Source organism: Clarias gariepinus, chromosome 26 (assembly GCF_024256425.1).
Source record: "Clarias gariepinus isolate MV-2021 ecotype Netherlands chromosome 26, CGAR_prim_01v2, whole genome shotgun sequence".
Lineage (NCBI taxonomy): Eukaryota > Metazoa > Chordata > Actinopteri > Siluriformes > Clariidae > Clarias > Clarias gariepinus.
In genome coordinates, this window is record NC_071125.1 from 17944419 (window position 1) to 18088597 (window position 144179).

General features: G+C 37.1%; 4 protein-coding genes across 5 annotated transcripts; 1 reads left to right on the forward strand and 3 right to left on the reverse strand.

Moving 5' to 3' along the window:
- Window positions 1-19736: 19736 nt before the first annotated feature.
- prdm14 (PR domain containing 14) lies at window positions 19737-25962 on the reverse strand. Its single transcript, XM_053488290.1, has 8 exons — window positions 25491-25962; window positions 24857-24904; window positions 24537-24697; window positions 24163-24424; window positions 23522-23724; window positions 22406-22507; window positions 21135-21354; window positions 19737-20190 (listed from the first exon to the last, which is right to left on the reverse strand). Exons 1-8 carry the CDS (start codon window positions 25960-25962, stop codon window positions 20027-20029), a joined length of 1632 nt encoding a protein of 543 aa, XP_053344265.1. The 3' UTR covers window positions 19737-20026.
- Window positions 25963-33407: 7445 nt separating this feature from the next.
- On the reverse strand, window positions 33408-101859 carry ncoa2 (nuclear receptor coactivator 2). 2 transcript variants are annotated; one of them, XM_053487680.1, is made up of 22 exons: window positions 101678-101859; window positions 80672-80741; window positions 61927-62033; window positions 60476-60648; window positions 57933-58036; window positions 52425-52602; window positions 51739-51906; window positions 50295-50396; window positions 49553-49693; window positions 49127-49274; window positions 47969-49022; window positions 47611-47776; window positions 47076-47276; window positions 46079-46222; window positions 45783-45933; window positions 45501-45657; window positions 44033-44326; window positions 43421-43498; window positions 43143-43335; window positions 42259-42430; window positions 41819-41936; window positions 33408-36509 (listed from the first exon to the last, which is right to left on the reverse strand). In XM_053487680.1, the coding sequence occupies exons 3-22, from the start codon at window positions 62013-62015 to the stop codon at window positions 36495-36497; spliced, it is 3846 nt and encodes a 1281-aa protein (XP_053343655.1). In that variant the 5' UTR covers window positions 62016-62033; window positions 80672-80741; window positions 101678-101859; the 3' UTR covers window positions 33408-36494. The 2 variants fall into 2 exon arrangements, with proteins under 2 accessions (XP_053343655.1, XP_053343656.1); XM_053487681.1 differs by having other exon boundaries at window positions 101743-101816.
- Window positions 101860-109895: 8036 nt separating this feature from the next.
- tram1 (translocation associated membrane protein 1) lies at window positions 109896-119275 on the reverse strand. Its single transcript, XM_053488185.1, has 11 exons — window positions 119031-119275; window positions 116755-116818; window positions 114510-114631; window positions 114264-114380; window positions 114114-114172; window positions 112712-112796; window positions 112517-112587; window positions 112265-112369; window positions 111747-111890; window positions 111087-111232; window positions 109896-110950 (listed from the first exon to the last, which is right to left on the reverse strand). The coding sequence occupies exons 1-11, from the start codon at window positions 119151-119153 to the stop codon at window positions 110877-110879; spliced, it is 1110 nt and encodes a 369-aa protein (XP_053344160.1). The 5' UTR covers window positions 119154-119275; the 3' UTR covers window positions 109896-110876.
- A 4443-nt stretch (window positions 119276-123718) lies between these two features.
- On the forward strand, window positions 123719-132484 carry xkr9 (XK, Kell blood group complex subunit-related family, member 9). The gene is made up of 4 exons (XM_053488033.1): window positions 123719-123807; window positions 124209-124595; window positions 129213-129409; window positions 130872-132484. Exons 2-4 carry the CDS (start codon window positions 124315-124317, stop codon window positions 131507-131509), a joined length of 1116 nt encoding a protein of 371 aa, XP_053344008.1. The 5' UTR covers window positions 123719-123807; window positions 124209-124314; the 3' UTR covers window positions 131510-132484.
- Window positions 132485-144179: the final 11695 nt, after the last annotated feature.

Here is a 144179-nt window from a genome sequence, read left to right on the forward strand (position 1 = left end):
ACTCATTCATCAATTTATTTCCACCAGAATGGACCCTCATGTGATTTTTTTTTTTTTTTCTTTTTTGTTTGTTTGTTTTTTAACAACCCGAGAGATTTTTTTAAGTTTAAATCCCAAAAGATATGCAAATTCTAAAACACTTAAATGAGCCTGTATCCCACCAGATACTCAGCTTTAAAAGTATTCTTTGTAGTGTGGAAAACAGAAAAAGCATGCACACACACACACACACAAACACACACACACACACACACACACACTTATTACGTGCAATTTGGAAATGCCAATTAGACTAATCTGCAAGTTTTTGGACTGGGGGAGGAAACTGGAATACCCAAAGGAAACCCATCAAGCACGTGATACAAACTCTATGCACACAGACTCAAGGGTGGGACTCAAACCCTCGACCCTGGAAGAACTCATCACTGTGCCACCTTTACTAATAATTCACAATTTATCTGGATCCTAAAATGGCTAAGCCTCCTGTCCTACAATGTCAAAATTGTCATGATATTTAGTTTGCTATTATGACATTAACTTTGCTGAAAATCCAGCGTGAATTGTAAAATAATTGTATTAATAATTATTTTACTGTTATTTAAAATGTAAAAAAAAAAAAAAAAAAAAAACTGATTCGTTACCTCTAAACTAACATTATTGATAAGCGCTTTTTTTTTGTTGGAAAAACTGTAGAAGCTGTATAATGACAAATTTTGCAGCTAGCAAATACATGCTATGAGCGTGATTAGCTTGGTCTGTGTTCTGTCAGTTGGTAGTTGTTTAGACCATGCTTAATTTTTCTGCCATGTGGTGACATAAAAAACTCTTTTCATTATACAGTCAATACCTATGCCTTAAGTCATTAATCCCCGGCCCCAGCTAAACCAGTGCTAGTTAGATTTGTTTATGCTAATTGTCACTGAGGGGGGAAAAACATATTGAGGCCATGTTTTTACTACAACAAGGATTTGAAATGTTTTTTTGTTACATGAAATATTTTTTTAGTTTATTTGGGTGAATAAGATAAATTTATATAATTTATTTCAGAGCATGTTTTGTTCCCTCATTTCGGGATGCTGTGTTTGTGTATGTAATGAAAAAAGCTTATGTGGTCTGATGAGTCCAGATTGACCCTATTCCATAGCGTCAGGGTAGAAAGGGAAGCACATTAAGCAATGTACCCATCATGCATACTGGCACCTGTAAAAGCTCCTAAAAGCAGTGTTAAGATCTGGGGTTGCTTCATTTGGTCAGGTCTCGGCTCAGCAACGTTATGCGGCAATAAAATGAAGTCAACTGACGACCTGTATGTACCAAATGACCCGGTTATCACATCTATGGAGGAGTTCATCTTCTGCATTTTCCTGTACTCAGATTGTAAACTAGACACCCCATTGTGCACCATAATCAAAGCTGAAGGCGATCAAACGAAATTGACAGAATTTTATAATAAAAATATATATATTTTTCCACCTTCACATCTTCTTAGTCAGTAGTCAAGCAGAAACTGGGTTTGATTTTGTCTCTATTGCAGTGCACACTATTAACACTCCCTAATAGTATCATTCTTCTTCTCGGAGTGACAAATGAGCTCAGAGTGATATTGATATTTCATCATGTATAAAGCTGTATTTACTGCTCAGTGGTGTGTTTTCCAAATACTAGAAGAATTCAATGAGCTCAGAACACACAAGCTATTTATTGAGGGCATGTGTATGTGTCCGTGTGTGTATGTATGTGTGTGTGTGTAAAATAGGAGATTATTGATTAAGAGCAGAGGTCAGAGATTGACCCTGCAAAAGGCCCACACGGGGATTCCTCCTCTTCCTCCTGTTCTGTCGCTCTATCAGTGATTATCCACTGATCTTTCCTCTCATGAGCCACGATAAAACATGTCAACAAGTTTCAGTCCACCTTGTGTTTATATAACAAGTCCTCCTCAACGATCGACGAGATTAGATAAACGCTCAGTGCTTATGTGATATTGATCAAGCGAGATGAGAAGAGATCAAGATTGGACTGTTTTTTTTTGTCTGTTTTTCGTCAGGGGCAAAATAAAAAATGGATGCTTCTTATTTTTTATGATGATGATGATGATGACGATGAACAAAGGTAATTGTAAGCATGAGAGTAACAAGGTGAAACACTTACATAAAAAAAGATGAAGAGCAAATGGGTTTGAAGATTTTAAAATGCCACCGGTCAATGAGATCCTTTGCTAAGTACAGTGAATGCAGCATGCTTATAAATAACAGCTCAGCGTCTTTTTGGCGCTGCCTCAGAAATGTTAGATTACACTTAATGGACTTGTCTAAAACGCGAAATATTGATATTGGTAAGCAGAGGATTATGTCTAATGGGTTTATTATGAATTAACTACTAATGCCCAAGATACAAGCAAAGCAAAACCTCTATTCCGAGGCAAAATCCGTCCTTCCGTCTGTTTCCTTCTATCTCTTCATTCTGAATGACAGCTACTAGCAGGACCTTGATTGAGTCCCACTGGGAGATGTGACTGGAATCCACTCATGATTAGTGGGAGGGCTCGGTGTAGGTTTAAACCTTACACAAATCAATAGCTGATCATCACCACAGTCAGACTGCTATTGTATGACGCTGTAAAAGCAGGACAGCTCCTCGGATTGCACAGATCTATTGCAGGCTTAATCCTTTAAACTCTGTGGACAAAATTTACAGGAATTTGTGCAGCCGGTCTCGCCAGGATTAGAACTGAAAGGAAATGAAATGCGACTCAGATCAGAAGATTCAGTAGGGCAGAGCATTACATTTAGCTAAAATCAAGTCAAAACCCTGTCCTGATATATTGTCCTGGTACTTTTACTCTTAGGCCTCACCTGCTGTTTTGGATAGTTCCACATGGATGCCCTAAATGGTTTTCCCAAAATCAGTTTAAGCCTCGAAAACCCTTATTATAGATTTGAACATTGATTCCTTTTTAAATTATTAAGACAGTCCTGTGCACATCCCAGGACTCCTATTTTCAATCTGTTCATACTAAACATCCATTCCATACCCTTACCACTATGTGATTTTATCCTTCTGTTTATCCTCCTGTTTACGTTGTAATTCCTCCTTAGCATTTCTGTTTAGCAGGGGCATTGGTGGCCCAGTGGTAGGTTTCTCGCCCTTCTCCCTAAATGGAATGGAGAGCTGGTCCCAAACCTGGATAAAATGGGAAGGTTTTTGTCAGGAAGGACATCCAGCATAAAACCTTTTTTGCTTTCAGTGGTATCCTTTATAGACGGCACAGTGGTGTAGTGGTTAGCACTGTCGCCTTGCACCTTCACGGTCTGGGTTCATTTCCCAGCCAGGCTCGATTCCCATCTCTGTGTGCATGGATTTTGCATGTTCTCCCCGTGCTTGGTGGGTTTCCTCCGTGTACTCCGGTTTCCTCCCACAGTCTAAAGAGATGCAGGTTAGGCTAATTGGTGTTTCCAATCCCATCCCAATCCTGCGATAGATTGGCACTGTCCAGAGTGTACCCTGCCTCATGCCCTAAGCCTCCTCAGATAGGCTCCAGGTCTCTGCGACCCTAAATACAGGATAAAGTGGTATAGAAGATGAGTGAGTGAGTATCCTTTATGTATAAACTGTGGTTTAAGAATAATTATGGCATACAGATTTTACATAACAATTATGCACAATCACTGGCATTGAGTTGCCTTTTTCTGTTTTTTATAACAATGCAACCACCAGAGCTTTGGGTGTCAGTCAACCTTGTGCTGACCTTGTGCTAGTCTCTCCCTGTGCCAGTGTTGGCTTCCTCGAACCTTTCAAAAACACCCTAGTAGGTAGACCGGCTATGTTAAATTGACCCTGGGTGTAAATGAGTGTGTGAATAAATGGATTGTGCCATGAACCAATGTTCAATCTATAGTGTTCCTCAAATAGAATCTGGATTCAGTGCCATTCGGTCTTTGTCTTAACAGTGCCCATATTGTAATCCAAACCTCTGATTTTCTGATACATTAGATGCGTCACTAACAGATGGGACAACTTGTTAAATGTGAAATTTGGCTAAAGACATCCTATATTTTCAAACATAAAACCTGATATTCTATATTATACCATACTATGTATAATACTATATAATACACTAAATGAATGAGCGTAACTTTCCATTAAAGATTTAATTCCAGAGCGTGTGCAGTTAGACTTTACAGTGACCACTAATCTTGAGAAGAAAAAGCATGCAATAGACAACGAAGAATCTGTAATTATTCCTGGTCATACGGACAACAGCAGCTCATTTGGGGAATTTATTATTGGTTTTTATGGGTTGAAAGTTGTAGAGTCATACAGTAATTATGGCAGAAAACATATTGGCATGAGAAACTCGGTTTAGGAGTTTGACCGAACTACAAAGTTGATCAAGCTATCGGTGTCTGATCTTAGAATTTGATTACATAATTTGCTTAAATATATCAAAAAGAAAGGTCTCATTTGTTTGCTTTAAACAAAGAGACGAACATTATTCTATACGTTAATATGCTGTGAAACCTTTGCTCCTCTATTTATGACGCTATTTATAATAGGGTAACATCCAGATAAACCCACTGTTAATGGACTATATGGCAAGTCATGCAATTCACCTAAGCTAATGAACATAATAGCTTAGCCTAGCCTACCTTACACCTGGATATCGCTAGCCATTTAAACTTCCAAAACAAAACTAGAACCATTGTTATTTAGGGACCAACCATATTTTCTCTTAAAGTTGTAGTAACAGTATCAATCCTCCTGAATCTATAAATAAACTTACTACAATCTATACTCTGCTCCCACCATTATGCATGTTACTAGCTGGCTACCACGCAAAACTGGCAAACTAATGCTACAATGAATTGTTTCGGATTCATTAGGAGCTCACTGAGCTAGCTAATGGTTAACTTCCCACCTCATGTTGCAACTGTGTAGTTAAAACATGCCAGGAGTTTGATTGGCTACTTCAAATTGCCCTTTAAGTGTGATGGTGTGCGTGCATGATGGTTGGACCAGGAAGATACCCGAGCCCATTTCATCACTGTCCAGTCAAACACACTAATATAATGTATACATATCTTGTGTTGTGCCTAAAAGTCATTAAATTTTTTCCACCTCACCCTTCACTCTTGTAAAGAAAGGAATTATTATGGAGGGAAAGCAGCCACTGTTTTTTTCCCCCAGTCATCCATAAATCCAAGCTGCGTGAAACATACCAAATGAGGCCATCGCTCTCTGCCATGTTTTCACTCGATACGAAAACAGGGGCCGTAATTATCTGTGATTTTTTGCTGTCGTTAATTGGAGCTGCATCATTTCTTAACCGTGACACAACGTTTTGGAGTGTCTGGGTGTATGGGTCAGATGTTTGTTTTTAGTTTATTGATCATTAACTGGAGACCATGGCACGGCGACAAAAATGAGTAATGGAGGAAAATTGCTAGTTTAAATTATTAAATTATTAAATATAAATTACTAGGTAAAGATAATTATACAATTATTAATTATTATAAAAAACATGTAAATCGCTGTGCATTAAAATAAATGGAAGCTTTAGCCCTGAGCTAACACATGCAATAGAGTTGACTTATATACACAGGGTGTTCAAGTCAAACTGGGACTTTTGATTGTGCTAAAAAACAGAACACAGTTCTGAGAAAAAAAAACCTTTTTTTCTCTATGTAATGCTCTGCTACTCTAATGCATTTATCCCAGCGTTTCGCTAGTGCTTAAATACTATCAAGGTAGAGCGTTTTCTCAGTACAGCGGAGCCATGATCAGACTGCCTGGTTTATGTCTGAAACGCTGGCCTCCTAGGAACTCCTTTAATGGCTCAAACATGTGCAAATGGATTGTAGCGAGGTTAGGACTTTACAGTATGAAGGATGTGGCAATAACTTCCAGCCGAGTTCCTGTAATGTGCAAGTGGTATTGGTGAATGATTGCGTGTGCAGTTTCCAGGATCAGGCGTTCCACTCACTGAATGTTTTCAGGAATGACTGCAGTGGGTTCGGCGCCACCTTGGCCTGGATAGTCGTTCACAGACTTGCTTTAAAAAAGAAAATTTGCTTTAAAGTGAATGTTTTGCTGCGGCTAGAAGTCTTCTTAAAGTCTTCTGCAAATGTCAATCAGTTTTACGCCTTCGTTCACAAGAAATTTTATCAGAAGTCCTGGTTTGACTTGAACACCTCTCATAATTGTACAGTGAAATAACACATAAGCTTAGCTAAGCAGTGAGGGAGCATATTTTTTATGATTACTTTCCACTACCTACTGACTAGCTAGCTAGGTATTTACTAGCAATTAACCAGGCTAATGTGTGCTTTGTTTTGCTAATCATACTTTTATGTATTTTATCCTTTAAATCTGTTTAAAAGATTAAACCGTGACCTTTTTGAACTGTGATTTATATTCAGTTCTAAAAAGTCGACAGCGCCTAACACAGCCGGTGGAAAGATTTGTCTTTGGTAATAAACTTTTCAAGTTCTTTCTCTTTTCTTTTACACTTATTGAAGTAAATTTTTTCTTATTGACTGACACGCTGTAAATGAAACTCCTTCTTTGGCCTCGCTCTCTTTCCTTAGTGGATCGTCCATCATTTCCACTTGCGCACCACGACGGCAGAAAAGAGAATTAAAGTTCTCTATCTTCCTGATCGAGGCCTAGAACCCTGCTACTACCTATCTATCTAACACACACTCCCTCTCTGCTTCTTTTAATTAGCCTCTTCATGCGGTGAATGCTTGATTTGAGGACTTGATTAAGCCTGGCTTCTCCGTTCCAGTCTCTAGCTGCCTGATGAATTGGTCTCGAGCTTATTAACTGACTAATTCTGATCAATAGAGCAATGATGCTGAACATTGGCAGGACAAAAGGAAAGAATGGAGGAAAAAAAAACCACTGCCAACTACACGGCACACAGAGAGTAATCACAGAAACACAATCATTAACTAAACTCGAGAGCAATGACGGAATCATTATTCATTGTGGAAAAGTTTAAATTATTAGAAACAAAAATAAATAAATAAATATTAATAAATAAATATTAATAAATTACATATTAAAATGTGTTAAAGTGTACATTTGTGAAATTTGGAAAAGAAATGAATTTAAAAGATTTTATATTTAACAGCCCTATTCTAATTTCTTAAGCGGTGCCAAGTGACTGGTCATACAAACAGGAAGTCAGCAATACTCTATTAACTGGTTTATTAATAAAATTAAAAAAAAGTGACTAGGTAGGATACGCCAGAAATCACAACAATTGTACTTCTGGAATTATTTATCTTTTTTGCATTGATTTTTTAAAATTATTATTATTTATATATTTATCTATCTTTTTGTGAAATCTTGTCTTAATGACTAAACATATTATTTTGTAATCTGTAAAGAAAAATTATAATATTAGCATTAAAATGTACTTGGGGAAACAAATCTTTTGTCTGCCTTATTTCATACATTTTATGTAAGACTTGTCCAAAATAATTATTTCAGAATTTTATACAGAACACATTTCAGGTTTTGTCAGGTCCCATTATTCGATTTATTATCACATGCCCAATCTGTAGCATGCTCCATGGAAGAGGGGCGTTCAAGTCAAACCAGGACTTTTTCGTGTGAATGACATAAGGCATGAAACCGATTGACTTGTAGTAAACTCGCAGTAAAACATTTGAATGGTGCAAATGTTTAAAAGAAGGCCGTACATCCATGAATGATGATCCTGGCCGAGGTGGCTTGGAGCCCACTGTTCCCATATCTCTGTGGGAACTGTACACACAATCATTCACCAACACCACTTGCTCATTAAAGGAACCCAAACTCACCTGGAAGTTATTGCCACATTCCCTGTGCCTTCCAGACCTTACTGTTTGGGCAATTAAAGATGTTCCTGGGAGGCCTGCATTTCAGACGTGAAGCAAGCAGTCTGATTATGGCTCCGGGTTACTGAGAAAAATTTTCTAACTTGATGACATCCAGGGACTAGTAAAACAAATATAACTCTTATATTACTCTTATAACTGTATTATGTCATTCTGGACAATCAAAAGTCCCAGTTTGACTTGAACACCTCTTGTACAGTATATATTACCACAAAATGCAGACTGCCTTAAGTATTATGCATTAATGATCATTTTTATTAATTTAGAATGTTGCTTTAATCTACATTCCCAACATTCTCTTTCTGCCTGGTAATAACGTATACCCTAAGTGTGTAATTATGTATCCAGGATATAAAACTCTTTTTTTTTTTTTTTTTTTACAAAAGGTGACTATGGTTTACCTTAATAAATACAACCTTAAATACACAAACACACACACACACACACACACATATGGACATGCAGCTAATTTTCATATATAAGACCATTTTCTTGTGGGTGGCCTCCTGTATGACCTCCCTGGTCGGGCCACTTTGCTCCCCAGAGAACTCCATGAAAGAGAAAACTACTAAATGTCCCTCACCTCCTTCCGTACAACAGGCCGTTTTCCCCCCTGTGACACTTTAAGCGAAGATTCTGACCACCCAGAAACCACAACACTCCAATTTGGCCCAGAAAACATGTGCTTCAAGAGATTAAATATGTCTTTTTCCCCGTTATTGATTCTGAATGCGACCGTGATATCAGTTTTGAGTGGATATTTTGTGTCAGGAAGCGCAAAAACACGGATGTTGGAGAATTGTAGTTGAATCACACAAGGGACTTGAGATGGGATTCACTTTTTATGCATTTTTTTTCTTCGTCTGTGAGTAATGAAGAGTGTGCGTAATGGACACCACGGGCACCTTTAAGGCTGCCTGTATTGACCTCTATCTCTCCTATGCAGAATGTGTGTGTGTGTGTTGATGGGAGCCATTTTTAAGATGATGTTCTGACCCATTAGCTTGACTAGTGTGGATGAAAACACATTCTCCATTTCAGCAGCATTGATTTAGACTGTGTAAAGGCTGAACGCCATGCTAAAAAATAGTTTTGTTTTTTTAAGCAACATTCCTGATCTTTAATCTATAATCAATCTACATATATAAGTTTATAATCCATGTATATTTTAAGTTTACAAACCACTGAATAAAAAAATCTTTAATTACAATTCTTAATTTTGTATTATATTGTTATTTCAGTTTTTTCTTTGAATATTCAAAGAAAAAAAATTTTTTTCTTATAAATGGTTATATAAAAATATATTTAAAATTTTTCACTTAGAATTTATCAGTCAGATAAGGTTACATTTTTTCGTTATCATTAGGACCTCTCAGGTGTAAAGTCTTCCATCTTGAACATCAAACAGCTCAATATCGCTTTGCTTTTAAGTGCCGCTTTTTTAACCCGTGGCTTCTTTGAAATGAGCGAGTGTGTAAGATGGGAAATCTGAGCAGAAACTCTAGCCGTTTAGCATATGGCCTTTTCGACATGCGAGGGTAAACACAGGCACAGGGTCTGTGCAGTAAAACAGGCTCCTGGGGGCTCAGCTTTAACACACACACATACACACACACTTAGTAACGGTGGTCTCCTAATGTCCAGTCAGGCCTCTGACAGCACAATGACAACTTAAGGTCACACCACTGTCTCTCTGTCTCTTTTTCTCTGTTACGTTCCTTTATCCTCTTTATACCTTCTGACCTTTTTTTCAAAATAGTAGAAGTTGTTTTTGTCTGTAAGTGGAGTTATAAAGTGGAGTTATTATTAAAAATAAATGAATAAAGTAAGTAAATAAATAACAAAATTAATAGATCAATCTATTATTAGTGCCTGATGTTTTATGGTTTCTTTATATGTTCTGTATATGTTTGGAAATTATAATTGGAAGTATTTATGTTCGTAATTTTTTGTTATGGATCTTTTATAAATACGTGTTCATATTTTTAAACAAATTAATTATTTTTATTTTTGTTCATTGTAACCAGAAACATTATTTTGACTTTTCTGCTCCAGTGTTCTATGATTTTATTTTAAAATTATTTAATTAATTCTTCGGTTATATTAAATACAAATTTTTACATTTTTTGGCTTGTTTTCATTACTATAAAAAGTTTCTCTTTTTTATGTAAATTTATTTAGTATTCCTTTCAACATCTGGCCCAGAATAACAAATTTTAAACAGCTATAAAATATAAATTATATATTATATTACCATGATTCTAAATGTAGCATATCTCGTGCTATTCAAAGTCGAAAAATATAAAAGTGCAATTCAGCTTTCTACCAACAAACCATTTAACTAAGCACTGTAACACTGAAAAACATAAAATTCGGATGCGTAGCACATCAGTCATCCATGAGGGTATACAAAGTGCTTTAACGCACTAATTTCTTTTTTTTCTTTTTTTTAAAAAAGAAAGCGCTGAGACAGGGGTGTTAAGGAGTTAGATGCTGGAGGCTTAGCTAAGTTTGAGAGACCATAAAGGCCTGTTAGGGTACATTAGGCTGAGTGAGGATCATAAGGCTTCATAAATGTTTCAGCAGGAGGCTGGATGTCCTGCAGCGCTAGAGAGCAGTGTGGTTTTACAAGGAGGAACTGCTTTCAGAGAGGATTAACCCATGCACTTGGCTTAATTTCTCTAATAAATGAAAGAAAACCTATAAAAGAATTTAAAATCATGTAAAAAAAAAAAAAAAGCATGTATTAACGGCCAGTTACTTTTCACATTCTTATTAGCATCTATTTCTGCACATACTAATTTTAAAGTTGATTTTGCTATTAATGAATTCAGTGCTCCACAGCAGTCTCCTGAAAGCACACCATTTAAAATTCTTTTATAGAAAACACACAATTATCTTTTTACTTTTGAAAAGAAACAGTTTGCTAACTAGACAAGAATCTCAGAATTTGGGACAGAACTCTCGTCATGCTTTATTTCTCCGCTTGACCTGGGGGAGGATTAAGGTCGATGTTGACAAAAGAGAGGGATGGACAGAGGAGCTGAGAAAGAATGAGAAGGGAGAGACATTCTGTTCAGCTCAGCCTAAACGGGGAGGAATAATGAGAGAATAATCACAGGGTCAGCCACCTTAGTGTGTGACATTACAATGATCAGACATCAAGATGATCAGTTCAGTATCAGTATTAATAGGAAAAGAAGCTAGCTAGATTCGGCTTGTATTCGCTTTTCCTCATGGTGGCTTTTCTGTGTACTCCTGTTTGCCCTGACAGTCCAAAAACATGCAGTATAGACTGATTCACTTTTTCGAATCACTCATAGTGTCTGTGTGTGTGTGTGTGTGTGTGTGTGTGTGTGCTTGCCTGCTACTATGCCATCCAAGGTGCACCTTGTGCCCTGAGTCCCCTGGAATACTCTCCTGTTCCCCTGCAAAACTAAACAGGATAAGTTGTACGGATTAATAAACTGAATTTGCACCACACAATAGAAGCAGGAGAATCAAAGCGCTAGTGAGGCTATGAACTCAAAAGCTGAGTGCTCATTAGCTACTGCACACACCACATTCATTAGCAATGAGTGCAACTAGGAGAGAGAGTGTGTCTGAAAGAGTGAGAAAGAGAGAAAGAGCACCTTATGCCATACTGTTTCCATCTGAGTCCAATCCTGTGAGTACACACTGTTGTTTTTTTTCTTGGACAGAAGTCACTTGGGAAAATGAGACAATGACGGAATTAAAAAAGCAAAACAGCAGAACTATCTCTTTCTTTCTGTTTTCTAATTATGTGTAGAATAAACTTTTTTAGACTCGACAACACTTTTCCAAATTCCTAATTGAACAATCTTTTTCTCTTTTTTCACCTTATAGCTCAGCTATAGAACAACCAGTGTCATGTTTTACATAGAGGCAATTATATTCCTAGCAGCATGTAGTATTAAATGTATTATTCTTATTATATCACAGAGGTTTATCTATTTGTAGGCTGTTCATGAAATAAGTTGGTCTCTTCTATTACTTAGAGCTATAAAATAAGTCGTTTTCTCACCAGTCACATTTTTTTCCTTCTGGAGGTAAATGATATAAAAAAATGCAGCTTGTCTGGTTAAAATGAAACCACAAAAGGCTCATTCTTCACTTCTAAAGACTGTAATGAAGGGCTGAAACTGGACACAAACGTCCAATTAAATAACATTTCGATTGGACAATTATCATAATCATAATTATAATACATTTAATTATGCACTATAATGTAAAGAAGTCAACTAAGATGCATTTTCTGTAGTACCTTAATGCCTCTAGAGCTGGGATTGGCGTGTGTCTGTGTGCGGGTGTGTGGCACTGAAAGAACACACTCCTCTGCACTAAATCAATCGCTATAACCCCAGGAGTTCGACCTCTGTGAAAAGGAGACCAGTCATGCAATTCATATGGACATGGAACATCAAAAAGGAGTGTGTGTGAGGATGAGTGCATGTGACGGCACCACAAGTGGCATCACCGCAGGACCTCCAGCAGTGTGGTTCTGTCTCTAACTAGCACTCTCTCTTTCTTTCGTTCTTTCTCCTCTGTTTCTCTCAGGTCTCCTGCTGCTCTGTTTTACTGTTGTGGAATAACTGTGAAACAGAGACAAAAGCAAAACACGCACACACACACTCACTCACTCATTCATGTGATGGCCGAGCCCATTGTAATCAGCATGTGTGGCGAGACCTCTTTCGCATGTCATGAATGACAATGCTTCATTCAAACCTGTAACAATGTTTTGTTTAAAATGTAAACCTTAATTTCTGTAAAAAGTAAAAAAAAAAAAAAAAACTTTCTGTAACAGTGAACTTATATCTAAAAGATATAATAAAAGATAAACAGGATCTGAGGCTGCTTAAATCCCAAATATCACTATTTAAATGCCATTTTTTTCCTCTTGCTAACACAATGTTTTAAGTTGCTTAGCTAGGTAATGATTAGCCTTTGAATAACACCAGAATATTTATTCAATCTTATATTTTATAGTTACAGTCACTACCTAAATAACTAGCTAACTAGCTAAATCAACTCCTGACAGCTTTTTGGGATTACTTAAGTCAGCTAGCTATATGTAATAGCAAGTTATATGAACAGATTGCTAGCTAGCTGTCTTGCTCTTTTTTTAAATGCTATGTTATTTAATTTCAGTTAAGCTAACAGTAATATTCAAATTAATATTTAGTAATACTTTTTGGTAGGGTTATTTTTGCTGATGGGTTTTACATTTCTAAGGCCATTCCTATGCATGAAAACTACACAAGTTGCAATTTGTTTTTTTTATTTTTTTAACCTAACTTGTCATACTTGTTAAATAGCAAATGCATTTGTTTGGTGGAAAGAACAAAAAGTCATCAGTCATACATCTTGTAAATTCAGGAATCTTGTTTAAAATAGAGAACAACATTGTCGACTTTTCTAAAAAAAAAAAAAAAAAAAAAAATTAATTATTAAGTAAGAATCATAGCAAACTTTACTTTACTAATTCTGCTTTTCTCCCACAATGGAAAAAAAAAATTAATAAACCAGCTAGAAGAGCTAATATTACCACTGTGGAATATTATCATTGTACAACTCTCAACATCAACAACAGCATTAGCTCTATGTACACAGAAATACCTATTCTACCGTATGTTTTGGGTTCATTTTCCATCACATTCCAGTAAAGTTATTAATAAGTCTTTTCATTAATCAAGACCTTGATCAATAGAGGAAATTTATCAATTTGTTGAGCCCTGAAGCTAAAGTAGAACCCAAAATAAAAGCAGTGTGTGCGCATGTGTGCTTGTGTGTGTGCTGTCCCAAGAGACCGACCCTCAGTAAAGGTTTACTGAAGCTGCAGACAAGCATCTGTCCATCTGCCCTGCTGCTACTGTCATCTGGACAATCTGTGTCTCACTGTCCTTCTCTGTTTTTTTTAGCCAATATGAAGCAGCTTTACTGTGTTTAATCTGCCTTTCAGCCGATGAGCCACATTCAGCCTGTTTTTTTTCTCTTCGTTTTCTTCTTCTGAGGATTATCTCTACTGTCCCAGTGGAAATCAGCATCATCATCACATCACAAACTCAATATGTCAGCAAGCTGCTCTGAAACCAACTTAATTTTTTTTTTCTTATATTATAGAAGATTTTCATTTTCATTCAGAATGTCTTAGGATTTGCTTAAAATACTGAAACAGAAATACAAAATGATACATTCATTTATTCCTACCTCATTGTTTAAGCCGGTTTTGTGATATCAGCCATTAAAATTGTAAGCCAATTATAACCTGATAATCTGAGTCTTATCTCTTTCTTTGTAGCACAAGATCAGGTGACACCTGATGGATTTTTAGGAATTATGGATCATCAGGTTTTACATAACTTGTGGAATGCATTGCTAAATAAATAAATTCCTTTTTGTAAACAAATATTTATTTTATATATATATATATATATATATATATATATATATATATATATATATATACTATTTTCATTGCATTTTTTTAAAATATGAATTTCTCACTATAAGAAATTCATGTGGGCTTAACCATATTTTTATAATAACCATATCTTTATCATTTTGGTTCACTTTGACCTTTAATTCATGTTTTTAAAAGTTAGAACCACAGTAGCAATGCTGAAACAATACGGTTTCAAATAATTTATTTCATTCGTTAGTTTAAACTTTATCAAATTGACAAATGTTCAAAAATATTCACTAATTTTGATCAAAGTTCTAGTTAACTTAAATAAATTTGGTTCAATTTCTCTAATCTTATATATATTGTGCCAATAAGTATCAAATAAATAAAAAGTGTTGGAAACCAATTCATGCATATACCATAATCCATAATGTTGGGTACCATTGTTAGCATTTCTTTTTTTACTCTCACCTGGACACACACCTACTATCCTGAGGCTGGTGGAAATTTTACTGCCTAGTTTTTTCATCAGGATTTTTCAGCATTGAGATTGTATAAAAAAAAAAATTGCCATTGTTGTAAAATCAAATTCTTTGCCAAACTAATTATTAACCAGGGACTAACAAGTAGCATGTACCTCTTTTTCAATCTGTTCGGAGTGTGTGTGTGCGTCCCTTTAAAGCTACATTTATGGTTGCACTCAGCTAAGAGCCTTAGGCTGGTTTGAGACCAGTCTTGTGTTGTGTGCTCATGCTATTAGAGAATCAATAAGGCTAATTGTAGTGACTGGAGGGGCAGCTGAAATAGGAACTGACAGGTAACCATTTACAGTGAGGTGTGTGAGTAAGGCAGAGATGGAGAGAAAGATGGCATATCTTCTATGTAGTAAGGGTGTGTGTAGTTTTCTTTAATTTGACACAACATTCACCTAATCAAGCTTTGTCGAACTATACAGTATCTCAAATATTTGTGCTAATGTGCTGAAGTCATACTGTTATATTAAATAATGCACTAAAGGATGTCTCAGAGGATGCTGGAGACAGGAACAGTGGGCATCAGAAGTTAGTTTGCTATGCACGTTAGAAATATTTCAGTGTATTATAGGTATTTTGTACTTGCTAGGGCACTTAATTTGGCACAATCCAGTTTCATTGCTTTGTCAGATTTAATAAGTACACTGGATATGCTTCCAAATGTGACTGTAAAGTTGTAAAATCAGCAAAAAAATACACTATAAAGTGAGTAGGTTTTTCATTTTAGATACATACAACAAGTCGGATAAGAGGTGTGGCTAATTATAATGCATGTTACCTCCAGTTTTGCCATCCTTGTTAGATATATTAGCTCATAGGTTTAAAACTGAAAAACACATTTGTGCTAAGGGGAGCAGTCGTTACATCGAGATTTAATTTTTTTTGTACAACACACAGTTTTGAAAAATATGGTTCTTCAATGCTTGGTTAGTGTTCTATAGTGATTTCTTTAAGATGAATACTTAGGGCTGTACTAACATAAAAACATAATTTTCAATGTGTTCACCCCTTACCATCCCAATAAGATCACCTTAGGATTCAATCATAACACTATAAAATGTGGTAAAGTTTAAAGGGATGAATATTTCTGCAAGCCAATGTGAAAAATTTACTATAAATATATATACTATAAATACTATTTAGAATGTCAGAATTGGGTGCAGTCCACATTTTGCCTTATATAGCCCCACCGTCATGATTTTACTTACTTCTAGCTGGCAAAAAGGGACGTTACTTACCAGATTGCCACATACTAAACTAATCACCAGCACTTTCATCAAGAAAACAACAACAGCTACAAAGCTAACCACTGTAGATGCAAACACAAGACTGAATCCCAAATCCCTTTCTAACCTGCGAACAAGAGCACTACTTCAAGCCTGAAGTAGTTAGCTTTTCTAGCTATTAATTAGAAAACTTGAAATGTCAGTATTAATGAACGTTATCTGCACATTATTTTATAAAGTGTAATTCACAGCTTTTTCCATAGCATCATTTCATTTGCAATGGAAACAATCATGACTGCTAGCAAACGCCACCAAATACAGGAGTAATCACATATTTGTACACTGTCTGAGGTAATCATGTTATTATAACAAATCATAAACATTTGCAAATTAATATCCATATTACGTTCCTCATCTACTGTATTTTTACACTCTTGTTTTTCTTTTGAATATGTTACCAAGTCCACTGCAACATACTGCATATGAAAATATTCAGCAGAACAGAAGCTATCAATTGTGAGGCTTTTCTTATTATTTATAGTTCTTATTATCAAAATATACCTCGAATGTAATCAGGAAAAATATATAGTAGCCTAATGTCGGTTAACGGGACTTCTGTTGTCTGCTGTTGTCATGGTAGACAATTGTCTGCCAAAGGTCAGTACCACACTATTATCTTGACTTGTAAGCACTACATTCCTTATTTACATCCCTGTAGTTCTTATTTAGAAAGAATTATTACTTGGAGGTCAACAATGAGCATAATAATCCATATCCACGCCTCAGAGGAGAAATCAGTAATATCAAATTAAGAGTAAGATGAATATGAATTATAGATCTCCAGTGGTGAGGGGGCAGAGTTTAATAGCTTATGAGGTTCAATCAATGCCTATAAACAAGCATATAAAATTCCAGGAGAGATAGAGAGAGAGAGCGTGCGGGAGAGAGACCATGTAACTGTTAAGAATTTTTGTATAAAAAATGTTTTATTGCTTTTTATACATGTTTATATTTGTATATATTTAGTTAAATATAATACTATTATATATACAGTATATATACTGCTCAAAAAAGTCAGTATACTGTATATATAAAACTTCCATAAATTTTCTTTTCATTTTGTGAAGCTGCTTTGAGACAGTGACCATTGTTAAAAGCGATATAAATAAAATTGAACTGAATTGAATTGAATATACTGTATATTAAAAAAAAAAAAATTTGGTCAACTAATAGAAAGAAAGACAAAAGTAAAGAGATGAAAAATGTGAAGATATTCTAAATTTAATTTGATACCTTGCAATAACTTGTGGTAACTTTAGCTAGCTAGAGATATTGATAACATCTTCATCGATAGCAAAGTCTTTAGTAAATCATAAAAAAAAAACTATCACCAAGTTCAATACAAGCCACATGTACATTTTTAGCTTTAATACTGACTATCTGTGCACAAGGTATGCTTTTGGATCATGCTAACTTTGTTTAGCTAGCTAGCAAATATTACCACAAAAGGGTATTGCTAGCTATTAACAAAAAGAATGCAATTAAGACAAAATCAACATAAAATGTTATAAACTTCATTAATGGCTAGTAATAACTCATGTTGTAACATTTTAGCTTAAGCACCAACATTCACTCCTTTTTACTACCTTCAATCCATAGATTGAAGCATTTGCTAGCAACATGTTCGAATTATGCTAAGCTGTTCAGTTTAATTTTTTTTAAATGGAAAAAAATATAGAACATTTTTAAGTTTGGAAAAATGTATTTGCAACAATTCTTTGGCTAGCAATTTAGCTTTGTTGTTCTCTCAGCTTTGCTACCTGTGTTGTGTTTCAAAGGCAAAAAAAAGGCAATTTTTTTTTTAGCATTTTAGTGCCTTCAGTAGAATTTAGGCTGCCAAATAGTAAAGATAACGACTTTTTTTCTACCCAGGTAATGTTATCTGTTATCTAACTGTAGTTAGTCCACATTAATTGTTGGTATGTATTTGACTGATGACTGTAAGGTCGAAGGGTGACGTAAGCGTACATGCACTGATGAAGTAACATGTAATTAGGCAGAGTGCTTCTCTCTCTTTTGCTCTCTCTCTCTTTCCTTTTACACACACACACACACAAACTGGGCGGCAGATGTCAGAAAGGTTGCCTTTGTTTTCTTGTGCCTTCAGTATACACACCTCATCTCAGCAGTCTATTATCATTAATTTGCTGTTGGGGGAGGTTCATGCCCCTCCTCTCCCACCCCTAGTCATCACTTAGTAAAACACTCACATACACACCACAATTAACAAATAACACTCATAAGATACAGTTACGTGACTGCACATGTGCAAATTTACACACACACACACACACCTGTGTATTTTTAAGCCTATATATCATTCCATCTCCAAATTTAAAACAGCAAATATTAAAAATACATGTGAAATGATCCAACAACAACAAAAAAACTTCTGTTCAAGTTTGGCGCTTAACTTATTTAATGATATCATGTTGATTCAGGCAAATAACACCACCACGCATATTGTGTAAAATGATTCTTTACTGAATTAACGAGATTACTCATTATTCATGCTGTATGATTTTTGATAGGGATACAACACCATGTTTTAGCTTATAGCTATAGTGAATAGAATCACGATAAAATACAAACATGGTTATTTACATTAACAATGATGACAACTAAAACTAATAATAATCAATTATAAATAAAATAAGAATTTGTACAGAGCAATTTGAATATCGTAATCTGCAACAAAAACACCACTTCTAGTTAAAACCATACACTATAATAAATAAAGACTTGTTAAATCACAACATATAAATCCCACAAAAAGAAATTAGAATAAATATAAGCTTCTTCCATATGCATTAAATAGAATAAAACAGGATGAATTGAAGACTGAAAGTTGATTAACAGTAGGCTAATGGAGCTCAACAGGCCTTGGGTCTAGAAACTCATTGATGTCCATGACTGCATCACAGATGTGATTTTCCTGCCTGTACCCCCTATAATGCTCTTGTGTAATTTCTCTAGTATCTTTTAAACAGTCCTTTTAAAAGATACAATTAACAATCCTTTATTTTCAAGAATCCTTTTGTTTTCAATAATTGTGCATACATAGTCGATTGTTTCATTTGACATGACACAATTGCTTAATTCAATCATTTGTCCTTGTAACTTCTTTATTCTGGTCACATTCAAGGAGGACCTGGACTGTATCCTGGGAACATGGACAGTGAGACTGGAAAACACTATTCCATCACAAGGCACCATGCACATACATTCGCGTCAAGGGGCAACTTAGTATAGGCAGTTTATAGGTGTTTAAATGTTTTTCAGAGGCGGAAGAGAACCCATGCTGACACAAGAAGAACACATGAAACTATATATATAGACAGTAGAATGAGGACTGGTCAGGACTGGAAATGCTATGTGCAATGCCACAGTGGTGCCTTATTTTAGTTTAATGCACCAGTAAGTTCTTTAACTTGGTTAGTGGTGTAGCAAACTGTTTTGTAGTTATGGTGCTTCTGAAAATAGTAGTTGATCCAATGTAATAAAAAAAACTTTCTATTAATAGAATATATCTTAACTTAATCCCACAAAAACTAATTACAGAGAACACAAAAGCTACATAATTTTTTTCTTCCCAACCCTTACTGTGTAGCTCTATTTAGGAAATGAAAACTTTGAACAACTCTAGTGGTTATTGTTTTTGAACTCCAGAATGCTCCTGAAGATCCAATCACATTGCGTTTTAGCCGTGACATGCTGACGCCTAGCCTGTTACTCCCAATTCAAAGGCAGGCTAGTGTACCATTTTGAACACAAATGAAAAGAAATGTCCAGGATCCTGTGCCTGAGCTAGGGCCTGTGTCATGTATTGCCTCACAGCCATGCTGTGTAATATGTTAGTGCGTAGTTGAGGATGGAGTCACAATGATTTGCGAGTTAATTCCATGGTCTGTAACTGGAGGTGTTTCCTGGAAAGGGCGGGAGACTTGTGGTGATGTCCTGCTGCACTCGAGCACATTTAGTGGTTAAAGGGCCACTCTGATCTGCCGTGTGTGTTCCAGGAGAGGAAGCAAGAGCTGGAGACTGCATAAGCTGGCGCTCTGTGAAAAATACATAACATAGAATGTAAAGTATAAGTATTAAAAATGTATTATATAGAAAGACTATAAGGATTATAACTTTTGTGAATCATTGTGAATCAATCAATCATTATTTTTCCCCTTCCCTGCTGTTCAGTACATTGGTCAATGGGTTCTGTCATTTCTATTGCAGTGGTGTTTTTTATGCGGCAAGGTTGCTATCCCGATCCCTAACCCTCCTCCTTTTTCATCAGAGCTTTGGCACAGCAATCATGGAGTGATTTTAAGAGCCTTGCTCAAGGGCCCAACAGCGGTGACCTGATGACATGATGACATGAACATGATAATCAACCCAGAGACTCAACTACCTGAGCCTCCACTGCCCCTTCAAAAACATATCATCAAATGAAACTCTTTCTTTTAAAATAAACTGATAAAAAATGTTTAGTAGATTCTTTCTATAAACAAACTAAACTAGATTGAGTTACAGAGTAAAAGTCCTTTTTACATATATGAGTCTCTTTGCTGTCATTGGCAAACCTTTCTCAATAAGATAAATGCCTCTCATAAATGCACAAATGCACAGAGGATGTAAAGATGCACTGCGGATGTAAAACTTGTAAATAATTTATGTGGAGCCAAAACTTCCCACCACAATGGCGTCACAGAATTTCAGCCTTATATAAATAAAGATGCGTCTAAACACAAGCTAACATTTATATATGAACTTGTTGAGATATTTGTGCAGGTAAATGTACACATAAACATCATTTAAACTTAACAAATTAAAGCAGAAAAATACAGAAATAAAATTATAGTAAAACATAGGTTACATCATAAGTTTATACAATATATATGCAAACAGTTGAAGTTGATGGAACAAACAAATTGAATCCAAGTTAACAAAAGGATTAACTAATAACAGATCTGATGACTACTTGATAGGATATGAAGTATGAACTTACTTTTGTGGATCTTAATGTGCTCTTTAAGCTCCTCGGCTTGTTCAAATGTGCTGTCACAGAGATCACATGTCAGCGGTTTGTCTTTTGCATGACTCCGGCGTACGTGGCTATCATGGGCAGCATGAGAGGCGAAGGCTTTCCCGCAGTGTTTGCACTTAAATGGCCTTTCACCTGAGTGCTGCCTGATGTGTGTGCGGAGGATGCTCGAAGCCGTGAATGCCTGCAACAACAACCATAAAAGAGTCACAATTTAGAAACGCTCTTGAATATATACAGTACATAAATATCTATAGTTTTATTTTAAATTGTATGCATTAAAGTTTGTAATTAACTCTTGTCTCCTTCTTTTTTAAATTTGAAATATACCAGTCTATAAGCATGCCTAGACGAGACAAATTTCTGATTTCCAAAGATGCTGGATTGTTGGTCAGTCGAAATGTTGGCTGTTCCAGAGACAAATAGCTAGAAATCTTAAAATCACCTCTTTTCTTTACCATTAACGGAATAATAGTCCAAGTTAAAGAAAAATCATCAACTTGGGCATTCTAAAAAATGTCTTTGTGCAGTTTGAAGACGTGTTGAGAACAAGTCAAGACAAAAATTACTTAAGCAAAAAATAACTAATTTTGTTGCATAAATTTTATCATAAAATGAGTCTATTCACTCCTTGAATGCCTCTTATAATTTGTAAATTTTTTTGTGCCCTGGGATAAACTGAATGCTATAATCCTTCCTTAATTTTTAGCCGCAGTAGCCTTATTGCTGCAGGACAATACTTCAAAAAAATAATTTTCTTTCCTTGCTTTTTTTTTTTTTTTTTTTTAAATGAATGCCTGATGAAAGTGGGTGGAGCTATCTGCAAAGTTCAGGCCCAGTTCAATGAAGTAAAACATAGCCACATCGTACATGATGATCCTTAGTGACGTCACATGGTATAACATAGGATTTTGTTGTTATTAATAATGGTAATACCAATACAGTATATGCTGTTATATCTAAAAACAATGGGTTTGAGAAAAATAAAGACATCCTCATCATGGATAACACTCAACCCCGTGCCAGGAGTCTGTAATTCCCTCTTTTGTGTTGTTCGAAGACAAGAGAAGCAGGAAAACTTTTGTTCCTGCGCGCGGTCATAAATTAAAGGCGTATAATCCCGTTAAACAATAGGATTCGGCTGTGCATCTGGCATTAATTAACATGTAAAGTGTACACAATGACCACACACTCGCGTTAAACACACCATGAAATCTTTTTCTTCCCCTCCTCACCTTGTTGCAGTAGACGCATTTGTAAGGTCGCTCTCCGGAGTGCACGCGCATGTGCTTGTTGAGGCTCGAGGACTGAGAGAAACTTTTGCCGCACACTGAGCACTGCACACAGAGACACGGCACGAGAGAGTGTTAGAGCTGGAAACACTAACCCGGTCATCTGAACATTGTCACATTCAACATTCCTCATCATTTCTAAAGCAGGGTGGCGTCAGAGGTCACGGTTCATACATTTAGACTCTGACCTCTAACCTCGTCTTTCACCCGAAACCAAAGCAAATCGTAAAGTTAGGATTATTACTGAACGATGAACTTTGGTGCTGCGTTTAAAGCTTTCATAGGACTGCGTCGCAATAAACACACACACACACACACACACACACACACACACACACACACACACAAATAATGGAAATACAACGAAACAGAAGTATATATAAAAAAACATAAATGCAAATAAGACAGAATACTGCACGTATATATAACGTATGCACGTCTTTATTTGCAATATGTGTGAATCATTTATTTATCGGTTGTTTTTACTGAGTAATCATTTAGTGCCAGATTAGAGAAGTAGATTTTCTTTTTTACCAACTTGCAGAATTGTTTTAAAATTAATAAATCACACGTGTAGAAATTAAAATGTGAAAATCTGCGCATTTATTTTTAATTATGTTAAATATTTTGGTTTACAAATCTGCATTAATGTCAGGCTCCATAAATATATAATATCACAATATCCTTTACTCTTTCTTCTGATGTTTACTTAAAAATATCAACATTGATTTGAATTAAAGTTGAATGAACAATGTTTTAGAGTTAGAATTTTGATCTTGAATGGATTTGTTTTCCTATTTAAAAAAAAGCATGCAGTATTAACGGTAAAATAGGCTACTGTTTATTTTGTCTGATTATTGAAACAGATAATTTTTGCATTAAACAAAAAGCACTATATAATCAGAGAAAAAGTTTTATTTCTATCTCTGTGCAAGTCTTTCACAGTGAGATAAAAACCTAAATCAAACACCTGATGTAATATCTTCTATTTACAGTAGTAACTTTTGGATTGTGTACTGGCCCTCTTATGCACGTGTTGCTCGGTATAAGTTGTGGTACCTTATGCGGTCGGTGTTTCTCGTGCACGTGCAGGATGTGGATGCGTAGTCGGTCTCTTTTCTCGAACGATCTGTTACAGAGATGACACGGGAACTTCCGGTCTCCCCGATCCACACAGCGAGTGTACTTCAGGTGCTTATCTCTGTAGTAGCGGTAAGCGAAGACCTTTCCGCATCGATCACACTTATAGCCCTCAGCCGAGTCTACACACACACACACACAAAGAAAAAAAATTAGCCACAATTGGTGAAGTTATCTAATTACATTGCTTCCTATACGTTGCTTCAGTTGTTTAATTTCTTTTTTCTTAGAAAGACGTTCTTACATATGACCCCTCGTTTTTTTTTGCGTATATATGCAATATTCTTCCCATTCCTTCCTTTCTGTACATAATACCTGCCACATTACCCTGTGCATTATTTCTATTATTTCTATTTTCTTGCATTTATTTTTCTTGCATTTAATACAAATATTCCTTCCTTTCTTATTCTTCCCCACATTGTAATCATTCCTTATTCTGTCCAATGTTATTTTTCAAAGGTATGCTCTCTACTCTAGACTTTCTTTACCTCTTTAACTCAGTCTCTCCTTTCTTAATGTTAGGTTTATTTGTCTGCTTATTTATGTGCTTTTGTCCTCACCTCCGTCCTGGTCTTCCTCCTCCTCCTCCTCTCTGAGTGACATGGGAATGCCCATGTACAGAGTGTAAGTGTCTCCATACCACACCAGCAGCTCCTGCAGGGGGCGCACCTCCCGGCACGTCTCGTAGTAAATTCGGCCCGCGCGCTGCACGGCCACCACGTTCTGCTCCTCCGGGAAGCGCGCGCATTGCACCAGCGACATCCAGCTGCCGCGCGCGCCGCCGCCGTCGACGAAGTGACTCAACCGGCCCTTCTCAAAGATCTACAGAGATACATCACATTAAAACGCGAGTTACTATCTTATAGTCTAACACAACAACAACAACAACAACAATAATAATAATAATAATAATAATAATAATAATAATAATGACCTCCCACATGAGTGTGTTGTCGTGGTGTGTTTTGATTTCGCTTGTGTTCACCGCTTTTCCGCGGTACGGCCCAAAGCGGGTGCCTTTAGGTATGGAGTTGCGCGCGGCAAAAACACCACAATGAGGAACACCGGCGCACGAGCAGCGGAGCACACACAGACCTGAGAACACACACACACACAGCTTTATATTTCATCTTCACCCTTCATGTAATTTTTTTTTGTGCATTTGATCAAAATGAAATGTAAAATAATTCATAGAAAAAAAACAAAAAGGAAAAATTGTTAATTGCGATTAAGTCAAGAGAATAAAAAGCATACCTTCAGGCAGCTCGAGGCTCTCTGTGTCGATGTTAGCAGGCAGCACCACTGAAACCCAGTGGATAGAAACATTACTGACTCATGTTTAAAAAAATATAATAAATCATAATAATTTATAATTTGATTCCAATATAAATTTAGCAGAATTATTTCTGGAAATGGATTAATGTGGCTGTTTAAGAGGGCGACTAAGTTACAAATTGCCAGATAACAAGAACAACAGAATTATTATTATTATTATTATTATTATTATTATTATTATTATTATTGAGAATAACTAGGAAGAACATGAGATTTTACCATTAAGAATATTTAGTAATTTTATATACAATTCTAAAAACGTAAAAAATGCATAATTAAAATACACACGTTTTAAATTTGTCATTTATTACAGTAGTACTGTTATGGACAATAATAATACAGATTGAGACGACATATGTGTTTAGATAACAATTCCATACAAATTACAATAATAAATAATCAATATGTGTTAACAATAAAACTAAAATAATTAATCATAATAAATAAACGATATGAAAAATACATAATCAATAACAACAACAACAACAATAATAATAGTAATAATCTCAGGGGAGTTTAATTCCTATATGAAATGAATGTTAAATTAGCATACCTGGATCATCAGGTAGCAACAGTCCTGAGATGGCGTGTCCGACTCCCTGCTGGTGGTCTTTACTGTACCCATAGAGCACAGTAAACAAATCCTCCTGGGTGAAACTGTAAGTGCGCTTCGATTCCTCCATCATCTGAGGGTGCATAAAGGTGTCTTTGTGTGGAGAGGAAGAGGAAGATGAGGAGGAAGAGACAGGGCTGCTGAAGCCTGACAGAGAGCCCGGTGTGTGCTGGGGTCTGTGTGTGTGATTCGGTTGGATGATGTTGAAATATGGAAGGTTGAATATGTGCTCATGGATGATTGAAGACTGCTGGCTCAGGAAAGAATGTGTGTCTGAGCCGAGAGAGTGGAGAGGAGGATGGAGAGGAGGATGGAGCGCAGGATGGAGAGGATGGAGAGGCTGAAAGGTGGGGGTTCTCCTTAGCAGGTTAATGCAAGTACTGGAGGTGGCCATCATCACCGCAGCAGACATAAGGCACGCTGAGCTGATGGCGAGATGATCTGCAGATTCAGGAGGCCTATAATGTGGGAAAAAACACTTTCATTATTTCTATAATATTACTACTAATAAGAAGAAGAGGAAGAAGAAGAAAAAGCTCATTAACAATGACTAATAATCGCTAATTGAATAGAAGTTTTAAAATTCTCTAAAAACTCACCGTATTACTGTAAAGCTGATTTGTGACAACAAATAATGTATTTAAAATTATTCGTCTGAGCCTGGTATTTATTTTCTATTTAACACTAAAATAGGTAAACAAATAATAGAAATGTAACATAATAATCATAATACTACTACTACTACTACTACTAATAATAATAATAATAATTTAATATTTTATTTAAAATTATAATAAAAATTGATCTGTATATATCATATTATATAAAAATTCCGTAATGATCTTTATATATATATATATATATTCACGTCTCGTTTTTTTTTTATTTTAATTTGTTTAAAAAAAAAATCTTTTTAGAAAAGACTCCAAATGGAAAATAGGAGAAGCCCAAAAACCGTTCTTAATAACGCAAACATAACTCGATCATGTTCTAGAGAATATGCACTATGGATAATTATTACATATTTAATCCTGCTATTGAAAACAGGTAAAATATCGAAAACAATTTTACTTTTATCTAAAAAGAAAACACTTCTTTCAACAAAGTTTTATTTCTTTAAGATCAGATGGTAAAATCCCGCTGGAGTTTTGGGGTGAATTTTGGATATAAATGTATTTCTAGCAGCAACATTTCGTACACACACAGTTTCCAACCTATCAGGAAAATATATAATTTTATTAATCTTTGCGTTTGAATTAAAAAAGGCCATATGCTTAGTTGAGAGAAAATTCCTTAATAATCGCAAATGATTCGTGTCGTTTAAAGGCAAAGATAAAAAGACTAAAAAGTAATTGTAGTAATGCAACGACATTTGTTTAGTTTATATATATTATATATATATATATATATATATATATATATATATATATATATATATATATATATATATTATATATATATATATATATTATATATATATAAACTAAACAAATGTCGTTGTCGTATATGTATACATATAGCTGATTATTTTGCAGTCCAGGACGTCAGCCTGATTTAGACAGAACCACAAAATGATTAAGAGCCATTACTAAAGAGCATTATTTAAAGAATCTATTATTATTATTATTATTATTATTATATTCTGACTAATAATTAAACAAACTACACAAAAATAAAAACTACACAAAAATCCTTTTTTAAATAAACATTTTAGTTACATTTAAATAATTATTTCCCCTCTTTTTCCCCTTTACCACTAATATTAAAATATTTACATTATGGGTAAAAAAAGGTGCTGAAAGGTGATGCTTTAATGCATTTGAAGCTTAAACTAAAATGTTGGGAATCAGTTTTTTTTATGAACCCAAAAAAGTTTTAATTTCTCTTTGAATGCTTAAGACAAATTTTATGGCACCTTGTAAGAATACAATTCAGTGCGAGTTGTCCGCAATGTTAAAAAAAGACTAATTAATAAATTACATTTAAACACATATCACTACTCATAAAATACATAAAAATAAAAATCTAAACGTGCAGAAGGCGAAACAAATCAGGGTCATGAGGGTCAGCATTAATGAAGCGCGGCACTATTTTAGCAGCATTAAAGGAGGTGTCATGCTCCATAAACTTCCCGAGCCTGACTCATTACTGCGGGTACACACACACACACGCACACGCACAGACACTAGAGTAGCGTGCCCAATAAATAAATAGGTCTACCAACCAGCGGTATTTGCGGATTTGTAACCGTGCAGGTGCACACATTCACAACAAACTTTGCTTTGCATTCGCTTTATATAAAGAGTTAATGACATAATGAGAATATTATGCATAAAATGACAGAATGCATAATGACATAACATTATGCATAAAATCTCTTCATAGCTATTTTGAATGCTCGCAAAAGTTTGCCTGGAACAGAACAGACTTTGTCTTTGAAGACTTAAGTGGTGCACCACAGTGTATCTCTGCATCTTTGTCCGCCTTGGCAATAAATAGTAGATCTTCCAGTATATATGCTTTACAAAATACCTAAATCTGGTAGTTGCCAAATGTCTACATCTCAGCCTCTAAAAATCAAGACATACTGTAGTTGTTCTTCCTTGACCACATATAGCTAGAGCTTCTTTAAAGGGTCAAGGTGAAGAAATGTAAATCACTCACCGGAAAGCAGCTTTTAAAGCAGATGGGGAAAAAAATCAGGACAACATTCCTCTTGGATACGAATGTTTTTTGTTTTTTCACACGGTGCAAAACGTGTGTGCAAATGAGATAGAGATGGACAGAGATGTGAATCAGTTGAAGCTTGGATGCTGGACTGGAAACATGAGGAGGAAAGAAGGGAAGTCTCTCTTTCTCCCCCCACTCTCTCTCTCGTCCTCCCCTCCCTCCAGGGGGATTTAATGTTCAGTCCTGATCCCCCTTCTTCCTTCTCTAAGACTCTTTCTTATGCAACAATGACTTCTCTAATGTGTTAACTACAACTGCCTCATTACAATAACCACACACACACACACACACACGCCACCTCATGCATTTGTTTTTGTTAACATTTCATGTTTCAACAAGACAATTATGCAGTTGTTAGGAAACATTAAACATACAGTAATAAAAATAGAAGCTGAAATGACTATTATTATAGTGAATAATTAATAATCAATCTGGCTATTTGATTGATGCGTATTTATTCATAGCCCTCTGCTGTGATACGACATGTACTTGTAATTAAAGTGTGTCAAAGTCTTTGCTTTGTGTGCATATCATGTGTGCATAACTCCTAAAAATATGATTTTGAATATTTTGCATAAAATCTTCATCGCTAAGAACCAATGCATGGTTCGCTTTCAAGAAAAGGTCTGAATTTTAAGAAGTCAGTTAATATGCATGATGTCCACACTAATATAGTTACCAGAAGTGATGAAGGGCTGGAGAGCGCAGGAGTGGATACAGGACCTGCCTCAAGTGCTGCATGTAGGTATGTACAAACCAGAAGCATCATTTCAGGATCAGTATCATGTAGACTAGTATTTATGCTTTATTATTTTATTTACTTACATCACATATTGCTTTCCAAGCACTGCATGTGTGACGCATCAGATATCAGAAAAAAAGTAATAAACAAAGTAGCCTGTACTGTCCTTGTGAAAAGGAAATTGTACCATTACAGCATCCAGTTCACAGGTTGTACTAGTAAGCAAAAATTGTTAACAAAACAAATAAACAAAAAAAACCTATTTATATAAAAATCATATTATTATATGATATCATATAAATTATAAAAAATATTTTACAAATAAAATTCTATAAATGTATGGTCATCATAATCTGAAAACTTTTATGAAACCTAATACCTGAAATTTAGGTTTTTTTCTTTTTCTTGGCCGTGTTTAAAAAAATTTAAAAAATTTAAACGTAAATTATACACAATATTTAAAAAATGTGTATGAAAAGATAATTTAACATATATTAGAATTTTATATATAATATAGCCTATATTATTATATAAATATTAAATAATAATATAATAGTTTTAAATGAACAATGTTACATTAAACAAATTTTACAACTAATTTTTCTGCGGGGGAAGGTCGTCGAAATACAGCAAATATTACCAAGTATATTTTTATTATTATTATTATTATTATGAAATTCAAGCGTCCGAGAACAAACACGCGCCAATCACAAACTGAAAACATTCACTTTTCTTACTCAGGAAATGAATCAACGAGGCATTTTGATTTGAAACAGAATTCTTTATTTACAACAGTAATTTATTATTAATAATAATATTTCAAAACATCAAACAGCATCCGCGAAGCCGCGTTAGTTTGCCAACTTGCATAACCTTTTTTAGTTTTGCATAAAACGCTCACACATACTAAATATCAGAAATACCGAGGCGCGTGAACAGATGAGCTCTTAATGTGCACGGACACACACACACATACACACACACACACACACACACACACACACACACACAAATTCATAATAATATTAATACATTTCATAACGCGCAACACTGTCGGCTTTACTGAGGAAGGTCCATAAATTACATATTGCTTCGATTTCCCGTTGCATCATGAACAACATCATCATCATCATCACTGAAAGGGTGAAGTCTGAACTGTACAACTAATAAACCCACAGCTGATTACAAGAAAACAAACATGGTTGAGAGAGAGAGAGAGAGAGAGAGAGAGAGACCACCACTAGAGGGCACTCCCAGAAATGAGTACTAAGCTGATCCTTTCTGTGTTGCTGGGGTGGTACCTGTACCTTTTGTACTTTAAACCTGGCTTGATCCATCATGATTTATACAGGGTGGTCTAATAATATGGATCCATGGGCACGTTTCCATTCTTCTTTTTTATATAAAATGTCCTATTTTTATTTTCAATCCTAACAATGGAAAATTAAATAGATCTTTGAATATATCTCATATATACAAGACACATACAGAAGTTGCTGCTGAAGTTGACATCATTTGCATGTTTGCCTAAGAATGCAAACTTTTAAAAGTGTACCTTTTTAAAAAATAAGGTACGCAATTACCGTAATTAAGGTGCACTTTCTCTGTAAAAAAAAAAAAAAAAGACATATTAAAAGTGCAAAAGATAAACTCTTAAGGCTACCACTCCAGCAACATGGAAAAGCACAGTTAGTAAAGTGATAGGTTAAAGTGGTGAGCTCATACTGTGACTGACTGTACAGATGTAACACAAAGCTCCTGAATGCAACATTAATGTCTAAGGCAACATATAGCATTTAGCATATTAGCTTCCTGCAGTTAGCACTATGCTACTGGCCGACTACAGAGCACAATGACACTCACAACAGAGGAACTACAGGTGCCAGTGTAAAGCGGCTGATTAAAAAGACTTTAGAAAACCCTACAGCGCCTCCACTTCATGGCTTATTATACCCATTTAAAATGGTGACAATCTTTGGGATTCAAGAAGCGGCTACCCCCCGACCAAGTGTCTCTGCAGGACAACAGCGCTGGACTTCCTAAACAGAGTGATGTCCAAATGTGATCTCAAAGTGGCAATTATAAAAAAGTAGTGTATGTAAATAATTGAAAAAGATAAAAGAAAATAAAAATATTACATGGCCAACAAAGAGAAAGCTACACTGGTACAGGCATGATGCTCAAACTTCCATATTAAACAGAATAATGGGACTGCCTTTCCCTGAGAGAGATACATAAAACTATGTCCAAATTAAGGGACTTTATAAGACAGCTGTTTTTATGATGTATTTGAAAGGGACAGGCTTCATCTTCCTAAACCACTGCAGACACCCAAATTTAATTTAAATATGGTGCTACATTATAATATTGTATTACTGATTATTGGCACTTGAAAACTGGGAGGTGTGTCTTTGGGCTCATACACTACCAGTCAAAAATTTGGAACACACCTTCTAATTCCATTCAATACAAAATATGCAGTAATCTCCTTTGAACACTCGATATTGAGATGTGTCTGCTACTTAGGTTCTTTAAAGCCTTCATAATGCCTCTAATCTGAGGTGATGTTAAATGGTGATTTTTAAGGCTGGGAATTTTAAATGGACTTCTCCTCCGCAGGAGAGATAAGTTTTGGTCTTGCTTTCCTGGGATGGTCTTTATGTAAGCCAGTTCCATCACGGTGCCTGATGGGTTTTGAAAACGCACTTGACAATACTGTTCTGTCCACAACAGCTGACCTTGATATCCTAAAATGACTGTTGCTGTTGTTACTTAATTACCTAATGCCATATGTTTTTAAAATACAGTATTGTTCTAGAATGTAGAAAAGAAATCCAAATTTGTGTCCAAACTTTTGCCTGGTGTATCAAAGATATCTAAAGTAAAGCACATGTTTAGCACCAGATCCTCAAAAGTAGTTTCAAAAGTAGATTGCACTCAAGCAGTGTTCCAGATTAATCCATGCCAACTAGCTGGTTAGCATATCAATAAAAATGATAACAATTTAAATTTTAACCAAAAATCCTGTTAGAAATCTTATATTGTTAATATAATTTAGTTAGCTAGCATATGAATGTACATAGAGTGCCCCAAGGGTCTGGTTCAATATATAATGTTTTCCTTATATGAAAATTAATATCCTTTTTTAAAAATTGAGACCAAAGATGGCTTTAAAACTAACAACAGAACTCTATCTCATGTACGCAAAACAGGGTTCTCGGGAGACAAATAGGTCGGTGCCAACTCTCACACACTCAGCTTGAGCCTCACATAATCACTCATCTTCACACGCACTCACACCACACTTACAATTTCTCATGCTTTCATACTCAAAACAATTGTCTGTTCAAGATGCAAGCAAAATCACTAAACTCCAGTGGCATTAAGCAAACGCAATGGGTGGGATAATAATTGGAACAACCATAACAGTGCTGAAAAGATCAAAAATCTAATGAAATAAATTAACATTCACAGACCGTGTGAAAGTGAGGGTAGTGACATGGTATTATCCAAAGTGGGAAATACATGTGAATGTTTACCGTGACATTAAAATATTTGGATCGGGTTTATCATATAGCATATATAATATTTTTATAATCATAAGAACACTCAAAGGCCAACAAACGTAATTATAAAGAGAGAATCACACACGTGCACAAGCGTGAGAGAGTGAAACAAAGAGATTTACAATAATACAAGTAGCACGGGCCCACTTTATATTCTGTATCTTTTTCTTTTCATCTCCTCTTCTTTTGTATCAGTAGTGATTCTTCTTTGACTGTGCTTTTTTCATTTATTATCATCATGATCGTCATCATTTTTAATATCTCCTTTACTTTCCTTCTTTTTCAGTAGTTTACATAACTAGTGGCATATTATTTGACTGCACAGTTAAATGTTTGTATATTATATATATATTGTATATTGGTCTGTTTTTTTGTGATTTGATACTGAGTTTTAGCAACACTAAAACTATATTTGTTATGCCAATGAAGCACCCTTTTAATCTTTGAATCTCTCTCTCTCTCTCATGCTCACACAACCTGTGGGAATTCTCTCCCAAGAAGTGGTTGATCCACTTTGGCGAACTTTCCTCTCTGCCCTCATGCAGGTGTTTTGTTGTATTCTTTTAATCAAGTAAGTTCTTATGAACATAAATATTGATACATAATTTTGTGTATGATTAAAACTTATTGCAATTATTGTAATGTTCTCTGTCCTGTGTGAAAATAATTTTCCTGCCTTAAGGGGGTCATAGTGGGTGGGTGGGGGCCACCCAGAGCCCGAATAACAAAAGGGACCTTGTAATTCTGGATGGAAAAATAAAAGATATGGAACAAGAAAGGAAATGGGCCCACACCCAATTCTGTGCTACACCCATGCTGCCCTACATGGGGCTGCTGATGTAGGTGATTTGGCTAGTAAGTAAAGAAGGCCCTTGATTATGTTTATTTTTTTGGGTAAATATTTCATATGTCAGTTTGGAACTGGAATAAACAGTCAGTTACATCTGTTGTTTTATCTTAACAATGCAATGTTAAAATAAGCAGAACCTGAGCCATGCAGGATAAAGTGTATAGTTAGTGTTAGACAAAATTGCTGGGCATGTGCAGTGGAGATGTCAGATACCTTCATTTTCAGAATCAAAGATTTTTTGAAAAGTTGGCAGCCCTGTTCTACACATGTAACAATATTACCTGCAAAGCCAGTGAGAAATCCAGTCAGATTAACTTAGATTATATATAAATACACATGCATTTATGAATGTCAAAGACGTTTCCTCTGAACTGACTTTCATATATGGAAGTTACCATCAAACAGCTTTAAATCACACCAGCCCAGAGCTGCTCCTATTTCCAAATATGACCAAAAACAAATTACCCATATTTGCATCCATGGCTTTAAGACACACCCACTCAGAACTACTCATATTTCCATATAAGGCCCTCAATGATCTGCAGAATAGCCCCCTCTGAAGTCCAGCGCTGCCCCACAAACACCGGCTTATCACTGAGGAACATACAGATTTAAGTGTTAGTAGAATTTTCCCCCCAAATATACTGTATAAACCACAATAAAAAAACATCCATCCTTAATACTGGGTCAAAAAACTGGGAGCGCAAAGTTCTTTTTTTTGTTGTACAAAATTACAAAATCGAACAAAGCAACATTTACCAAGTTATTGCTCGTCTTTTTGGAACACGACAGACAAAAGCAACACGTCAGTGCTGAGTTTATGGCTGTGTCGGGTTTTTAATTTGAAAAGGCTGAGAAGCAAAGCAATTAGCTGTACACCGTACACACGGCGAGCTCACACAGACACACACACACACACACACACACACACGCAGACACACACTGTCTAAAACAACCCGCTTCATCTGCTTCAGTACCATAAGTAGGGCCAGGCGATACAACAACGTGATCAGCAGTAATGCTTTCATGACACTGACTGAAATGTTGCTCATGTCAGTGAGTGGATGTCTTTTTTTTCTTTTCTCGATCCTGGATTTGAGTTGTCAAATAATAATAATAATAAAAATTTTAGGTTAAATCTTGTTTAGGGGCGAGATTTAGAATTTAATACCTTTTATATTTAATTATTTCCTTTTTAAGCAGTACTGTTTTTTCACAGGAATTTTATTAGCAAACCACAATTTGTCATACATTGCAAAAGTGTAAATGTTATGATATGATGTCTTGCCCATATCGCCCAGCCCTAAGCTTTTTATAAAAAAAAAAAAAAAGAAGAAGAAGAAAAAAAATCACACATAAAAACATTCAAGAAGCAGTTAAGACCAGGCTGAAGGGGAAAACGGAAGAGCTGAAAATCCAAAATAAATATATAATATATATATATATTTATATATATATTTTATTATCGGTATGTACAATCTATTTGCTAATCACAAAAAAAGGGAAAAAAATCTATAATTTGCTCTATCTGAAACTACTGGACCAAAATCCAAAAACTCTTAATTATAAATATTAAGCGATACGGCTGAAGAAGCAAATGCGAGGTTCATTGCATCACTCCGGGATTTCTTCTCATCGCTAGCTCATTACAGATATCTACATTAAAAAGAAAAAAAAAAAACACTATACATGAGAATAGAATTAAATTGAAAGGAACTGTATCGCAAAAATATATATATATATATATTAAATGTACATAAAGTCGCCACTACCTCAAATCCAGTCAAGATCAGCCAAGATATGTTTCATCTCCTACATTTGCTTGTTTAGTTGCACACTGTCCATCTCACTCATCACCTCAAATCTGTTCTCTAAATATAATATTTGCTTTAAACTATCCGATTTTTTTTATTAATGCAAAAGAAAACAATCAAGTTTAACAAGTTTTTTTCATTTATTATTTTTTAAATGTAACATTCTTTAACATTCCTACAGTGTTGCTGCAACACAAACACTTTGCGAATACTTTATTTAAACAGAATAAAACATTTGGACAAAATAACTATTATAGATTGCAGTAAATTTTCTTTTTTCTTTTTTTTTATATAAATTCTACAGCACAACACTCTTAAAACCTGTGGAATACTTCATGTTCGGTTAATGTTATCTGCTTGATAGAAATTTGACACAAAATCGTTTATTTAAAAAATACCCTTAGAAATCTGTGTTTATGCGATATATTTTCCACTGAGATAAACTTGTCTTTGCTCTCCGCTACATTCGTTTTGTGAACCTCAAACGCAAAAACACATCTTGGCTGATGGACAACGTTCAGGTGTTAAAAAGGGGAAACTGTGTACACTTCATTCCTGGCTGAACTGTTCCTTCGACACACAACGGACAAAATAATATGCGATTTCATAAATCGTCTCGCTGCCCGCAAACCATCTAGATCTGTGCAGAGGTTCAATCTTTAACATCATTCTCACTCAAGAGAAGAAGACAAAAGAAAGATGAAGAAGGCAAAAAAGAAAGAAAGAAAAAAAGAAAGAAACAAAGGGAAACCGGCTTAAATGTTGAGTACAGCTGTGGTGTCTGTGTGGGACTACTGGGACAGAATTATATTTCTTATTCTGTAAGAGAGTGTGTGGATTAGGTTCACTGAGAGAGAGAAAGTGAGAGAGAGAAAGAGGGATAGAGAGATAGAGAGAAAGTATACATTCACAGGATCCTGATGCCACCGTTTATAGGAGAGTCACGCTAAGTCACACTACGGTGAATGCGGTTTTATAGATATACAACAAATTGACGTTGCCTCATGTGTGTGTGTGTGTGTGTGTGTGTGTGTGTGTGGGATCCATAAATTTGAATCGGTGACATTCAAGGTCCAAAATATCACACTGTGTGTGTGTGTGTGTGTGTGTGTATATGTAAAAGTGAGAGTGATCTCCCTCCAGCAGGGGGCAGTAAAGTTGTAGGGTTCTGGGGACGTGTAGGGAACCTCTGAAGGGTTGCTTGGCCCGTGCTGGTGGAAATCACGCTTCATCCACTCGTGGTCAACAATACTTCGGCTAAGAGAAACAAACAAACAAACAAAAAAACAGAACAAAGGGTTAGTCCGGTGTTCAAACTCCAGTGAATTATAGCTTTATGATTTTTAAAAAATGGAAATACAGTTGTGTGCAAACACCTTTAGAATAAAATAAACACATATATTATATAAACAAGCCATTTTCATAAATGACTTTAATAAAAATTAGTTAAAGTATTACAATTATGCCAGAAAATCCTGAAATTTGGCTCGGCTGATTGACTCCACTTGTGGTAAGGGGAACCACTTCTGTCAAGGTTACGCTGTAGGTCTCACCTAGCTGCATACCCAACACCGCAGCCTAAGGCTTTACAAAAACCGTGAATGGTCCACATGGTAGCAATAGCTTCTGCTGTAAATACTTTTCTCCAGTGCAGTAATTTCATAAAGGTAACTTAACTTTTGTTCAACATCTATTCACTCTCACTTCACCAGGATCCTCTCACTTTCACAAAAACACACCGGCGCACAAGTATATGCTCACAATGCCATAGGCTACTTGAATAGCTTATAGTGTAGGACTTGACACAGAAGCATAAATCAGCCTTTAGTTATATTATCCAGCATTATAATTAGGAGGTACTTAAAAAACAAAAAAGTTTAAACTTTCCATTATGAGTTTAACACCAATCATTATTTATTGTATAACAGAACCATTACATCTAAACCAAAGTGCACTACACCTGCCAATACTTTGGATATATCTGCTCATAAAAGGGGGTTTTCTTCTTCTTCTGACTATTATTATTATTATTATTATTATTATTATATTTTTATTTATCAAAGACATAAAGAAATAAATTTGGAATTAAGCAAAGACTAGGGAAAAAATTGCTGAACAATTTCAACCCAGATTCCTTTAAACCTTCATGAAACTATACAGTATACACTCTTGTCATCTTTTCAACTTCACGAAGAAGGGTTTTCTTAACTTCAAATTCAGTTCTCCTTACCGCTTCACATAAATCTACATGTTTTAGCTAAAACCTACTTACTAAACAATGCTTTTTTAATCCAAAATAAATGTATACATTTGTCTTGGAAATAAATTAAAACCATAAACCTTGATTACCCCAGTGAAAAAAAAATACACTTCAGTGTATTACAAATATATTGACATCTTAGATAGTACAATGCAAATAAACTAACTAAAAGTTGTACCAGCAGTTAATATATAAAGAGTATACTAACATCATGCTTTTACTCAAGTTAGGAATTAAAATTTCAACATACTTCAAAATAATTGTGTTATGGTACAATTTTTAGACCAAAATGAAAGGTTGGTCTAATTTCCAAAGCACACTTATTTAAACTTTGTTTTTCAATGTAGTTTTGGTATATTTAAAAAAAATATGCTAACAACTGTAACAATGTGAAGAAAGTATACATTAGAATACAATTTTAATATACGCAGTCTCAGTATATTTTCAGTTGAATTTGAATGTACTTATTCATATGTACTTATTTATGTTTATATTTAGTGCACTACTCTCTAGTGCGCACGCTTTCAGACTCGTTTTTGCATACTGAATCTTTTTCCCGCGCGCTCTCAAACTTGTTTTTTTGACACGCTGAAAATAACTTTTGCGCGTTTAAGATCATTTATGTGTTTGACTAAAAAAAGAAAAATATCATTAAAAATCCTTCACTGTGATCATTCACATTAAGGTATCTATTATCTCATTACAAGCCTGTTTTCTCCGATTTACAGAGACTGAGATTAGATAATTGACTTATTAATGCGTTCTCCAAGGGCTATTAAGGTCAATAATGTACTTCAGAGACGAGGGTAACACATCATGCAGGTCAACGTCGGGCTTTAAAAGCACTTTCGGCCCCGATCCTGATCGTCCGCAGTTCATTATGCGGCAGAGCGGCAAACTTTAGAAGGCCACCAAGAGATAATAAATAGAGGAGGTTATAACTCTTTAAAAGTACTAATGGCAACAAAATAAAACAACAAAAAAAACCCAGTAAATTATTTAAAGCAACTCGTTACTGTAAACACTGGCTTGAAATAAATCAGAAATGGGCCGACACTGAACATCAAGTGCATGCGGTGGACTGGTTAAATATTCATACAACTTTACAACGCTTAAGAGCTGCACTTGGAAAACAACAACAACAACAACACTTTAAAACTCCACTTTTAGATAGAAGTTATATACTGGATACTATGCATACACTGCTAATGTTGGATGAAACTGTTATGATTAAGCACACGCCATGTACAGGCGCTGTGCTGGATTGTGTTGTGCCTGTTACTACCTTGAAGGTGAAAACGTTTCTCTAACGGCATGTCAGGAAGAGATTTGTTGCTTGCATTTTACACAAAAGGTCATTTAAACACATTTCACAAAATATTCATGAATCCTATTATCACTTACATTACAGCAGCTGTAAACAGCAGTTCCAGTTTTTTCTCTATCCTAAAGTCAATAAAACTATAAAAAACCCAAAAGACTTTAGATAAGTTAAGATGATTCTGTGAAAACGCTCCCTTTTTGCTCTATAAACATTACAATATATTAAAGCAACATTGCGAGATTTCCAATATAAAGTTTATTCACTTCATCAGCAGTTCATGTGCTATTCATTCATTTTTATATGTCCTGTTTAGGGTCACAGGGGTCTAGGGGCTATCCCAAGGAACACACCCAATCTAACACTATGGACAATTTCACAATCAGCCTACGATGCGCTAGGAGGAAACCAAAGTACTCAGAGGAACACAGCACTGAGAGAACATGCGAAATTGACTCCCACAGACCAGAGGCAAAATTCGAACCTTCGACCCAGGAGATGCAAGTCACCAGTGCTTACTGTACACCTCGTACCATGTACTCTAATACAACTGAAACCATTTTTGTCCTACACTGTACCGAGGAAAAGTGTAAAAAAAAAAAAAAAAAAAAAAAACCTACTTGCAATGAATTCATTAAGAGTAGATGGTGAATTCTGTCGAATTTGCAGAAGCTTTAACAAATGCATCATTTGGCATGCTACAAGTCCATTCAATATCTATACAAGGTTCATAACTGACAGTTGAACATATTAACCATTACTAATTACTAATTGATTAATGATGAGTATTATTGATAATCAAATGCACATTTCCCCTTTAGTTTAGGTTTATTTAAAGAGTTCTAATGTTTCCCATACACTCCTTTATTTGTAGACCGCCACATAATTTTAAGTTTTTTTGACAATTTAAAATGCATTAAATCGTATTTAATTGCATGCAGAGCTTGGAGGCCCTACTACTGTATTTCTCACATGCATGAACGCACAGACCCTTGCGCCTGTAACGTATTCGTGAAACACTTGTGAACATATGAGCGCTCATGTTGTTGAACAGTCAGTTTAACTAAAGTGTTTTAGAACAACGGCGATCAGTTCTGTGATAGAACTCTCCAGGGAAATAAAGATGAAGGAAGGGGAAGAGGTGAGGTACTCAATCAGGTGTTCACCAAAGGTAAAGACCCGACTCTTCAAATAAGTTATTGAGCAAGTAAGTGTAAATAGCCTGGCCAGTAAGGACGGTAGGGATGGGAATCACCAGGGGCGACCCGATACGATATCAACCCGATTCAATTTGAATTGTCATTCTGTTGGCATCACAATTTTATTAATATCCAGATTTGATATATATGTTTTTTTAGATTTTTGTCAAAAGACCAGCCGATACAATGTTATCACAATACCTGGGTGCCGATTCAATATGAATTGCAATTCTTTGTATAAGAGAGATCTTAGCTAAGCTAACATCAGACTACAGCTGGGTTTTTAACGTTACCACAACAAACCTAACCGTTTAATATATTTTAATCGGTTAAATACTTAGCACTAATTAATCAATTAACGGTTACCATCTCAGCACATACTGTAGTCACAAACGGATCCAGCAAAACCTTTTGTAAAAGCATAATCAAAAAGAAATGCCTTCACCATAATGCGTGTTGCAAATTTGGGTAAAATACTTCACTGTTAAGTGTATAACAGTTGTTACTTTATATTTGTTTTATATTTAGATTAGATGGAAACACACTGGCGTTTTCTTTACGCAGACAGTACTGCAATAAGTCAGATTCTCCCAGAGTGACCCACTTGTTTATGTAAAACTCATCATATTGACATGAAGTATGTGATGTATGAGTTTTTATGCTAATACTCTCCGCCTGTTCCATCACCATTTCAGATCACACTAATCGAGCTTAATTATTTATGAGCTCGTCTTACAGAAACCAGGACACTTAGCATCTCAACGTAAGACATTCTAACCTGTAATGGACTGCATGAAGAAAGGCATCTAGTAAATCTCAAACGGAGACCTTTCAACCTAAAGTCCTGTGTGTCCCATGCTGTCCCATGCTGGCTTCATTAACGATGAGAAGATGCTAAGTGGTTCTCAGTGCGTACATCGCCTCGGGGCTACGCTGGAACGTCAGTATACACTATGACCTACAATATATGAACTATATTGTTGTCAGGGGACTGTTGGTATTACACATAATGCATCACAAGTGTAGAGAAAGACGGTTGAAGTGAGTGGTGCGCTCATTAATTTAAAAAAAGTACCTGGTGCCACAACAACTCAGGGAGGACCATAAACAGAGTTGTTTAGATATCTGCAAACAAAATTTGGACCAATACTCTAAGGAAGGTAAAGCGTATCATTACTGGTGATGAGACATGGATTCACCAAACGGCAGAGTATGGAACTGAAATATCCTCAATCGCTAACCAAGAAAAAGTCGAAAAGTCAACCATCAGCTGGAAAATTGATGCTTGGGGTCAGTAAAGGAATATTATCAAGAAAAAGGTTTAACAATCTACAGAGCGCATTACAGTAAGTTGCTTATTGAAGAACTGAAGCCTGAACTTGATGGATGGATTTGACAGATGAACAAAGTATGTAGGAGGAAAAAGGATGCGTTTGTCTTTTCTTAAAGTTAATTAATATAAACTCTACAGCCACAATGATCATTTTTGACTCGTCCTTGCTAGGCTAAGATTATCCTAAAGCTAAAAGTGATGGGTTCACTCATGCTGTGTCCCTTGACAGTGCTTTCAGCTACTGCAATAGGTCAGATTCTTATGTTGAAGTAAGCGTTTACTCCCTAGTTTCAGATAACGCAAGAGTGAAGAAAAGACTAAAAAAGAAAAGACATTTTCTTTTTTTATTACAGCTAGACAGAACATATCTTAAGAGACAAACTGGGGAAAACATCTGTGTCTGTTTACCTTCCAGTACAAACTAAAGTGTGTGTGTGTGTGTGTGTGTCTAACCTGCTCTGTGCCCATCTGGCCCATGCTGCTCATGCTGTTGGTGTTGGGAGTCATGGGCACATTCATGCTCATGCCGTTACTGTTATACACACTGCCGCTGGCCTGCTGAGTGTACATGCTGTGGACAGAGGAGCAGGAAAACAACACCAGTCATATCCAACTATTCTTAAACCATCATTCTCTACCACTGTTAACTTTTATTCATTTATATTAACCGAAAGACAAACATTAAAAACTAACACACACAAATCGCATATCCACTTGTCCAATAATAGCCAATGATCTCTCTTATTCATCATCCATATATACAATTATTTAAAAAAAACTACTTACACGTTATAGACATTGTGAAATTCAAACCTCGGACAAAACATCATTAGAGTGCAAGCATGTGTGTGTGTGTGTGTGTGTGTGTGCGTGTGTGTGTGTGTGGTGTCCACCTGTTGGCATTTATGTTGCCCTGCGTCCAGCCGTTCATCTCCGGAGACGACTGAAATGTGGCATTACCCTGTTGCATCATGGGGCTTTGGGGGTGACCCATTCTAGGGGAAACGAGGGGGCTCTGAGGGGTCGCTGCACCACCGAACCCGGAGTCAGGCTGCTGAGTTATTCCTAACAGACACATGATGTTTAACACATATGAATCTGATCTGAATCATTATTTCTAGTTTTAGTATCATGTCAATTTTAACATAAAAAAAACACTATAAAACTTTTTTTGGGTTGAACATTTCATACATTCCTGCTGATTAGATTGGACGAAATCCTTAAATCGCTTTACCACCATTCTTATATCCAAAAATGATTATAGCGACTTTTAATATAGTTTGAATACTTTAATGTGAAAAATTTTATACTTTTTAGATCACAACTAAATAAAATGAGTAAAATAATAATAATCCTGAAATCATTTATAGAACAGATTTTTGTACTGTGAGAGTCTTCTGCCCTCTAGTGGGCATCACTGTTATTATCCAGGAGAAGAAATTCTTTCAAGAAGCAACCTATAGTTCGAAGCACTTTTAATTTAAACAGATGCACTATATTACATACAAGACGTCAGAAAACACATTAGCATGTCTGTTTGATATCACAAACATTGTAAAATGGATGCGATTACTTCTAATATAATTCTAGTTGTAAGCTTCTTCTCTTTATTTTCTTTATTTTATTTTTTGCCTGTTTTTGTTATGAACAAAGATATACGTAAAAGTGTTAGTATTAATTGGAAAATACACCAAAAAAAAGCACTATATAAATTCATAAAAATAATAATAATTTTTATTATTGTGTTATGGTTATGATGATGGCAGTAGGCAGGTACCATAGTTGGGCGTGTAGGGGAAGTGTGTAGGGTTGGCATGGGCGATCTGGGTGCCGCCCATAGTGCTGGCAGCCATATTTGGTGGCACGTTGAGGCCCTGAGGTCGCATGCTCATGCTGCGCTGCTTCTGACGCAGATGATTACTAAGCAGCTCCCTCTGACGCTGTGCAAGCATCTGAGCGTTAATGGTCCCCTGGGGGAAAAAAAAAAACACATTTAACATCTTCCTGCGATATCTGATTTTATGTTACTTTTTTGATTTTGACTAGCTTACGAACCTGATTCGGAACATTGGGTCTTAGAGGTAGGTTCATGTTTGACACTCCAGTCATCTGATTCATCATAGGCTGGCGATTCTGCAGAGAAATACAGACAGAGCGGGAAAGCTGTAACAGTGCTGAAAAAGGTATAATAAAAAAATAAATAGTGAAAAATGACCTACATGGCAGGTGGACCTGATTAAAAAGTCAGATAAATTTACAAACCTCCAGGTTTAAATTCGTCCTCATGCACAGTAGGAATTACATTTAAAATAATAATAATAATAATAATAATAACAAATCGGTTAACATTACACAGTGCTTAAAATGAATAGAGTAAGTAAATGAGATCAGAAATTAAGGTCAAACTGCAGTTCCTAAATCGTCCAGCAGGTGGAAGTACAGTCTGTGTGTATGTGTAAAATATCAGTGTTCTAAAATCAGTTGCATTTATTTTGACTTGAAGAAGGTGAACCAGAAATCCTTTTGCACAGCGGTGTAAAAAAAAGACTATATATATATATATATATATATATATATATATATATATATATATATATAAGTGCTTACTGTATAAAATTACTAATGTCAGTTTTTTATTATACAGTAATGGCTGTCAGGATCCTTTACCTGCTGTGCTTGTAGTCTGTGCTGCAGCTGCAGCCTGAGCGCGTTAGGTTGATTTGGGACGCTCCCCGGTGGCCGGAGACCTGGTCTGGGCTGCATGCGGATCATGGGAAATCCTGGCCTTTGCCCTCCAACTAGGCCAATGCCATGGTAACCAGCGTCCTGCATAGGAGCGAAGCCTCCTGGTGTGTTATGGGACAGTGGCGCAGGGTACTGCTGTTGAGTGTAAATAGGCTTCTGGTCCATTAACAGGCTTTGATCCTGACCTGGGAACATTTCAGCTTCTAATGATGGAGCCTGAAAGAAAAACACACACAACATACAGTCATCAACAATTTACAACCACGTGAACAAGGGCAAATTTAAGATTTCAAAGTTCTTGAACAGCATGAAAAAAGGTGAAAGGAAGTTTATGAAGAAGGGTTGATCAAAATCAGCGAGAACAGTTGGAGTAGAAAAAACAGTAAGAGAGCAGTGGGAAAAGCAGGACGAAGAGCAAAAGAAAGAGAGCAATTGCAGGAAGAAATGTATTGAGAGCAGGTGGAACAGCAGAAAGAATAGGAGGAAACAAGTGGAAGAGTATGAAGGAGGGAAGGGGAAGAACAGTAGGAAAAAATGAAAAAGGAGGAGCAAGTAGAGAAGCAAGAAGAGGAAAACGAGGAACAGCAAGAGAAAGAAAAACAAGCAAAATGAACAGGAAAAAGTATGAGGTATAGCAGGAGAAAAAGAAACAGGAACAAGGAGACAAGTGGAAAGAACAGCAGTGAAAAAATTTGAAAAGTAAGATGAGTAAGAAAAGAGCAGGAAGAAATGAAGGAGGAACAACAGAAGAAAAGGAAGGAACAAGAGGAAGAGCGAGCAGGAGAGAGAGAAAAAGGGTAAGAGAGAACAAGGGCAGAAAGAAGAGAAGGAGAAACTGAAGGAGAAAAAAGATGAGAAGGAAGAACAGGAAGAATATATTAGAAACAGCAGGAGGAGAAAAAAAGAGATGCGCAAGAGAAAAGGTAGGGGCAGAGCAAGAAGAAGAAAAAAGGAACAGCAGGAAAAAAAGAAAGTTGAGCAAGAGGAAGAATGGGGAAGAGTTTGAAGACCAGCAGGAGAATCATCAACACAAAGAGCAAGAAAATAGCAGGAGAAAGAGCTGAAGAAACAGAACGGAAGAAAGAAAAAGAGCAAAGAAAAACAGAAAGAGGAATTTATACAGAGAAGAACAACAAGAAAGAATGGAAACGCAGGAAGATGAGCTGAGGGAGTGCAGGAAGAAGAGTAAGAGAAAGAAATAGAGCAGGGAAAAGCAGGAGGAAGAGATGGGCAGGAGAGGGAAAAGACGACAGGAGGAAAGGAAAAATCAGGCAAAAGAATAAAGGTCTAGGTACAAGAGTAGGTCTAGGTGGGAAGAAGAGCAGAAGAAAGAAAGAGCAAGACAAGGATAAGGGAAAGAGTAGAGTGGAAGTGGAAGAGGAAGTGCTACCTGTCCCACGAGTGCTGGAATGCCCAGAGCTCGATCAATCTCCTCCAGACCATCAAAGTCTTTGAGGGCAGTGTAGAGCTGATTAAGTAAAGCACCTTCATCAGCAGGTCCTTCAGCTGCACACAGCACATCTTCCTGTGGTGCACCATACAAGGACCTGACACACACGCACACACACACACACGCACATGGTTTAAATTACTGTCTAGAATACTGACAGTACAATCAGTCATCACTGTCTACGTCTGCATGCGAGTGTGTGTGTGTGTGTGTGTGTGATACCTGTTAGGATCTCCAAATGCCACCTGCTCAATGGGCATCATACTGTCAGGCCACGGAGCTGTCTGATTGGGCGGAGCGGTCTGATTGGGCGGAGCCTGCTGCTGTGGAAACGTAGGGCCTGCCAGACCCATGTCCACTTCCAAAGACTGGGCTGTAAGAGGAGCAGAGACAAATCGAGACACACAGACACTTAGACTCATCCTAACAAGTATAATGAGTATTCAATCTTTTTTTTTAGATTAGTCACTTTGCTGAATTAGACTCCGGGAATTTGTTTATCTGTAGGAAGTGCATACCGCCGGGCATCATCTGATTCGGCAGCATTGGCCTGGCTCCTGGTTGGCTGCTGGGTCTGATCGGCATGTTGGCATTCTGCACCATGCGTCCCTGCAGCGCCCCTTGAGGGGAGGAACTGCTCACGCCCTGAGATGCCCAAACATCTGCAAAAGAAAGAAAGAAATGTATAAATCTGTAAATCTATTCTACTATCCAATATTCTTAAATTCCATCGGCTCCAGCTCCAGGAAACCCACCTGTACATACAATTAGGGCTGAAACGATTCCTCAAGTAACTTGATTACAAAAAATGATCGAGGCAAAATCTTCTGCCTTGATGCTTCTTTTAATTAATTTTAAAAGCTTGTTTTATGTTTTTGCGCAATTATTTGTAAACACCGAAGAAGAAGAAGAAGAAGAAGAAGAAGCGATTACGTCACTCACAAAGCGGAAGGAGACGCAAACAGTTAGCTGTGCACTAATTTGAGGGAGCGTTCTGTTGCGGGCTGCGAAGGGAGCGATAAAATTATCAGCGAGCCAAGAGATGAAGAGCCTGAGCTGAAGATTTTTAAAACTTTTAGTTCTGAAAGTTAGGTTGCAAACTTAATTATTTATTTTGATACTTAAAGTCATTTGAAATACCTTTTTTAGTTTTTGCATTTGAGAAAAGGCTTTAAAATAATGTATTGCACTGTAATGCACCTAATTCATCATCGTCAACTTTAAGTTATTCCTTCTATTATGAATAATGACAATGTTTATTTTTGATAAAATGCTGCATACATTTAAAAAAATAAAAGTTGATTTTTCTAAAAAGAAAACCAATTAATCTTTGTTTCTCTTATATATTTTACATTGCTGTTTAATTAAGCAAAAGTACATTTTATCCGATTACTCGATTAATCGATGAAATTTTTGGTAGAATACTGGATTACTAAAATATTCGATAGCTACAGCCCTACAAACAATTTTTTTTTTTTTATACTGTTATTAAATATTATGCTAAATCGTGCTTACCTGCCATGTTGGCCTGGTTGGTCAAGATGCCCTGGTTTCCCATCATGCCTTGCTGCTGCTGTTGCTGCTGAATGAGTGAATATGGAGTGGTGTTCCTCATGATGGGATACTGACCCGGCGACCCTTTAGTCGAGGCGTTCATGTCCAGAGACACGCTTCGCATGGGAGGAACCCGGCCTAGAGGCCTCGGGCCACTGAAATCTATCCAAACCCACACACCCAGACAAGGATGCACACACACACACACACACACACACACACACACACACACACACACATACATACATTATAGGTCAAGTGAGTAATGCCTCACACTCAATAATATGAGAATCAGAATAACTAAAAAAGTCTTTTCACACACACACACGCGCACACACACACGCGCACACACGCACACAGGAATAGTATGCTATTGTGTATTGTGGGGAAGTTCAGTTTAGTTAGTAAAGCGTTCCAAGTGCAGCAGTGACACTAAAACGGTAGCGTGTGTGTTTCTTATGTTTTCTTTCTATTAAAGAAATCACGAGACACCCACTCTGTACTGCTCGCGGCTGTACACCGCTCTCTCCTGTGATCTGCAGAATGTCGTTGATGATCGCCTGCTTATCGACGGCAGCTGGCAGAGACATGGGACGAGCGTCGGAGAAGAAATTCGGCTGACTGTTCTGCAGGTCGTCCAGGATATCGTCCAGCTCGCTGGACTGTAGATCGACACACACAAGACACACATAAGACAGTGACACACCTCAGCCTTGTGCATAAATAGCATTGTTCTTAGTTTCACTGAATAATTCATCAGAGTTCACAGCACAGCATGATCATGCTGACAAGGAAAACGTAACTGCAATCTTTTTTTTTTTTTTTTTGCAAAGTCACCATCACTTCCAACTCACCTGCTCTGCCTGTTCATATCCTCCATCCGGTTTCTCCTTCTTTACAGTGACCATGCTATTCCCCTCCACCTTAATCTCTCCCGGCTCCATCTTTATCCCCTTGTCCTTAATCGTGTTCTCGTCATTGTCCAACAGGTACCGCAACAGCGCGTTGTCCTTTTTTTTCGGACTCGCCGCCTCCTGTTTGCCGATGTCGGAAACGTTGGTTCCGTCGTGGCTGGCGTCTTTCCCCGTCGCCTCGGCCGTGATCTTTGCCAAGTCCACCGGCGACGTGCTGTTCTGCAAGAGCCGGTGCAGGATCTTGTGCTTCTCCTTTAAGGACGTAGCGCTCGTTCCTGATGTACCAGGCTGATGCCCGGTCATAAGTTCTTTTTCTGGCGCAGGCGATGGCGAGGAGGACGAGTCCATGTTTTCGTTTTTAGTGGTGAGAAGCTGGAGGAGCTTTGTGTGCCCTTTGCTTTCGTGGATCTTACTTTCATCTGAGCTGTTGAACTGACCCAGGTTGCCTTTCTCGTCCCTTTGCCCGCTGCTGTCGTTTTCATGCCCGTCGCTTTGCTCAGATTCCCCAAATGGCTCTAGCTTGGGCAAAGCTTGAGAAACTGAGGCTGGTGATTCTAATTTTTTGGAATCAGGTGACCCCAGAGACTGGCTCAGGCTTATGGATTGGCACTCGCTAAGAGCTTGAAGGGCATTCAGAGAACTGCTAGTGAACACTTGAGTACCACTGTTGCCCGGGCACATACCTGCGGGCGAATGGAGGGAATTGGTGGGGTTAAACTGGGATGGGGGTAAACGTGGGGCGCTGGTTACCCCAAGACTGGGACGATGTGATGGGCTGCTCATTTTTAGCGGGTATCCAGTGCCCTGAGGGTTGCCTGGGCAGCCAAAACGGAAATCTTTATGAGTTCCTGGGGACGAGAAGGCTGGTGTGTTGCTGCTAATGATGCCCTCCTGACCCTGAGCATTCCCGCTCATTGGATTCGGGGAAGTCATTGTGGTCAGTGGGGTCATGGGTTTGGCCAGGTCAGGTGGCATGCCACATACGGTTGGCTCTCTAAAGGGAGAAAAAAATATTTAAATAAATACATTGCAAAATCATCTAATTATAGACAAACAGACACAAGCACAGACAGACACACACGAAGACACACTGTGTACCTCTGGAGGACGTGCAGCGACATGTAAAGCTGTGGCTCGTTGGTGGCTGGAGAGCGGACGAGTTTGCTTTTGGTGTAAGCCGAAACGATGGTGCCATCGGAAAGGGAGAAGCGATAGGTGGGGCTGAACGCTTGGCCATGTCTTAATACTTAACACAGGGAAAAGACACAGGGTTTGAAGGCACTCTCACAGTGTAAAGTCTGAATGCAATACAAGAAGCTACATACAGTAATCGAAAGTAAAAGCACAGCAACATTCCTTTTATGCAGCACTTTAGGGAAGTTCACACATGAATAAACAGTTCCTAGAAAGGTGCACTTCGCACCATCATCAGCGATGTACTAATAGTGTATAAAGGAAATCTTCCCGCGGACCTGCCTGTAGCTGCAGTGTTATTTTAACAATACAATAAATTGAATTAACAACCTTCTTGCTGGTGACGTTTGGCGTAAGAACTATCTCCTTCGTTCTGCAGGTGAAAGCGTTGGATGCATCTCCTTACTAAGTCTTCCCATCCGGGCTTCATAGAGGCTCGTAACATAGTGGTGTCTAATGACGTGATCTTTCCTACAGACACACACACACACACACACACACACACACACAAAGCAGGCTTATTGCATCCCCATTTGTGTAACTTGTTTGAGTGATGTCACAGTGCTGACGAATGAGACCGGTCAAAATGTTTGTTTTACCAACAACTTTTGATATTTTGGTCCGTCCATGTGCCATCCAGTTCGATGCCCGATTGTCAGTCATACTAAGTACCTGGAGGAAACCCATCAAGATGCAAAAACCAGAGGCGGAAACTGACTTGGTCAGATGGTGTGGATTAACCTGCTCTAACCGCAGCTCTGGCAGTTCATTTTGCTCCTGACACCATCATATTTCCTGGCCAATTACATGCCTCGCTTCATTTCTTGATAACCGAACATGCTTCCTGGAAAAGCACGTGTCACTTCTGCTCTCTTTCTTCTCAACCCATTGTAAAAACATGCACTTTGTGCAGCACAGGCACCCCTATATTAATTGTATTTAAACTATTTTCAATAGTGTCTGTCCCTCTCTTCTTTTTTTTTTCCCCCTTAACTGTGAGCGGTTCTTTTGTGGCTGTAAAGTGACTCATTGTGGCGTGTGTATGTGTGAGTGTGTGTTGGCATGGTGTTACCTTGGAGATCTTGCCGTGTAGTGAAGCTCTCGTGTGTGGGGAGCATCGGTCGCTCCTTCATAGGTACTCTCCTCGCTACACAGATCAGACACGACTGCAGATCTGCAGGGAGAAACAGAGAGAGAGAGAGAAAAAGAGGAAAAAGGAATTGAGACGGAATTGTTTAAAGGGCAGGCAGTGATTTGACCCCCAATCAATAATTGAATGATATGGTGGCTCTGTGATCTGTGCCCGTGTGTGTGAAAGCGAGAGATAGTGAGAGAGCAAGAGAGACCAACAGGATCTACATGGTTGAATGTGACCTTTGAGCTGTACGTTGCCCTGGTGACGCTGCTGACATTCAGTTAGAGAATCCATCGGTGTCTCTCACACGCACACACACACACGCTAGGGGTACTTGATACACTTGTATACACTACTGTTTGAAAGTGGGAAATGTTTTGAGATTAACAGCTGTTTTCTTATAAAACTGCACTAATCTGTGTCTAAAACTCCTGATTTTAAGCAATAAGTTTTTAATCCAAATATTGACTGTTTATTTTATTGCTCTTTAAAGAAGTTTCTTTGATGCAGAAATGTTTTTAAAAGCATCTTTTGCTTATCCCATATGTTTGCATGTGTCCAAGACGTTTGCACAGTACAGCTGTTAGGTTTTACTAAGCTTGCTGGAGAATAGAGCTGTGTATTGGCAAGGGCCTCACGATACGATACGTATCACGATACATGGGTCATGATACGATAAATCACGATATATTGCGATACAATACATATTGTGATATATTGCAATAGTTTGTATTAGTACGTGTGTCACATTATATTGACAACTTGATAAAGTAGGCAGACGAATTAAAATTCCAATTCATTAGAACGGCACAGTGTGATTGAAGTCCATATCGTTATAAAACACTTAACACTTAAACATTCAACTAAAATGTATATGCCACTAAAGTTACATATAAATTAAATAAACAATTTATAAAACTAAAATAAATTTAAGCAAAAAAATTTTAGTTCATCAAGTAAACATAAAACTGGAAAATAATGCTCTAATATGAGGTATTCATTGTCACCAAACTGTTAGACCAAAAACTCTCTTGCCTCCAAACTATTAGAAACTTAAGTGTAGTATCGATACTTGAGGTATGACTATCGATACACTATCGTAAAAGAAATTATCGCAATAGTTAGATGTATCGATATTTTTGCACAGCCCTACTGGAGAATATGAGTTTTTTTCATCATGATTAAATCTAGCAGCATCTATGACTGTACAGCCAAGTAACGTACAATCGTTGTACATTACTTATTGTGTATTATATAACTATAACTAGTTATGTACTCTTAACTATAACCCCCAAAACTATGGTCTAATTCCTGACTTTCCTGCAAACATCTGGAATTAACAGTTTGTGGTATGTGATTAGTAAACTCAGTGTTCTCTCACCCTCTCCCTCCTCTTTAATGGATTTGGGTTCCGACACAGTGAAACACTGCATGGTTTCGTATTTCTGTGCCTCCTGCTCCTGCGCCTCCTCCGGGTTCACCAGCATGCGGCATGTAAACGAGTGACTGTTCCTCCTGGAGCCCTCGCTCGACCATGCCACGCCATTCACTGTCACACAGCGTTAATAAAGAGTAAATACAAAATGATCGATGTTATCAGCTGCAATAGAGACTACACTAGAAAGCCCATCTCATAGGCTATACATTGTGCTATGGCACTATATTCTACTATTCTTTGAACAACTATAGTTCCCATATTGTGTTATTACAAGATACTAATCCATAAGCTAGTATCCTTTCTCTACATTATAAAATGTTACTGTATATTATATTTACAGTGCATCCAAAAAGTATTCACAGCGCATGACTTCTTCCACATTTTGTTATGTCACAGCCTTATTCTAAAATGGATTCAATTCTTTTTTTTCCTTAGAATTCTACACACATAATGACAACATGAAAAAAAGTTGAGTTAAGTGTACATTTATTACACAGTATGTGCATACTACTACAATGGAACAATCACCTAATAATTTCCTGTGTGATAAGTAAAAAAACTAACTAAATGATGGCATTCAAGTATATGGTATATAATTCACGTAGAATGGTGCGGAGCTGTTGGTTTACCGAGTGATTTAGGCAGCAGGTTCTTAATAAACTCTGCGTGGTCTCCGACATGTAAAATGCTGTAAACACTTGTGTTCATAAGCTCCTCCTGGTTGTAGCGCAGGTACTGCGACACATTTTCTGACACAAACACAATGTTCCCCTCCATGTTCACTACAAAGAAGAAGCCATCCAAGGCCTAGAACAAAAAGAACAAAAAGGACATTTTTGGTTATATAATGTTAAATAGAACTTAAACTAAGATGTACATTAGGAGTAAAAACCTAATAGCAGGAAGCTGCTAGAGCATCACTTATTGCGCGGGAATTATTTCTCACACAAACGGGCAGAGAAATGAGACATAAGAAACAGAAAGTGTGTTCAGTGTGAAATAGTGTGGCTCTGGTGGATGTCAGTTGAGTAATCTTTGCCTTAAGAAATGAATATAGGGAAACTACAAACCGATTACAAAGGTTATCTGAGCATTCAATTTTCGACGCAAGTTTGTTCAAGACCTGATCTTGTAAACAATGTACTATAGCTTTTTGCCTTAAAAAAAAAATTAAAAAAAAAAAATTATATGACGCACATTATTTCAACCGAGGTGTTTTACTACAATTCTGTCACAGCCGTCATGGTATTTCCTCACGCACTTCATTTTACGCTCTCCTGTGGCAAAAACAGCTCATCACAGTGTTTCTTACCTGAATCCGGTGAGGATTATACAAGGGGCGTTCAAGTCAAACCAAGATTTTGACAGTACAGAATACCAGAAGACGTTTATGAGGGTAAAAACTCCCATTATGTCTCTATATAACCCCCTGCTACACGTATGCACTTATCCCAGTGTGTTACTAGTGCTTGGAAACCATCAAGGAAGAAAGTTTTCTCAGTATGCAGGGCCATGATCAGTCGCCTGCTTCATGTTTGAAATGCTGGAACTCCTTTAATGGCCCAAACATGTGGAAATGGCTTCGTCCGAGTACCGTATGCGGGATGTGACAAGTTCCTCTAATGTGCAAGCGGTGTTCATGAGTGATTGTGCGTGCCGTTCCCACAGACAGATGCATCTCTTCCACAAGTTGCGACAGGATTTTCAAGAATCAGGCGTTTCACTTTGTTCATGAGAACGACTGCAGTGGGCTCAGAGCCACCTCGGTCGGGATCATCATTTACAAATGCACAAGCTTCTTTTAAATTCATGTTTTACTGCGGTAAAGTGTCTCATCACTGTACTGTGCTTTTAAGTCTTCTGCAAATCGCTTTAACATCTTCATTCACCAGAAATTATATCACAGGTCCCGCTCTGACTTGAACGCCCCTGATGAGGCAGTGCACAGCACAGAGGAGTGTACTCACTTACTACATAATTTCATGATTCTAGAGACAACAATTAACCCCGCGTTAACAGTTAACATTTAAATGTTGTGCTGTAAATGTACCTTGACCTTGTTTCACATGAAAGCAGGTAAAGTATCTGTGAATATATGCGTATGTGTGTGAGCGAGAGAAAGCGGAAAACAGAGAGAGAGCCTTAAGACCTGCAACAGCTGCTCGCCCTCATTCCCAATGCAGATTACAGGCTGCAGTTCTATCAGTGTGTCTTCTATGCACAATGTGTGTGTGTGTGTGGGTTTTGAAAAGTAGCACTTGCAGTGTCTGACAAGGACGAGTCGGACGAGTGTTAACTGAACCAGCGCTGCATCGCTGAGCATATGTGCTCCCTTCTTAGCGATGCTCTTTCCTGTTGCCCCAGGCCATCTCTATAGATCTGATAAAAACACGGCTGACTGTAAATCCCTAATCTTTCATCTCTTTATTTTACAGGGTGTCTCCCGGCATTGTGTTGCATTTAATATGTTTTTAGACTTTTTTTTTTTAAGTATTTAAAATAATAAAAAGTTTGATCAGATTAAGTTATTACAGTTCGCTACATGAAGGAACGACTCAACGGAAAAACCAGAAACCAGCAAATCATACATTTTTCAACCATCGAGTGTATTTCCTGTTCCACTGATGGTTGCTTCTTTTTAAGAACCTACACACACACACACACACACACACACACACCCAGTACTCTATAACGATTAAATTAAAAACCCTAATGGAAACCTCAAAGCTCCTGGCCACTCTTGGGAATCCTCTTAATGCGTGTGCGTATGTGTGTGTGTGTGTGTGTGTGTGTGTACAGGCGTGGAATGCTACTCGATTAACTTCACATTTCTGTTTCAGATTAACAAACAACAGCGATTTCTTAATAAATGTGTTAGCTTACTTTGTTTCTCTCTAGTACAGTTGAATGCTAAAATTAAGAGGGATGTAAAAGTGATAGTGATACGGAAGAGGTGAGAGAGAGAGAGAGAGAGAGAGAGAGAGAGAGAGAGCCTCTGATGGTCATATTAAGTACATAGTGCAGTGTAAACACACACACAATGCTGACTCTATCTCTATCGGTTTACACAACAGCACATTCAGAAATGTGCTGATAGATGAACGTTAGAGTGAACAGGCTGCTCGGCTCCGTCCCAATTCACCACCCCATGGTGCTTACATAACCAGCTCTACTAAACGGGGGAGAACGGTTGGGCTGCCAGGCTGAATGGCTTCGACACACATGCTTATTAAAGCACAGATATAACCGCACATGCAAATACCCATGCACACAGGTAAACTGAACAAATTAATCTAATCAATCAATACAATTAAATTACACTAAATTACTTCTGATGAATCAAATGCAATCAATCAAAGTGAAAGTAAGCCAATGAAATCATGTCAACTGAATCATGTTAACTAACCCCAACTAAGTTAGTTACAAAAAAAGTTTTTTTCTTTCCCCATCCTCACACACCCGCAGATTCTCAGTCGGATTCAAATTCGCGATCTCTTAACCCAAGGTTGAATCAGGGAAATTAAATACAGCCAGGGGAATGAAATGAAATGAAATGAACTCACCGAATCTAATCAAATGAATCAAGATGTTCAGATTATAATAAATGAATCAAATAAACTGAATCAAATCAAGACGACTGAATCAAACTTCGAATCATATGTGATTCATTTAATGCCTGTTTTTATTCTTAGACAAAAGAGATGTCATTTCAAAATATAAGCAATATAAATATTAATGGTAAAACAGTGCTGTAAAAAATTATCACAATTTTTTTTGCCATATTTGTCGCACTTAAATTTTTCAGATCTTCAATTTTTTTAAAAATTATTTTACAAAGATAACACGAGTAGATAAAAAACGCAGTCTTTAAATGATAATTTTAAAATTCCTCCGATGGGAGAGCGATGTGAAAGACTCATTGCCAGTTATCACAAATGCTTGATTGCAGTTGTTGCCACCAAGGGTGGCACAACCAGTTATTCGGTTTAGTCCAGGCAGGTTTTGACAGTTGTTTTTCCCTTAATAAATGAAATCAACACTTACAAAAGTGTGTCAAATATGCAAAAAAAAAACCTACTTTGTAGTACTTTGGTCAGCAACTAGTGAAAGATTAGCTGTGTCTCAAATCATGAATCAGTATATCTTCATGTTTGTGCCTAAAATCTTCACACTAGCAAAAACAGTGAGGTGTTGGGCAAATATTAATACCGTGCAAAACACTTCTTGCACTCCGCAGTTGCAGCTGCTCTACATAGAGTAAGCAGTGGACCATAAGACACAGCTGCGATTTTATTAGAATTGTTTTAAATAGTCAAAAACTCAGCACCAGCATGTAGGCTGTTCTTGTAGCAGCAAGCCTCAAGGATGTAATACAGTGTGCGATGCCCACTTTTCATTTCTGTCTTTTTTATTTTGTTTGTACAATTTCTTTTTTTTTTTTTTTTGCAAGTCGATAGTACAGCAATGTACTTCATGGCGTGCGATTTTCTCCCCCCTTAAGAGCATTTAATTAGTCACTGTCAAGAGTGTAGGTGTGTATCGTCCCTTTGTTCTAAAGGCTCTCGGAAAGAGAAAAAAAAAAACCCATAAAAACACGAATGGGTTATTTTTAGAACTTGCTGTATGCAAACATTAATGTCGGACCTCTGGAGCTATAATTATTCCCTGATTAGGTCTTGTGGTGCATTTATGCATCCAGATCAGGCTTTAATATTCAACAATCATTTATCATGATCAATCTGATCAGTAATCTTATTCATTACACACCCATCTCAATTACAAATTACTGTATTTTAATTTCTACAAGGGTCATTCAAGTCAAACCTGGACTTTTGATCGTGCGGAATTATGGAACACAATCCTTTGGTTCTACACTGATGCACTTATTCTAGCGTTTCACTTGCCTGGGAGGTGGAAATGTCAGTAGGTACAAGTTAGCAGGCATATCAAGGTAGAACGTTTTCTCAGTACCCTGAAGCCATGATCGGACTGCTTGCTTCATGTCTGAAACGCTGGCCTCCCAGGAACTTCTTTACTGGCCCAAACATGGTAAAATGTCTTGGAGCGAGATCGGGACTGTATGAGAGATGTGGTAAATGACCCCCAGCCGAGTTCCTGTAATGTGCAAGTGGTGTTTCTGAATGATCTATGTACAGTTCCCACAGACAAATATGTCTCTTCCGCAAGTTGTCGACCAGTTATCTGTCATATTTCAGCAATCCACTTCGGGGATGTTTGCAGGAGCAAGTGCAGAGGAATCCGAGTCCCTCTTATCCGGGATCATCATTCACAGATGTCCGGCCTTCTTCAAAATGTGTGCACCATTCAGATGTCTTATTGTGGCTAAGAGTCTCTTTTAATTCTTCTTTACATGTCAACCAGTTTTACACCTTCATTCACGAGACGTTTCATCAAAGGTCCTGGTTTGATTTGAACACCCGTCATATTTAAATAAAAAAATTTAGTGTACAAAACGCAGCATTAAGCAAACACAAGGAAGTTGTTCGGACATTATTAAAGTTTTCATTTCATATTACATATCGTCTATTAAAAGGATGTTTGAATGTATTCCATGCCTTACTTTCAGCCACTTAGGAAATTTCAAAATGAGATATTAATTCTGCACCAATGATCAAGATTTTTTTTACTTAAGTAAAGTGCTTATAGAAAACTAATCAACAATACATACTAAAATATGGAAGGTAATTACCTTCTGAAGTGTTTTATTTCTAAGCTTTAGAAATAATTCTCATTGGAGACTAAAAATGCTAAATAAAGGTTTCAGGGAACATCACGATAAGAAGAATTTTTAAAAATACATTTCTGTGATGCGTCCATGATACAAATCCCTGTGTTTAATTTGTTACCATGGAAACGATACCATATTAAAACAAGTGTGCCGATATAAATTTATGATCTATGATTAAGGACGTTATTGTGTTCATTCACATGGTTTAGCTGCCTGACCAACAGTGTGAGACTGAGACACAATTTAGCCTTCCGTTCTCCGTGCATAACATCTGTTTAGTTGTGTGTGTGCGTGTGTGTGTGTGCGCATGTTGTGTTTGTCTGTGTGTGATCGCACATGTATCAAGGTCATTATAACTCTGAAACCACAAACGGGAACAGACACACACCTCCAGCATCATTGGTCCGAGGGCATCTTTGTCAATAACACTTTGGCCTGTGGACGAGACGTCGGCCTTCTGCACCTCGTCCTCACTGCACACAGTCGCTTTCTCTGTGAAGAGAGACAGAGAGACATTAGTGGGTCAAATCAAATGAAACTTAAATCAAACAGAATAAAGCAATAAAATAGTTTAGTGTTAATAAACAAGCTAAAAATAATAATAGGTGGATTAGGGGGGAAAAGTAAATACATATTAGAGTGCAGGATGCACACATTGTTTTACAACTTTTCTTAAGGTTTTAAACCAGTCTGAAAACAGATTATTTTTCCCTGTAGATAATCCATTTTAACTTATTCTAAAAAGATCCTCGTAAAAAAGATTCTCATCCTAATCTATAACACACTCTGAAAGTACTTTATTTTACACCTTAAATTAACCAGGCTAATCTAGCTATGTTAGCTAGCGAGCCAATGTTTGCAAATAAAACTGTCTCACTAAAACTGTCTGGCATGTTTTTCTTTACTCAAAACTAGATAACACACACACACACACACACACACACACACACACACACACGCATCAGTCCCCTTATAACTGTAAATAGAAGAAATAAAAATCTGGGCACTTCATTTGCAAAAGTGGTGTTTGTTTACACTGTGGTGAAGGAGCACCAAAAATGGCGGCTAAGTGCCCTCACAGAACTGTGAATAAATGCTAGGTCTCAAAACATCAAGATCTATGGACAAAATCCCTCTCTATCTCAAAAGAAAAAGCTATTTAAATTCAGCTATAAATGTCTGTAGGTTATGGAAGTCACTTATTTTTACCTTGTGGACTTGATGTGAAATGTTCCCTGAATAATCGTTAGCGCAGTTAGCTAGTTTTCTGCAGATTAATGTACTAAACTACTTATTTCAGCCTTAGCTCTCTTAAGAGCTATTTTACCAAGAAACTTGTAAATAATTCTGTCATCTATTTGTAACTGCGATGCAAGCAAAAATGGATGCCACACTTTTGATTTACATGAAACAAGACTAGGGTGCAGTGGTTCATTTTATTTTTTTTTGATAGACTGAGAGTGTAGTTGGTACCGAAACAACTCACAGAAGAGAAAAAAACAGAAGCATACGAATAGCTGCAAGCTAAATTTCAAAAGGTACTCTAAGGCAGGTGAAAGTTTCATAAAGAGAATCATTACTGTTCATCACGATGAGCCTGGGTGTAAACAGCAGAGTATGGAACAGAAACATCCTCAATCGCCGACCAGGAAAAAGTTCCAACGTCAACCATTAGCTTGAAAATTGGTGTTTACAGATTTCTGGGATTCTCAAAGGCCAGAATTGGAACATTATTAGGGAAAAAGTTCACCAATTAACAATGCTTGTTAGATTGAGATGCTTATTGAGAATTTAAGCATATGCTTATTAAGTTTGGATTAAACACAGAGGACTATTATCCAAAGGCGTTGTGATCTTGCATGACGATGCACACCGCACACTGTATTCTGCCCTTGATCTTTCACTTATTTGATCCCCTAAAAGCAGCCCTACGAGGATGAAGATTCATTTCTGATGAAGAAGTGAAGACAGCGGTGCATTCGTGGCGCGCAGCTCAGCCGAAAACATTTTTATAATATTGCCTGATAAACATAGGGTTTTAAAAGGCAAAGAGATTATGTCAAAAAATGCTGTATTTGTCCTAAATAAAATAAATTCTACTACCAGAGTGCAGATAAATTTTTGACTCACCCTCACATATACTGTGTCTAATGTTCATCTAATTAGGTTAATCAGCATATCTCAGGGAGGTGAATGTATCACGAATGTGCTGCCCAGATCCTGATTAGTAGATTAACAGTGCTGGGATGACGCTTCACCATATGACAGAGCTATCTACACTATGCGTGTGTGTGTGTGTGTAGCAGCTGCACTAGAGGAGTGCTCCATCACTGAGGCTCTCCTCCACTATTTCACTCCCACTGGATCTCTGACGTTCGTTTCACTCCACAACATGATGACGCCACTGGAGGCACGCTGATCAATCACAGGCTAAATATAAAAAATAAAGTATTATTCTGTTTGTGGGATGTAATATCTAAGTATTTAGCAAGTGGCGGTAGCTAGATTAAGGCGAATGAAGGCTTCCAAGGTTACCATGACAACAGGCTGGTGCCAGTGGCTACTTCCCTGAATTGATGCTACTGTACTAAAAGAATGTGAAATTAGAGAGAGTAGAGAGAGAGAGAGAGAGAGAGAGAGAGAGAGAGAGAGAGCCACTAGTGAGAGCTTTGCATTACATTGCTCACTATTACATAACTAGTGTGTATGAGTCTTTCTCACTCACACACGCATACAGTGAGTCAGGAACAACCCCCAGCATTGGCATGAGTCATCCACACACACACACACACACACACACACACCTGATGCTATGCTTAACAAACACTCGAGCAGGTGGCATTACACAAAACAGCATCATAGAAACAAATTGTGTAATTGCAACCTGCACGTTAGTGTGTACAGTACAGTAGGTGTGTTACACGCTCCTACCTTGCTCTTTTATTTGACGGATCTGTTTCACAGTTTCTTTCAGGATTGCACATTTGTCAGGCTTGACATTGAAGTTATCGATGTCGTTGATGTTGGCGAAAATCAGCTCGGCGAGTTCCTCAATGTATTTATTCTCCTGCTCGCGGTTTCGTTTCTCTGTGATTCGCTTAGGGCTGTTGAGAAGAAAAGAAAATTCAGTGCATAAGTTCCTAAACTAAAGGCCTTATTTGCAATTGATTTACACTCATTTCACAGTCTATGTTAATGTAAAACTAATCATTATAAAAGTCAAACCGGGACTTTTGCTTGCTGCAGAATAACAGAGTTATGAGAAGAAAAAAAATACCTTTATTTCCCTATATAATCCCATGCTCAGAGGTGGGTAGTAACGAGTTATTTACTCTGTTACATTTACTTAAATAACTTTTTGAAAAAAATGTACTTCTATTTGTAGTTTTAACGCACCATACTTTTTTACTTTTACCTGCATAGATTTGTGAAGAAGAAACACTACTCTTACTCCGCGACATTCAGCTACACTCGACTCGTTACTTTTCTAACCATTTATTACACTCTTTGTTTTTGCCAGAGACTGCAGCAGGTGGATCTACCGCATGACTGTTTGACCAATCAGATGTAGCATCTATAATCACATGACTCCGTTTGACCAATCAGCCGCAAAAACCAATAACCGCATGGAGTCAAATGACACCACAGAAGGGGGTGGGGGGTGTAGGGGGGGGGGGTCTTCAGCAGTGTTGGACAGGGAAGCAAACGTTGCGCGTTAGTTTAGCTGTTTTATTTAATGTTGCATTATTAACATATATAATTAGCAAATAAACAAGAGGCTAAAAAAATATAAGTTTCTTACATTTATTTTGCTAGATAAAGTTTATGGTAAAGTGAGACCTCTAGTACACATGTTCTAATGTTATTTATCTGCTGAGTCATTTGGAGGCCGACTGAATATACAGTATATCTTACACAGGAAATAGTTTACTTACATATACAACATACAGATGTTACCTACAGTAGGTATTTATTTCAGAAGCTTTATATCGTAAAAAAGCGGAGATTAATTTGCTATTTTGTAAAGATATTTAGTTATATTATATATTATATTATATATATATTATATAATAATTTCATTTATTTTATTATTTGGAAATGTCGCAATTCGGGGAGAATCATTCACATACGTACATTCGCACCGTTCAAAAGTTTGACTGCAGCTAAGAGACTCTCATGAAGTCTTCTAAAAATTTAAAATTTCATCACGAGTCCCAGTTTGACTTGAACGCCCCTTGTATTAAAATTTAGATGCTCCAATTTAAAAAAAAAAAGACTCAGAATTATCTCTGAATAATGATGCTTATGTTGCTTACAAACAACAAAACCAAAAATGCCAAGCAGAAAGTGACACACACACACACACACACACACACACTTACCTGGGCCCCAGGAGCTCTGATGAGCAGTCTTTGCGTTTCTGAGACTCGACCCTACCAGGGTCGGATGAGTTTTCCCCTATGCCACTCATTTTAATACATATCAGCAACTGCAGAGAGAAAACACACACACACACACACACACACACACACACACAGAAGTCAGCATATAGACTTGAACACCACAATACATATTCACATAGAGAAAGGTGAGTGATATGACAAAACTTTGATATCCTGATAAACTTTTACAAAATTATATTGTGGCACATAAAATAAAGCAATATTTTAGAAAGCGTATGGTAAAAAATCAATCATAATATGGATTTTACATTTGCATCCCAGCACTTCAAGCCAGTTTGTGCTTTTATTAGCGCAAGAGTGTTATTTATGGTTTAAAACATCATCCAAACCTCCAAAACTCAACCAGGACACAGGAAAACGTTAACTAAAGCACACGTGATGGTGTAAGTTCAACAGTTTATCCGTGTGCAATACACATACATGCGCTGCTTATTTTATCCACATAAACAAATAAATACATAAATAATAAAAATCTCTCTACTGAAGTGATTTTTTTCTACCATAAAAAAAAAAATCAGTTAATGATGCGGTGCAGATCCCAGCTAATCAGCTCTTAATAAAGCAAAAGATGCTTGGGATCACATGGTCGACGCTGGGAGGCCTAAGGCGCTGAGCGGAAAAGTGGGGCAAAGGCAAAGTCAATCAATTAGATTCTACAATAGGTCTGTTCTCTAGAGAGAGAGACAGAAAGAGAGAGAGAGAGAGAGAGAGAGAGAAAACGGAAATGACACACACACACTGAGAGAAAAAGATGGCAAGGCAGGAAGGAGATTGAAGTAAAAGATTAAAAAAAAACACCAATATGCACATGCCCCAATATGATCCTTACATAGTCAATCCACTGTTTTTTTATCTTTGCTGTGAATCTGTGAAATTGTGTCTGACTAACTGTTTTCTTCACTTTTTTTGCAATCATATCGTGTTTCCTTCTTAATGCCGTCACACACTCTCACTTATCATCCTCGAATGTGCTTGAAAACGTTGCAAATGACACCTGATATGTGACATGAACTCTCCATCCCAGCAGGGGGCAGTATTCATATTCATGATCATAAAAAAGAAAGCCCTAATATTGCAATCTGGTCTTACTGATATTTGTTGTAGACAATCTGTAGTGTAGAGGTGTACGATTTATTTTTGAACCCAGAAAGCAAGAGGGATACAAACTTTTGCACACAGGAGTGTAGTGAATATTATTGAAAGCAACGGGAAGTGTTTTAATAGCATTAAAGAAAAGGCAGTAAATGGACAAAGTCTGCCAAAACAACCAGATTAAAAAAAAAAAAAAAAAAGTGAGGTTGAGATCAAGTCTGATTATCGGTCACCGGCGTCCGCTGGAAATGACATAGGCATCCCTGAACGCGTGTGGAAGAACAGGGAAATGAGCCGTAATGAATTATTGAAGGTGAAATGCATTTTAATAAGCGTCACAGATGGTAATGGACTCGAGAACGAGATGTCGCTGCATAGTGAGGCAAAAAAAACTGGTTAATGGGAGCTTCAGCAAATAGGTCACTGAATATCATCATATATATCAGAGCTGATAAATGAGGAGGAAGTGAACGTGCTGTGTGATTTTGGAACACAACGCTTAAAAACTCCTGCTTTAAGGCTTCATGTTAAAGCTTCTTTCGTATTCTCTGGTCTGAAACCACAGAACATCACAAACCGACTGTATTTCAGATGCTGTGACTTCAGCGATGACTTTGGTTTAGCAACTGGCTGTGTTAGAATATTTAGCCGAGTGTTGCTCATACGACAACTTCAATTTACCCAGCATCCACACACAATCAAGGGGATTAAAAGGAGTGCTTCCTGAAGGAAATCCTGTGTGGATTAAAACTTTTTAAAACAAGAAATTAGGTAAAGTAGGTAAAGAAGATAGAAAGGAAAAACAAGAAAATTTAAAGGAAAGGAAAAGAAAAAAAAAATCAAAGGTAGGAAGAGGATCTACAACAAAGGAGTAGGAATTAAAACGTTAATCAAAAGGAAATGCAAAGTGAAAGGAAAAAGAGATAGAAACAGAAGGAAAAGGAAAAAAAAAGGAAAAAATGGGATAAGGAAAAGAAACAGAGGGGGAAAAAAGGAAGGAAAAATACGGGAAGCAATGAAAGCAGGAAATAAAAAGGAATTTATAAAAAAAAAAATAGAAAGTTGGGAAGTGCAAAGAGAAAACAAAAGGAAGAAAGGTGGGAAATAAAAAGGTTAATCAAGAAAAAAGGATGAAGTAAAAAAGGAAATAGAAACAAGAAGAGAAGGAAGGAATGGAAGAAGAAAGGAAAAATACAGAAGTAGGTAAAGAACAAATAAAAAAAAAGAAAGAAATTGAAGAGAAAAAAAGGAAACTAAAGTGAAAGGTAGAAAGAAGAAAGAGAAAGAAGCCAGGGGTAGGAAATAAATGGAAAGTTAAAAGGAAATGGATAAGGAAGAGAACAGAAAGGGAAGGAAAATATGGAGGGAAAGGAAAGAGAGGAATCAAGAAAGGAAGGAAGAAGTGTTGAAAGTAAGTATTAAAAGAAATAAATTGAGAAACAATAAAAAAGTGGCAAGTGCAAAAAAGAAAATAAGGAAAGGGTGGAAACTACCAAGTTAATTAAAAAGAAAATAGCAAGGTAAATAAAAAGGAAGATAATAAGGGGAAAATGAAGGATAAGAAAGAGAAAAAATATAGAAAATAGAATGGACGAGAAAAGAAAGAATAGAGAAATGGGGAGTAAGGAAGGTAACGGAAACAAAAAAGTTAGGAAAAGAAAGAATACAGTATAAGAAAGAGGCAAAGGTTGGAGGAGGAAGAGAAAAAGAAACAAGTGATAGCAAATAAAAAGACAGAAAAATGAAGAAAATGATGGAAGGAGAAGGGAAAAGTAAAATAAGGAAGGTGGTAGAATTAGTGAAAGAAGAAAAAAGAAAAGGGAGAATATAAAAAAGTGGGAAAGGTGGGAAGAGAAAAGGAAGGAGACAAGGGATATAAAAGAGAAAAGAAAAAAGGAGAGAAAAAAATGTGAATGAAATGGAAAAGGTAGGAGAAAGAAAGAAATAGTCAAACTATTTATGTGTCAGTGAAAGAGTATTGACAATTTTATATTTTTTAACACACACACACACACACACGCACACACACATGCTCAGTACTTTCTGTGCTGTTAGGAGGGCTGGGTAACTGTATGGTACTGTACTCCTGCACCCACACCGTCAGCCAGCTGGAGTTTAAAGAGATTAAGAAGTGCATTAAAACGTCCATGAAACTACGTGAAGGCGATGATCTGATTCTGCGTGAGACGTGTCGAGGGGTTCTCACTTCCCTCACTTCGTCCAATCACGTTTATTCTCCGCCCTAACTCCTTACCACATGCAAGTGAATCAATCCATAGCAGATTCAAATATTATTAGGGCGGGACACGTGCGCTCAACAGGGCTTTTAATAAAAAAAAACATTTTTTCTTTAAATATAACTGTAAATTTGAGAATCTGGACCATTTCTGATAATTAGCTTAATCTGTTTTACCAAGCAGGCGTTAATAAAGCAACATTCATCATTGGCTAGTGCTTCCTTTGAGCTGTGCTTTATCTGCAGTGTGTGAGCTAAGTAGGTGGAGACACACACGCACACAAGGCTGCATGGTGCCAAAGCATGAGGCTGGCACGCTGTTAAGGCCTGGCGTGCATGCGCTCTCATACACACACACACACACACACACACACACATTACGTAAGGCGAGTGCTGCTATTGGATCCCTGCTGGATTGCAGTGGCCTACTTTACCCAAACGACAGAGAGAGAAATCAAATCACTGCAACGAGAGCGCAGTTACTTTAGAACACAGACACACCAGTTCAAACATAACACACGGCATGAGAAGCTGCTTCGCTCCTACCAGCAATCATAAAAAGACATTTCCATGCACATTTATCAAGACACATGCTGATAAACTGCCATTTAGAAACGTACAACATTATTCGAACACCCGCTCCAAGACAGCGTCTCGACCCGCGTGTGCCACCAGGAGCAAGGGCACCAGGCTTCCTGTGCCAGAGGAAGTGCAGCAACCAGTCATGATTGACAAGCACTACGGCGCTGACTGGAGCAATCGCAGTTGGTCATAGAAACTGAATAACGGCGAAGCAAACACTTCGGTCGAGGTCGCGCTTGGGAAACAGCGAACACAACTTCAACCCCATTTCCTGAATGATACCGAAATCAAAACAAGCCGACCCGGGGAGCTTTCGACAGCTTTCGCCCTCTGGACATGTGGTTAAAGCCAAATCATTTCGCAACATGAATAAACCTCCAGCTTCTGTGCAACCGTCCATGTTTCTGAACAATGTAAACTACTGACAAATTAAAAAAAAAATAATATAAATAAAAATAAATAAAATAAAACAGATCAAATCCACGCTCCTACAGAAATCTGGTGGAAAGCCATAGCATGTGATTTCGTCAAACTGTTCGGTGACCTCTGGCGCACTCTGGATGGGGTGGGGGCGGAGTCATCCTGAAAGAGACTACACCCATCAGGATAGAAAGGTTTCATCACAGAGTAAAGGTTATCATTCAGTAGAGCGCTGTATTGATTCACAGTGACCCTCTAGAGTCTCATGCACATGTAACGGCTCTATGGGCACGTGTCCGCTTCTGTGCAGCAAGAAGAAACGTCTTTTCTTCATAGATATTCTTTGGAAGCCCAGAACCGTAACCAACACTACCATAATTCTAACAAACCGCTTATTAACACACATACACACAGTCATTTTCTTTTCAGATTAGCAATTATTAATACTTCTATTTATAATTACTCAGAAGCCAAAACAACAGCATTATTACTCTTATTATTAGGGGGTCATCGATTCAGTTATGTATTGCGATTCTTTTGTGTGAAATCTCATGTATCGCCACACTTATTTCCACTTGAGGTGGTAGAATTTTGCCGTTCCTCTATAATCCTCCAGGTGGCGCACTCTAAATTATTCCCACATTAGCAGGCATCACAACATTGTGTGTTGTATGAGCAAATTATTTGCTGAAGTTGTTTAGGATTTTAAGAAAATAAAAAAATATACTGTATATATTGAATTGGGATATTAACAAAGTGTGCTGCAAAAAAAATCACATAAATTAATCACCCATGTAATATTGTATAGGCTGGTCCCTGATGATTCTCATCCCTTATAATTATTATCATTATTATTATTACATTGTTTTTAATAAAAAAAACTACTATGTAATAGTCATGGGAATCACCAGTCACTTCCCAACATGATATTATCACACCTACGGTAGGTACCAATTTATTAAAATTGCGATTTTATAAGTATCACGTTTATATAAATATCCTGATTCGATATTACATTTCCCCAGATTTTGGTACAATTTTAAACCTAAAATTAATTAAAACGTAAGTAAATGTAGTCCGTTCCTTACAACATTTGTTTTCTCATAAAAAATGTTTTTGGTAAACGATACAAAATAACTTCAAATACAAGAGTTAACGTAAAATCAAAATCAGTTAAAAAAAACCCTACATTTTACTGCTATTAAGCAGCACGCATCTCTGTCATCCATCATGATTATTATTTCTACCACACGTGCTAAAAATGCGTAAATAGTGTATAGTGTAGGGTGGCACAGTGGCTTAGTGGTTTACCATCTGTTTTGATCATTTTCAGAAAGGGAAGTTCCCTGAAAAGATCGATTTTAAATTCATCAGGAATGGGTTAGCACTGTCGCCTTGCACCTCCAGGGTCCGGGTTCGATTTCCGCCTCTGCGTACATGGAGTTTGCGTGTTCTGCCTGTGCTTGGTGGGTTTCCTCCACGTACTCCGGTTTCCTCTCACAGTCCAAAAACATGCAGATTAGGCTAATTGGTGTTTTCAAATTGCTCGGAGGGTGTGAATGAATGAGTGTGTGTTTATGTGTGTGCCCTGAGGTAGATTGGTGCCTCGTGCTCTAAGTTTCCTGGGATAAGCTTAAGCTTTATGAACGATGAGAGAGATTGAGTAAGAGTAATCAAGAGATCACTTCAACGCCCAGTAAAGTTGCATCATAAAAAATAAAAAAAAAACATCTTCCCTGATGGCACAAGTATATTCCAGTATTTAAAGTGTGGTAGAGTAGTCCTGGGAGCAGGATGAATCATGAATCAGAGGAATAGTTACTAGAATGACAGCAGGAATAAGGACCTTCCTTTTCTATCCTCATGCTAGTTTCATTTGCAGGGTTGGTTTATTTCTTGCAGTTTTTTTTTTTTCTCTTCAAAATTTCAAGATTTCATAACATTTCTTCCCTCAACTCCAACACTTCACCTAGTCTATGAAATATTTCCCGACGGCTCTTCCATGCTGAAGAGAGCACCATTAGTGATGTTAAACCTGTCATTAAGCATTACGACAGTTAGAATTATTTGCCAGAACAGGTCGTAAAACATAATGTATTAAGCAGGTGTTGTAACTCTAGAGCACTTAGCAAAGCATATGCAGCGTTTTATAGTACTGTGCAAAAGTCTTGAGGCACTCTACATTTCTTTATATTTTGTCTCCAAAGAGACAGTTTTAATGAATGTTTCATTCAAGCATAGAAAAAACATCTAACGCATCAAGGCATGATCCAGTGAGAAACAGGTGTAGGTGACCAGACCGGTGATTAGCTATACTGGTGATACTGAATGCTGAGTGTTTGGGATAGACGAGAGGGGAAATAAGGTTGCTGCTGAGTTTTTTACTTTGCAATCTGCCTCAGTAAAACATGTGTTCCCATTTCTTTAATTGACCCAACCTGATTTCATTTATTCGAAAGTGAAAAAATGAGGAATGGCTCATGATGCAAATAGCTTAGAAGATTCATTATGCACGCCCCTGTTACGCCATTAAACACGAACTGTCCTGAGAGTCTACGACAGCTGCCCTGACATCATAATGACATGTTTACGGCGCAGGGTTTATAAAACCTTTCTGACATTTTAACGCAGAAAGATATCCACAGTCACAGTGGAGGCGCGTTCTTGCTTGCTGAGTCAGGCATTTTGAAAGCCTTTGCCCTCGCAATACCACTGCCCTTTCTGTCACGTACGACCGGACTTCATGCTGAGCGTGAACGAAACAGTGCTCCAAAAAAAAAAGAAGAAAAAAAAAAAAGCCCTAATACGTTATGGAAGATCGCAATTTGGGACGCTAATGTCAGACCATTTCCCAATCGAAATGACATGCAAAACATAAAACAGAACATGGGGCATGGTCACTGAGATTTCGACCCATGAACTTTTCACCATTTCTGGCATTGCCTTTTATTTTCATAATATGCACACAGAGCATGCTTTTTGTTTTCTTTGCAATTCGTCCGTCACAAATCAGTCAACAATGCAAGAGAAAATATCTAATAAAAACATTCCACCATCTTGGAACTGTGCAAGACCAATGACAAACCATATGCGCATGTTTTTAAATTTTTTTCAATGTTTTTCCCTTATCCGCCCTTTAACTCTAAAATAAAGATTTCCATGGATCCACATTGGAGCGCTGCACATTCAGTAGCGCTGCGAATCGTATTAAGACTGTCGATTAAATTCGATTAGATTTGATTTTTTGCCGTGTGATTTTCAACTTAATTCAATTGCATGGTACTTAAGTTAATTATTTCAAAAAGCTATATCTTACAGGTTTTAAAGTACTAAACTATTAAAGTGTCTAATAATGTTTTAAATGCTGTGTAACTCGTGTTGTTGATTGTGTACACATCATAGTATTAAACACTTGATCCTACAAGTACTAAAATACTACAAGGTATTCATTGTTTTTTTTCACACCAATCTTTTACTCCACACTCCACTCCAGTAGGTGGTGATATTGCACCGAGTGACCCATAAATTTGAAAGAAGGAGACATGATAATCTTACAAAATCAGAGTATTTAGCAAGTAATTTTTAGAAAATGGTAGCGGTTGGTATTTTTTTAAAAGCTTTTTTTGTTTGTTTTATTTTTTTACAAAAATAAATAAATAAAAATCTAAGCCAATTAACATAAAAATACTTCAGAAATATTAACTAATGTGTTTCTCGTTCTTAGCCTCTACGCTTTGTTTTTTTAACCTTTTTTTTTCCTGACAAACTTTCACTTCCCTTTCTTACTGTCAAATGAGCTGTATGTTTCCTGCCAGCTTGTTCACTGCAGCTGCAGAAGGCTGGAAAATTACAAACCACGCTGCAGATTTATACACGGCTCGGCCGTGCAGCTATGAAAAAGCCTACGTAAGAAGTGTCTTAAATTTTTTTTTTTAATATCTAATGATAGTTGAAAAACACATTGTGGAGACAGACACATTGCGAGTGAAATTTAAATTTAAATACGGCTCAAAACAAATACTGACATTAAACAACTGCAAAGGTACTTTAAATTTTAGTTCAATTAAAATGTGCAACACTACTTCTTTTTGATGGAACCAGACAAATGCAAAAATGCTGTATTTTCTAAACATTTAATAACTCTTAAGGTAGCACTGTGGCCTCGCACCTCAAGGGTTGAGGGTTTGAGTCCCGCCTCCGGTTTCCTCTTACAGTATAAAAACATTCAGATTATTCTACCTGGCGATACCAAATTACCCATAGTGTTTATGTGTGTGTGTGTGTGTGTGTGTGTGTGTGTGTGTTTTTATGTGCACTGTGATGGACTGGCACCCTGTCCATGGCGTACCCGGCCTAGTCCCCGAATTCTCCTGGTATAGGCCCCGTGACTCTGTGCAGAATAAGCGGTATAGAAGATGAATGAATGAATGAATGAATAACTGGAGTGTAAAGGCGTTAAACATAGCGAGAAAGCAAACCAATACACTGTTACAGTGTGCATTAAAGGAGCAGGTAGTCTGTGTCGTTTCCAGGGCAGAGGAGTGTGCGGGACAGAAATTGGGGTAAATCCAAAATGCTGCACTTTAACACAGTGACTACAGCACAAGTTCTGCTTCCAAATCACACCGTCTACTGACCCTGCTCCTTTAATGCAGTTTAATGCACTTTAATGCTCCTTTCCAAGCAGTTATCAAGTTGACAGTAAAACAAGGTTTTGCACGGTTGATTCATTACTGTGCTCGCATCACGGAGCATCTTTTAAGAATCATTAACCCGCAGCAACATAATAACGCTGATGAAACTAAGCAAAATGAAGCTGTTCGCCGTATCCATGGCTGGGAGTGAAGGCAGCAAAAATGTCCTTGCTTTCTGAGTTTAAAGGACCCATGCTTTCTCCCTTGTCAATCACATGGGTGTCTAGATGAGGAAGCGGGTAGATAGCACTCTGCTCCGAGTGTGCACCGCTGCCCTGTGCCGAAGCAGAAAGGAGCAAACATATCTAGCTATGTGATACATTTGTATATTTATTTGTTGTGCGCAGTACAACTCTTCGGCTAGGTCTCCAAGCAACCAAGGCCGGCGGAGTTGAAGAATTTATCAGTCGAAGATAATAAAAAACACACTATATGACTAAAATCTGTCTAAGTAGCAAATGGCACGTTTTAACATAAGAAAAGAGGGACAGATGCCTTTTAGTTCTTTAACTTCGCCTCTGTGTATCCTTGTCTCATTTCTTAGCTGCTCCAGACAAAGAAAACCAGGACAGAAGAAATCAAGGACAAATGCATTTTGGAAAACATTACTGCATCTTCAGTTTAAAACCGTATCTTATACAAGACTTTACTTGTTATCTAACTGAAGCGTTCAATAGTAATCCATTGACAAAATGAATGAAGGGGAAAAAAAACAAATGTGCAATGAATGAATTGAAATCACACATTCTTTTGCTGAGCGTATGAGCTGGATTGAGGGAGGCATCAGAGACAGAAAGTCGAGGGGGGGAGACAGAGAGAGATAGAGAGAGAAATAAGCAGGAAGATTCAAAAACAAAGAAATAGCAAGAAGGAGGAGGATCAAAAAATGAAGGGGAGTGTCGAAAAAAACAACAGTCTGCAATGCAATGAGAGAGGAGAGAGGGAAGCAAGGAAGTAGGCATCAGTTCATCCTAAATCACAGGCCTGAAATCAGAGAGAGGGAGAGAAAGAGAGAAAGAGCAAAAGAAATCCAGAGACAGCGAGGAATAAGACCGACATAGTAACAGAGAGCACTTGAGTGAAAGAGAAACAAGAGACTCATTCTGAGAGACAAAGTGCGAATAATGTAAAAAAAAAAAAGGCGAGACAGAAAAAGGAAAATAAAACTCCACTCGTAAGCGCACTCTGCCATCGCTCCACCGCTCTAAACTGACTCTGAAACGATCCGTTTCCGGAAAGCTGATCGCGTTCATAAATCTTTAACATGAAGGACCACTTCAGAGGGCCACTGGGAGAACACTCGATCATACACACATTAAAAAAAAAAAGAAAACAACCACATACACAGATAAAAAGAAAGAAAGACAGAGAGAGAGAGAGAGCTCTGCTTCCTTCCATTCATTGAAGACACACCACACTTTTAGAAACCTATCAAATATAATTACACTTACAGATCAACTCGACATCAACCTATCAGATGCTTACTCACTAACTATATAAGCTTTAACCTGAGCTTGCATGTTGTTTAAATGTTTCGATGGAGCTACTCAGCATTCTTAATTCCCGGAAGTCAGTGATCATACCCAGGTGACCGATTTGCATCATTTTAAGCTATTTGGCCAACACCTCTGTATCAATGTTTGCTGAAAATATTGTGCATTTTTTCCATTTCCAAAAGAGACTGTTAACATCTTTTCAATTAATTTCAGTTAATCAAGGGGTGCCCAAACTTTTGCATAAGACTGTAGATAGATAGATAGATAGATAGATAGATAGATAGACTGACAGATACACTCACTCACTCTTTATACCTCTTATCCTGTAAAGGGTTGCCGGAGACCTGGAGCCAATTCCAGTTGACTAGGGGCACAAGGTGGGATACGCTCCATACGGAGTGCCAATCCATTGCAGGGCTCTCACACACATATTACGAGGAATTTGTAAACGCCTATTTGGATAATCTGCATGACTTTGGACTGTGGGAGGAAACCAGAGCACCTGGAGGAAACAAACCAAGCACGAGGAGAACATGCAAACGCCATGCATACAGACCCCAGGACTCGAACCCTCGACCCTGGAGGCAACAATACGGTCTACACCACTATACACTACAACACTGTGCCGACCAAAACATAAATACATGATAGATAGATAGATAGACAGATAGGTAGATAGATAGATAGATAGATAGATATGCTCAGAGTCAAAATTTTATACACCCCTTTTAATTCCATGGTCTTTCCTGATTTTTATTTCTTTCTACACTGGAAAGCATTGCTGAAGTGAATCCAAAATATGCAATAATCTCCTTTGCACAGTTGATATTGTGATGTACCATCTACTTATGCTCTGTAAGGCCTTCATAACGCCTCTAATCTGAGGCGCTGTGAATTGATGATTTTTAAGTCCAGTAATAAATCCCTCCTCCGGATCGAGGCTCAGCTTAACCCAGGAGTCGCCACTTTACATCTGTTTCTTAGTGAAGCAGCAATGGTCATCGCTTATTATAATTAAATGTTCTGACTGCACCCCCGAAACTTGTACCTACAGTATTTGTGTGCGTGTTAACCATTTCTTATAACAAATTCGCTGATTTTGTGAAAAAAATACTAAGGCACAGGTGCGGATCCTAAGTAAGCATTACTTTAACTTTAAGTTACAGTTTGTTAAATTTCCTTGTTGCACACTGTGAGGCTGATGTTGCTAACTAAAGATAATATTCTCGTTTTAGTATCCTTTTTAGGATCCAATCCATTGTGTGTGAAGTTAATCTTTTTAGACATCAAGCAATAAGCGTCATGAGCAAGCTATTGTTCTTTGTAGAAATTAGTTGCTTACCGTACACAGTAATGTAGGGGTGTGTCATTACGCAAATAAGCATATTTGTTCAATAAATAAAAGACCCCTGGTATAGTCTCAAGAGATTCATTCTCTTCTCCTCAGCAGTGCTTTATTCCATCTTGAGAAATCATCAAGAGTCTTTCAAGTTGTACTCGAGTTATAAGGCTAATTTAGTTAAACTGCATCTGATTTTCAAAAAAGGGAAAAAAAAAACAATATCTTAATGCAGGCAAGTCTTTCATAAGAAAACTGATTAATGATTCGTGTCGTTTAGCTGCTGACTCACACATCTGACGCTTGAACCAATTAACGATGATGAATACAGCTTGCATTAAAATGCCTTATGTCGCCTTTCAAGTTTGTCCAACACCAAGTGTGTGATTCATCAGCAGGCAAACATCTGACATGTGTGATGTTTATAGTCGGTTATCCACTGAAGTGACCAGCAAACTTAGGTTCCTCCAAAAGACCAACTGCTCATTTGAATCATTACGCCTTCTTAGAGATTACTGTTTAGAAACATAGTTGATTTTAAAATTAGCTGTGTTTACATGTTAACATTTCTTTAATATTACTAAAATCATTCCGATTTGAGATTCCAACTCAACTGTTTACAAGGACGCTGATCTGATAAGATGTGTGTTTACATGGTCAAAGTATTTAATCCTAACACCATTTAAAACTTTTTTTAACATTGAGTCTGCCCTGAATTAGGGATGGGAATCATCAGGAACCATCCGATACGATCACGATACCTATGAGCCGATTCGGTTTGTATTATAAGTCTGTTAGTATCATAATGTTAGAAATATTTAGATTTGATATAAATTTTTAGAAATTTCCAAATAATACATTTATTGGGGCCTCCGAGTGCCGCAGTGGTAAAGTGCTCGCCCTATCATCCAGAGATCGCGAGTTCGTTTCCCGGGTGATGCTGTAGTCTCTCGCAGCCGGAGCTCTAGAGAGAGCTGATTGGCCGAGCTCTCTCAGAGGGGAGGGATGAGGGGTACTTAGTGCTCCCACATAAAGCACGGCTCTACAGCCAATCAGGGGCGTCTGTGAGCTCACGCAAGCGGAAGGAGCGGATAGCCCTGTCCTCCAAGTGTTTTAGGGCGCCCCCAACGGTGCGCAAGTGATCAGTTCGAAGAGATGTGGTCGGCTGGCGTCACGTGGTTCGGAGGAAACATGTGATAGTCTTCAGCCCTCCCGACTGAGTGGTGGTAGTAGCCTTAACATGGGAGCGCCCTAGTGACATAGAATTTTGATACATCACTGAATGGATTTTTTCCCCATGTCTACTGCGAAGATCCACATTTGGTTTATGTGTCAGCTTCAGTATCTCAAAAAAAAAAAACATATTTGTAGAAAATACCTATTTTTCCACATTTTTATGTGTAACTTTTTTTTTTCCTATATGCAAACACACATTTTCTTTCATATATTGTATATATATTATATACATTTTTTATAGAAAAATGCTTATCCTGGATGAGTGAAGAATATATATATAACTTCGCTAACTTTATGCACCATAAAAAAAACAACAATAAAAACCTTTGAAATTATTACAAATTATAATTTTTTAACTTTTGATTTTTTATTTATATGCTTAAAAATTTACTTATTATAGCGCTTGCAGTGTTCTTAGATTTTCATTGCACTGGTCAGTTCTCACATTCCTCTGTGTGTACAGACTATATGTTAAATATACAATGTGCCATCTACAACCTGTCTTTGTGTTACTGCCTCTATGGCAGCTGGATATCTGGAATTACATTTGAGATCAACAAAGTATCTATCTATCTATCTATCTATCTATCTATCTATCTATCTATCTATCTATCTATCTATCTATCTATCAAAGTAAATAAAATCTTGAAAGTCTTGAAATTCTGAACTTTTGCGTTTCCAAGTATTTGATTGAGTGGCCTATAAGGGACCCCTGGGGCAAGTGTTCTTGAAAACTATCCCAAAGTCCTAATTTGAAAACGCCCATAAACTTTCTTATTTCCCACCAATTTTGGGTAACAATTATTTTAAACCAAAGAAGAGCCGAAATGGATTTTAAACTTTGGTCAAACCAAAGGATCTACACAGTGAGGGTATTTTCATGTCTTTTGAACAACTGGCTGACAAATACAACAAAACCTCCCTATGAAACTATTTTATAAGTATGTTTAAACTAGAAATTTTCCCAGATTAAGTCATCTTCTAAACCTCCGTTTTTTCTATTGTTTCACCATGAACCATTTACATGGTACAAGGTCATTTATCAAACTTGTATGATATACTCCTTACGGATTCGAAGGAAAACTCTCTTTCTTATCTATCTGGATAGAAATATGATCAGCAAACAGAAATCTCAGCAGACGCCTGAGAAAAGAGATGTCATCTTCTCATGATGTCATCAACTATTAACACTTGGTTCAGGCTGTTAAGAACTGCCTAACAGGTTAATGTCTAACAGCTGCCAAGAATGTATATTACTCCTGAAAAACTGCATGAGTTTAACTCCAGTATTCCAGATAACCACATTAAATATGATAGTGAAGTAGGTACACTGTTTCATTGTATGTGGGAGTGTGAGAAAATACAGAAATTTTGGAAAGAAATCTTTCAGTTAATTTTAAGTCGCGCAGAATGTGCTGTTCCTGTAGATGCCAATGTTTTTTTTTTTTTTTCGAGAAATGGAAGGAAGAAAAAGTTGATTAATTTCTGCTTGTTGTAAACCAAACATATTATTGCCTTAAAATGGAAGGACATTCAAGGACCTATGTCAGGTCATTGGATGATGGAGATGTCTTGTAGTCTTTTCTAGCTTTGGACTTCCTTTTGATAAAAAAAGAGGGCTTTTATGAGATCAGGACACCCGTTTTTTAATCCATGATGCCTATAACCAATTGTGTTACCTCTGTCAGGGGTCCTTTGTGTTGCTGAGAGTAGGATGCTGCTGTGAGGGTTCAGGGAAGTGTTATTATTCTTATTGTTTTAATAAGAAATATCTAAATATAATTGATAATTCATTCTGATCATCTGGATTGGGGCAGACTGTTCAGAATCAGGTGTCTACATGATGCAGTTTTACTCCAATTGGGCTATTGCGATTATTAGTGGGATATTAGGGTGCATGCAAGCGTTTCCAACATACTCCTTTAAATGGAATTAATGAATCATGACATAGCCAGTAGTTGGGGCACAAATTTCCTGAACAAACACCAACGTTTGCACCAAAGCCTCCACCAGTCAACAGTTAGTTGCCTCAACAAAGTTCACGAAGGCGTTTTCACATTAGAGCCACGGGATCATTTCTGGGTACACTTGACACCAAAGTCTGGTCCATTTTGATTAGTGAGAACACAATTGTTCCACAATTGGGAACCATGCCCAAATCCGTTTGAAGAGGGCCCAGATCAAATCAGATATTATACTCATCAGATACTCGAACACGGATGTAGATCGCCAGGTGCACCTAGCACGAGCCAATCTCATCCTCTGACCTAGACCGTCATAACTGAAAAAGTAGGAAGGAACGCCACTGTGTTGTTGTTGACCTTTTTTATTTTTGGAAACATCAATAAAATTAGGCAAATCGTGAAGGTTAACTTCCTTGTTCTCCTCTTCCCTTGCAAAAGCAATATGAACCCTGGCCAGCAGTGGAGTGGCAAGGAGGGGAATCGTGAAAATTGCATCACGTGAAAATGCTCTAAAATGGACTTCCAGTTAATATATTGCACTAAAACATGCTGTAAAGCACAGTTACAAAATATTTATTTATGGTTGTGCTTTCAGATATGACAAAAATGAGAATGGGTTTATTTTGCATCTGGTTCCTTTCAAGGTTTGTTTCTCATTTCATCACAGGGAGTTTTTCCTTGGCATCATCTTCTGCGGTGTGCTCATTAGAGACAAACTGATAAGGCCATAAATACACACACTTTTTATTATTATTTTTTTTTACATTTCCAATGTGTATTCTAAATTTGTGTTTTCTGTGACCAGGCAGGTACTCAGTTAAAAAGGCAACTGGATTTTGATTGATTGAAATAACGAATAAATAATAGTAACTTGATTGTTGATTCTTTGGGTTTTGGCTCTTTTTTTTTTGTAAAAATGTATAGATTTACATTGTAAGTGATTTTTTTATGTGAACGCATAACTGTAAACACTTAATAAAACAAAATAATGCATACGACTTAATACCCGAAAACAATACCAGATTCACACTTGGTATCATAATCACGGCTTCAGTATAGACATTAGAAAAAGAAATGGTATACCATCTCTACTAAAATCTAAAAGAAAAGGAAAATAACAGAAAACTATTAAATGTGAAACCAAGGGAGCGTTGATAACTAATGAATGCCAAAAATAAAGAATGCTGACGGCCAGGGATCGGTGCGAACTGAAAACAATGAAAAAAGCGTACTGTTTAATACGATGATTTATTAAGGTAGAAAGTTATACAGTATGTTTAGCAGCCCTAACAATGCATACCAAGTTACCATGACGACAGGCCCCTGGCTACCGCTATGGTCGTGTCCCAATTCACACACTTCAACAAAAAAGCATCCAGAGGCTACCATGGATTTTTCACATCATGCTATTCTTTCTTATTGCTGCAAGGTATGGTAGTCTGAGATTGTAGAAAGTAAACACACACGTCTTTTTTTTAAATCTATTCCACAACCTAGAGCTGTAGTGTCACTTGAATTCGAAGGCAAGGTGGATGAGTGGACGACATTTTACACGAGGAAACAGAAAGAGAATGAGGGGGGAGATAGAGGAAGAGAAAGACGAGGAGCTTAAAGAGGAGCTTATCCTATAAGTCATCTGCTCCTAATGACAGCTGACAAACTGGCCATGCAAATCTCATGTGAGCAACCCAGGCTGCTCCTCCCCCATCTAACACACACACAAACTGAAAGAGAGAGAGAGAGAGAGAGAGAGAGAGAGCGGAAGAGAGAGAGCTATACATATATTACACCTTACTTGGTAAACAAACATAAAGGTTTTGATTTATTGTTGTTTTTTTAGACAAAAACAGCATTTTGGGAGGGGTAAAAACTCTTCATTTTTTGAGCATCAAAAGGACCAAATGTCCTCACAAACGGTTAATGCAAGCCCACACACACTTACAGCTCACACATGCAGCGCACAGCCAGCGCGTGAAAATTCCTCCGGCTTCTGACACCGGCCTTAGAACAAGAGGCCAGGGTTGCCAAATCCTCAAGACAAACGTATGGCCAATCAGAGCCATCCCAAAATCACCGCCCCATCCCAAAACCCACAAGTCACCCTTTAAACCTTTTTCAGAAGTACGACATCAAATAGGCTATGATATCCAAAATCTGTATAAAAAATATACATTTGCTTTATTCGTACTTCCATAACCATTCCTTTCTTTTATTGTTATAGATTTTGCCATAAATAGATGAACAGCCATAAGACTAAGTAGACTCAGAGAATGGCTAAAATATAGATTCCAAACTGTTGGAATATAAGGATATAAAGATCCAATAAAATGTTTATTAGCTGCACAATGCTATACCGACAGAAATATGAAAACAAAAAAAAACAACAATTTTAAAGAAACCAGTGACCCAGTTCTGAGGGAAAACAGCTGACCTGGCAACACCATGTGAGAGGTTCTTCAGTCATGTGACCCATGAGAGTGAAGGCAGAAAAAGGCAGAGGAGGTTGTGTGCACACACACATACACACATAGCCTGTCCTCAATGGCAAAAGTGCAACCAAACAAACAGGAGGCCTAGAGGCCGCAAATAGGAAAGCGCTTCTTGTTGCTAACTGATAAAAGACGGGCAATTCAAACCGCAAACGCAATGTGAGTGTGAACGCCGAGATGTAAACAAGAAAGAGTTCCTCTTTCGCTGCACGAGCCCGGTTTGACAGGAAACGGCGTCACATCTCCGCAGAAACCGCGCCAGCTCTCACTTTCATTCATCACTTATTTTGAGACGGAATGGTTTTACCCAACAAGCTGTCAAAAACACAACACATACTCACAGCCCACATTAGCTCAAGCAAATTCTGTGTAAGAAGTATGGCTACCTGAGAGAAACATTATGAAACCGGTTAAATAGCTAGCTATTTAGGTACTCTTTTAGTTTATTTTTTTTTTTTACCTCAGATTTGTCTAATCTGAGTCTTTTTGATGTGTAAAATGTGCTATAAGCATGTACAAATACTGTTTAAAGTACACCAGTGATTTTAGCAATTTAGCTAGCTATTTAGGTAGACTTTTCCAACCCACCCAAACCAATTTTAAAACCATAAAAGGCGCCACAGAAACGTGTTAAAACTATATAAGAATACATGTATCACATTTTGTTAGCTAGAGAAACAATAGAAACAAAGAAAAAAAAACAGACTAAAAAGACTAAACAGACTAAAAACACTAAACAGCTTGTTAAAGTTTAGCTAGCTAGCTACGACTGCTAGCTACATTTAATTTTCTTCCTATCTTTTTTTTTATTATTTAACTGATAATTGTAACACTTGAAAATCATTTTAAAATGTTTTAAAATCTTTGTAAATAAGCAAACTAGTTTTAAAAAGCCTTAAATAGTGTAGCCAAGCATAAACATGACATCAGTAACGTAGCTCACTAACTCAACACTAAGAAGGACCTTGGAAATTTTTAGGGGACATATTAAGAGACAAGCTCAGCATGTGGACTGTCTCCAGACTTATATAAACAAAATGTTTTTTTCTGGAATTCCTGATTGGCCTATGTATATAACAGTAGGTATATATCAGTATGCTGTGTGTTTCAGCTTACCTCAGTTTTAGTCCACACACACACTCAAGCCATTCCGGTGGGAGTTTATAAGCATCGTCAGCTTCAATATCTGTGTAAGAGAAAAAAAAAAGGGAAAAAATATATTAATGTAATATTGAAACCTTTTAATGTTAAAACATATGTAAAATTTGTGTCATTTCATATGAACTGCCTGGCCAAAAAGACATCTGGATTTAACTAAGCAAATAGTTAAGAGTCTTCCAGTCTGGAAAATTATTATAGTAATCAACATGTTTCAACTGGCATTTTTTTTTATCTCCAACTGATGCAGCAAGTAGCCTCACATTTTCTAAACACACATGTCAGAAGACATATCCTATGGTCATAACAAAGACGTGAGGAGTCAAAGAAACGAACACAAGGATAATTTTTTTTTTTTTTACTAAAATTGGGTTAATTACTGAAAAATAAACTATTAAAACCTGAAAAGATAGTAGTGAACCATTATCTTCGAAAAAGAAACACGGTTGGAAAAACATCCTGAATGAGCATGATGGGAGATCACTTAAACGCTTAGTGAGATCAAATTGTTTTAAAATAATAATAAATAAATAAATAAATAAATAAATAAAATTAAATAAAAGTAGAACTCACAGCTATTTGAAGAGAACTCACAGGATTGGGACTAAACAGCTGTGTAGCCCTAAAAACACTTAGTGAGACTAATTGGGGGGGAAAAGGCTTCAGTTTGCTAGGGAGAGTGAAAAATGGACTATGGAGCCTTGGAAAAAGGCCTTGTTATCCGACAAGTCTAGATTTAACCTGTTCCATGTGCATCAGGGTAAGAAGAGAGGTGGATTAGTTGATGCATTCATCATGCCTAGTGCCTACTGTACAAGCCTGTGGAGGGAGTGTTATGATCTGAGGATACTAGTGAATAATTAGGTTTTTCCATCAATTGATTTTTTTTCTTCCCTGATGGCATGGGCATATTCCAAGATGTTGATTCATCAGCTTAACTTGTGAAAGAGTGGTTCAGGGAGCATGAGACATAATTTCCACACATGGATTGGCCGCCACTTTAAACTCCAATGAAAATCTTTGGGATGTGCTTGCAAAGGCTTTACACATTGGTCCGATTCTCCATTTATCAGAGAAATTTATGCAACTATGGACAGAATGCAGCTTTTGTGACATTGCATAAGCTTACTGCAATGATTTCAGAAATATTAGTGTGTGCGACTTTTTTGTCCGGGCAGTGCATTAATTGTAAACACTTTGTCAGAGATTGTATACTAAACTGAAATTGTAAAAGAATATTAAATCAATCAAGAGTACAAACCGATGCATTGCCACATTAACTAAACATTTACGCAAACACTTTCTAATGCAGTACACAAAGTGTAAACAATATAAATGTTTTGTATTGAGCTTTAATAGTAAGCTTTTTGTTAACTCCTCCAAGTCTTTATTCAATACACTTTAATACACAAAGCACTTTCGAAGGAGTTTATAACATGCCCTTGATAAAAAAAAAAAACAGACAAATTAAGCACTTCACTTTACAGCGGGCAGAACCACTATGCGCACATATCATAAAGGTTATACCGTGATTAAATGCTTTGTGCATGTAAACGCATCTTATCAGATCAGCGTCCCTGTAAACACTTAAGTTTAATCTCTAATTAGAACAATTTCAATCAGATTAAAGAAATACTGCCCATGTAAACATGGCTATTATCAGAATAATGTGATATACTAATATGTGATATGAAAATGCAATATACTATATGTAAAGGATTGTATTCAACTAATTATCTTTAGCATATTGTGTATCATGATATATTCATGCAATATTGACTTGACTTCTGTGAAAGCGATATTCCGACACCAGGCAGCCTGGGGATGTTTCTCTCCTGAGAGCTGTGTGATATCAGTGTGTATCAGTGAGACAGCTGAGCTTTCCCAGACCAGTCAGACAGAGTGCAGTATAAGCTATTTAAAGACACCGAGCTGTTCCCGGGACTGATCTGGAGTCAGAGACGCTCTGCCTCGATGAAGAACGAGAGGGAGAGAGAGTGCGAGAGACAGAAAGAGAGAGAGAGAGAGATTCTGGACTTCATCCATCAGGAAGCACCTGAAGTCAGAGGGAACGTGGTAATTATATAGATCTGCTACTGGTTTATGTCATCGGCTTGAGAGCGGAATTCTCCAGTGAAAGGGGGAAGGGATAGTGTATTGAGTGCGTTTGTGTGCCTCAAAAACACTCATGTAACTGGTAAAGATTTTCTGAAAGCTGGACATATTCAGAGTATTCATGCTTGTACGCTGATGTGCTCGAGCAGCAATATGTCATCAGGTGATTATTCAAACAAATTCTTTAATGGAAGTGAGGATGGAAGAGAGAGAGAAATGTGTTTTTGTGTGTGTGTGTGTGTGTGTGTGTGTGTTAGGGGAAAAACTGGTTGCCTAAAGAAATGTGTCTCATATTCTATATAACTGAAAAATTATTTTGTCAGTTCTCATTCCTGAATATTGAGGACATGAAACTCTCATTTGCCCTCATTTATCTGTGGCTATGAAATGAAATTCTCATGAAAATCACGGCATAATTACACAACTGACATGTGATCGGCTCAATGTGGCATGGTTTACGACCCACAGCATTTCTCTAAAATATTGATTAGCAAAACAGAAATAAACTACAAACTGTTCATGAATTTTTATCAATGGCTCTTTAGTTTAGTTTACACAGCAGCTAATAACCCAGTGATAATGGGTTAATGGGTCATAATCTGACTGCATAAAACTCCTTCATGCACCCACTTCAATTAGGAAAACAGAACATACATGTAATAATGCCAGAAGTCCTCTTTCATCCATGAATGAAGACTGAGGAAGCTTTATACAATATTGTTGTAATATTATAATCCATTGAACTTTATGTTGAAGGATCATGAAAGGTCTGAAGCCTATCCAAAGGGGCATGAGGTGGGATACACCCTTGACAGGATGCCAGTCTATCACATGGCACACAAGTACACTCTCGCTTACACACTATAGACAATCTGAAAACGCTAATTAACCTACCCTACACGTCTTTGGCCTGTGGGAGGAAACCGAGTACCCGGAGGAAACCCACCAAGCACGGTGAGAACATGCAAACTCTACGGACACAGATCAGAGACAGAAATCAGACCCACAAACCACTACACCACCAGGCCGTCTCTGGTAGCCACAGCTCAATTCTGCAGTCACAAATGCCAAAAATTAGGGACAGGAATCACAATAATTATATTATTACGATACCTAGGTGCGGTATTGATTTGTATTGCGATTCTGTAAGTATCACAATTTTGTCACAATGTCCTGATTCCACAGTATATACATAATTATTTCGGATTTTGTGACAATTCTAAACAAACTCTGCAAATATTTCGCTCCCGCCACATGTGACGCAGTGCTGCCTGCCGTTGTGTGAAAAGTTGCCTCCTGTAGGATTATAGAGAAACAGGAACATTTTATCACCACAAAAGCAAACATCCATAAATTGAAAATCTTTTTGGGTCAAAGTCATGCTATGTAATGTGAATTGCTACACAAAAGAATTACGACAAATCTCTACCAACTATATCATTCTATTTTTCTGGAAAAAAATTCAAGCAGTGGGAACACAACCCTAGCTCAAGTTATGGCTATCAGACTGCAAAATTGATTGAAATATGATGCCTTAATACACACATTTTCCTAATGTAATATATTAATTAACAGCAAATTAAATAAAAACAACAGCCTCAAACCAAAAAAAAATACAAAAGGCTGTCAATAAAGTGTAAGCTACAATACTAAATCCCCTGCACTCAGCGCAGGCACTCATCCCAAAACAATTATGAGAGAGAATGAGCTCGTCATTAAGTGGGAGGGAAAGAAAAAAAAAAGAAAAAAGAAAAAGTCTTCGCAGAGAAACGAGGGGGGGATAATAATCACGCTGATAATCATGCCGAAGCTGGTTACGGATATAATCGTGTCCTGCACGTCTTCAGGGCCTGTTCGTCCACCGGGGAGTCGGCTCCGGCTTATTAGATGGTAACATGAAGTACGCCTTTTTAATTACGTTCTGAAAGTAATTAGCAAAAAAAAAAAGGGAGGTTTAAATCATATCTCTCTCTGCTGCCAAAATTAGTTGCTGGAGAAAAAAAAAAAAGCAGAAGCAGTGAGGCAGTAGCAGGATCATGGATGTGATGACTTCTATTGCTCTCAAAGCATCAAGCCCAAGAGCTCTAAATCCTCCATTATCAGCAATAAGCCTGTAGGCATGTGCAGATAATCCGGAGGTTGCTGCAACGTTCAACAGATATAATATTATTATCTTGCAGGAGGCCACCTGATTAGGCAACACTTTTAAGCAGTGTGAGAAATTCTGTCTTGTTTCGAAGCCAGAGCAAGAAACAATCTATTCCTGAGTCGAGGATTAATGTTAAAGTATCTACAAAATTATTCATATTTTTATGCCTTATTTCAGTGCACTTAAAAGGGACCCGTTAGATTTTAGATTAGGAATCAATCAACCTGTTAGAATCAATTAGATTTTCCCCATGAAGTGACCTAATGTAAGATTATAGAAGTTGTATTGTCTAGCTGTGCCCAGCTCTGGTGTTCTCTGCTTAGACGTCAGAAATGGGCAGCACCCTGATCCCCCAAACCTATATTTTTTCATACAGGATTTAATCTTATATTTGCTTAACTTTAATAGTAATATATACTTTATAAAGAATGTTTTTTAATGTTTGAGTATTATGATTTAGTTTTTTTCAATCAGAGCGCCACAAAGTATTGTTTGTACAGGATTTAGAGTCAAACTCTGTCAAGCAACAAACACTTTCTTCAGTCCCTGATTCCAGAGCTGATTTAAGGGTCGTTTGCTCATTAATTTCGTGAAAGGTTGGACATTCTCCCTAACTCATTTGCTGACTTGACAAAAGTCAAATCAAATGTTTCAACATCGCTGCCTGTAGTAGAGCTAGCACGAACTGAATGAATGGAATGTTGACTTCCTGTAATTCAACAGTTAAGGTTTATACAATGCAGAGTGAGTCTGAGTGAAGTTGTGCCAGGATATCCCCATTCATGGAATGCCCCTGCCTTGTCAAATCAGAAACTAATAAATCATTTGACCGGACCTCTTGTATTAATTTTTATTTTTATTTTTTAAACCCAGCCCCGCTCCAAATTTTGACCCTCAGACATGTGTTAAAGCTTTAAACAGAGACATAATAAAATGGTGCTCTATGAGCTGTGTACAAGTGAAACAGCTCACCACAGCAGCACAACCACCATGCAAGAGCATCTTAAAAGAAAACACCCCGGCGCGCTCCGACCTCAAAACGACAAAACAGCAGCATAAGTATTTATTACACTGATTGTTGGTTGGTGTCGGAGCCTGGGAATTGCTCAACAGGAGTTCTTGTCTGAAAGTTGGAAGCAGTCTGTTTATGCACGTACGGACATAAAAAGAAATGACAGATTTTCATTACGATTACTATGTAAGTCAGTGTTCTTAGGCTTCTGCAGACAAACCAAACAAGTGCATTTCCGCTTGACTATCAGCACTCGCTACTGACGTAATTCACACGCAACACACTTCACAACAATATCTACTGTAATTAATATCAGAATATACATAGTAAATTACATCTTTATGTATTAGACCTACTCTGGATAAATCACAACTTTTTTGTGGAATAGTACCATGAGGTAAAAGTCTGAAATGGTTCCTTCATTCATAGATTTGATATTAAAATGAGTGATAAATATACAAGCCACACTGACTCAAAAATCTTTTTTTTTTTTTTTTTTACATTTGAGGTAGTAACATTTTACAATTCCTCTATGATCCTAGAGGTAGTGCAATCTAAATTATCCTTACAGCATCTTAAGGAATTTTATTTATTTTTTTATTATTATTTAAATAATATTAAAAACAAGACGTTTTAAATTTGCGATAATTACAGAATTGCAATACAAATTGAATCGGCAGCTAGGTATCGTGATATCATCGTATCAGGTAAGTAGCTGATAACTGAGCTACTTAACAACATGTTTAGCCTATTTCAAGATTACCTGTGAAACTGTTTTTAAGTGGCATATGATCACAATTATAAGGGGTGTGTGTGTTTACGCAACGTTGTAAATGCTTACACAGTTAAAAAAGACGATTGATGAAAACAGAATGAATGATTTTGCTCAAATTCCACTGGTTTGCTTAAACAAAGACAAGGTCATATACTTGGCAATGGACCTGAATTTGGTTAAACATTGAACGTGATGGCTAAATAGTATTAGCTAATTCTACTGACGGGAACCTGACCTTGGTATTAGCTCAAAAAAAAAAAAAAGCCCAGACACTTCCATTCAGTTAGCTTCCATTCAAGTCGCTATTTCCATAGATTTACCGATAAGGAAGGAAAGCATATACAAAGCCTTTGTGTTACAATCAGCGAGTAGCTGTGGGGTTTGTTCTTTTGTTTACAGATCCTGGAAGTCAAAAAAGACAAGTGTTCGACAAAAAAAGATGAGTGTTTACTGATAACGGTAATGCCTGGAATTTTAAGCATGACTCGACAAAAACTCCCTCTAAACACGAAAACGTCTTTCCTAGCACTAGCACCTGCCAGCTTTCTCCAAGCCACGTTATAAGCCAAATATGCTTCAGAGATTCGCCACTTTCAAGAAATTTAGGCAAATAATGTGTAAATGAGTGTGTGTACTACAACAATAATCTTTCATTTCCTCTCTCGATGTGCAGGTGTTACACAACGATACAGTAGGATGACGGTACTTGCTAAACACACTGCTCATGTGTATTTCAAATTTCTGTTCTACAGCTACTTTTACACTGAAGAAAATATCGTGTGTTAATACATGCTTACTACCTTAATCTCAAACATATTTCTTACAATTTCAATTAGCATGATCATATCCGTACAAAAAAAATCCATTTAATCAGCTAGCGCAGCGACTCGAAGAACTAGCATTTTGTCTGTCTGTTCTTCTCTCCTGCTAGCCTGATATCTGCCATCTTGATATCTGTGTTTGTGTAGGCCAGATGTGTAATTAGTAGTGTGAAGCCATCTAAAATGTAAACACACCCTCGTCTATTTATAAAAATTTATTTCATTCAGGCAATCGTAGACAATGTGTAGAATTACATAACACATTTTTTAAAATTTCAAAGTCGCTGTTCCCCCATAGCAAAGTGTTACTACAGCACTACCATTCATAAAATCTGTAAAATAACTGTAGCAACAACTTTTTAACACTGGAAAGAAAAAAAAGTGAAAATATCTGAATGACGAGGGGCGTTCAGATCAACCTGGGACTTGTGATGCAATTTCTCATGTATGATTGCATAAAACCGATTGACATTTACAAAAGTCTTCAAGTCCATCCTGGTACAGTAGTAGTATTAGCTGCAGTAATTTATATTTTAATGGTGTAAATGTTTTAAAGAAGGCGTGAGTGATAGTGGCTCGGAGCCCATTGCAGTCGTTCTCATGAACATTGAGTGATTATAACCTCTGATCCTTAAAAATTGCTGCATAACTTGTTGCCATGGCAACTTTACATCACTCACCAACACCACTTGCACGTTACAGGAACTCGGCTGGAAGTTATTGCCACATCCCCTGTACAGTCCTGACCTCGCTTTAAACCATTTCCATATGCACGACAGTGGAGTGATTATTTTTTTTGTGGTCTATGGTGTACCTGGTGCGGAAACAACTCGTGGAAGAGTATAAAAAGAACCGTTCGGATATCTGCAAAGAAAAGCTTACAGTTTTCTGGGATTCTCAAAGCCATTATTGGAACATTATCAGAAAAAAATGTTTAACAATCAACAGTGCTCCTTACAGTGAGATGCTTTTTGAAGAGCAAACTTCGGATTTAACGCAGAGGACTGCTATCAAGGCATGTCCGCACACTTCTGCCCACACTGTCGACTCTCCGCAAAAACTTCATTTTAAGGTGGTAAAGCATTTTCCCCCATAGTCCTTGCTCCATTGGACTTTCACCCGTTTGGCCCCATGAAAGCAGCCGTACGAGGACAATGATTCACTTCTGATGAAGAAGTGAATACAGCAGTGCAATCGTGACTCACAGGTCAGCCTAAAACCTTTAATTTTTAATAAGGAAATACGTAAGCTTGATGAAAGATGTACACAGTGTATTGTAAAGCAAGGAGTCAAAAAATTATGTATTTGTCTTTTCTAAAAGTGAATTAAAATAAATTCTACAGCCAGGGTGCAGATAATTTTTAACTCGCCCTTGTACAAGTGTCAAATTTTTAGTCACTGAACCGACCGCCAACTTTTACAGGAAGAAGTAACATGTCCAACCACTTTAACTGCTTCACACCTAAATGCTGTGAATTTCATATATCTGCTCTCCCATTAGAAACTAGTGTAGGGAAACGTTAAAAGCTGCTCAGACTGTAACCTGAAGAGTGTAAGAGATAGCAGCGTTGGGTGGAGAGTCTGACACCGAGATTAGCCAGCCGCTTAAACGCACGGCTTGGAGGCACTACTGTTCGAAACACTCTTTTGGTTTCTGCATGACAGACAGCATGTGATTATTACTGGGTGGGTCACCTGGCCTAGTTAATGCTTGGGGAAAACACTGTTATCACTTGCTTTTATAATGTTTGTGTGTAAAACTGTTGTCGACAGGCACGAGCCATTATGCAGGGCTGAGACAGACTCATTTAGACTGAAACAAAATTTGAAGATTTTGCTAAAGTACATCCAGCTACAAGACCTAGGTGTACCATTCTGAAAAACAGAACACTTTAAAATTGACTAATAGTCAAAATGTCAAAATGACAAAATCATATTACAAAATAAATCATTTCACGTATACTAGTATAAATTACATAGAAATTATATGATTTTTTTTAAACACATGAAACCATCCATTGCACCTTTTTGAACTAATTGATCATAGATAAATAGATAGATAAATATATATATATATATTTATAGAGAGAGAGAGATAGATAGATAGATAGATAGATAGATAGATAGATAGATAGATAGATAGATAGATAGATAGATAGATAAACTTCGACAGCTATGACTGTAGAATCACACTGTACTTCCTCCTGCCTCAGGATACAACTCACACACACACCCTCTCTCACACACATGCTTTTTTTTTTATAGTTTCAGTTTGGTGCAGAAGTAGCAATTCTGCAAGTGACACTTGTTTCTCACTCTCTCACTCTTTCTCTCTCTTCCTTATACCACTTATCCTCTTCTCTTAACATGAACCCTAATATTTCACTAACACACAAATAAAAATCAGGTTGATTAAAATAAATGTCAATTGGAATCAGAGTGAAGGTGCGTAAACCCTAGATAAGTCTTTCAGTAGGTAAATATTAGCCATGTAAATACTTGATCTGATTGTGTGTCTCTTGTTGGAATAAATCAATTTTGTCTGCACATAATTTCCCCCATGTTGGGGTAACTTTGGGTGATGTTGTAGGTTTCCTGACAGGGAAATTTGGCTTCCATTGCTGATCGGTAAACTCTGATCGGAGACTCTAAAAACTCTGAGGTACTGATTGCCTCATGTTTTATGTGTATCATAGCATGTAACTAGAGCTGCACAATTTGCTGAATATATGTAAAATTATTTTATAATAATTATATTATAAATTAAATTATATTACTATATATATTATTTTGAGACATTAATTAAACTGCAAATTAAACTGCAATTTTTTTTGTTTTGTTTTTTAATTGCAAGGCGATTATTACATTTTGGCAAATGTTCTCTTAATAAGATTATCACCTTGAAATGTTTCAAAATAAACAAATACTAAAATTAATGATAACCTCTAGACAAATTCCTGATTCTGTCTATATTATCTGTAATAAATCAAAGCCTTCTGCGATTAAATAATTGCAAAGGTTTCATACTGCGATTTACCTCATCTAAACCAATCATAGATAAGACAGAATTCTTGTAGCCAAGCATAAAACAGAAGATGGGATTTATTGAAAAGATAGGAATCCTAACCTAACTGCAAAGGTATAGAAAAATACCTGTCATGAATGTCAGAAAAGTATAATTGCCAGTCACCTCCCGGTACAATACTAAAATTGCGATTCTATAAGTATCGCGATTTTTTAAATATCCTTAATCGATATTACATTTTCCTCTAATTTTGTTTAAACTTTAATTAATGTTTAATTCAATTTAGTCCATTCCTTATACCATTAATTTTCTCAATGAAAAATCAAGCATAGCATTTAAACAATACTAAATTACTTCAAATACTAGAATTGAACATTTAACTTAAAATTAAATTTAGCTAAAAAGGAGTAGCATGTAAAAAAAATGAGTAGGATATACTGTATCTCTGTCATCCACCATAATTATTATTTCTAAACTAACTTGTCAAAAAAAACGGTATGAAAATGTGTAAATAGTTCAGAGTGTACCACCTGCAGGATTATAAAGAAATAGCGATGTTTTACATTCGTCAAATGCCTCCAAAGTCTCAAAACTCAACTTCACAAGTCTTTTTCACCTAATTAACGCTCAGGGTGTTTTGAGACTAGTGTAAGTATGTGTAATGAGTGGGTTTGAGACTGTTCACTCACAGAATTTGGAGAAAAAGGTTTTTTAACGTGCACGATTTTTGATAACGTAATGCCTTTCAATCTAATGGCCTGTCAATCAAAAAAACAGCCTGGTCCTTATTCATCTGTTCTATAAATGTAAAAATTGTTGTTGTTTTTTTAAATTGTTTTTGGTGCCAGAAGGGCGATATGTGAATTACCACACCAAAAGAATTGCGATTCATAACTGAATTGATTTTTGTCCCCCATCCCTAATACACATCTTATCAGATCAGCATCCATGTAATTAGTTAAGTTTGAATGTATAATCAGATTGAAGGAATAATGTCCAAGTAAATATATCTTATGCAAGAGCTAAAAGCTGTGAGGGGAAATTCTCAGTGTGTGAGCAATAGGTTTACATCATTATCACATTAATAGTATGGTATGTTTAAGCATAGATGCTCTTATTCAGGATTCCGCTCATTTGGAATTTGGCTTGAATACAAACACACCATGTGAAGCCTAACAGCCAGCTAACTAACTAGCAACTAGCTAGACATGTTAGACATAGTTTCTGTTTCATTAGCTGCTACTCCTGTATGGAAAACAAGGAATGACAGTATATATAGTTATAGACGAGTATCACACTATATTTCGTGTAAGGCGTAATCGGTCCATGCAGCCATTAGCGGATTAGGAGCGCTGCCTGTTCTCCGGGAGCTCACGTAATGAGACGAGACAGACAGAAGGAACGAGTTTAGCACGAGGAAAGCTGGGTATATTATGCTCGTGCAAGAGTGTGTGTCATCACCCTGCTGGTGCACGACACGACCGTGAAATTGCATTACAATTACATCACAACATCCAGCTGTTAAACACCGTCATTATCCAAAAGTAGCTCTTTGGCCGCTGGTTTGCTAAAATAAACCATAATTCCACGGTGTATCTCCAGGCCGTGCACTGAAATATGACATCGGGAACAAAAACAGAGGGAAAAATACTGGGCCAGAAAGACTGAGCACACATTACTGATAGTTATAAGCAAAAAATAGGGGGACGAGCAAAAAAAATAAAATAAATCAAATGCCACAAGAAGTTAGATTTAATTAAGACAATAACATCCCTGACACAAAACATTAGTGCAATAGTTTACTCACGTTTCCTATATAAAAAATACACTTCATACTGATTCAATTTGTATTGCAATTCTATAAGTATCATGATTTTATAAATATCCAGATTCAATAGAATTTTTTACAAATGTTACAATTCTAAACAAACTTTAAATGATTGCTCCTACCACACAGAACCTGTGCTGCCTGTTCAATGTGTGGATAGTTAAGAGAGCACTACCACATTTTATCACCTCAAATGCAAAACGATCAACTGAAAATTTATTTTAAAAAATCGATTTTAGTGATACATGAGTTAAGTTAACTATTGTCACTTAACGACTATATTTTATAATTTTAACCAATTTACAACCAATTTACAACCAAGTTTTATGCTAAGCATTAAGTGGAGCCAGGGCAATAAGGTCACATGAAGATCTTTGTTGATTAAATCTAATTCCAAGAGCCACAACCTTTTGTTTTTAGAAAGTAAACCTCAAAAGTAGAGCTATTCTGTTAACATATGCTAATACACTAGTATATACTCCGATCAACCTGTCCAACATCGAGTAATCATCAACGAACCTTGGCCACTCATGACCCTGTTACCGATTCACCAGTTTTCCTTCTTTGGATCACTTATGGTAGGTCCTTCAGACCAGGTCCTTCTGACCACTTCAGAACAGGAACTTCTCACAGGATCTCATATAAGATGCAGTTTTGGAGTTGCCCTGAACCAGACGTCTAGCGATCATAATTTGTCCCTTGTCAAAGTCACCTAACTCCTTACGCTTGCCAATTGTTTCTGCTTCCAACACATCGATTTAGAGTCTGTGCCTCGATGGGTCAGGCCTGATTTGATGGCAAAAGAAAGATCTACTTAGGATTAGGGAGACGATCATGGCTAATCTGTATATACAAACTAGGTACTGTAACACTACACGCTGTTGACTTTCCTCACTCTTTTCATACTGCTGCTGATTTGTATCATGCTCAGGGTAAAATGCTCCCCACTTCCCTGCTGGCAAACATTATTATTATTATTATTATTATTTACCTAACTGCAAAGTTTATTATTATTGTTATTGTTACATCATGAGTACCCTTGCCTATTCATACTTTCCAGTACACCAGGTGCCACTTTACACATTGTTGGTTTATAAGCTGCAAATGCAAAGAGAAGAAGAGTACAAGAAAGCCAACTTTCACGCTATGTCTTATATTATTAATAGTGGTTGGCAATTACCAGGGGCCACCCAATATGGTACGCATTATCACGGTACCTAGGTGCTTATTCCATTTGTGTTGTGATTTAATAGCGTCATGATTTGATAACTATCCCGATAATATATATATATATATATATATATATATATACATATATATTCAATTTTGTTACTATTCTAAACAAACTACTGCACATGACGCTGTGCTGCCGACCAATGTGTAAATAATTTCGAGAGCACCACCTAATGTATCGCGATGTATAGAGGCATTATAGAGGGTAAGCAACCGTCACAAATCTTAAATTTTACCGGCTTTAATCAAAACATACATTAATTAAATGCAAAATGAATTAATTCTGGTCTTAGTGTGGTGATACGCAAACTGCCACACAAAAGAAGGAGGAGACTGTGTTGCACTGTAAACACGTCACAACTCCACTTCTATGTATAGGTACCGTTGGCTCGTATATTTCATATTTTATCCCGTCTGGGCACAGTACAAAGTAATCATTTCACACAAATGTACTGAACTTTGGGGTCAAGTATACTTGGATTCATGCTTCAGTATGTAGCGTAAAAGCACCCTGATTCCAAACTGTTGCATGAATGTATGAAATTTACTTTAGCGTGACAGGAAGCAACTCATACCTTTAACTGCAAACGTCTCGTGAAAGTAGCTTTTTATCTGCTTAAACAAAATACATGCTTCTGTTGGTGTCTATTTTTCCACCACTTTGCATGTCAAACTCACAATTTGCCACTTATGAGGAACCATGAAGGCAGCATTAGTATCTGCAGTGATCTCAATGTAATGCCTGCTTTTTTAATCCTTTATTTTATTTAGATAGTAGTTAGCTTTTTTTATTTCAAGCTAGCTCCAATTTAATGGTTTACTATGTGGATCGATTAGCCAGTTATTTGTTTAGCCAGTCTACTCCAAATACACATTAGCCTGCAATACTACCTAAGTTATTCCATTGCAACCTAACAGGAGCTATAGCTTTAGCAAATCTCCAAAACTGTGTATAATGCCAAGGCCATATCTTATACATATTTAAAAAAACATTTTTAAAATACGTTTTTGCATTACTTAACTAACGGAACTATCAGCAAATATCATCCTTATTATTTCAGAGCATTTCCAACAAGTCTGCCAAATTGCACAAGTTTTTACAAACAGCAGTAAATTACATAATTTACTACAAGGTCCCTATGTAATCGCCTGTCTCTTAAAAAAAAAAAATATATATATATATATATATATATATATAAATCACAGAATCTAGGCAAGTTTCATTGATACTGAAACTATCGCTCATGATCTATATTAAAAAATTTGTGTTCATCTGCAAAGTTCATACATTAGGCAATCATTGTAGAATTCAAGCAAAGTGTATGGTTCTCAAGCTCTCGCCAGAGTCTTAACAGTAGCTATGCGACAGAGACTTGAACCCACAACTTTCCATTCCCTTAAACCACAGAGTTATCTCTGCTTTCAAGATGTAATGTAAGAGAAATGTAAAGTCTATTCAAACCCGGGGTTCGAGTGCTTGCTTTAGAGAGCTCTTTAAACGTATGTAAGCACTTGGCCTTGGTTTGACCTCGTATTAAACGTGTATCCTTATGTCCGCCTTATTTTACAGAGTAACGCAGACCTAATGGAGGATTGACCTCAAGCTCAACTCGCGGTCCACCTCGTCTTCACCTGCCTCAGCACTGTCTTTTATGTTTTACGACAGCTAGGAATTTCCTTGAATATCATAGTCCTGGCCTGCTGCCAAACTTGTGCTATGGTTCGACCACTGAAACCGATAAGACTGCACTTTAAAAAGCATCATGACCCACTGAAGCTGTAGGCACACAGCCCAGAGCAGCTAGTCCTCTCCAAAAGGGGGGATCGATTGGGGTGAACCTTGCGAACCTGGGGTCTAAGAATAAAGGCAGTCATGCGAACAACGTAAATACGCTGTGACGGTCGTCACATCGGGGACTTGTGAACTCGTGAATGGAAGGGAGTCGGATATTCCGAAGTATTCATATTAATCCTGTAAATCTGGAAACATTGTGAAACTGGTTATTGGCATATTGTCTAACTGAGGTGTCTCTGGGGTGGAGGGGAGAATGCTTGGCAGCACTAATGGCAAAAAAAAAAAAGATGTTCAAGGGTTATTTGCTTCTTTAAATGGTTGTACTTAGAAGAGTCTGACAGAAAAACAGAAGTTTTACACAGAAGTTTAACCTTTAGTATTTCCTTGAGAAAAAAAAAAAAAAAGGACTGTCGATCACAGCAACATTAGACAATCGTTGGCCGTCTGCAAGCTCATGTTTCCGGAAGAGGGCAGTTTGCTCTTTCCTCAGTGTGTGTTCAGTTGCCCTGTAATGTAGCATGGGCAGCAATTTGAAAAGATGTGCTAGCTGGCTTCATGTGTCCATAAGGAAGTATGTGATAGCCTTTACTCTGCCCGGTTGGTAGCTGTCATGTGATAGGGCTGAACAAGCGAAAGGGAGGGAAACTGAGGGGTGAAAAATAATACAATTAAAAAACCTACTGACTTACTTTACTTTTTTAGCCTTTAATTCAACACTAGTTGTTAGGTCCTTATTTAGCTACAATCTGAAGAACTAGCAAAATGTTAAATATTGCTATTCACATGATACCGTCTAAGTGGTCATTTTCCAGTCAGTTCCCACAGAAGAGGGGAAAAAAAACATGAACGCCTCAACAAAATTGTGTCTTTTGTTTGTACTGACAGAGCGCATAAAAAGCTACTGTATCTGCACTTCTTACAGTTAAAGGCCTTAAGGGCTGTTTGAGAATAATGAAATACAAACGTTGAGCATAATTTTAAACTTAAACAGTGCAAGGACTTAAAATGACGTTAAACAGTAGGATTCCAGAACCCAAACTATTTCGTGTTATGGTGGAGATTTTAACCTTTTTTTCTAGCAACGTTTTATCAACAGATGTCGAAAGTAGGAAACTAAAAACCTAGAAAACCTCACTCTTTTGGCAGGGGATGTTTTATATCTAAAAGAGTTACAGAGATTACTTGCATGCTGCGAAACTACTATATATTCAATATTTGAATTTATTCACGTTACCGACTATCCATCAATCCATCGTTCGAGTAAACCTCGAAATCTCTTTGACCAGTAAAACCTTTCTACTGGATCCACTGGAGACTACGAAACTATATTACAGCTAACCACGAGCAGCAATGTAATGTAGCAGGACCTGCCTTTCTTCGTGCCCTTTGCTCCCGGTGTAATCTGAGCCATTAGCAAAAAAATCCCTGCACAGGCAGGCCGTGCAAACAGCAACAGGCCCTCTCTCTTTCTCTCTCTCTCTGTCACACACACACACACACATATAAACACACACACACAGAATTCTCACATCCATCCCAGCTAATGAAGGCAGACAAGAAGGTCGTCATTTCCCTGCTTTCTTCTAATTAGGCCTGTTCACCATAATTCACTTACAACTCAATAAAGCGCATTACTCCTGCAACTGGAGTCTATGGTGAGACTGTAACACCGAGGCAGCACTACACTTTGTAATACTGTAATCATGTTTTGGCATATTTGCTTAATGTTTGCTAGCACTGTTGTCTTATTAGACGTGTTCCTTTTAGTTAAAATCGTTTATTGAAATGCAATACGGTTATTGGGAGGAGGCTGTCTAAGCAGGGGGAAAAAATCCGTTCTCTTCCAATAAGACCAGCTGTCTCAAAAGGACATTTAATTTGGACTTTGGGAGGTAAAACTCACAAGGACGTTACACGTTGTAATGTCCCAAATATTTACATAATAATTAACTAAGCAGATTTTTTTTTAACAGTAATAAAATTCCCATTATATAACTGTAACCTGTCATATGAAATCAAGAAGCTTACCGGCAATTCACGCATTTTACATCGTATCGTATCCGTCACAAATAATCCAGTCGACACGCGTCCAGCACCAGCCCAAAAACCCTGCCTCTGATCGCACGACGAAAAAGCAACCCCCAGAGCAGCGGCGCAAAAGCTGGTTTACAGATTCCTACACGGCGAGGGCGAAGTTTAAACGGCTAAACGAACGGGAGGGGTCAAAGGTTGCCCACTTTAGGAATGAAGTCGTGACTTTGCAGCACTGCGCTCACGTGAGCTGGCGGTCCCTTTTCCGCAGGGACGGGCACGTGATCGGGAAAGCCCTGAAAGGATTTGGATTTTGCATTTAGTTTTTGACATGTGGAATGGGACAAGGCCACTGAAATTTATCAGCTCTGGTGAGGGTGAACCCTTTTTTTTTTTTTACACACACAAACTTTCATCAGGAATTCCACACTAATCCAACTGCGTTTCGGTCACATTTACAGGTAGGCCAGGAATTTGATCTCGAAATAGTAATAAATAATCCGCCCTAATTAAAAAAAAAGAAGAAGAATAATTGTAATAATTAAATTTCAATAATAATTTTTAATATTTAGAGTTTATAATTCTGTTTCCAAGGAAATATTCAAAAACTGCCTTTTTTTTAAATACTTTAATAACATTACAAAGAGACAATGGGTAATCAGTTATTGTGATCTCAACAAGTACTCACCAGCTGCTACATAGAGTGACAACTTCAGAGAGAGAGAGAGAGAGAGAGAGAGAGAGAGAGAGAGAGAACCCCCGGCTCCACAGAAGACCCACAAAGGCCTCACAGCTGACTGCAGTCAGCACATTCCTTTGTGCAACAACAACCGGCAACACAACCTGCTCTGTATCGACCTCACCAATGTGACTAAGCATTTCAGCAACACGGAGGTCTCGAACACACATCCACATATACACAGAGAAAACCTGCTTCTTCTGTAGTTTTTTTCCCCCTCGCATTATTTACTCATACACCTACAACACCATTATTTGACTGGGATTACATTCCAGCAATTCTCTCTCATTGTGCATTTCTGTTTACTCACAATCACTTGCTAGTTTCTACGCTCAGGACATAAACACAGCTCAGCTTTTCAACCGTTCAGTCAAACAAAATTAAAACAAAACAATTGGAAAATATAAAACAAAAATAATAATTAACAACAGAGTTTTCCTTTTTTTTTTTTTTTTTTTGCAAATGTGCTCCAGCAAGAGTAAAACATACTCACAATTAAAATTATTCTTACAAATGACAACGTAATATTTGGACATACCTTCTATCTCCAAAGTCTTTCCTATTTTTATGTCTTTCTACACTGTAAAACAATTCTAAAGTCATTCAAAATTTGCAATCATCTCCTTTGAAGAAGGAGCCTTTATAATGGCTCTAATCTAAGGTGATTTTTGAGGCTGGTTACTCTAAATGAACTTCTCCTCTGCAGCGAAGGTACGTTTTAGTCTTGTTTTCCTGGCATGGTCTTCACAAGAGCTGGTTTCATCGTGGTGCTTGATAGGTTTTGCAAATGCACTTGACAATACTGTTCTTGGAAGAACTATTCCAGAAGATCTGACCTTTTCTGTCTTAAAATAAAAAACTGACTGTTGTTGTTGTTGTTGTTATTAGCTTGTTACTAAATTCCCTACTTTTAAACAAATCTAGCATTGTTCTAGAATGTAGAATGATTTTTTTGACTGGTACTGTAATGCATGTGTTATAACCAGTTCGCAGACACTCTAAAATTTAGTTTGTCTGCCTGTAGCTTAAATTTTGATGTGCAATGTGTGAATCATGTGTGAAAATGATTGCTCCTCATGCTGCAAGAACCAGTTTTTAAAAACCTGTGTCCTGGAATATGCCTTGTATAAGAAATGTATGCCTTTTTCCTATTAACAAGTGGTTTTGTCATGGCCACCCGACTGTTTATTATCGGTCCTGTGAGTTCTCTTCACACATTCTTGATATGGAAATGCTTCTATAAGTTTTAAATAAACATGTCCTTATAGAAAACTTCACCATGTCAGAAATTATATTACATTATTTAAAAATATGTTTATGTAAGCTGTCTACCATATAGGGCCTATCAAGAGTATAGGCCTATTCACAAGAACTATTGTCATCTATCATCTTTCACATTCAGATGGTTGATCAGCACAAATCAGTAAGATGGAATTTTTAATTTCCGGGATAAATTGATGATTAGTGTGCATTTAATTTCTGTATGTCTATTACAATACAATGCAAGTGGCACACCTGCTCCCTAAATGCTGAATCAGGGAAACTACCTAACATCCAAGTTAAAAAAAATAAAGCTGTAGCCCAGCTGTCTTGCACATGTGATCTAGTTTGGTTTTTACTGCTTGGTGAAACCAACGTAAAATCAGCATGACAACACGCTTCAGCAACCGAAAAGGCCTACAGAAATGCCACCAAGTGATGTAGAGTTAATAATGAAAAATAGTTAGACATACATCAAGGAATTTTAAGCAGCACGTTAATATTTTCTCCCTGTGTGTTGGAAGCAGAAAAAATGGCCGAGCATAAAGACTTGGCCAACTTTGACAAAAGCCAAATTGTGATGGTGAGACAACTGGGTCGGAGCAACTCCAAAAACTTCAGCTCTCATGAGACCCTGATTTGCAGTGATCAGGACCTGCGAAAAAATTGTCCAAAAAAGGTAAATCAGTGAACCTGTGACAGGGTCATGAGCGGCCAAGGCCTACTGATATACATGGGGAGCCAAGGCTGGCTCATGTAGTCCGATCCAATAGAAGAGCTACAGTAGCATAAACTATAGAAAGGTGTCAGAATGCACAGTGCATCACAGTTTGTTGCATATGGTGTTCCACAGTCGCAGACTAGTCAGAGTGCCCATGCTGACCCATGTCCACCACCAAAAGCACTTACAATGAGCACACAAGCATAGGAAATGGACCACGGAGCAAAGAAAGAAGGTTGTCTGGTCACGTAAAATGACAGAAAGCTTCAGAACTTACAATAAAGAGCTCAATGCTTGAGAAATGGTTCAGAAGTTAGACCAGGGAACACAACGCTTCCAAGGTGGGAACTAAGGCTACAAATGACCAAGAACCATGAGAAACAAAATAAAGGAAAAGCAATCATCAGCAAGCAAGCCCAAGAGGTACAAGAATTTAGAAGCAAAATAAAGTACCACAGGGTTTTAAAGGCAAGATCAAAGGCCACCAAGCTTGAGTAGACCAATGGGCAAGAGGATTCAGGATTAAACCCTTGACCACCAGGTTTCAGGATTACGATGAAGTACTATAAAGGTTCAGGGGTTGATAGTGCACAAGACTTCAAGAATGACAGCGTGTACCATAGTGCTTCAGGTGTAAGTCCCAGAACTGAGATTTCTGAAGGATAACCCAGGGTAACAGAGGCTTCCAGGGGAAAAAATACCAAGACCATAATGATTCAAGAGCATAACCAAGGACCATGAGGCTTCAAGAACACGATCAATTTGTAGCGAGCCTTTATGAGGGAGGTAAAAGGTTACTAGAGAAGCCTAGAGAAGGGAGGTGGAGGGCTGTGTAACTTTAGAAGGGTGTGTGTTTCTTTAAGTGATCAGGAGTAAAGTGGCATTAGAAGCATTTTCACCAATGGTGAGGAGGAACAACTAAACAGCAGTGCTTCATGCATGCCATGCCATGCAATACAATACAATACAAAACAATACAACACAACACAGTGTGCAAACAGTGTGAGGTTTCGTTAAACCCTGAGCATGGAGGAGAAGCAGAGAAGTTCCTGATCTGTATTAAACGCAGCGTGTGCAGTCAACAATGAAACAGTTTTAACTCTTGAATAGAGAGAGAGAGAGAGAGAGAGAGAGAGAGATGTAAAAACTCGAGATTACGCTAAAACCCAGAGTTTAAGTTGAGCAAAACGGAAGCTCACAACAATAACAATAACAACAAGCCGATTCAAAGGGATCAAGCGAGCGCACGAGCGAGCGGAACTCCGGAACTAAGCCAAGGGACAAACATACACACATGCGCGCGCGCTCGCACTCACTCTCCCTCTCTCACACACTCACACACACTCGCACAGCGCCGCTGCTGCTGCTTTAGCACGCTAACTGAGAACCACCACCACCACCACACTGAGACCGAGCTCGCGATCTTTCCAAAGAGAAACCGGCACGGGCCGTGACATTACCTAAGACGCTCGAGCTGCAGCCGTTAGTTTCCGTTTAAATCCTGCGCGCGAGCTCTGGCTCTGACCTTGGACTCGGGGGAAGAGCACGAGCGCTGAGCGGCGCCGCCATGTTCCTGCTGCTGTTGCTCCTCTGTGTGTGTGTGTGTGTGTCCTCCCCCACTCAGTGTGTGTATCGTCCCCGTTTGAGCTGCAGCTCAGTCACTGTACACCCAGCAACAGACGCCTAGTTCAGTGAACGGCTTTTTTTTTTTTTTTAGTACGAAGTAAAAATAAAAAACAACAACAATGTTAAAGCCAGAGTTGAATGTCTGTATACTTGTACAGTTGCACACGTGAAGATACAGTAAGCTTATGGCAAATCACGTGTCATTTTTAGACACACTAACTAATCTCACACACACAGAGCTCATGGAAAGGGAGAAACAGTATGGTGTGGGGGTGCTATTTAATATGACATTCATTTGTATATAGTACAATACTAGTGTTTATTACTGTTTTGTTACACCTCATAATAATTATGAGATCCCCCCGAAAAAAAATCATTTCTACATAAAACTAGGTTTCCACTTATTTCTGTACAAATGTATGGAAGCTTATTAGCGCCATAATCATTTGAACTATATAATTTGAACTTTGTTGCTCACTGCTGAATTGTTAGTTGTAAATCTAAATGCTGCAGAATTTCTTAAACTAAAATACAGCAATGATTTTGAGGTGGTTAGCACTGTCGCCTTGCACTGCCAGGGTCAAGGGTTCGATTCCCGTCTTGAGTCTGTGTGTGTGGAGTTTGCGTGGTCTCCCCGTGCTTGGTGGGTTTACTCAGGGTACTATGGTTTCCTCCTACAGTCCAAAGGCTGTGTTTCCAAATTGCCCGAAGTGTGTGTCCTATGATGTATTGGCACCCCATTCAGGGTGTACCTCACATTGTGCCCAAAATCTTTGGGGATAGACTCCAGGCCCCCTGTGACCCTCTATAGGATAAACGGTATACAAGATAAATGAATGAATTCCATTTTAAAAATCAATATGTTTGAATTTATGTGTTATCCCAAAAGAAAAATTCTTCGTCTTGAGTTAAGTGCTTATGGTGGAAGAAAGGACAATCCAGTGTACACATTTACACCTACAGGTAAGCAATTTAGTGGCATTGTTCTACCGAACACCTATTTTTTTAAGACGTAGAGGGAAAGCAGAGAAAACAGAGGAAACCCTCACAGACAAAGGGGCAGTGGTAGCTCAGTGTGGTAAAGATTGTAAGGTTGGTGGTTCAAGCCCTAGGGCCACCAAGCTGCTGCTTTTGGACTCTTAGCCATGTTCTCTGACCGCTAATAGAGCTGGGGTGTGAATAACTGTATATATACTTTGTGTGTGTGTGTATATATGTGTGTGTGTGAAATAAAGGCTTGGCTTAATTTATCATGAGAGACTAAAGCACAGACTGAGTGCCACTTGGGATTGACCAGAGGAAGTGGTATGTCTACCTGCTGCACCACTGTGTCGCACATTTGGTTTCATAATGCAGAGAATTTTTTTTTTCTTCGTTTTTTTTTACTAGCTTGCAATCTAAAAGAAAAGTCTGTCTTTGTCTAACAAAAACAGGATTTTGAAACTTGTGGCAAGACTGTAAAAGGTCAAAAGCTGTGTGAGGCAGGTGTCTAGGATCATTCACTTTTTAATTGATAAGGAATTTATGAATGTTGTTTAAGCTGGTATAGCCTTTCAGTTTGACAGTAATCAAGTTTTTCCTGAAAATCATGCACAGCAAGCAAGTGAAAAAGAAAGTTAAGACATCATACCCAGTGAAAAACATATGCGTTGATAAATGCGTTAGTCTCACTTCACTATGATTTGGTATTTCACAGTCTTGGTTACTGAGTACCATTGCATGGTGCTTTCTGCGCTTAACCCATTCACCTTGACCTAGGCTGAACTGGGAGAGAAAGCACTTAAATATATAGGACAATACTGCAGGCCCAGGACTGAGAAATACAGATCTAGCACAACCCTAAGGCATTTAAATTTGTTGGTGCCATACAATTCTTAGCTGCGCATTGATAATATATAATATAGATATTAAGTATGTTTCTGCCATTCTGTCCAAAGTACTGTATCTAAGTTTTGTATGGTGTTCATGTAAAGCTGCTTTTCGTGTGGATACATCCCACGGTCCGTAAGATCACGCAAATTAAGACCAAATGATTGGGAGCCAAAATTGGTAGCATCTGTGGAATCTGCTTGATTTTCACTCTTGTGTTTTCTACCATCAGCTCTGCGTATATGTATGTCAGTTCCCATTTTTGTTATTTTCACTCAAATCAGTTGAACCATCTCATGTTTCGTATTTACTCATCCTGTTTTGGGGCTCTAGAGCTATCTGGACTAACAGGTTCAATAAGGATGTCATTAAAGTAGTCATCTTTAATAGCTGTTTACATGGTCTTTGCATGTAATGACATCTTTCAAGGTTGCTATTACCTGCGACAGACACGATGCTTACAAATGGAAATGTCAGATGCAGAAAATATATTAGAATTTCTTAAAAACCTACTTGTAAATCATTTTAAATGATTTGTGTGCAAAAGGGCTTTTTTTTAGTCCTCTTAATTAAAAGTAACTATACATTATTGTTGTTGGAAGTGTGTATCACTACTGTTATTGTATTAATAATAGGGCATTGTTTGATTAAGATCATCTATTGCTCTGCTCTGTGTGTTTGTGATTAGCTGGAACACTTTCTGTTTCTATTCTGTGGAAACTTCGGGCGCTTGTCTCACTTTCAGCTTCTTCGACAGCTCTATCCAAGAATTGGAAAACAATCAAATGCACACAATTTACTTTTGGTGTAATGGATCAGTTTTGCACTGAGGCTTCACATGTACTCTTTTTCAGAATAATCCACCCTCGAAACATGCCTAATTCTTCAGGAATATCACACATGTTTGCTGGTGCCATTTAGGACATAATACAATGTAAATGTATTTTCTTTACTAAATAGACTTCACAAGGTGTGCTGTGGTTTCTGGCACCAAGGCAGTTTAACAAACTTGTTTGTCCAGGACGTCCCATGTTGATGCTTGATCAGATTTAAATCTGGTGAATTTGGAGGCCAAGAGAACACCCTGAACCTGTTCCTTAAGGCATTCCTAATTATTGATTGATTGATTGTTTAATTGATTGATTTTTGCAGCGTGGCAGGGTGGATTAGCTTGCAAAAAGATATCACTACCATTAGGAAATGTAGTTGCCATACAAAGATAATTTCATTCCCAGGTAAGCAACTCGTTTGCACCCTCTTGTCCACATGATGTAAACGAAAACATGAGCCATCAGATCTTCCTCTATTCTTCTGTGGTCCAGTTCCTTAGTGGTCTCATGTGCCCACTGGGTGTGCTTTTGGAGTAGGAAAGAGGTCTGTACGGGCATTCTGACTGGTCTGCAGACCCATACACAGCAAGCTGTGATTGCACTGTGGGTTCTGACACCTTTCTGTCATAGTATGCATATATATTTTTTTTACTACATTACCTCTTCTGTTGGATTTCCTGTGGACTAGACGAACTAACCTTTGCACCCCACATGCATCAGTGAGCCGTGACCACCTATGACCCTCTCCCTGGTTTACCAGTTCTTCTTCATTGGACCGATTTGGGTCCTAACCATCGCATTCTGGAAATACCTCATAAGATCTGCTGTTTTGAAGATGCTCTGACCTAGACATATTGGCATCATAATTAGGCCCTTGTTACAGGCACTCAGATCTTTATGCTTACTCAATTTCAATGCTTTCAATACATCAATTTTGAGAACTGATTATGTCCTTGCTGCCTAATATAGCCCACTCCTTGAGAGATGCCGTTGTCAAGAGATAATCAATGTTGTTTACTTCACATGTCAGTGTTTGTTGTTTGTTGTGTTAAAGGTGATCGGTGTTCATGTATCTTCAGGTGAAGATGGTGTGCAACACGATGCAAAAAAAAAAAAAAAAAAAAAAAGTAGAACACTTAATAGTATGGTGTGATCGTGTAGATGTTTGTGCCGTGCATTGGGTTGGAACTCGAGATGTAATGCCCCTCATGCCCTAAGTTCCCTAGGATAGGCTCCAGGCCGTATGACCCTAGACCAGATAGGTGATATATATAATGAATGAATGGATGAATAAAGGAATGAATTAATGAAGCCACAGAAAACGCCTAACATGGGCGTAGAGATGTTACCAGGATGCACTCTTGAAGGGAGGCCAGCAGAGGCAGTGTGATGCTCTGAGCAATGTTTTTCTAGGAAAACTCGGCATGTACTCTGACCCATACCACGTACCTAAACACCGGTGCAGACCAAGGCATATGCAATTAATTGGTGGACCAAAATTCAGGGCTACTTTTGTACAAACAAAAGAATTTGTCCTATCAGAGTGATGCCCAATATGCGTGCTACGAAGTGGGTTAGCTAACGAGTTCAGTTCTTACAATAATTTCACATCATTGAATAGATTATGTATAGATTGACAAAGATATGTTTAGTGCCAGAAATCAGTCAGTTTGAGATTCAAATACTAATCTTCCTGTAATTGTTAAACGCATTCACCTGACTGGTCCAATGCCAAATTAAAGAGGCAACTTCTAAAAGTAAACCGGTCTTGGTTGACTGACTACATTTTTTTGTGCTTAAGTGGAAGTATTTACCGTACAGTACTCAGTATCTGAGCTCTCTGCATAATAACAACCTCATGTTTGTAAAAAATAATTTTGTTGTTTAGAAAAAACTTTTGTTTAATTTTTTTTTTTACCTTTCATCATCTAAGCAGTTAACAGATGAGGTCATGAGTGTGACATTTTGCAAATTAAAAGTAACATGATACACTTTTCCTTCGAGTCATTTTGTCAAAAACACCAAATTTCAGTCATTTTGCTAAAATTTGCATTATTACATATGTCATGAATGCATTATGCGTTACTGTTGACCCTTTTGCTTTGAATGGTCTCATCTACTGCCAAGGCATTCCTTTTGCCACCAAAGTGTCAGTCCTCACTAACCAAAACAAAGAAGCAGCAGCAGAAGTCAAGCACAGAGATGACAGTTGTGCCAAACCCTGTGGAAGAGGAACTGCAACTGAAAAACGCACGTCTAATAAGCTAATCTAATGTTGCCTTCTTACTTTTTTCTTTTTTTTTTTTTAAACATTGACTTTATTATTAACCAAACATCCAGTCTACCATAAAGAAAAAAGAATCAAAATCTGCGTGGATGCTTGCGTCCTGCCTCTTTGTGTATGTGTCTTGGTTTCGTAAAACCTAGCCAAAACAGAGGTGATATGAGTAACACAATACAATCCTTTCGAACAGCATCTAAACCTTGGCCATGAGACAAAACAAAACTTCATGGTAACGCATTAACTTTGAAATCAAATTCATTTAAACTATATAGTGAATTGCATGCAAGTTGGAGCAGTCGCCAAGGTTGTGGTTATCTGAACTTCTAAGTTGCAAACTTGACTGCTCTTATCACCAGCGTATGACAACCTTGGAGTTGACCTTCCACATACTCATTCCTTCCTCATTCGGACCTCTGTTTTTTTTTCTTTTTCTTTTCCTCATCTATTATTACTATGTCTGGTCATTAGTTCGTCATGTATCGGATTAAATCTATAAACTCCATAGGATCTTCTACTTTTCTTACTACTGTGACTTGGAGGTCTTGAGTGTGTAATCCTTGCAGATATGAATGCCTACACCTTACATCCTGTAAAAGCATCTCAGGAGCTAGGGTTATGTCTGATATTATGCAATCCTGCTTTTTTTCCCCGGATCCTCGTATAAATGCAACGCAACACGTGTTATTAATATTTATATGTTTTGTTTCACTACAAATTTAGTGCACGTTTGCATCGGGTTTACAGTGCACAGTTTCCCTGTAGAAAGCGCAAGCTCACATTTTATACCGCAGGGAAACAGGAAATGGTCAAAGGCAACAATCGTCCCTTGGAGACGAAGGCAATTGAAAATAATACGTTTCCTCTTCAGGGATGACATTTACGCGCTTTATACCGTTTACCAAGGGATTTATTTTTTTCATTGAATGTAATTGCTTGGATTTTTGTGGAGAAATTTTAAAGCATTGTGTATATTTTCTAAAATAGTTTCACTTGAGGTGGCATGGTGGTGTAGTAGTTAGCACTGTCGCCTTGCACCTCAAGGGTCCGGGTTTGAGTCCCAGCCAGGTTTGATTTCCGTCTCTGTGTGCATGGAGTTTGCATGTTCTCCCCAGGCTTGGCGGGTTTCCTCCGGGTACTCCGGTTTCCTCCCACAGTCCAAAGACCTGCAGATTGGGCTAATTGATTAGGCTAAAGGATTGGCACCCTGTCCAGGGTGTACCCCGCCTCATGCCCTAAGTCTCCTGGGATAGCCTCCAGGCCCCCCTACAACTCTGAATACATGAAGATTGACTATTCTCTGACTATTACCCCAAAGGTGTGAAACAAGTGTGTGAATCCTGTGCATCCATATATCCTGTGCATGCTGAGAAGGACTGGCTTTCCGTCCAGGATGTATTCCAGCCTCACATGATCCAAGGCTCTGGATTCTTTATGACCCTGATAAAAGATGACTTCATGATCCAAAGGACTAAAAAGCACTTTTCATCGTTAGGATGAGCCAGATGTATCTTCCTATTCTTGTAGGGACACTGCCAACACACACAGACATGAAAAGTAGTTTTTTTTTGCCTGCACAAATGATGACAGACCTTTGTCATACTGTTGCTATGGCACCTCTTTGCACTACACCAAAATAATGAAAAAAGAGCATCATGTAGGTGGTCACATGTTTGTAGCTCTCTTCCCCTAGTACGTCAGTGGAAACTGACCACCACAGGGCTACTACTTGATGTTACTTGAATGACGTATTGTTCTCAGCAATATAATTAGGCATCAACAGTATTTGCACACACATATAAGCTCAGGTTTCAAAACAGGCTGAAAATTAAAAATGAGTCCATGACGCCACCTTGTGCTCACATTATTCAATGTTGCTTTATCTAGGCATGTGTGATTTATTTGAACGTTTATTTCACCTCATAGTTTTGCCTTTTTTTTTTAAAATCACATACAGTGGTGACTGGAATAAATAAGCTAGTAAGGCTTAGCCATCCTGCCTTGTAAAGATACAATTAAAGCGAGGGCGGGTCCATAAGCAAACGGATAGATTCCAGCATTGACTGCCTCTGCGTTTACAGCACGTGTGGACAAGCTAAATACAAACTAGTTTGACACTGAATGTTTCTTAATATACAAGCGGTGTACAAGGAAACCAGGACTTGTGATGAAAATATCTGAATGGTGCAAGTGTTTTAATGAAGGCCGTACACAATACATCCGTATGTGAGGACTGTACACACACTCATTCACTAACTCCACTTGCGCATTACAGGAACTTAGCTGGGAGTTATTGCCACATCCCCATACAATCCAAGCCATTTCAACATTTGGGCCATTAAAGGAGTTCCTGGGAGGCCAGAGATTTAGGCAGTCCAATCATGGCTCCCTTGTAGTGAGAAAACTTTTTTACCTTGATGTTATCCGAGCACTAGTGAAACGCTGGAATAAGTGCATTAATGTAGCGTGGGATTCTATAAAGAAATAAAGGTAATTTTTACTTTCATAAGTGTGCTCTATAGTTTTTTTTACAATAAAAAGTCCAAATTTGACTTGAAAACCCCTCCTTTTACAAACTGATGTCACACACACACACGTTTTTCCTCTTTGGTGTAAAGATTATTCTATATAACCAACTTTTGCCTTTTATTTTTTCCATTTTTTGTAATGGCTGAGGCTAAAACAAGGCAGGGATCAGCAGTAGCTCATTTACACAGACACTGAAACTAATAATTATAATAAAAAAAAAAATAATGAGAAAAAAGGACATTGAAATTATGAAAAGAAATTCTGGTGGCTATTTTAGTTGGAGAATTAAACTCCAAGAACCGTGTAAATTGAGTTAAAAAGAGTAAGAAAAGAGACTCTTCAATTTTATATAAGGAAAAATAGCCAAGGATAAAGACTTTTGGGCCACCATATACAGCACATAAGTTTTCCTTTTGGACCAACACATAATAGTAAGTGTTGTTAATAAATCATTCAACATGTGTATCCGTGCCACAGTTACTCACATGACATCTAATGTCAATCACAAAAATAAGCAGTAGGTACAATAAATACAAAAAACAGTAACTGTTCCAATTTGTATTTTATTGAATGTGTTTGGATTTTTGTAAAACAAAATAAATTCTCAAGAAAATGATAGTGGAGATCTATCAAACTATCGCAATGTATTTTAAATCACATTTTTATTACAAATTACTTTCCTAGATCCAAACCATGCTCCTCTGTTCACTTATGCAGCACTGCAGTGCAAATAAGGACTGAAGGCATAAAATTAAACATACTTTCTAAAATGTTACAACGGTCAAAATTGTGGCAAATTACTACTATAATGACAAATTAAGCAAATGCAAACAATAAATTGACAAAACGCAAACACACAAACACTTACACTGTTGGCCTTGAAAACTTGACAGACCATTCACACTTTTTAACACATTTTTTAAACCTGTTTATATGTCCATACAAATTTGGTATAGTCAGGCACTTGAAGTGTTTATTGGCCTTTTGCACTGGCACAGATGATTCCTGGGAAATGAAGAATGCAGCATAAAGCGTGCAGCTTTTGGACCCTTTCAGTCAGAGAGGCAGAGAAAGTAATAAAAAAAACCAAAAAGGAACAACAAGAAAGAATGAAGAAAAGAATCCAACTTCCTGTGATGAACACAGACCGCTCTGTGCAATACAGTATTCAGTACCCTGCTTTAAAAAGGGCACTTTGTTATGAAGTAGCCTCCCTATTGCGCACAAAAGCCTATAGGGCAGTTCCTGAGCTGGTGCACGGCACATTTCCCAGCTTTCCCTATACGCATCTACTGTAGCTTACTGATTTTCTGACTAGCAGAAATGTTCCAGCAAAGTATAATATTGGCACATGCTTACTGGTGAATGTAATCAGGTGTATGAAAGCTGGGAAATGCTCATCATGTGCAGTGCAATGCAATTAAAAAAAGCAAGATTGAAGTGCAGAGCTGGGAATGATCAAGCAGGAGAGAGAGCGCGAAACAAAGATAAAGAGAGAAAAAAGGAATTAACAGCAGGATCTGTTTAGGATGATTTGTCCTTCCTGGCTCTGGGAGAATCCGCTCCGTTGGCACTCAGGGATCCGTTTACGCCGTTGGCTAAAAGACAGGATTGCAAGTTAGTAATCTACATACTGACTGAAATCTGCCTTCAACTCTTGTTAATTTTTATTTAGAGTTTTTTTTGATGAGATGGAAAAAAATATATATATTTTTTTATATCTGCAGCACCAACCTTTCCTGGACTTTCCCTTTGAGGAGGAGGATTTCTTTTTTATGGACAGAGTCTGAGCTTGTTCTCTCCACCGCCGTAGCTGAAAGTTGATGAATTTCCACATCATGAAGGCCTGAGTGATACAGATGGCAGCCAGGACGGTCACTCTGGCCCATCAAGCGACATCATAAAGCACAAAAAGAGAAGGAAAAGAAAAACACAAGTTAGGCAATTTGTAATGGAAAAACAGATTAATTATATAAATGTATACTTTTTTTAATATACTTTTCCTAAATTGAGAAATATTCATTCATTAATTTTTTCTACAGCTTATCTGAACAGGGTCACATGGAAGCCTGAAGACTATTCCAAGAAACTTTTTTGCACTATGCGGGGTGCACCCTGGCCAGGGTGCCAATCTATCGCAGGGCACACTACAGGCAATTTGGGAAAGCCAATTAGCCTAATATGACTGTCTTTGGACTGTGTAAGGAAACGCACCATGTACGAGGATAACAAAAAACACACACACAGATCTGGGCCGCCAATCCAAGTAATAATGTAATAATGTTTCCACACCTACTTCGTTTAACAAGACATCGATACGTCCTTGGGTGCATTCTTAATGTCATTCTTTACAGGGTTAACATGCTACTTTTAACAAACATTTCCCTCTTTCACCTGATAAACAGCACGTTGTAGTTTCCCTCATCCAAGTCGAGGCCCTGGCGTTCAGATCCGGCTAAACCGAACCCCACAGTAAGGACGGACAGAGACAGAGTCAACAATCGGGCCAGGACGAACAGGACAGCCCACACTGAGAACCTACACATACACACACAAACAAACACAAATTATATTCTGTTTGGATCAATGTTCTGAATGTTTTTACTGACCATCTCAATTTCTATAATGAACACAAATTATTTCTAAACTAATCTATTAGATGCTGTTTAGATCATTTTAGGCAGAACATGAATGATTAAAAATGACATGATGGTGAATGTGGAGTTTGAAAGTGATGCTGGGGCCTACATGTCTTATTTTACATTTATGTGGTCATCATGTAATGAAATTACTTAAAAATAATAAGTCTTTTAATTTAGATTCAAATTCAAATAGGAAAGAAGAAATCCTGGGCTTTGAAGGACGTTGGATCTTTCCTCAATTAAGGAGATCAATAACTCATGGGCACTCACCCTGCTTGTCTCTCCTCGTTACTGAAGTAAAAGATACGAGACACGTGGAAGAGCAACTCGACGAAATAATGGAGGACAAGCAGCACCACGCCCAGACGGTTCAGACTGCAAACACAAACAAAATAAATGAAACATTTTTTAATTCTGATAGGACATACAAAGTTAAAGGATGTATGCTGTTCATTCAGTAGACTGTAAATCTAATATACACAATAGGTACATTTCTTTTCTGAACAAGATTTGTGCTCATACTTGAGAATGTAAGCGCCTGCGATATGAACCACATACAGACTGATGTAAACCAGCTGGCGGGGAATATCCTCCTGAAAAATAAACCAAGAGAGACCAGATTTTACCCATAAATATAAACATGATCTCTGAGACACCCTTTTTCTCCTTACAATGACAGGACATGACCAGAAACAATGCTGATCATACACTACTCACTTTTTTGATCTTTTGGAAGTAGAGTTCAGGAAGAGTGTGGAACCAGTAACCCAACTGACAGATGTAGTAAAACTTCATCTGGAACCTGGGGGGGAAGTTGTAAAGTAAAGCGATGCACACATTATGGGTAGCGCCTCATTGTACTCCTCTGAAGAAAGTGCTACAGTAGGTCAGAATTTGACTCAGCAAGATTATATGGCGTAAACAGTGAAGTCAGCTGATGACCTAAATGACCAGGTTATCAAATCCGATGTCACAGTCATGAATGTCACAGAATGAATGGTCATCGCTATGGGGGTGCTGGAGCCTTTCAAGCATAGAGGCATAAAAAGACATTTTATAAAAAATAAATAAATAAATAAAAAAAGAAGAATATAAAAGAGAAGACTATGAAGCGTAAAACAGTGAAGTCAGCTGATGACCTAAATGACCAGGTTATCAAATCCGATGTCACAGTCATGAATGTCACAGTCATGAATGTCACAGAATGAATGGTCATTGCTATGGGGGTGCTGGAGAAAACTATGGAGTGTTTCAACTCTCCAGTCATCATTACAAGATCTCAGGCAAACATCAATGCAACTTTAGATGGAAAGAGACGATATAACGTTATACAAAAGTTGTTGAAGCAATGCCAATCAAATGAGAGCTAAAATCAAAACTACAATATTAATGTGTGTGGCATTTTTTTGGCCATGCAGTGAAAAATTGCGCACAGTATAAAAATATTGCACATGAACACATAATAGCTCATAGACATCTCACCAACGGTGACAGATTGGAATCGAACTTCTTGATAATAAGCATGTAGACAACAGGAAGTCTGCATGAGTCTATTTCTTTCCCTTCATTCTAATACAAATATCTTCATCTTTGCTCATCTTTATCCTATCCTGAAAGATTTTCATCTTTGCTCATCTTTATCCCATGATTTAACCTTTTTTGACGTGCAAGGCCTCTTTTTAGGATGAGCCCACCCTATCCACATGAGAAAATGAGAGTTTAAGGAGAGGCTGAAAATGAAGTTGACCATATACAGAACCATGCCATCACAGCCCCCCAGATCACAAATTAATTGAACAGATTTTGGAATGATGTGTGTAATAATGATGTTAATTGCTGCAGTATGGCTCCAGAAACCTCTATGATGATTGGTAGAATCATCATTACACATATGTTTTGATGTTATAATGAATTTCACTTGAATTTGTTATCTCACTGTATGCATTTGTCTTTCTTTGTGGAGATAAAGCTGACATTGATTTGGTGTAATGATAGCAACTTGAATGTGGTCTTGTCAACCTAAGTGTGATAAAAGTATTCAGTTTTAGAGGAAACCGTCTCGCCTGTGTAAGTCCAGCCTTCATCGCTATCTATTGAACAGATAAAGAATGTGACTTACGGCATCAGTGTGTGTGGGTAGCCTTCCCACAGACTGACCGGGTTCGACAGGATATTTTCCTTCACACACAGAGCAACAAAACAATTAAACTCACAACTCAAACTACTACAGTATAATATGGATGATCATAAATCTGTAATGCATCCTTACAGAAACCAGAATGCTGGCTCCCCACAAACAAGAAAACAGGTAGAAAGCACTGAGCTGGCCCGATTCATTAAACTTGCTGTGCTTGGTTTTGGAGAAGTGCATCTTCCTGTTGATTTTCTGCATACAGAAAAACCAAGAGATCAAATCAGAAAAAAAAGAAAGACAGAAACATCTATTCATGCTTATGCATGATTACTGAAGTAATAGCCACAAATATTTTTAATAACTATCATGAAAGATTTTTACATCGAGGATGTACTCCTGGATGATGGCATGCATAATGATGGCCACTAGCACGTAGAAGAAGACTGTGGCTACATCCTTCAGGCCATGGTGAAAGTAATTCACTGGCGTCTCCTCTGCACCTTCTGACAGCCAGACGTACATAAAGGCAAAGATAAGATCATGTGAATGAATAAATAAGTAAAATCTCTCACACACACACAAATATGAGACGGGAATCACCAGGAACAAGACACACGATATCTTGGTGCTGATTTTAACTTTCTGTGATTCTGTAGAACGATTATGTAAACATTCCCATTTAATTTTTTTTTCAGATTTTGTTGCAAGCCTAAACAGACTTAGCAAACATGTCGTTTCTACCACACAGGATGCTGTATTATGTAAACAGTACAGGCACCATCTGCAGGATAATACATTTTACTACTCTTACGAAAAACATCACACGAAAAATAATCTCATTTGGACAGGTATTAAGATGTATCCGCTACTTTTGCTCTGTAAAGCGTTCATAAGGGCTCTAATCTGAGTTGCTGTTAATTGGTGATTTCTGAGGTAACCAATAACTCAAATGAAGCTTAATAAATTTTGCAAATGCACTTGATAATACTGTTCTTGCAATTACTTTTCCAGAACAGCTGACCTTTGAGTTGTAAAATAACAACTGATTGTTTGTGTTACTTAATTACCATAAGTGTCTGAATACTTAATGTCATATGAGCTATTTCATGGTTAAAAAAAAAAAATCCAGTATTGTTTTAAAATGTAGAAAATAAATTTAAACTTTTAACTGGTACAGTGTACACACAGACGTACATACAGAGACATCTACACACATATACAAAGTATAGTGCAAGTGTCTTCAGCACATGCAAATAACTGCTGCAGAGCAAGGGTGTCTAAAAAATGTCTTACATTAAAAAAAAAGGGATAAACAGTAATTAATGAAACAAAGTAAATAAATGCAAAATGCAACAACGATTAGAATATTCTCTCGGGTACAATTTGTGCAGTTTTATAAGGAACTTTGCTGCTTATTTTACTGAACATCCTGCAAAATGAGCCACAGTCCTTCTGAGATCGTAGTCACACCTGGCTCTTTTTTCATACATGCAAAACCTCAAAGCTTTCTTTCTCCCTTCTTTTTTAAAACGGTCTTTTGCATAATATGCTGCTTTCTTTTCTGACCTATAGATAATTTCCTGGAAGATTACTTTTTATTGCTGGAATACAAAAAATTTAATTAGAGATGTTTTTTTTAATACTGGCTTAATAAAGACATCATAAAATAAACATGTATACTAAAGTTTGTCAAACAAAAAACAAAACAGGATGCCTAAGTCTTTTGCACAGTACTTACATATATATTTTTAAAAAATGTACACAAATTTTTAGTTTTCATTCAGGCAAACTGGATTCAAACCAAGGAAATATCCTTTTCATTTTATATAGGAGTCAGGACCATTTGTTGAAAAGCACAATCTTAAATATACTGACCAAATCTATAACCTAAATAAGCTAAAAATATTATAAACATCTGTACAAAATAATATAAAAATCCCAAACTGTTATGAAAATTTTACGCACACACACTACGAGAGGTCACTTTAGTTCCTGCATTAACCATAACACCCTAATAACCTTGAATTGCTGTTAGAAACTCAGCAGTGTCCAAGTCTTATCGCACCGTCTGCCACTGACCTTATACGATTTGGATTGAGCAATAGAGCTCCAGAAAAATCTAAACACGAATGCTAAACCACCACGTGTCATGTTTGTGAATTAGTAACGAAATAGTCTCAGGTGTTGTTTCAGTCGCTGATAATTGATACATGTTAGTATACACACTAACACAGATTAAACAGCATGTTGATAACCAACATACCCAAGGTTATCTCAGTTATTCGCCTAATAAATTTCCATGCACTAAGCAGCTCTTCTAACAGCACTTCAAGAAAAATCTTAGCCCCAAAAATAGGTTAAAAAAATGTCAATAGATATTGAAGAATGATACCTTATTTTTTATTTACATATTTTTTAATAAACTAACACAATTACTTGTTTTCACACTCCAAACTGAAAATAATAATTAAAATAATCATAATAATAATTCTTTTTGTACGTTTTTTTGAGTGTTAAACTTGTTTAGAAGCCCAGGTGTGGTTCAGGGGAACCGAAACCCAACACTCAGATTTAAGCAAAATACAAACTGAACGCATAACACCCTGAAACGATGACTCTGACTTACCATTTGCTGATATCGTGACGTTGTATTGCACAGTTATGAATAAAACTGCAATCTTAGATGTGATCTGCAACACAAGAGAGACACAGATTTGGGTCAATCAAAATGACTTCATAAACATAATTTAAAACAACATCAGGTGAATTCTACATGTTTTACATACATGTTTTGGCCACCAGATACTGAAATATTCCATAGTTCAAAGTAAATATGAGCGGAAAATATACTAGTAAGATTCTCATTTCTTAGACTGTCTTGTTTTCACAAGAGGCATTCAAGTCAAACCAGGACTTGTGCTGAAATGTCTTGTGAACGAAAGCATAATTTTTCCCCCTAAAACCGATTGACATTACCCGAAGACTTTAGGCAAGGGTAAGTATAACATTTGAATTGTGCGAATGTGTGTAAAAAAAAAAGCCGTACGTCCGAGAATGACAATCTCGGCCGAGGTGGCTTAGAGCCCACTGGATTCGTTTTTTATTAACATTCAGCGAGTGGAACTCCTGATTCTTAAACATCGACAGATAACTTGTCACCAACTTGCAGAAGAGATGCATCTGTCTGTGGGAACTGTACACACAATCATTTACAAACACCACTTGCACATTACAGGAATTCGGCTGGAAGTTATTGCCACATGGCCTGTACAGTGCAGACCTCGCTCCAAGAACATTTCCACATGTTTGGGCATTCCTAGAAGGCCAGCATTGAATCATTGTTCTGGCATACTTAGAAAACCTAAAACTACAATATTACCTTTAATCCTGGAAAATAACATTTAATTTCTTTTTTTTACTGCAGATATTAAATACAGAGCACAAGTATCATTTCGATTTAAACACAAATATAAGGTATTCAAGCTAATCTTTTGGACTTGACCCTCTAGGATTTTTTTTCTTGCAAATCTATAAAATAAGATGCATAAAATGCTTTATAGATACTGTATATTTATGCACTGCAGACATATAAAAGTTATACTCCTGGATTGTAATTCCACTTGTTCGGTGGCTAAATATTAAGAAGTTGTACCTAGTTTATGGTAAGATTTAGAATCTACTGTCATTTCATCTAATTACAATCAGTGGGAAAGAAAAGCTTATGTTCACGCCAAGTTGTACTTTTATAAAACTTTTATCGTCAGCCAAAAGCACTCGCGTTCGATAATCAGAGACAGATGAGAAATCGAAAAAGTAGATCGGATAAACATTTAAGGTTTTGTCTTAAAACATCTCCAGAATAAAATTATCACTTGGATGCTGTTATTTAGGCAGTGAAAAAAATTAACTAGTCCTAGTAAATATATTCAGTTTTGCTTTTCTAATTAATATCCATTGAAGAAGTAGCATATTAGCAGCTTATTTTAAAGTAGATTATTAAATCTGTCACATAATTGTTCATAACATTGCTTTTATTCAACATTTTGATTTCACTTATGGTACAGACAAGTGGAATTTAAACTTCAGGCAAATATCTACAGTAAGTAGTTAGTTTTACATGATGGTGACACATAATCTGGCTGGACAGACATACAGCTAGAAATTTTCTGAGACTGGTTTACGTAAACATATTGAAATAGCGAGTTCCGAAAAATATACACAGGCAAAATATTTATTTATATAGGAGTTAGACGCGCTCTCTTACACATATAGCTCTCTACCATCATACACTTTCACTCTCTAATACAAAATTTACAGTCCATTATTTTGACATTGGACGCCACTCATCTTCACTCCATTCATTTAAACGAAATAAAAAGGAAAGTATGGAATAACTCCAGCTCCCATGATGCACCGCAAACTACTCCTGGTGCTGTTTTCAGAACTAAACTTAAAATGAAAAAGCAAACGCGAGTATTAAAACAAGAAAAAACGGAAAATTGATGAAAATCCGAGAAAGGAAAAACACACTCGGGACAGCGCGTCGCTCTGAGGAAGAATAATGCTAACGTGGCTAACATGACAGCGCGCGCACAGAATGCCACGTAACCGTCAAACCCAGCCGCACGCGCTCAGGAATCATGCACGAGAATGCAGCGCGAGGACATGTAGACATGCTGTAATGAAGTCCTGGGTTGAGTTAGTTCATTACAGAGGAAAAAAGACACACAAACACAGTTGTATCTAATAAAAACGGAAAAACAATAAGCAACAACTGTTCAGTGTTTTGTTTCTGTGCAAATCTAAATTAGCTCCAGCCGGAGGAAATCACACTCCAAATCTCCATATCAGTCACGTCACAGATCCCCTAATGTGTGTGTGGCTTTTTTTTTTTGTCCTCACCTCAAACATGAGTCCCAACAGGAAGAGCATGGCCACACACGACACAATATCTGCATGGTTCTGGATAACAAACTCGTGACTCAGGACTGGAGGAGTTTTGCTGGTCTTCTTTCTGATTCCCATGATGCTGCTGGAGAAACTTTTTTGTTGCTAGCCAAACTCGAATAGAGAGAAAGTGCAGCGCAGATAAGAAGAGCCGAACCTCACAGCGGCACCAACGGCACTAAAGCCACTTCCAAGCTGTTTCTCTTCTTCTTTGTTTTTCCTTCTGCTGGAGAATGAGCTAGCTCACTGCTGCCCCCTGCTGGCTGAGAGGAATTCTCAATATCTTTTAGAAAAGATTAATACATAATTGTTGGTTCATCTGTCAACAAGCTTTTGTACTCCCTCATTATAAAATGTTTTAGGCTAAGCTGTGAGCCTTGAATGCACTACTATCTTTACTTTAGAAGAGAATCTTTGTCCTCATAGGGCTTTGTTTGAGGGAAACAGGTGAAAGTCCGATGGAGCAAGATATAGGGACAGTTTGGGCAGAAGTGTGCAGACGTGCAAGATTACGATACCTTTGGATAGCTGTCTTATGCATTTAATCTGAAGTTTAGGCTTCAGCTCTTCATTAAGCTTCTCACCGTAAAGTATACTGTTGATCAATGAACATTTTCCCTGGTAATTTTCTAATACTGGCCCTATAAGAATCCCAAAAAACTTTTTTAGATAATAGTTGACTTTTGAACTTTTTCTTAGTCAGCAATTGAGGATGTTTCTGTTCCACACTGTGCTGCTTACTCTCAGGCCCGTACTGATGAATCAATGTCTTGTCATCAGTAATTGTTCTCTTTAAGAAACTCCTTAGAGTAACAGTTTAAATTTTGTTACGCTCCTCCGGGAGTTGTTTTGGCACCGGGTACACCATCAGACCACAAAACATGAATCACTGCATGCTGCTCTTCTTTCATGCAAATCCCAAGCGGGGTATAAATTTTTGCTCGCACCGCAGATACAAATGATGGGGAGATAGTAGCCTTATAATTGTATAACTGTAATATAAATTTTTGAGTCACCCTCATATATTACAAATCAAATTAAAATCAAATTCAAATTTTATTTGTCACATACACAGTCATACACAGTACGAAATGTAGTGAAATGCTTACACGACCGCCAGTGACCTTAAAAAGAGGATTAAAACTTATAAGTAATAAATATCAATAGAAGAAATATGATAAAAAATTTAAATAAAAATTTAACTAGAAAAAATAGAACCTGAAAAATAGAAATATATTGTATACATAGAACTATAATTTTGTGCAAGTATGCATAGAAAAAGTGACTTTGTGCAATGGTTATTAAAGTGACTTTGTGTAATGGTCCAGAATGTAAACGTGAACATGTAGTGTATTACACTTTTTAGTTGTAGATTATTAAACAAAAACTTTAGCAGTTCTTTTTGATAAGCCTATTTACCACCAGTTTTTACTACACAGGTATATTCATATTGTTAAATAAGCATTATAAATAAAGTTGATGTTGTTTGCAATCAGCCAAAGTTACTAATGAATGAATGACGTACAGAAATTTGCAACAAAAAAATGTTGATTTTAATGTACTTACAGTGGACTGCTAAAACACTGCACTGAATCAATGGAACATTCCTGGGAAAACCACTACAGGTGGCACTCCACACTAAGCTTATTGTTCAGAGCCAAGGAGACAGAGCAATCTAATAAAATGTATTGGTTCATTCATCACAGTGCCAAATTCTTTGAATTTAGACCACTGTAATTAATGATTTATTAGCACAGCCAATTTAAAGTTGGTTTTGTTCCATTTCCCCCATAGACTTAAAGACACAGTTTGTAATTGAATAGCCCTCCAGGGCAAACTGCAATTGCAGTGAAAATACAGGCAATTTGCAAGTAAAAATTAGACACCTTCAGCAGCTGAAACACTAATGTTGATGATTACCTTTACAAAACTGGGATTAGTATAATCAGTGTTATAAATTTAACCAACTACTTTGTCTTTATGCCAACTGATCTAAAAGATATATAGCTTTAATTTAAAAGTAAAAAAAAAAAAAGACTGTTAACAGTATGTGCAGCCATGTTAATTGTATGTCACAAAAGGATAGGACCTGGTAAATAAGAAAACTACTTCATGTTGATGAGTCGAAATTGCAGGTTGAGAGTGCATTTCTGGTGGTTTTTGCAGGGAATTATAAATGTTACATTATATACAGGACAAGTTCCTGAAATGCCTAGAAATGGCATTTTTTTAAACAATGCATTCACACACTGTATGATTACTTTTGAAATAAATTTTATTCCCAAACCTTTATAATGATTGCAATTGGGCTATACAAAATAGTGTGAACCCAACAGTAATTGTAATGTTGCATGGCAACATTAGCATGGTTTTTAAAAGTGAAAAAATGACCTTTTTTTTTTACCAAATGAGGTTGAGATAATATTAAATAAAAAACTCTAACAGATTTTCTATATTGCAAATACAATATAGAAACAACAAAATTGTAACCTTTATTTGCAGCATTTATGCTGATTAACATCTATTCACATAACATACGTAAGGCCACTATGTTTCTTACCAGGGTTTAGAATTCCAATTAGAGCTGGGATGAACACAACAACTTCTCATATACCGCACACATGTCACACATCTCTTAGTGTTGTCATGTTACCTCTCTGTTTAATTTTCTTTCAGAAATATCACTATGAGGTGCATCTTAGCTCCAAAATTATCCTGGGTTCATAACGCTCAACCCACTGTTATGAAGTCAAACTTTTAAAAATAACCTAATACCAAAGTTGTCCCAACATCTAAATGGTTGACAAAATAATGTTACCGCAACGTTTTGACAACCAAAAAAAAAAATCCTGATGGGATTGTAAATGTGGAATTATTTCCATAATGTGGAAATAATTAAATAATTATTTTAGTTACCTAGAAATAGCAAATACATTTTACTTAAATAGACAACCTCCACATTTACCAATTCCATTTAAGCTTGGACATTTTCAGACATCATTGTTTAGAAGACCTCATACTGTAGATAGATGGGTTGATGGATGGGCGGATAGATAGATAGATAGATAGATAGATAGATAGATAGATAGATAGATAGATAGATAGAAAGAATACTTTATTAATCTCAAAGTGAAATTGTATCATTACAGCAGCCAATATACAAGACAGGCAACAAGCCAGAATTGCATTAAATAAAAGATAAGGTTTAAAAAAAGTTTACAATTTAATAATACAAATATACTGTTGCTATGTGTACATGCATGATGATTGTATACTGTATGTTGTACAGGTGGCAACATACCTGTATATACTGTAAGGTGCACCAGCAAGGTGAAATATTAATAAAATAAAGGGTGAAATGAAAAAAAAGGGCCGTAGTCCAAAAGTGCAATCATTCCAAATCTACTGTATGTTTTCAGTGTCAAAAGTTTTTACTACTGTATATGTGCTTTTGAAATGCTGACTAGTTTAAAACACATACTCCAAGGCTGCATTTTTATCTTAAATGCTTTTCTTTTTGTTTTTTTTTATTGATAAACTTCCAAGTAGTAGAGCAATTGTCAGGACAAACCAGCTAGACCACATGAACTTGGCATAACCCACACAAAGAAACACAACACAATGAGTGGAATGCAAGCTATGTTCACAGTAGCTTCATTTCTTCATTGCTGTTGTAAGATTAAAGAACATAGGTAGACTAGCCCTGAACTGCCCCAAGTCTTAAATGAGCATGCAAAAATGTGTGTGTGTGTGTGCGTATGTTTACAGTATGTAAATTTGTGCATGGTGCACATTAAGCACACATGAGTTCTTCCTGTTTATGACCAAGTTAAAGCGGATACTGAAGACAATGGAATGTAAATTAGTTAAGCCTTTATTTGTCACATATACATTACAGCACAGTGAAATTCTTTCTTTGCATATCCCAACATAACTGGGGTCAGAGCGCAGCGTCAGCCATGACACAACGCCCCTGGAGCAGATAGGGTAAAGGGCCTTGCTCAAGGGCTCATCAGTGGCAACCTGGTGGAGCTGGGGATCAAACCGATGATCTTCCGATTAGTAATTCAGTGCCTTAGCCCTCTGAGCCACCACTGCACTGTATTTAGTCTTAATTGGATTCTTCAGGGATAACAACAGCAATGAAGCTACCATGAACATGTCGATAACATCTTGCATTCCACTAATTGTATATCTCTGCTTGGTGGATTTCTTCTAGGTATTCTGGTTTTCTCCCACAGTCCAATACATGCAGTGTTGGCTAATTGGCATTCCCAAATTGTATATATATATATATATATATATATATATATATATATATATATATATATATATAAGCCAGTCCATAGTTGACATAATATGTGGGACTGTCAGATAAGGTCATGACCCATTTTTCCATTTATTTCTTGGTTTATTGAAATGCAATAAACTGATTCTGATTCTTATCTATAAACTTCACCAGTTTACCCTTCAAGAATTGTATTTAGAGCCATATATTAGTATCCAGTAAATAAACGCTCAGATACACAGGTTTATCTCTTGGGCTGACGTTTGTTCTGATTTAAAGCTGTAATGTTGGCATGGGTGTGTGTGAGAATGTTACGTCATAGCAAAGTTTTGACACAGAGACAAAAAAGGGAGTGGTGATCTTGGGTTATGAGAACCACACAGGCGTTTAAAAGAAGGAATTGAGAATAAGAGCCATGAAATGGAGCAACAGAAGTGCTTTAAGGTAAGGACTTTTCTCACATATTTTGATTTGTGTTTCGATACAAAGGGAATCTCTTTCATATCATCATTTATACGGATTATACAATACACAATGTGATGGTTAGGAAATGGTTTAGGTATAAACTCTGTACAGAAGATGAAATTTATGTCATACGTTCTTGGAAAGATCAGGTAGTGAATAATGACAATAATAACACCACGATTAACACTTAATATAAAGTTTCTCCTGGGGAACAATTATCACCTCATGACTTATAACTTTAACTATAGTGCAGGTTTAAATCTGTGATTAATACTATCAGGAGCAAAGTCCAGTGATTATTCATAGCAAGTTAAAATGGACATGTACGTTATGTGATAAGCCTCTGTTGATCTGTTTCTCCTGTCGCTATTTCTGAACAGACCATAAAGCTGAAAATGCCTTCCCAGTCTGGATATCCTGCAGTAACAAAATTACTGGATCACGCAAACATGGATATTTACAGAGCTTGTTCCTGATATCCCGACCATGAGGTTTTCTAAATTTCGGTGGATCTGCACTTTAATTGGACTGATCTTCTCTGTAGTGGATATTGCATCTGATTTATTGCTGAGTGTGCAGTATTGTAAGGAAAAACGCTACGTCTGGTTTGCCCTGACTCTCTTGTTTATGCTCGCCGGATCTATGTGCGCACAAATTTTCAGCTACTGTTGGTATCGGGATGATCATAGTGGTGATGATCACCCCCCAAGAACACACACGACTCATATAGGCTTGCTTCATCTGTTACAAATGGGCTTCTTCACCAGGTACGGTACTTACTGTTATTAAACGAGGGCGTTCAAGTCATAGCGGGACTTTTAATTGTGCAGAATGATAAAACACAGTTATTTATTTCTCTGTATAATCCCCTGCAACAATGCACTTATCCCAGTGTTTCACTAGTGCTTTAAAAAAAAAAAAAGCTTTTTCTGTACACCAGAACTATGATCAGACTAAAATGCTGGCCTCCCAGGAACTCCATAAATATCACAAACATGTTGATAAGACTTAGAGCGAGTTTAGGACTGTATGGGGGATGTTTTAATAACTACCAGCAAATTCCCTCTAATATGTGGTGTCCGAGAATGATTTTGTGTTCAGTTTCCAGTTGACAACAAGTTATTCATTGAATTTAAAGAATCAGGGGTTCCAATGTTCACGGAATGACCGCTGTGGGCTCTGAGCCACCTCGACTGGGATCATCTTTTACAGACATGGAAGGACGCAAACGCACCATTCAAATATTTTCCTGCAGATAAACATATTCTAGGACTCAATTTATGAAACATTGGTTTTGAGAGCATGGGAATCATTTTCATGCATGACCTGGCCACCTGCTGTAATATGCACCATAATCAAAACTACAGGCATCTAAGAATACATCACTGTACTGTGATTAAAGTCTTCTGTAAATGTCAATCAGTTTTACAAGCCTTCATTCACAAGAAATTTCTGTCCCGGTTTGACTTGAACAACCCTCATACAAACCCCTAAAAATGTTTTTAGTGCTCCAAACTTCCTTGAATGGGAATACATATCTCATTACATTATTCCAGCACATTAAGGTTATTGATCTATAAAAACACAAATTCTTCCATTTTCAGCTTACTCTGTGTTCATAATTACAGTGCAAGTTAAGGGTATGGCATGTGAAGCATTCTGAAATCTCAGCATTATCCTATCACTATCAATATCACAGATAGGTAGGCTGCACTGGGTTAATGATTAAACCAATGCCAGGACATGGCGTCACATGCCACAGAGTCACATGCATCTGCTACAGTATGTAAAATTCAACACAGAGCAACACAACCAAGATGTAGTCATATTTTATCATTATATAATTAGAATTAAAAACCAGGCAAACTGGGAAGAATAAAGACAGTTTGAAAAACAAAACCAAAGTCTAAATGCACTGATAACAAGACTTCCAAGCAGGTTGTGTCAAGTGTAGTGTACAGTATATATACTGTACAATGACTAAAGGAACTATAAGGCAAACTGGGAGAAGCCAGACCATAGTTGACATAGTATGTGGGACTTTTCCCATTTTTTTCTTGGTTTGTTTTGGAAGCTAGGCGAAAACTGGAGAACTCAGAAGATGTCTAGGCATTTACACTTGAAATGTACGAAAAAAAGTAAAAAAAATAAAAATAATAAATATATATATATATAAAATAAAATATAAACTTTTTTGTTTTAAATATTTTGGAATTGTGATAAGAACTGTCCAACACATTCATAAAACCGGGAAGTCGATGTGCAAGTAAAACTCTAAATGATCTGCGATCAGAAATTGTAGCTATGTTTAATAGTAAAACTAAATGCATTTTCACATCCACAATGTGATGAGAATGCACAGAATTGGTACTAAACATCTGTGTGGCCATAAGAAAACCATTTGTTAGTGAAGATAATCAGTAAAAAAAAAATGATTCAGTTTGCTAAGGAGCATAAAGTTTGGACTTTGGAGCAATGGAAAAAGGTCATGTGATCTGATGAGTCCATCTTGACTGTCTTCCCGAGTGGTGGGTGTGTTATGATAAGAAGGGAAGGGTATGAAGCAATGTACCCATCATGCAAAGTGGCTACGGTAAAAACCTCTGAAGGTGATATGATCCGGGGTTTCTTCAGTTGGTCAGGTCTAGGCTTATGAGGCAATAAAATGAAGTCAGCTGACGACCTGAATGTACTGAATTACCAGGTTCACATCACATCTTAGGAGTTTTTCCTTCCTGATGGCACGGACATATTCTAGGACTCAAATTATGTAACATTGGTTTTAAGAGCATGGGAATCAATTTTAATCATGACTTGGCCATATTCTGTAATATGCCATAATCAAAACTACAGGCAGTCGAAATAAAACATTTGAGCCTGTGACTTTTCACTCGCCAATGTGCTATTCATGTGTGGAGGATCTGAAGCAACATGATGATGACAATTTAATTATTTGATTCTGGAGTTTAATACTTTATGGGAATGTTATACTTTAAATGCAACTTACAGTTATTTATTTGTTGGTAGTGGTAATGGTACAACCATGTCACAACCTCGATATGTCTTCTTGCATCAAGACAAAATGTTCTAAATCATTTACTGACTCATTAATTAAAAAATATTGAATATTTATTAATAAACTTTTTAGTAAAAAAAATGTTTTTAGTTAAAAAAATATTTTGTGCCATATTTAACAAATTTAATACAAATGAATTGGACATAATGTACTGTAGCATGTTGGCATAGCACCACGCACCTCCAGGCTCAGGGTTCTATTTCCACATCGGGTCTGCATGTGTGGAGTTTGCATGTTCTCCACGTGCTTGATGGGTTTCTTCAAGGTACCTCCCGTTTTCCTCCCACAATCCATAAATAAGCAAATCGGGTTATTTGACATTTCCAAACTGTCCATAGCATGTGAGTGATTGTGTGCCCTGTGATGGATTGGCACCTCCACCACGGAGATGCCATTACCCTGAACAGAATAAGTGGTATAGCGAATGAGTGAGAGTGAGTGAGTAAGTGGACAGTGTTGTGTTGTTTCGTAGGACAGCCTTAAAAAAAACAACCCAGCAAACGTGCATAAATAAAGACAACTAAAGACATTTTAAACAACAACAAAAAAGACCATTAAGTTAGACAGAAGTAATGGCACGCTAGGAAACAAGGATAAGTTAGTACTGAGCTATAATTATATTCAGGCAAACTTTTTGTTGTTCAGCTGGCACAGTGGTGTAGTGGTTAGCACAGTGGCCTTGTACCTTGGTTCTGTGCGCGTGTGGTTTGCATATTCTCCTTGTGCTTGGTGGATTTCCTCTGGGTAGTACTCCAGATTCCTCCCACAGACCAAAAAACAGGAAGATAAAGATAAGTGGCATTCACAAATTGCCCATAGTGTGTGTGCCATGTGAGAGACTGGCAGCATGTCCAGGATGAGCCTGCGCCTTGTGGCCAAAGTCTCCTGGGATAGGCTCCAGGCCTCGTGACCCTGTAGGATAAGCGGTATAGAAGATGAATGAATATTGTTGTTCAGTAGTATATATATGCAAGTTTTGTGTTATGACTAACCAATTGACTGACAAAGTAATAACTACAAATAAGCTGTTCCACTTTGTAAATTATGGGTGTCAATATGTGAATATACCGTAAAGCAAAATGACTACAAAGGAAATTTGAACTACTAAAATATGAAAACCATTACAAACATCTTTAGTATAAGATAAATGAGAGCCAATTAGGGCCTTGTTTGGTCTAGTGAGAATTTGTGAGCAGAGGAAGAGTTGTCTGTTTGTGCCTCCAGTAGGCTTTTTTAAATTGTCCTTTTCCAGCCAAGCACAATTGAAACTTGATGCCAAACAGTACAAAAAAATTATAACAGATGGTTGGATTGTTACAACAACTACAAAGCACAGTTGTTGGCCAGTAGTGACCTCAGATCAGCCAGGAAATACAGGAACACTGTGAAGAGCAATAGAAAGTAACTGGGAGTTGAAAAACTTATTTATTTTTCTATATAATCCCCTTCTACACTAATGCACTTATCCCCGTGCTTTACTAGTGCTTGAATACCATTAAAGTAGAACATTTTCTCAGTACACTAGAGCCATGATCAGCCTGCCTGCTTCACCTATGAAACACTGGCCTCCCAAAATCTTCTTTAATTGGAAATGTGGAAATGGCTTGGAGCGAGATCTGGACTGTGCAGGGAATGTGGCATTAACTCCCAGATGAGTTTCTGTAATGTGCAAGTGGCGCTGGTGGGTGATTAAGTGTACAGTCCCTACAGACACATGCGTCTTTTCCACAAGGTTGCATCATCTGTTTATTTTCAAGAATCAGGCGTGCACTTACCGAATGTTCACAAAGGTACAGTACACCCTTTTTTAGACAAAGAAGAAGCAGATCACTTCTTTAAGTCCTAAGCCTAACCCTTGTAGATAGGGTGTCATGTGCTGGCTCTGATAACATAGAAATTCATTTGTAAAGCCATTTGTTTTTTTTTTATCATGAGCTTCCTTGCACATATCATTCATATTTCAAGTACAGGTTTGTGGTTACCTACTTTTAATAATAACAACACAATAAAGTGTATATAACATGAAGCAAAAAATTCTGTATATGTCTAATCAGATGACATTGGTTTTCTTTACTTGTGACTGCTGCAATATTCCCCAGTTATTAAAAAAACTCTTCTTCAAGATAATATAATAAAAAATAATAAAAATATGATATGACTAAGTGCAATGCCGCGAGGAAGGAAACCTTTGCTACAACTAATGAAAGTAAATGAAAAACTAAGTAAATGAATGATTGACATCTATGAGAGTGTGATGAGAGAAAGAGCAACTGCTGACCATTATAGTGTTTATCGCTTCCCTTTGTAGGTACTATAATCTGCTGAAGAGGAGCTTTAGCTATGTATGGAGGGCACCCTCTGAGTCAAGCAATGAGATGTTGCTGTTTGGGTTGGCGGCTGATCTGAGCATGCTGAGGCTGATGGAGACGTTTCTGGAAAGCGTTCCTCAGCTTCTACTGCAGACATACATTGTGCTGCAGCATCATCGCACCTCCAAAGTACAGTGTGAGTGTTTAGTGTAAGATTCAATGTATAGCAAAATAATATGAATAATAACTTTATGCACAGTATATATATTAATGAATTAAAGCATTGAAATAAACTAAATGTAAATTGTTTATCATAAGCCTCCAGAACAGCTTCAATGTCCCTATGTACTTACATACATTAAAAAAAAAAAAAAAAAAAAAAAAAAAAAAAAAAAAATTTATATATATATATATATATATATATATATATATATATATATATATATATATATATATATCTTTTCAGAAGAGATAAACACCATTTATTAACAACTTTAAAGTCTTAAATGTCTAATTCTCTGATTTCGACAACTATACGAAAGAGCCTCCTTATAGTGCAATGAGTAGCTGTCTTTAGATTAGGGATGTCTACAGCTGAGACAACAACATTTTAGGAGGATAACGACCTAGAAGATGAACTACTTTGCCCAAGTGTGGATGTGAGGTACCAACACATGAACAATTTTTACAGTAATAACATTTCATTTTATGATGGAGGTCATGGGGGTCAACAGTATACTGCTTACATGCATAGGTCATATAACTTTTTTGAGATACTGAAATAAAATACTTTTTTGTGTTATCATGGCAATAAAAAAATTTAGCTAATACAAAAATAATAATATGAGATAATGACATAAAATAATGAGCTACACATAAATAGGGAACAATTAAATTATGGATTTTAAAGCTGGCTAGTCATCCTTCAATTGAAGTTATTGTTTTAACTGCGAACAAGAACATTTTGGGAAGTAACATATTCTGGAATCTAGCCAAACTTAATTTGATTCCTTATAAACATTAAATTATTAAGCTTATTTCCAGTCAAATGTTACAAAAATTGCAGTAAATTGTGCATGTTTTTAGGAATTTATTACTTGAAAAAAGCTAAATTACCTGCCAATAGAACAAGACATTTTTCACAGACAATTTCAGGAACATTTGGAGACCTCCGTTCCAGTTCGCCCAAAGGTGCTTGATGGGGTTGAGGTCAGGGCTCTGTGTTAGGGCCAGTCAAGTTCTTCCACTAAACCCTTTAAATCATGCCTTTATAGTGCTTGTTGTGCACTTGGGCTCAGTCATGCCGGAATAGAAAAAAGTCTTCCCCAAACTGTTGCCACAAAGTTGGAAGCATAGCATTGTTCAAGATGTTTTGGTATGCTGAAGTATTAAGATCACTCTTCACTGGGGATAAGAAACCTGATTAAAACAACTGAATTCAACAATTAACAGATTTTAGCCAAATACATTTGTCCATATAGTGTAGGTTTGGCTAGATTCCATATTAGCATTCTTCAGATGCTAATATTAAAATATATTACTAAGTAAACACCAAGTAAACACAGTACTGACATTTCATGACTCTAGATTAGGTGAACAAGACAGAGCATTGCTAAATACATTCACTCACCACACTGTTTCCTGTATTTGTCTTTCAGATCTTAGCATGGCAGTGTCCTTTCTAAATGTAGCCTGGAGCACAGTGGATTACTGGCGCTGTTTACGCAGATCACTCCCCAACATCCAAGAAATGCCAGGTGGAATTCCTACAGTCGTCTACCTGCTTTATAAAATCTTAACAATCACCGCCCGCATTCTGAGCCTCGCTCTGCTCCTAATGCTGACCCCCTGGACTATCTTGGTGTTAGTTTTCAGCTGGATAGCAGCGATGGTGTGGGCTCACATGTTAAAAACTGATTTCTGCACACTTCGGTGTGTTGAAGGACTGTATCGCTGCATCGTCGGGGTCATTCTAGTCTTTACCTTTTTCAACATAAAAGGAAAGAAAACCAAAAGAGAGATGATTATTTATTATATGATAGTCACGCTGCATAACTTCTCAGCTCCTGGTTTCATGTTCCTGTTCATAGAGAGTATTGCGGAGTCAGACTTCTTTTTACCCGTTACACTTTTCATATTAATATCTGATACACTGGGACTCGGGTTCCTCATCCTGTACTACACTGCTTTCCACCCGCGGAATCAAGACGAGTCAGATGTAGTGGATGGAATAGTCACAGTCAACGCAAATATTTCCTCCCCTACAAGTCGCTTCGACAGATTTTTACAACTCTAACACCTTGCAACATCATGATCGAGGACATTGTTTAAGTTTGTAATTAAGTTAATGTTTGTCTTGTATGCACAAATTTGGGGTAATGTTCCGACTCGCCCATGAGCATATACAGTGCCAGTCAAACATTTGGACACAAGTTTGGATTTATTTTCTACATTCTAGCAAAATACTGGATAACACATACACTATGGCATTAGGTAATTAAGTGAAGACAACAATAACAAGAACAGTATTGTCAAATGCATTAGCAACAATTCAAGCACCATGATGAAACTGGCTCTCATGAAGAACATCCCAGGAAAGCAAGACCAAAACCTCTGCAGCAGAGAAGAAGTTCATTTAGAGTTACCAGCATCAAAAATCACCAATTAAAAATTATTTTATAATGCAGAAAGAAATAAAAAAATCAGAAACGACCATGGAAATGGAAGGGGTGTCCTAACATTTGACTGAGGGTTGCATAAATTTTTGGAAATGCATTGCAAACAAATGTGCTTGGAATGAATGTATTTGAGTCTATTGGGTAGAGGCAATCTAGTAAAACCAAGGGCGAAAGATAATAATCTAGGTAGTGAGCAAAAGCAAACTGTACAAGGAAGCTTGGTGAGTAAAAGAAAAGGAAGTACACAAAAGCTAAATTGAAAGCAAAAGGGCTAACACTATTTGTTTAAGCTGATGCATAATAGAGTGTTTGTGTAAGTATTTCTAAAGACCAGCACCTGTATGGAGGAATCTAGCTGTTTATCATCATCATCATCATCATCTGGTGCATATATATATTTGATGCATATGTTTGGTTATTATGCAGACAAATATTATCCCTATAGTTCCTAAATGTTCCGACTGTAAACCTAATCCCTAACTGTTCATGAGTGCTTGTGGAAACTCAGGTCCAACACTTAACTCTTTTAGGATTACTGAAAACAACATTAAAACACTTTATTTAAAGCTGCTAAAATATTTCAGACTCAAACATTTACACATTTGTTGTATCTTGTATCATAATTATAAATAAATATATTTATTTTTAAATTATACACTGTTGATATCACATCAGTATTAAAAGTGTTATGTATATCATGTCTAATTATTTTACACTTCTTAAATAATATGATAAAAAATTCTAGTAAAAAGCTGCTTTGTAACCTGTCCAATCACCAAAAACCACCAGGTGGTGCTGTGCTTCACAAATACACAGTATAGCATTCTACAGCAATTATACTGGATAAACTGTTGAATCTTATAATACGTTGCACACAACAAACCACAGTTTTATATAAAACACCTACAAAACACCTACATTCTTTAAAAGTAAATCAATAAAAAAAATTTACATGTTCATTACAACCTTTTTATAATTGTGTACTTCATCCTTAAAAACTACTTTATCCTGGTTGGGGTTTTAGTGGATCCGAAGATTGTACATGGAAACAATAAATGTGAGGTACCCTGTAATATAGATGTAACATTTAATACATATTTGGCTGCAAAGTCTCCAGGATTTTGGAAATTGGGGGGTCTGAATCTGGAAATACTTTCATGATTAAACATTAACCCAGACTGAGTGTATATGTGTAATATCATAGACATGAGAGCATGAACATGCACCAGAAATGTAGAATTTATCACATAATACTGCATTAAGCACAGAACTACACAATAGCTTAAGAATCTCAGAGTATGTCTAATTAAAGAGGGGGAAAGGCAATTTAACCTTTGAACCCAGTAATCCCTGTGTTTGGTGAGTTTACCTTTTCTTTGAGAGAGTCTGGGTCATCACATGCTAGCCTAAAACATAACAACCCCATCTAATTCTGTTTTGACTAGCCATCAAGGAAGTGTGTAATCCTGTGAATAGAGAAGGGGAGAAGAAACAGGACAGAGACAGAAAACAGACTAAAAGAAAGAGATCTGGTTGTTATGAACATAGCCATATAGTCTGTTTTAAAGGTTCCATATTATTCTCCTTTGTTAACAGGTCTTAGAGATCTCCAAAATGTGTCTGTTGATCTTACTCTAGATTATATATTCTGGAATCTCTTGCAAACATAGACTGTATAAGAACTGGACAAACCCTCTGTGACGTCACACATATATTTTCTGAAGAACAGTTTTGAAGCTCAACTATGGGAGCTCTCATTGTCGCCATCTTGGCATGAGCTGACTCAGACTAAAACCTGGTTAATCCAGGGTCTGGTTGTTGCCTGGAGCACGCCTACTTACTTCAGTTGCAACATGCTATCTTATCTTTAGCTTGTCTAAAATGCTAATGTAGCTAACCCTAATTTATATGCTAACGTAACTTTGTTTTTGATTGGACTTCTACATTGACTGACAACTTCTACATTTCCTATGGTAAATTTAAGTTAAACCCAAAGTGAAAGTTAGACGGTTAGCTAAAGTGACACCTGCTTGCAGCTGTTACTCAAATCAGCTCTGCACTCTATTATGTATTATTTTAAGTCTTAATATAATTTTAACTGATAAGGTGTATAAAATTTACCCCTATACAGTTGTCATGAATGGGAAATCTAGCTATAAAGCCCCAAACTGTTTTTGTACCTGGCTGCAAAAGTTTATTTATGTTGTAAAGTTAGATGGTTTAAAATGGGCTTCTAAAAGGATCGACTTACTTTTAAAACCAGCACCTAGTGGTCATTCGAAGGTTGTTTTTTTCCTTCTCTTTTTTTTTTTCTAAGACTGACATCATACCAGACAAGAAATTTTAATGGCTTGCTCCAGCACACTAAACAAGCATTTTTAATGGAAAAGAAACGAGGGATTGATTTATTTTCATATTTTGTCTGCATGCACACACACTGAAGACCCATGTGAAAATCCCAAAATGATCAAAGAGTAATTGTTATGTAACAGTTGCCCTTTAATGTCTCTTTTTTTTTAAATGACTCTCATTTTTTTATAAATAGCCACAACTTTGTGTCTCCCACATCATGCATTAAAGACTTTATTTTTTCTGTGTTTATTTTGTCTTCAACAGAATGAGGAACAGTTCAGACGTGGGATTGTTGTTCTGTCAGAGAAATGTAAATTAATCTGAGGGTTGGAAAAGATCAGCATTTCCACGGAATAATCATGCTGTTTATCATCACCACCAGAACTACCATCACCACCACCAGCACCATAATCATCATCATCATCATTATCATTAATAGAGATTAATGGTGGAATTTATATATGAAACTTAAATCCCTAAATGCATTTTTGGAAAGTGCTGAGCAGTCATCTGTGGTGTTTACACAGACTTGGATGGGTCAATCCTGGTAATACCACTGAGGAAAAAGAGAAAACAATTTACAGAGGAAGTTTGTAAGTTCCCACAACCCTCAAGAAACAACCTCGACAGTTTTGTAAACCAAAAACCACTGATTATCCTCTGCTCTTCTTCAATAATTGGCAGTAACGGCACATGCAAGCCTACATCTTCCAGCAAAATTACAGTCCTAAAAAGTCTCCCAAATTATATTGGCACCACTACAGGTAACTAAAAGTAGACTAAAACCTCAAATAAAAGAACAAATAAGAGTTAATAAGTAATGCAAAGTAATTTAATATAAAATAAGATTAATATACTGTATGTTATATACAGTGAGGTTAATAAGTATTTGATCACTCTGTGATTTTGCAAGTCCTCTTACTTAGAAATCATGGAGGGGTCTACAATTTTCAGCATAGGTGCATTTCCACTGTGAGAGACAGAATCTAAAAAGAAAAATCCGATAATTACATTCTATGATTTTTTAAAAGAACTTGTATGTGAATTACTGTGTGAAATTCTGTAAGTATTTGATCACTTGCTTATTAGCCAGATTTCTGACCCTCAAAGACCAGTTAAAAGATCGACCACCTCAAAGAAGGCTAGCTTAGCAGTTAGTGGTTAGCCGCTAACCTATCCTAAAAATGTATTAAACTTTTTGAAATTGAGGATATTATTATGCAAATTACTGTCATAGTCATATAATAAATCTGTTGTTTGTAAAAGCCAATACTAGCAACATTTAGCAACATTAGCCTCTAAAAGGGCCTCACATACATTTTGGACGATGCCATGTTTATTATTATTGTATCATGTCCGGTTACTAAAAAATGTCCAATGTTTACAAGGAGCTCATATAAAAAAAAAATTAAATGAGGATTTCATGACAACATAAGAGAGAGGGAACATTTAGACTCATTTAAACTTGACATCCTGACTCCTTTCTCTGCTACCCCTTAAAACTACTTCACCAGCAGCAATGTTTTATGGTGGAAAAAAAAAGATGTAGTAACCAGCTTAGATAGTGTTAAGAAAAGTGGCAACATTTAATATTTGATACATAATACCGTACATTTCATCTACTGTTCTCTATTGTCCATGGTGCAAAACTAAACAGTGGGACGTAATACCTGACTTGATATGACGGGTGATATATATTGCAAAGTCTGGAACAATTTACTGATGTTTTCTGATGCTCAATATTCATATTTTGCTTCTTTTTCTGAATGCTAGTCAAATCAGAAAAAGGAATGCAGAGAAAACTGAAACATCTGCACAACTCTACCAAAACAGAGAGAACAAGCTTCCGAGAAAGTGCATCTGATCCCACAAGCCTCAGTTTGTGTTCTGTCAAGAACCAACCATGACATCGTCTTCAAACCTGCAACCACTGATAACCTCCTGTCTTCCTCAGCGATTTCCTGACTGATTGCCAATCTGTAATGCGGCATACAAGCCAGATTCTTACCGCAATTTGTTCAGTTACAATACACACAAAGAGCCAGACGTAACCCTGGCTGTTTTCCATTAAGGCTTCAAAGTCTGCATAAAGCCTGATTAATGTCGTTTGGTGAAACAGCGTGTCTTTAATTATTACGGCTGAGCTCACGGAGGCCAGAATGCCGATACGTCAGGGGGTGAAAGAACAATTCATACATGTCTGAAGTCTGACAACAGGGAGCTTTGCCTCATGGTTGGAGAATTCTCCAGAATCAGGGGATGAAATAAAGCCTCCGGTGCGCTACACAATGAGGTGATGAAAGGTCCTTTAATCACAACGAAAGGGCTAAAAATGTTATCCAAGTCAGTGACAGATAGAGGGGCAAATGGGATGGGGGTGTTTTAATTAGATCATTTTGTTTCAGCGCTCAAAGGGCAAAATGGGATTACATCATACAAACGTGTTATGCAGTGAAGTGATATGAACAGGTCATGAAGTTATGCCCTCCCTTCCCCCAGTGATATACTCTATCATTAACAGTATACATATTTTGTATCTAACATTACTTTAACAAAATATTTTCAGTATTTTAATGCAATATTACTTTAATCATACATCACTGCATCCCTACACAGACCTACATTTTCATCTAAAGCTTCCTAGAAAACGTGACTAGTGATTATCAACAAATACTACTACTGCTAGTTCATAGTAACATTAAAAATAGCTATCGTTAGCATAGTCATATGTTTACATAACTGACTTGTTAATATTTAATTAATCATACCACAGTGCTATGAATTCTTAAAAGTCTCCAGTGCCAGTGCTTTGTAACATTTTGAGATAAAGTATGAATGTCAGATGACCAAAATTGCGATTGGCTATTCAATATTCATTTTCCTGGCTAGGTTCGATTCCTGCCTCTGTCTGCATGGAGTTTGCATGTTCTCCTCGTGCTTGGTGGGTTTTCTCTGGGTACTCCGGTTTGCTCCTACAAACCAAAGACATGCAAATTAGGCTAATTGGTGTTCCCAAATAGCCCGGTGTGTAAAAGAGTGTGTGTATGTGTGTGTGTGTGCCCTGTGATAAATTGGCACCCCGTCCAGGGTGTACCCCCCCTCGTGAATAGACTGCCAACCCAAATCAGATTTTTTTGGCATATCTATATTAGAATCAGTTTAAAATCATTTTGCTTTCATGTAGTCTAAACAGCAAAAACACATCAAATCTAATGGCAAGCCCGATCTGAACCACATCCAGAGGCGGTTTGAAATTAGATTCAGATACAGTAGATTTGTAAATATGTGTCTCAGTTTGAAAACCTATTCGTAACCCGACTTGGATGTCCACACAATCCCGTGGTACGGGACATGGATCCATGGTGCAAACGTTAAAAAATAAGTGGGGAGATGAAGGAAGACATGGAGATGAAAAAAGAAAATTATAATTTTGTAAAAAGTTATTTTGCTATGCTTTAGGAGGTTGCAGAAGGTTTTTTCCGTGCCCTTGATTTTTCTGTGCATCTAAAATAACTATTTCTAGAACAGAGGCTGGTTTAACTGCAATATGGAAATGGTGAGCAACCGTACCTGCACAGAGGATGAAGTGAAATGCCTTAAAGCACTTTAGTGGAATGCACATGTACAGGCAAAGCTAGAGGGAATTTACAGAAACAGGCCGATATATTAGGAAATGATGCGCTGCATCTGAGCCTAAAACAATGCAGACAGGTTGACAGTGTGTAAGATTTGGGTTGCCAGTCTGAGCAGAGTCAAATCCAATTTGATAACTTTCAAATGACAGTGTGGACAATCAGTCCTAAAGATCAGATTTGTGAAAAAAAAAAAAAAATCAGATCTGCCTGCATTCTGAACAAGACCTACGTTTTGAACTTAGCAAAAGCAGAACATGCTGTCATCCCTAATGTACAAAATAGAGGTCTTAGATATCTGATAAATAATGTTATAGTGCATTATACCTGAATTCATACTCTCACACAGGTGCACTTAGTTCGGTTTATTTGTACAGTATGACAACAAGTTTTGCCGCCCAGAAACTTTCCACAGATCCATTAATATGAAAGGGATTATAATAATACACAAAAGCAGAATCAATTAATTCTAAAACTACAATACATGAAAATAAACAGTACAATCCATGAATAATATTACTTTGTCTGTTACACATGTTTCTCATGATGGAATAAATGAAAACAGTCGCCTGTGGCTATTTACCTCTTTAATTAAAAATAAAAATGTACATACTAGGGAGGAAGTTTATTTTGCTGGGGTGTTATTTTTGGACTGATTAAATAAGAAGCGCTTTGTTCATTAACGATTTAGCGAGTCGCAAGCCAACTTTTAGCTTAATATTTCAGCTTAATTTTCTTGTTTAAATCCCAACCTAATAAATCTCAGATGAAAGTATTTCAGCATGCTGTTAAAACAGAATTCCTAATGAGGCTCTGTTTTAAAACTATGATTGACTGTGACTTAATGCAACAACACAATACATTATTTTGTACCATTATTACATTAGGACATACATTACACGTTCTATATTTTACCACTAGCAGCTGGCTCCTAATATTTAAAGCCATTGGCTTGAAACAGTTCATCTGTGTTCATTGCATTCAGTGTCATTACACACTATATATTTTATATATAAAACTATATGTTTTATAGTTCCAAATAAAACACAATTACATATTCATTTTTTAGTTTATTTTATTGTCTATTTATTTATTTTTAAAGCAATTGATTAATTTGCATGTTTGTTTATTCATTGATTGATTGATTGTTTGTTTTATTTATTTATTCATGCACACAGACTTAAAGGTGGGAATTGAACCCCAGTCCTACCATCACTTTAACCCCACCCACCATCTAGCTGGTCCACTGGTCATTTTAATTCCACCCCTCATTCTAACTCTCTGCAGCACTAACTCTCCCCCCATTTTCTCCCTAATTAAGTTGTGTCCAATCCCATCCATGTTTTTAGGGAAGTGCTATCCGATCCCTTATGCTTGCATGAGTCTTCATGATTGATGTGAGAGTGCGGGTGTGCATCCCTCCCCTCCCTGAGAAAGCCCAGCCAATCTGCTCTCTCTAGGCTCCTGGCTATGGACTGCTATAGCATCACACAGAAATCAAACTAGAGACCACTGGATAATAGGACGAACACATTTCTGTTGTGCATCTCTTCAGCTCCTCAGCACTAAATTTGGCCTTCAACTCAACTTTTTTTTACCCTACCTCCATTCTACTGTAGCTCAACCTCTCATTTAAACCCCACCACCACTCTTACTCCACCCATCACTCTAAACCTACCTGACACTCTAGAATAATCTGTAACTACTGTACATACTTTATTTTAACACCATCCATCACTCTAACCCCATCTTACACTCTAACTCCACTAGTCATTTAAAAATCCTATTTCTATCCCACCTCATGCTTTAACTTGCTCGTTATAATCCAGCTAAACCTTTAGCTCCACCTGTCATTTCAACTCCACCCCTCAGTCTAACCGCTTATAACACTCCAACTAGATCCGTCACTTTAATTCACCTTTTACACTAAGCTGACCTAATCCATCATTCATTCTAACCTCACTCCTCATTTTTACCTAACTCCATGCTTTAACTCAATTCTTTATTAACCATACCAACCTTATATCTCCACCTATCACTCTAACCCCACTTCACACTCTAGAACACTCAGTAAGTCCATACTTTATTCTAACACCATCGCTCCCTCCAACCCAATTTTATACTCTAATCCACTAATCATTCCAACCAAACCTAATGCTTTATCTCCATCCTTCATTCTAACTGCACCCCTCACTCAAACAGCACTGAACTTCTAGCTCCATCCTTTTACTTGAACTCCACCCCTCATTTCAACCACACCTCACACTCAGCTCTATCCTTCATTCTAACTTTGCCTTTGACTCTAATCTGACCTCCATCATTTATTTTAACTCCACCCCTCACTTTTACCCAACTTTAACCCAATTCTTCATTCTAACTCCACCCCATTCAAACTTCTCTACTTCACACTCTGAGCCCGTCCTTTATCCTCCTGTCATTTAAAGCCAACCCGACATCCTAGCTCCATTTTTTCACTCTAACTCCATCCCTGACTTGATCCTACCACTAACTCTATCCTTAATTAATTCACAGTCAAACTTCCTTAATGCACTGTAATATTAAAATCATCTTAACTTGTAGAGTGCTCAATGTAATACTTGCTTTACAGTTTAATGATTATCTGAGATGGTCTTGAGATGCTTTTGGAAAATTTCATAATCGTATGATGAATCTTCAAGCTCCCTTTTCATAATTTCTCCATCATTTCATTTCGCTTTGTATTGCTGTGTCTCTTATTCTCTATCTTAATTGCTTTCGCTGTGTCTCCCGGTCTCCTCTTGCACAGAGACAGAAAACAGAAGCCGTGCTCATGCTGGTCATGCTGTGGCTCAGTAAGAGTCAGAAGAAGATGGATGATCAGGCTACATGTGTTTATTTGTGCAAGACTGGAGTTTAGGGGGACGGGGAAGTGTATTATGTATGCAGCGCTCACAATCAGCAACAAAACAAAATTAGGAATTATAGATGAGGAGGGAGAGAGAGGGAGAAAGGAAGCTAGGTTTGATTAATCTGGACATGTGGCTTGGTCTTTTGTGTTTGTGTTCTTACATCATTTCCTAAAAAAAAAAAAAAAAAAAAAAACCTCTAAGCCATGGAAGCCATCAAGTCTTTTTTCCAGTTTTGGAATTTACAATCCTGGAATTAATTACCATTTCCAGGCTAACTACAAGAGCTTGGAGGAAACTAATGCTGAATTGAGTTATTCCCTGCCTTACCAAGACAATTCAAAACTGTATGAAAGACCTTTGTATTTTTAGCCAAGACATGTTTGGTGTCTGAGGTTCACTTCTTTCATTTCTAAACATTTAACCTTATCAGTGTTCCCATCATCCAACTTTTGTATTTAGAATAAAAACTTTAATTTAGACTTTCGCGAACTGCATATCTAAACCACCTCGAATTACTTTCACGTTGTCAAGCTGTTTCTGCTCCTGTATGCAGCGGCATTGACACTAAAAAAACACCAATTTTGCTCGCACTTAATGAACACTAGCACACATAATTCTGCTAGTAGCTTCATGGATGACCATCTGTCTCTATTTCTCGCTTGCTTGCTGTCTATTTGTCTGGAATAAGTCTAAATACTGTATTAGGAAAGAAGCGGGTGTGTGGCAGCTCTTTGATGCTGGATCTTGTGAAATTTGTTCTACATTAAGCCAGTGCTAATCTGATTATGGACCATGATCCATTCAGTCTACTGTAAAAAACCCAAGTGTGACGCGCAGCGCAGTTTTGAACTTGATACTGTGCCGAAACCCGAGAGACGCACTAAAACATTAGGCCCTCTTTGATGTGATATTGTAGCCCATCTGCACTGGAGAGCTGCAGAAAATGGGATTCAGGAGGAGGTGTGTGTGTGAAATAGGAAGTGTGTTTTGTGCTAAAGCATGACGTGAACATGCTGCTGGACTTTTTATCAGAGCGATAAAAACCGGACCCACCATCTCTCAGCAGGGAGGAAAGTGAAGAAATGGTCCACTTCTGCCATCTAAGATCAGGTAGTAATCTGTCAATTTTGCTTTTTTTTAATTTATTTATTTTTAAATGCATTCATAGTTGAACAAATAGCAATATTAATCAAAGAAATAATGATGCTGTCAAGTATACATCTTGAATATGCAATATGTGTAATTTAATTCTGATGTTTTGTGTTTTGCTAGATAACTGAATGAATAGCGAGGCAGACAGATATCAATTAGACGTAGTGGATACAAAGCCACAGTTAAACTGTCAAGGTTTTTTTTGTGATGTAAAGGATAAAAACAAGATAAACCAATATATTATACAACTTAGGGGAAAAAACACTTAACAGTAACTTTCCATAACCTGATTGTATTTTGTTAAAGCATGTTTTGCTTTGATCTGTATCATTTGGAGTTTTATTCCACACTTTGTTGTGCTCCAGATCTATCAAGGTGTGTGAATTCTTCCACAGTTGTTCCACAAGTTTTTATAAAATTTAGATTTGGATTCTGACTGAGCCATTCCGAAATGTTAATCTTCATCCAGAGACAATCCTTAGTTGAGTTGGATTTGTGCTTTTGGTTAATTCACTACGGGAGGGTGAAATTTTTATTTATTTCCAGCTGTCTTAAAGAGGCCTGCAGGTTTCTGCCAAAAAATTAATTGATATTTGGATCCATTCATGATTTCCTTGATCCTGATTAGAGCATCAGTCCCTGGTGTATTCTCTGCAGCATGATTCTGCCACTGCCACCACCATGTTTCACAATAGGTGTGGGGTTCTTTCACAAGGCTTTCTTTCTTTCTTTCTTTCTTTCTTTCTTTCTTTATTTATTTATTTTTTAGAATTTTGTCTACATAGTTTTGTCCAAAATGTCTACCTTTGCCACCACTGCAAAAATTACATCTTAGTACTGTAAGTGAAATATTCTTAAATCTAGACAAACTTTACAAATCAAATTTTTAAAAATAGGTTTTCAACAAACCAAATATAAGATAATTAAGCTTAATTATAAATGCTAAAATTTCTAGCAAAAATGTTGTTGTAAATGTTCTTGTTTTGTAATAATTTCTTTTCAGAAATAAATTCCTAAAATTAGCTAAATGTTTGGGCCATTAAATGAGTTCCTGGGAGACAAGAGACTTTATACCTCGATGGTATCCAGGCACTAGTGAAACACTGGGATAAATGTATTAGTGTAGCAAATTATATAGAGAAATAAAGGTAGTTTTTACTCTTATAATGTCAAGTGAATAAATAATGGTTGTGATGTATTTACAACCACTGTCCTGAAGATGGCGCTCTGACCGCATGGAAAATAAATAAATGCTTTAGGGTCTGTGAAAATAAAAAGGGAATTGCAAAATGAAACTATAACCTGTTTAATTATTTAAAATATTTTTTAATTCTATTTTATTTATTGTCACTAGTATAATAAATGTTTAATATGGGTTGTTTTGAATCAATAAAAGTTTTCATTAACAGACAGTTTACCAAAATAATTGTAATCTTTGATGTGTAATTAGAAAATTTGTCTAAATAAAAGTAAATAATCATCATAATAAAATTATTGTAATGTATAGATCTACACAAACTAATTAACCTATTATAAATTGTTGATTTAAAAGGAAAGGCTTATGTGTAACTTGACATTATTTCTGTATTTGTAACTTATGATTTGAAGTAAATGTGAAAAAACATAATAATAATAATAATAATAATAATAATAATAATAGGAAGAAGAAGGAGATGAAGAAGAAAATATTTTTAATGCCATTATTGTTAATGCCATGTAATTGAGATCAGATTACATCAAGCTCATATTTATATAAAGCAAATGTAATTGTTGTTAGTTGCAGTAATTAGATCTTATATTTATATAATATATAATTTTTCCACATCTGAGCTTAATGTCTGATTTGTGTTCATATCTTTAATATCACATCAATCTGATTAACAATTTACTCCTGGGTAATATATTGCTTGTAATATACTTTCATTTTTTTTTTTATATATCAATTGTAATGAATATTAGGGGTCATGTTTAATATCTAATTTGACTTTGAAAATATCCAGCAGAATAAAATGAAGCTTTAAACATTAACATGTTAAATCATATTCAATCTGAGAAAATATGAATAAAAACTGCTGAGGTTTAAACAGAAATCATGCTTGGTGGCTGTGGGTTGCACAAATGCAAACCACACACACACACACACACACACGCACACACACACACACACACACACACACACACACACTCATTCACACACTACGGCCAATTTGAGAACGCCAATTAGCCTAATCTGCAGGTCTTTGGACTGTGGGAGGAAACCGGAG

Excerpts from the sequence above, each read along its gene's own strand:
- prdm14 (XM_053488290.1), bottom strand. The coding sequence starts at position 25,962 with ATGTCTGCTGCGGTGATGATGGCCACCTCCAGTACTTGCATTAACCTG. Across the intron at positions 24,425-24,536 it reads ACAACACACTCATGTGGGAG|ATCTTTGAGAAGGGCCGGTT; the intron begins GTCATTATTATT and ends GTATCTCTGTAG. Across the intron at positions 21,355-22,405 it reads AATGCGTCTACTGCAACAAG|GCATTCACGGCTTCGAGCAT; the intron begins GTGAGGAGGGGA and ends TTGTTGTTGCAG.
- ncoa2 (XM_053487680.1), bottom strand. The coding sequence starts at position 62,015 with ATGAGTGGCATAGGGGAAAACTCATCCGACCCTGGTAGGGTCGAGTCT. Across the intron at positions 49,694-50,294 it reads TACACGGCAAGATCTCCAAG|GAAAGATCACGTCATTAGAC; the intron begins GTAACACCATGC and ends GTGTGTCTGTAG. Across the intron at positions 45,658-45,782 it reads GCATTTGGAGATCCTAACAG|GTCCTTGTATGGTGCACCAC; the intron begins GTATCACACACA and ends CGTGTGTGTCAG.
- tram1 (XM_053488185.1), bottom strand. The coding sequence starts at position 119,153 with ATGGGAATCAGAAAGAAGACCAGCAAAACTCCTCCAGTCCTGAGTCAC. Across the intron at positions 114,381-114,509 it reads TCCAGGAGTACATCCTCGAT|AAAATCAACAGGAAGATGCA; the intron begins GTAAAAATCTTT and ends TTCTGTATGCAG. Across the intron at positions 112,370-112,516 it reads GCAGGCGCTTACATTCTCAA|TCTGAACCGTCTGGGCGTGG; the intron begins GTATGAGCACAA and ends TTGTGTTTGCAG.
- xkr9 (XM_053488033.1), top strand. The coding sequence starts at position 124,315 with ATGAGGTTTTCTAAATTTCGGTGGATCTGCACTTTAATTGGACTGATC. Across the intron at positions 124,596-129,212 it reads CAAATGGGCTTCTTCACCAG|GTACTATAATCTGCTGAAGA; the intron begins GTACGGTACTTA and ends TTCCCTTTGTAG. Across the intron at positions 129,410-130,871 it reads TCGCACCTCCAAAGTACAGT|ATCTTAGCATGGCAGTGTCC; the intron begins GTGAGTGTTTAG and ends TTTGTCTTTCAG.